The sequence below is a fragment of the Bufo gargarizans genome, chromosome 5, assembly GCF_014858855.1.
Source record: "Bufo gargarizans isolate SCDJY-AF-19 chromosome 5, ASM1485885v1, whole genome shotgun sequence".
Lineage (NCBI taxonomy): Eukaryota > Metazoa > Chordata > Amphibia > Anura > Bufonidae > Bufo > Bufo gargarizans.
This window is the reverse complement of record NC_058084.1, coordinates 238,028,818-238,172,996: the sequence shown is the minus strand read 5'-3', so window position 1 is coordinate 238,172,996 and position 144,179 is coordinate 238,028,818. Positions and strand designations below refer to the sequence as shown.

Sequence of the window (144,179 nt, the reverse complement as noted above, 5' to 3'; positions counted from 1 at the left end):
CGTCCATAAAATACGGTGGTGCTCAATGGTGTAAAATCTATTAGGTCACAGCATGGTATTTTGTGTGTAGCTTTTGTCTTCTCAGAACCTGTGCACATTCAACACCTTCATTCATTCACTCCCTTACATAGTGTTATACATCAATTCCGGCATGAGAGAACTATTACACCCAGAGTATTCCATATTCCTTTGAGAGTTATCCCAGCCACTACAACACAAGAAGATGAAATGCAAGACCAACCAACCCCCATTTTATGCCCCCATGTTGTTGTCTGCCAGGTAGTGGACACTACCTTTCCCCATCACCTACACTCAGCCTATAGAGCGGTGTTATAATGCTGAAACCACGGACTCCATATTTTCTCAAATTTTTTCAGACTTTTTTTTCTGGTACACGTATCTTTCCATTCGGATCAACATATGAATATTTTCCACCAATTCCGTAACTTTCGGAGGATGATGTTTGATCCAATGATAAGCGATCAGTTTCCTTGCTTGATATAATATGCGTATTAAGGCTAATCTATTTTCCGTAGACAGTTGCAGCGTTTTAACATGCCCTAACACACAGAGAATTGCTGACTAATCTATTTGTATATCGAATACCTGCCGCAATAGACTTTACTGGAATGAGACTGTTGACCTAAGTCTAGGACAGTTTCACATAAGCTGGACTAAGTCAGTGTTAGGTGTTCCACATCTTGGGCAATTATCGTCTTCCTTATATCCCTTTTTTTTTCAGTAAAACTGGAGTTCTATAGACCCTATGCAGTAGAAACAGCTGTGAAACTCTATGAGCCTCACTCACAGCCACTGCCGTGAACTCCTCCAACACTACTTCCCATTGTTCTACGGTAGGTTCGGGTATATCCTCCTTCCATTTATCATATAACGTTAAAGGGTATTTTTTAGTTGCATCTCTAGCAGAACCTTATAATGTAGAGAAATAACTCCACTGGTACCCCCTTGTGAACTAGTAAGATCCAGGATTGAATGCTTATTGGCCGGTGCTATCTTTTCATGCTGCTCCTGTGTCTGTATTGCGTGTTGGAGTTGCAAATAAAGATAGAACTGAGTTTTGGGCAGAGAATATTCTTTTTGTAACTGTGCAAACTCCTTAAGGGAGCCATTCTCGAAAAGTTGATATATACGATTAAGCCCAAATCGTTCCCACACCCGGGCATTTTCTATTGTATCCAATTCTTTATACATGTGGTTGGGCCAAATGGGAGTGAATTGAGTATGCCCAATGAGCCCTACAACCGTTTTAGCCTTCCACCACACTCTGTGTATAGTGCTGAGTAAGCCGACACGCTTCCCTATTTCAAGAAATGTACCGTCCTCTATGGCTGACAACAGGTTTTTATCGTTAAGCGAGTATTTTACAATCCTGCCTGCTGTATTAAGGCCATCATCCACTCAGGCCAGACATGCTGCAGCTGGGCCGCTAAATAATAAATCCATGGGTCTGGGACATTCAATCCTCCTTGAGTTTTAGGTCTACACAAAGTAGCTAGATTTATACGCGGTATTCCCCTTTTCCAAATTAGGTCTCTGAATATCACGGTATAGAAAAAACGGAGGGGAATCCAGGTTGGGACATTATGTAGTATATATAAAAGTTGGGGCATGAAAATCATTTTAAGCAGATTAAACCAATCATAGTAAGGGGCAAGCGATTCCAAGCCTGGACCTTTTGTTTAAAACTATGTATCAATGGTGTCAAGTTAAGTTTCTCATACTCCTGCACGTTGTTCGAAATTTGGATGCCTAGGTAAAGGAGGTAACTATTTGTTAATCTGCTGCATGCGCTGGAAGGGTTCCCCCATCATTAGAGAGTGGCATCAGTACTGACTTCGTCGAATTTATAGTCAAGCCGGATAACTTCCCAAAACCATTTATAATGCTAATGGCCTCCGGAAGAGAAGAACTCCAGTCATCTAAAAATAACAGAAGGCCATCAGCATGTAATGGCACATTTTCCGTGGTACCTTGGAACCGAACCTGAGTTTGAGAAATGTTTTTTCACAGTCTAAATCAATTTCTGAAGTTATTATGCAAAGTCTCGCGAGACTTCGCGAAGTAATAACTTCGGCTCATCAGAGCCAATACATTCTAATACTGTACGGAGCGCTCGCTTCATACAGTATTGAAACAAAATTTTATGCGAATCGACTTCGGATGTTTCATCCGAAGTCGATTCGCTCATACCTAATCAAAATGTATTGGCTAAGAGTCTCAGATTTTATTATTAGAGTGAAGGCTTAGTCCATATATTATGTTTGCATCTATTGTTTTAGTGCATTATTTTCTGTGACTTTATAAATGTAACCATGCACATCCGCATATTTACTATCATATCGTGCAGGATGTTTTGTATCTTTTTTCCGTGATTTTTTTTTAATTTTGATTAAGGTGGCACATATAGCTGTGTGTGCTCCTCCTCTCATTGGTTGCTAATGCACACAGAGGTAACTAGGAGCAACACAGTATATGTGCAGGGTCTGCTCTCCAGAACATACATACACAACTGCATAGGTAGGTATAGAGTAGGACCTGTCTGACTGAGACCACCGTGGTGCTGGGTAGGTGGGCACAGATATGTTTTGATAAAAATATATTGGCTAAGAGTCTCAGATTTTATCAATAGAGTGAGGGCTTAGTCCATATACCATATATCATGTTTGGATCTATTGTTTAGTGCATTATTTTCAGTGACGTAAAAAAAAAATCTGGCCTTCATCCTGGCATCCTGCTGTGGAGCCATTCCTTGTCCACAAAGCACCAGAGCGGTAAGCGACAATGTAATAGAAAGGCTCGTCAAAAACAAGACAGCAGTGAAGGATGATGTCTCTTTAAATTTTGAGACCCTTAAAACATTGGAGAAGAAAATGGCTGAATCTGCTGAAAACTTTTTGAAGGCATCTCGTAAAGCTTCCAAAGCCAGTCTTGAAAGGAAAGCACCAACCTCCAATGACAGTCAGTCCGGGACATTTCCACCAGCCAAAAGAGCTGTGCAGAAGACACCTATGCTCCATCTACCAAACATATAGGAAGCCTGGTGCTGGGAACACTACAAGTAGAGATGGTTAGGGTTTGGGCAAACTTGTGGTTTCAAGTTTGGCGTACAAGGTTCGGGTTATCTAAGAATTCCTTTATGGATTCTGCTACCACAAAATTCTTAGATAACCCAAACCTTGTGCGCTGAACTTGAAATCGTTAATTTCTAACGATAATTTGTTTTCCCTTAGTCCTAACAGCAGCACAGATGGGGTTAACTGCCCCTGTGGACTGGTAGGACCGGCGGAATTTTAATGAGCCCAAGAACCAATAAACGATCTTCAGCTCCCTGAAAGGGAGGAGATCACCCCCCAGCCCACCGTGTCTTTAACAAGTATGATGTAAGTTAGGGAGGGATATTTGTGTGCTGCTGTTAGGACTAAGGGAAAACAAATTATCGTTAGAAATTAACGATTCCCTTACGTCCTACCAGCAGCACAGATGGGGAGATAGCAAGATAAAACCCCTAGGGAGGGTCCTCATGCCTGGCAGAAGTAAGAACTGTCTGCCCGAAAGCCGAAAACTCTGCCATCCTAGCATCTATCCTATAATGGGAGATGAAGGTTGACTCAGAGCTCCAGGAGGCCGCCTTACAGATCAACTCTAAGGGGAGAAGACTTCTTTCCGCAACCGAGGTGGAGACCGCCCTAGTAGAATGGGCTCTCACAAACTCGGGAGGATCTAAGGTTTGGGAGACAAAAGCTTCCTTAATGGCCTCCTTGATCCAGCGACTAATGGTGGCTTTAGACGCTTTACGGCCTTTAGACTTACCGGCAAACAGGATAAGGAGATTTTCATCTATCCTGAATTCTCTGGATCTATCCACATAGATCTGGAGGCATCTAGAAATATCCAGCGGATCTCTAGCTGGAGTATCAGAGGAGGAGGCTGTAAACAAAACTGGTAAGGAGATTACCTGGTTGATATTTTGAAAAGTAGGCACCTTAGGTCTGAAGTATGGTAAGAACTTCAGGAGTACTCTGTCCTGTAAGAAAATAATATATGGATGAATTGCAGAGAAAGCCTGCAATTCAGAGACTCTTTTGGCTGAGGCTATAGCCAGAAGAAAAACCATCTTTAAAGTTAAATATTTGAAATCAACCTCCTCCAAAGGCTCGAAGGGGGGAGATGCTAGACCCCTGAGCACTACTGAAAGATCCCACTGGGGAATGGGTTTCAGTATAGTAGGCTTTAGTCTTTCCGCTCCCTTCAGGAAGCGTTTGATGAGTGGGTCCCGAGAGTATGGCCTGTTGAGACAGGCCGAGATGGCACACATTTGTACCTTCAAGGTAGCTGGAGATAGGCCTCTATCTAATCCGTCCTGAAGGAAATGTAGTATCGCAGGAAGGGGCGGATCTGCAGACGCCACCTGTTTGGAATCACACCATGCCACGAAGATTCTCATGATCCTGGAGTAGGCCTTGTTTGTAGACTCTGCTCGGGAATGCGACAAAGTTCTCAGGACCGACTCGGAAAGCCCTTCTATGTTGGGAAGGGGCTGATCAACCTCCAGGCTGTCAGGTTGAACCTGTGCAGATCTGGGCAGAGGTGAGTGTCCCACGACACCAGGGTCTGCTCCGGGGGGAGTCTCCAGTATTGTCCCCGACTCATCTGAATGAGCTGGGTAAACCAGGATCTTTTGGGCCAAAACGGTATGATGGCTATTACCGAGGCCTGATCCTGACGGATTTTCATCAATACCCTCGGTATCATGGAAAAAGGAGGGAAGATGTAAGCCAGCCTGAACCTCCACGGTATCGACAGAGCATCTATCGCCAGGGGGTTGTCTTCCCGGTACAGGGAACAGAACCTCAGCACCTTGGCGTTGAACCTGGTTGCCATGAGGTCCACCTCTGGCATACCCCAACTGTGAACTAGCTGCCTGAAGACCTCCGGATGCAGAGACCACTCCATGGTCGGTAATCCTCGACTTAAGCGGTCTGCTATCATATTGAGGGAACCTCGGATATGAACGGCAGATAGATGGGAAAGGTTCAGCTCTGCCCACCGAAGGATCACCCCGATCTCTGATAGAAGGGGTAATGACCTTGTGCCTCCCTGCTTGTTTATATAGAGAACCGCAGTCATATTGTCTGACTGGACTTTCACCGCTTTGCCCCGAATCTGAGGGGCGAAGTGAAGGAGGGCTAGCCGGATAGCTCGAATCTCGCGAAGATTGGATGAAAGATGCCGCTCCAGGGGGGACCAAGATCCCTGCACTTGGGATCCGTCCAGGTGAGCGCCCCAGCCTACGAGGGACGCGTCTGTAGTCAATATGACCCAAACTGGTTGGGTCATAGACTTCCCTACTGGCAGTCGAAACCACCATCTGAGGGAATTCCGGGTCTGACCGGACAGGGAGCACAGGGAATCTAGCCCCGCAGGGCTGCCGTTCCATAAATGTAAGACCTCCGACTGAAGAGGACGGAGGTGCCATAGCGCCCAAGGGACTGCGTCCGCAGCCGCTGACATGAGCCCCACCATCTTCATGAGAGTCCGAATAGAGACTCGACGAGGGACATGAAGGACCTTTGCCAGGTCCTGAATCCGCGCTTTCCTTTCTTGAGTCAACCGGAGGGACATCTCCACAGAGTCGACCACGAATCCTAAATATTGGATTGAAGATGATGGGCTCACATTCGACTTCTGCCAGTTGATGATCCAGCCTAGGCGGAGAAGAAAGGAGATTGCGATCTGAAGATGGTGGGTAAGGATCGGAACTGAAGAGGCTATGAAAAGCCAATCGTCCAGATAAGGAATAATAGTCAGCCCTTGGAGTCTCAATGCTGCCACCACCGATACCACCACCTTGGTGAAGATAAGGGGGGCAGAAGAGATTCCGAAGGGGAGCGCGGTGAACTGAAAGTGCCTGCGAACCCCTGAAATCTGGACCGCGATCCTGAGAAATTTCCGGAAGGCGGAATGGATCGGAATGTGAAGATAAGCATCTTTGAGGTCCAGAGTAGCCATGACATCCCCGAGGTTGAGGATATGGGTGACTGACCTTATGGTTTCCATGCGAAACCTTGTTTTCCTTATAAATCGATTGAGAAATCTCAAATCGATGATAATCCGGAGGTCTCCCGTCTTCTTGGGAACCAGGAACACTGGTGAATAAATGCCTAGGCCTCTCTCCCCTGCCGGCACCTCCTCTAGGGCTCCCTTGGAGATATAGTCCTGGATGTAAGATTCCAGGACCACTTGTTTGGCCGGCCCGAAGTTTCGTGTAGCGACGAATCTCTCTGGGGGGAGAGAGAGAAAGTCTACCCGGTACCCGACGGAGACTAAGTTCAGAACCCAAGGGTCTGCGATCAACTGACTCCAGGAGTCTTTGAAAAGGGAGAGACGGCCCCCCACGGGTGTTTGGGGGAGTGGTATGGGAAAGTCTAGAGGAGACACTGCAGGGGCAGCAGGGCTTATCCAAGAGCCTCGACGAGGCCCATAGTCAGGAGGGTTTTGCCTCCTTAGCGGGTTTACGGGAGCGCCTCGAATACTTACGAGACGGTCCCCCCCCGATCTCTGCGCCTAGATTGCTGCCCCGGGCGTCCTTCGCGCTTCTTTTCCTGCCTGGGGCGTCCCCGAAAAGGCTGCTGGGGGAGGCTCTTCCCCTTTTTGTCGGAGAGCCCCTCCATGATTTTATCCAATTCGGACCCAAACAGCCTGTCTGGTTCAAAGGGGAGCCCACAAAGATTAAACTTGGACGCGTTGTCCGCGACCCAAGGTTTCAGCCAAAGTGGTCTGCGGGCAGCCGAAACTAAGGCCATAGTTTTGGCGGCCAGCTTCAACTGCATCTGGGTGGAGTCGACTAAGAAATCCATAGCCAGGTTGGCTGACTTGAAAGCTGCTAAGATGTCATCCCTGGATACGCTCTGGTCCACATCTGTCTGGATCTGATTGAGCCTAGAGCGTAGATAGGTGGCCACTTCAGTGGCCGCAATCGAAGTTGATGCGGAGGCAGCGGCCGCCGCATAACTCCTTCTGAGGGTGCACTCTGCCCTCTGATCTAGAGGGTCCTGCAGACTAGACCCATCATCTGCAGGGACTAGAGTGCGCCGGGACAACTTGGCTATCGCCATGTCCACCTTGGGAATGGAACCCCACGATTCCACCAAGGGTTTAGCCATCGGGTACATAAGCTTGAACTTTCTAGTGAGAACTGGGCCTTTCTCAGGCTTTCGCCATTCTGTGCGCATCACAGAAAGAAGGGTCTCATCCGCTCTGAAGACACGCTGTGTCCGTACGGCGGGATCGGAGGACTCCCCAATGTCAACATCATGGTCCCCCGACCTGATGGACTTAAGTAACTTCTGCGTTTTTTCTGGAGGGAAAAAGCAAGAAGTGACCTCTTCCTCCTCGTCGTCTTTCGGGTGGTGCGACTGGAGTGGTCATATCCATGGGAGTCTGAGAGGGTCCTGGTAACCTCTCATTCAATAAGCGCACCACTCCCTTAATGGAATCATCCACATATGTTTTCGTCCACTGAAACATCTCCTGCATCGTGGGTTCCGTGGACGCCGTGCGACAGCTCTCACACCTAGAATAGGGACAGCCGTCGTCTAAGGGTGTGTTACAATCAAAACACGCCAAATGCTTCCTCTTGGCCCCAGATTTTCGCTGATCCGGATCCTTGGGGGAAGCCATAGTCCTGTAATTGGAAACAAAAAAGACAGGTCATAACACCTACAAAAAAATTGGAGGTGGAGAAACGAGACCTTAAGGGGGCCCACCAGCACTAGAGATATATAGAGCTGCAGAAGGAACACACAAACCCACGGTCAAGCAATATAAGGATATCACAAGGCACAGGGAACTCTGGAGCTAGCTTGTCAAAGCAATGCAACCAGAGCACTGAATGACAGGCTCTGGGCGCTTAAAAGGAAGAAGCCCCGCCCCCTGGGCGGGTCCCAAATCGTAAGTATCCTAAGATATAAGAGAGCTAACAAAACTAGCTCAGCCTGCTCTGAATAGCTGCCCCGGGTCATCCTGGATCACAGGATATCTATCGGAAAATAATTCTTCTAAAAAGGGTGAGGAAAGGACCTCAGCCGGGCTGTGAAAAAAACCGGAAGTGACGTAGCGCAGCTAGTGCGCGTCACTTCCGGAAGATGGCGGCGCCCATAGCGCCACACGTGTGTGGCGATGGGAGGAACGGGAGACCAGGAGAACTGAAAAGGAGGGGGGATGGACGCCCCGCTCCCCGCGGTCCCCAGGTATAGAAAAATCGCCGCGATCTGCCTGAAAATAAGGGCAAAAAAGAGAGCCATTTGTAGAAAAAACGGGGCGATCCTTTATATTAGAAAGAAATAAAAAAGGAGCCCCTAACTCTCAGCTCCAAAGGAGCAATACGCCAGTCCAACCTGTCCAAAGGACAGAAAAAAACACGGTGGGCTGGGGGGTGATCTCCTCCCTTTCAGGGAGCTGAAGATCGTTTATTGGTTCTTGGGCTCATTAAAATTCCGCCGGTCCTACCAGTCCACAGGGGCAGTTAACCCCATCTGTGCTGCTGGTAGGACGTAAGGGAACCACAAGTTCGCTGAACACTAGAGATAGCCTATACTTGGAGAGCACAGAACAACTTGTCTCCAGATCACTTATCCATCCTGAAGAGCAGTAGCCAGGAAGGCATTCTGGATGATGACATCTTTAATAAGGCCCAGGATCTCCTGCAGAATCATTTGGGGGACTTTGATGGCCTGCAGCCCGCTGCTGCCATTCTCTTTCCAGGGTACATTGTGCTATTGAAGGCAGTACAACACGACGAGAACATGGTGCACTGGCTGACCACCTGCTTAAAAAATGGCAACATCCTAGTGGCCAACAACATCCAGACCAGCAATTTGCCTCTATCTGTTTACAAGTAGAGATGTCTCGAACTATTCGCCGGCAAACAGTTCCCGGTGAACATAGCTTGTTCGCGTTCGCCGCAGCGGGCGAACATATGCGATGTTCGGTCTGCCCCTATACATAATCATTGAATAAACTTTGACCCTGTACCTCACAGTCAGCAGACATATTCCAGCCAATCAGCAGCAGACCCTCCCACCTCCTGGACAGCATCCATTTTAGATTTATTCGGAAGCTGCATTCTTAGTGAGAGGAGGGACAGTGTAGCTGCTGCTGATTTAATAGGGAAATCGATAGCTAGGCAAGTGTATTCAGTGTCCACTGCAGTCCTGAAGGACTCATCTGATCTCTGCTGTAAGGACAGCACCCCAAAAAGCCCTTTTTAGGGCTAGAACATCAGTCTGTTTTTTTTTTTTTTCTTTCCTGTGCAATCAAATTGCAGTTGCCTGCCTGCCAGCGTGTGTGTCAGGCTCACAGCCCTGCAAGTGCATAGTGTCACCAGCGCAACTCATATCTGGTGTCATATTCGATTACATTTAAAGAAAAACAACAATTTTGACTGTAAATAACTAGCAGTCAGTTGCACACACGTGTTTGTGTGTTTAAGGCCCAGTGCAGTGCATAGTGTCACCAGCGCAACTCATATCTGGTGTCACATTCGATTACATTTAAAGAAAAACAACAATTTTGACTGTAAATAACTAGCAGTCAGTTGCACACACGTGTTTGTGTGTTTAAGGCCCAGTGCAGTGCATAGTGTCACTTCAGCGCCATTCATATCTGGTGTCACATTCGATTCCATTTAAAGAAATAAAAACAATTTTGACTGAATAACTAGCAGTCAGTTGCACACGTGTTTGTGTGTTTAACCACTTCAGCCCCGCTAGGTGAAACCCCCTTCATGACCAGAGCACTTTTTACACTTCGGCACTACACTCCTTTCACCGTTTATCGCTCGGTCATGCAACTTACCACCCAAATGAATTTTACCTCCTTTTCTTCTCACTAATAGAGCTTTCATTTGGTGGTATTTTATTGCTGCTGACATTTTTACTTTTTTTGTTATTAATCAAAATGTAACGATTTTTTTGCAAAAAAATGACATTTTTCACTTTCAGCTGTAAAATTTTGCAAAAAAAACGACATCCATATATACATTTTTCGCCAAATTTATTGTTCTACATGTCTTTGATTAAAAAAAAAATGTTTGGGCAAAAAAAAAAATGGTTTGGGTAAAAGTTATAGCATTTACAAACTATGGTACAAAAATGTGAATTTCCGCTTTTTGAAACAGCTCTGACTTTCTGAGCACCTGTCATGATTCCTGAGGTTCTACAATGCCCAAACAGTAGAAAACCCCCACAAATGACCCCATTTCGGAAAGTAGACACCCTAAGGTATTCGCTGATGGGCATAGTGAGTTCATAGAACTTTTTATTTTTTGTCACAAGTTAGCGGAAAATGATGATGATTTTATTTTTTTTATTTTTTCTTACAAAGTCTCATATTCCACTAACTTGCGACAAAAAATAAAAAATTCTAAAAACTTGCCATGCCCCTCACGGAATACCTTGGGGTGTCTTCTTTCCAAAATGGGGTCACTTGTGGGGTAGTTATACTGCCCTGGCAATTTAGGGGCCCAAATGTGTGAGAAGTACTTTGCAATCAAAATGTGTAAAAAATGACCGGTGAAATCCAAAAGGTGCACTTTGGAATATGTGCCCCTTTGCCCACCTTGGCAGCAAAAAAGTGTGACACATCTGGTATCGCCCTACTCAGGAGAAGTTGGGGAATGTGTTTTGGGGTGTCATTTTACATATACCCATGCTGGGTGAGAAAAATATCTTGGTCAAATGCCAACTTTGTATAAAAAAATGGGAAAAGTTGTCTTTTGCCAAGATATTTCTCTCACCCAGCATGGGTATATGTAAAATGACACCCCAAAACACATTCCCCAACTTCTCCTGAGTACGGCGATACCAGATGTGTCACACTTTTTTGCTGCCAAGGTGGGCAAAGGGGCACATATTCCAAAGTGCACCTTTCAGATTTTGCAGGCCATTTTTTACACATTTTGATTGCAAGGTACTTCTCACACATTTGGGCCCCTAAATTGCCAGGGCAGTATAACTACGCCACAAGTGACCCCATTTTGGAAAGAAGACACCCCAAGGTATTCCGTGAGGGGCATGGCGAGTTCCTAGAATTTTTTATTTTTTGTCACAAGTTAGCGGAAAATGATGATTTTTTTTTTTTCTCTTTTTTCCTTACAAAGTCTCATATTCCACTAACTTGCGAAAAAAAATAAAAAATTCTAGGAACTCGCCATGTGACCCCATTTTGGAAAGAAGACACCCCAAGGTATTCCGTGAGGGGCATGGCGAGTTCCTAGAATTTTATATTTTTTGTCGCAAGTTAGTGGAATAAGGAAAAAAGAAAAAAAAAGAAAAATCATCATTTTCCGCTAACTTGTGACAAAAAATAAAAAATTCTAGGAACTCGCCGTGCCCCTCACGGAATACCTTGGGGTGTCTTCTTTCCAAAATGGGGTCACTTGTGGTGTAGTTATACTGCCCTGGCAATTTAGGGGCCCAAATGTGTAAGAAGTACCTTGCAATCAAAATGTGTAAAAAATGGCCTGCGAAATCCGAAAGGTGCACTTTGGAATATGTGCCCCTTTGCCCACCTTGGCTGCAAAAAAGTGTCACACATGTGGTATCGCCGTACTCAGGAGAAGTTGGGCAATGTGTTTTGGGGTGTCATTTTACATATACCCATGCTGGGTGAGAGAAATATCTTGGCAAAAGACAACTTTTCCCATTTTTTTATACAAAGTTGGCATTTGACCAAGATATTTTTCTCACCCAGCATGGGTATATGTAAAATGACACCCCAAAACACATTACCCAACTTCTCCCGAGTACGGCGATACCACATGTGTGACACTTTTTTGCAGCCTAGATGCGCAAAGGGGCCCAAATTCCTTTTAGGAGGGCATTTTTAGACATTTGGATCCCAGACTTCTTCTCACACTTTCGGGCCCCTAAAAAGCCAGGGCAGTATAAATACCCCACATGTGACCCCACTTTGGAAAGAAGACACCCCAAGGTATTCAATGAGGGGCATGGCGAGTTCCTAGAATTATTTTTTTTTTTTGCATAAGTTAGCGGATATTGATTTTTTTTTGTTTTTTTCTCACAAAGTCTCACTTTCCGCTAACTTAGGACAAAAATTTCAATCTTTCATGGACTCAATATGCCCCTCACGGAATACCTTGGGGTGTCTTCTTTCCGAAATGGGGTCACATGTGGGGTATTTATACTGCCCTGGCTTTTTAGGGGCCCTAAAGCGTGAGAAGAAGTCTGGAATATAAATGTCTAAAAATGTTTACGCATTTGGATTCCGTGAGGGGTAAGGTGCGTCCATGTGAGATTTTATTTTTTGACACAAGTTAGTGGAATATGAGACTTAGTAAGAAAAAACAAAAACAAACAAAAAATTTCCGCTAACTTGTGCCCAAAAAAATGTCTGAATGGAGCCTTACCAGGGGGGGTGATCAATGACAGGGGGGGTGATCAATGACAGGGGGGGTGATCAATGACAGGGGGGTGATCAATGACAGGGGGGTGATCACCCATATAGACTCCCTGATCACCCCCCTGTCATTGATCACCCCCCCTGTAAGGTTCCATTCAGACATCCGCATGATTTTTCACGGATCCATGGATACATGGATCGGATCCACAAAACACATGCGGACGTCTGAATGGAGCCTTACAGGGGGGTTATCAATGACAGGGGGTGATCAGGGTAATCAGGGTGTTCACCCCCCTGTCACTGATCACCCCCCCTGTAAGGCTCCATTCAGACATCCGCATGATTTTTTACGGATCCATGGATACATGGATCGGATCCACAAAACACATGCGGACGTCTGAATGGAGCCTTACAGGGGGGGGTTATCAATGACAGGGGGTGATCAGGGTGATCACCCCCCTGTCACTGATCACCCCCCCTGTAAGGCTCCATTCAGACATCCGCATGATTTTTTACGGATCCATGGATACATGGATCGGATCCACAAAATGCATGCGGACGTCTGAATGGAGCCTTACAGGGGGGTTATCAATGACAGGGGGTGATCAGGGTAATCAGGGTGATCACCCCCCCTGTAAGGCTCCATTCAGACATCCGCATGATTTTTTACGGATCCATGGATACATGGATCGGATCCACAAAACACATGCGGACGTCTGAATGGAGCCTTACAGGGGGGTTATCAATGACAGGGGGTGATCAGGCTAATCAGGGTGATCACCCCCCTGTCACTGATCATCCCCCCTGTAAGGCTCCATTCAGACATCCGCATGATTTTTTACGGATCCATGGATACATGGATACATGGATCGGATCCATAAAACGCATGCGGACGTCTGAATGGAGCCTTACAGGGGGGTTATCAATGACAGGGGGTGATCAGGGTAATCAGGGTGATCACCCCCCTGTCACTGATCACTCCCCCTGTAAGGCTCCATTCAGACATCCGCATGATTTTTTACGGATCCATGGATACATGGATCGGATCCACAAAACGCATGCGGACGTCTGAATGGAACCTTACAGGGGGGTTATCAATGACAGGGGGGTGATCAGGGAGTGTATATGGGTGATCACCCGCCTGTCATTGATCACCCCCTGTAAGGCTCCATTCAGACGTCCGCATGTGTTTTGCGGATTCGATCCATGTATCCATGGATCCGTAAAAATCATGCGGACGTCTGAATGGAGCCTTACAGGGGAGTGATCAATGACAGGGGGGTGATCAATGACAGGGGGTGATCAGGGAGTGTATATGGGTGATCACCCGCCTGTCATTGATCACCCCCCTGTAAGGCTCCATTCAGACGTCCGTATGCTTTTTGCGGATCCGATCCATGTATCCGTGGATCCGTAAAAATCATACGGACGTCTGAACGGAGCCTGACAGGGGGGTGATCAATGACAGGGCGGTGATCAATGACAGGGGGTGATCAGGGAGTTTATATGGGGTGATCATGGGTGATCAGGGGTTTATAAGGGGTTAATAAGTGACGGGGGGGGGGGGTAGTGTAGTGTAGTGTGGTGTTTGGTGCGACTGTACTGACCTACCTGAGTCCTCTGGTGGTCGATCCTAACAAAAGGGACCACCAGAGGACCAGGTAGGAGGTATATTAGACGCTGTTATGAAAACAGCGTCTAATATACCTGTTAGGGGTTAAAAAATTCGGATCGCCGCTGGCAGGCTGGAGATCCACTCGCTTACCTTCCGTTCCTGTGAGCGCGCACGCCTGTGTGCGCGCGTTCACAGGAAATCCCGGCCCTCGCGAGATGACGCGTATATGCGTCATTGAGCGCAGGGCTGCCACCTCCGGACCGCACATCTGCGTTAGGCGGTCCGGAGGTGGTTAAGGCCCAGTGCAGTGCATAGTGTCACTTCAGCGCAAATCATATCTTGTGTCACAGTAGCTTACACGCATAGTACAACTTAACTAATCTAAAAAAAATGACGGGCAGAGGCAAGCCACCCCGCAGGGGCCGTCGTGCTGTTATTCCCTTTGGCCCTAGACTAATGCCCAGTGTTCAGAGGCCATATACCCTGAACTCGAAAAGTTCTGAGGACATAGTTGACTGGCTAACACAGGACACCCAATCTTCTACAGCTTCCGCTCGGAACCTTGACGTACCATCCTCCTCCAGCTCAGCTTCGGGCACCTCTCAAGTTACCACTCGACCTCCGGCCGCCACCACCAACACTAGCACCACAGCCTCTTCACTTGATCTGTCAGAGGAGTTATTTACACATCAGTTGGAAGAAATGAGTGATGCGCAACCATTATTGCCAGAGGATGTAGATAACAGGGATAGTTAATAATCAGTCAGGCTGCATTATACACATGGATGTACGGTGTGATGATGATGTTGTACCCGCTGCTGCTTCCTTTGCTGAGTTGTAGGTTTGGTGGACCAAGGAAGTCCAAGAAAAACGGACAGAGTAACAGGCGCAAATCCACAACCAATGGTAGAAAAAAATTGGTTTATTCAGGACAACGCGTTTCGGGGTGCATGACCCCTTTATCAAGTCTGGTGGATCGCAGGGGAGCCGCTCGTATCCCAGCACGTGGGATGTCTGGAGTGGTTGATTCACGTGAATCAACCACTCCAGACATCCCACGTGCTGGGATACGAGCGGCTCCCCTGCGATCCACCAGACTTGATAAAGGGGTCATGCACCCCGAAACGCGTTGTCCTGAATAAACCAATTTTTTTCTACCATTGGTTGTGGATTTGCGCCTGTTACTCTGTCCGTTTTTATTGGACTTCCTTGGTCCACCAAACCTACAGTTCCCGTACTCACCCATTCGGCGGTTCGGCACTGACCGAAGGGAGTTTGGACAGAACCGGCGGCACCAACCAACCCTCACGGGCACTCAGCTCTCATTGCAGTTGCACCCAATTGGTGCAACTTGAACAGGTGAGCATATTACCTCTCGTCTGAAAAGGGAAATAATCCTCTACATATTCACCCTATGAGCGCCTTCTCTTTCTTTTTGTCTACTACCGCTCCTTTGCTGAGTTGTCAGATACAAGTGAAGCTGTTGATGATGACGATGTGTCCGTGGATGTCACGTGGGTGCCCGCTCGAAGAGAAAAAGAACAGGGGGAAAGTTCAAATGGGGAGACAGAGAGGAGGAGGAGGAGATGAGTTGGAAGCAGGGGGAGGTCATCGCAAGGAGCTAGTGGCACAGTCAGACAGCATGTATCTGCACCCGTGGTCAGCCAGACAGCACGCCAATCAACGCATGCTGTTGCCACCACCAGAATGCCGTCATTGCAAAGCTCAGCAGTGTGGCATTTTTTTTGTGTGTCTGTCTCTGATAACAGCGATGCCATTTGCAACCTGTGCCAAAAGAAACTGAGTCGTGGGAAGTCCAACACCCACCTAGGTACAACTACTTTGCGAAGGCATATGATCTCACATCACAAACGCCTATGGGATCAACACATGAGTAAAAGCAGCACACAAACTCAAAGCCACCATCCTCCTCCTGGTCCAGCATCTTCAGCCATGTCAACCACTGCTGTCCTCCTTGCCCCCCTCTCAACCACCCGCCACGCCACCTTTCGCCTTGAGCAGTTCCTGCTCATCTGCCCACAGTCAGGTGTCTGTCAAGGACATGTTTGAGTGTAAGAAGCCACAAAGTCACCCCCTTGCCCAGCGTCTGACAGCTGGCTTGTCTGAACTCTTAGCCCGCCAGCTTTTACCATACAAGCTGGTGGAGTCTGAGGTCTTCAAAAAATTTGTAGCTATTGGGACACCGCAGTTGAAGGTACCCAGCCAAAATTTCTTTGCACAAAAGGCAATCCCCAACCTGTACTCGATTGTGCAAAAGGAAGTCATGGCATGTCTGGCACACAGTGTTGGGGCAAGGGTCCATCTGACCACTGATACCTGGTCTGCAAAGCATGGATAAACCTGCTGACGGCTGCCAAGCATGGAATGCGTGGCTCTGCAGAGGAGTTGGTGACACCGCCATGACTTGCAGGCAGGCCTGCTGCCACCTCCTCTACTCCTCCTACTCCATCCTCTTCCATAACCTCCTCAGCTAAGTCCTCTTCTGCTGCTGCGTCTTGCTCCACATCAACGGCACCCCCCCCAGCTCCCCAGGGGCTATTCCACATCCCGTTTATATGACAGTGTCACGCCGTCTTGGGGTTGACTTGCTGAAAGCAGAGTCACATCGGACCAGCACTCCTGTCCGCCCTGAACGCACAGGTGGATCAGTGGCTGACTCTGCACCAACTGGAGATCGGCAAAGTGGTGTGTGACAACGGAAGCAATTTGTTGGCGGCATTGAATTTGGGCAAGCTGACACATGTGTCGTGCATGGCACATGTGTGTAATCTGATCGTACAACGCTTTGTGCATAAGTACCCAGGATTACAGGACGTCCTCAAGCAGGCCAGGAAGGTGTGTGACCATTTCAGGCGTCCCTACACGGCCATGGCGCACTTTTGAGACATTCAGCGCCGAAACAACATGCCAGTGAGGCGCTTGATTTGCGACAGCCCGACACGTTGGAATTCAACACTCCTAACGTTCGACTGCCTGCTCCAAAAAGAAAAAGCCGTCAACGAGTATTTGAATGACCGGGGTGCTAGGACAGCCTCTGCGGAGCTGGGAATTTTTTTGCCACGTTACTGGACGCTCATGCGCAATGCCTGTAGGCTCATGCGTCCTTTTGAGGAGGTGACAAACCTAGTCAGTTGCACCGAAGGCACCTTCAGCGACATCATCCCATTTGTTTTCTTGCTGGAGCGTGCCCTGCGAAGAGTGCTTGATCAGGCCGTAGATGAGCGTGAAGAGGAAGAGTTGTGGTCACCATCATCACCACCAGAAACAGCCTTATCAGCATCGCTTGTTGGACCTGCGGCAACACTGGAAGAGGAGTCTGAGGAATAGGAGTCAGAGGAGGAATGTGGCTTGGAGGAGGAGGAGGAGGAAGACCAACCACAGCAGGCATCCCAGGTTGCTCGTTGTCACCTATCTGGTACCCATAGTGTTGTACGTGGCTGGGGGGAAGAACAGACCTTCAGTGAGGTCAGTGAGGATGAGGAACGGGACATAAGGAGCTCGGCATCCAACATTGTGCAAATAGGGTCTTTCATGCTGTCGTGCCTGTTGAGGGACCCTCGTATAAAAAGGCTGAAGGAGAACAACCTGTACTGAGTGGCCACGCTACTAGACCCCCGGTATAAGCAGAAAGTGCCTGAAATGTTACCAAATTACCGGAAGTCGGAAAGGATGCAGCAGTTCCAAAATAAAATTAAAAAGTATGTTTTACACAGCGTATAAGGGTGATGTTACAGCACAACGGGAATCTAACAGGGGAAGAGCTGAAAGTAATCCTCCTCCTACCACGACCAAGCCGGCAAGGACAGGACGCTTTACAGACGTGTTGTTGATGGAGGACATGCAGAGCTTTTTAAGTCCTACGCATTGCCACAGCCCTTCGGGGTCCACCCTCAGAGAACGACTTGACCGACAGGTAGCAGACTACCTCGCCTTAACTGCAGCTATCGACACTCTGAGGAGCGATGAACCCCTTGACTACTGGTTGTGTAGGCTTGACCTGTGGCCTGAGCTATCCCAATTTGCGATTGAACTTCTGGCCTGCCCCGCTTCAAGTGTCCTGTCAGAAAGGACCTTCGGTGCAGCAGGAATATTTGTCACTGAGACGAGAAGTCGCCTAGGTCAAAAAAGTCTAGATTACCTTACCTTTATTAAGATGAATGAGGGATGGATCCCGAAGGGACTGACAGTGGGGGATACATTCGACTAAAAAAGGCCTGATGACTGAGATGAGCTGCCTTGGGCTAAAAATGGTCCACACGCTGCTGTATTTTATCTCTGAATGCCGGATGACTTGCGTGACTTATCCGCCACCAACTAGGGTTCATGCTGCAATGTTTTAGGGCACTTTCTGCCTGGGAAACATCAATTTTTCTGGCCGCTGCTACAGCAGCGGCTGCAACTGTGCCTAGTTTTTTAGGCATGTGTACATGCCTAATTTGTCGGCTCTCTGGGGCTGCACTGTGGCTGCAAAAACCAAACAAAAAAAAGGCATATACATGTGTCAATTCCCCTTCGTGATCGTTACCTTGTTGTGGTGAAGGGGCTTGCGTATCACAATGAAGCGACCACCTCTATGAGTGTGTTGGCAATGGCAATGTTGGCACACCCCAGATGATAAGGTCGTTGCTTCATTGTGAACAGACCAAAAGCGATCGGCTGGATAATTTTGCATAGAAAAAACATTAATTTTCTTTGTGATCATCTAAGGTGATCATTAAAGCTTACTAGGCCAACAATAGGCCCACACTGCAGAATCATTATTTTCTGTGTCACTGAACTACCTCAGCACGACCATAGGCTTTGAAAAAAAAAAAAACATTGCCTGCAATCTCCCAAACGTGCGCACGAGCACAGTCATCACTACACCAAGATTGACGCATGGAGGAACGCAATTTATGTCATGAGTGTGTCAACTATTGACAACTCTTTGTGGTTGTCTAAAATCTATTCCATACATGTCCCCTTATAGGGGACGTAACAGGGATTAAACTGATAGTAATAGTACTACTTATTGGGATTGCACAGTACATTACACAGTGCACGCGCAGTGCCCCAAATTGGAATTAAGAGGACCGACCAAGCATCTTTTTTAATCTCCCGGTTCCTAAAATCGATGCCATATACACGTCCCCTTATAGGGGACGTAACAGGGATTAAACTGATAAGAATAGTACTACTTAACACGCCGCTCATATCTGGTGGCACATTCGATTGCACGCACAGTTCCCCAAATTTAAAGTAGGAGGACCGACCAAGAATCTTTTTCCATCTCCCGGTTCCTAAAATCGATGCCATATACACATCCCCTGATAGGGGACGTAACAGGCATTAAACTGATAGGAATAGTACTATTTAACACACCTATGTAATTTTCCATGGGAGTTTTGCCATGGATCCCCCTCCGGCATGCCACAGTCCAGGTGTTAGTCCCCTTGAAACAACTTTTCCATCACAATTGTGGCCAGAAAGAGTCCCTGTGGGTTTGAAAATTTGCCTGCCCATTGAAGTCAATAGCGGTTCGCCCAGTTTGCCCGTTCGCGAACATTTGCAAAAATTCGCGTTCGCTGTTCGTGAACGGAAAATTTTATGTTCGCGACATCTCTATTTACAAGCAGATTAATAACCTCTACAGTGTAGTAGTCCATGAGCCCCTAAAACATCAAAAATTTCTCAACGTGGATCAGCAGAGAAACACCTATAACTATCGGGTATTCACCATAGCATTTGCCACGGCAATCTTTGAGCACAACGTGATGAGAGACCAATTAATATCCTGCCTGCAGAATGACAGGATTACAGGCATTCCCAAAAAGGTCAATTAGCGACTCCATTTCTTTAATGACATGCCTTGTACCCCTCTGCTGTCAGTTATTGGATAAAGTAGCTGGAGAAACTATCCATATGAGTACTCAAAAGTACTTCGGGCATAGAAGAAGTAGCACAGCAGGATCTCTCTTATCAGTCCCAGTCTTGGGGGTTGTCTGGATGCAGGGGCGGATTGGGAACCTAAAGTGGCCCCATATTGTAGGAGGGTCTAAATTGACAGGAGAAGGGGCAAAAAAGTAGGGGTCAGCAATACCATAGCGCAAAATACTACATACCACAGTGCCTCACAATATATTGTCCCAAAAGCTGTCCTTCTGAGTTGCCATCAATAGAGGCTCATTTTCTCTCCTCTTCCAGTTGTCTCTGATTAAGATATGGAGAAGGGTGATTAAAAGGTGAGATGTGGGACATAGTTGAATTCAGGAGGGCATGTCGCTAGCCAGGTACATGAGTACCTGATTCTAAGAGAGTTAATTACCACTGTCTGGATGCAGGTGCGCATATGTGGACAGAATGTCAGCAAAAAGGGGATCATCCTGGTCCATAAAAGTTTTGGGCAGATACTCCCATCATTTTGGTGATGAACATATTGCAAGAGTTGGACCAGATTATGTTTACCAAGAAGAGATCTGGTTATTGGAAACATGTCACTTCTAACAGGATTACCCAGAAGGCCTTCCAACAACTAATCCAGGTCTACGGAAGCCAGAAGAGCATACCAGGATACCGGGCTGTGGAGATCATCCAGGTTCCTGGGAAGGCTGCTCTCACCCTTTCCCTGCAACAGGAGACCTTACTGACCGTGCAGGCTGGAACAAACTGAAAACTAGATGGCCTCGAAGTGGTCGTGGAGCCTGTGGACCTAGTATAGTTTTTTTTTTGCCTTCCTCTGGCCCAACTTGCAGGATAACAGGCTGAACTGGATGGACAGATGTCTTTTTTCAGCCTTATAAACTATGTTATGTAATTCAGTTTTCTTTGTTAAGACTATAGAGTTAATTAATTGATCCTTACTTTGTTTTCCAGGTAAAAATTCTGTCTGATCGGGGAGGATTAACATAGATAAAAGGTTTTGTTTTTTTGCAAAAACTTTCACATTTAGATATATAAGGGATATAGAACATATGCACAAAGGGGAGGTTTGCAGCGATGACCCCAGGAGTGTCGTGTCTGGAGGATTCAGTTCGAGAGTAGACCAGGAAATAAGTTAAAGCACCAAGAACCTGCTCAAAGAACTGTAAGTACGTCACATTGCACCACACTGGTAAAATGGCAAATACGCTCCAAACACAGTTGCATTGCGGTGTGCGGGCTGCAAATATCGCCCTAAGGGACTCATACCTTCCTATCTCACTGGCTGTTCATAGTGTGTTATACACTGCCTGTCCAAAAAAAAGTCGCCACCAAAAAAAAGCCTTTAGCTTTGATTACGGCACGCATTCGCTGTGACATTGTTTTGATAAGCTTCTGCAATGTCACAAGATTTATTTCCATCCAGCGTTGCATACATTTTTCACCAAGATCTTGCATTGATGATGGTAGAGTCTGACTGCTGCACAAAGCCTTCTCCAGAACCCCCCAAAGATTCTCAATGGGGTTAAGGTCTGGACTCTGTGGTGGCCAATCCATGTGTGAAAATGATGTCACATGCTGCATGAACCACTCTTTCACAATTTGAGCCCAATGAATCCTGGAATTGTCATCTTGGAATATGCCTGTGCCATCCGGGAAGAAAAAATCCATTGATAGAATAGCCTGGTCATTCAGTATTTTCAGGTAGTCAGCTGACCTCATTCTTGGAGCACATACTGTTGCTGAACCTAGACCTGACCAACTGCAGCAACCCCAGATCATAGCACTGCCCCCACAGGCTTGTACAGTAGGCACTAGGCATAATGGGTGCATCACTTCATCTGCCTCTCTTCTTACCCTGATGCGCCCATCACTCTGGAACAGGGTAAATCTGGACTCATCAGACCACATAACCTTCTTCCATTGCTCCAGAGTCCAATCTTTATGCTCCCTAGCAAATTTAAGCCTTTTTTCTGGTTTGCCTCACTGATTAGCGGTTTTCTTACGGCTACACAGCTGTTCAGTCCCAATCCCTTGAGTTCCCTTTGCATTGCGCGTGTGGAAATGCTCTTACTTTCACTATTAAACATAGCCCTGAGTTCTACTGTTGCTTTTCTTCGATTTGATTTCACTAAACGTTTAAGTGATCGCTGATAACAATCATTCAGGATTTTTTTCCCGCCACATTTCTTCCTCGAATACGATGGGTCCCCACTATTCTTTCAGTTTTTAATAATGTGTTGGACAGTTCTTAATCCAATTTTAGTAGTTTCTGCAATCTCCTTAGATGTTTTCTCTGCTTGATGCATGCCAATGATTTGACCCTTCTCAAACATGACCACGAGATGTGTCTTTCGATATGGTTGTTTAAGAAATGAGAAGCAACTCATTGCACCAGTTGGGGTTAAGTAACTTATTGCCAGCTGAAAGATAATCGCCAATGCAGTAATTATCCAATAGGAGGCTCATAACTATTTGCTTGGTTAAATCCATTTTTTTTTGGACAGGCAGTGTATACTGGGAGCTGGAGTAAGGATTAAAGCTGCAATCAAAGGGACAGACATTTATCTGTGGATTACAAATAGAGAAGCCTGCGGATTACAAATAGTATTGCGCAATACTTAGGGTGCACACCAACGAGGAACTCTTCCAGGGACATACAAGTGCCGCTGGCCTGCTTAACCCCTTACCGACTACCCATACGTGTTTTCACGGTGGTCCCCAAGGGGCCTTGGGCTGTAGCGCCACCTTTTTACGGCGGCACTTCAGCCCAAGTTAGCGATAAAATCAATCGCTGTAGCTCCGTGCCTGCAGCTACCGGAGGTAGCTGAGGGCTCGGGGCAGTGATCAGAGACCGTGACAAGCGGTCTCTGATCACGTGATCGCCGTGATACACTTTATCATGGCGATCACAGAAAATGCTGGCAGCAGAGCTGCCCGCACTAAACTTTCTCCCTCCTCTCATGTAAGAGAGGAGGGAGAAAGTCTCCGGTGCAGCGATCGGGTCCCCCAGCACTTCTGGCCCTAAGCTGGGTCCCGATCCTCCACCCCCCCTCACCCTCAAGAAAGATGGCGGCGGCAGCCCGTCGCATGCACAGACTGAAAGCCGGCCGCCGCCGCTCACAGTAAGGTCTCTTTCCTTCAGGAGAGAAGAGAGAAGTTCAAATTATGCCCCGATCAGGTCCCCCAGGACCCCGATCAGGGCAATATGGCTCCCAGAGTTTTTTCTTGCTTTTTTCTTGCCATAATACAAATTCTAACAGTCTATTCAGTAGGACTATCAGCTGTGTATCCACCTGACTTCTCTACAATGCAACTTATGGTCCCAACCCCATTTATAAGGCAAGAAATCCCACTTATTAAACCTGACAGGGCACACCTGTGAAGTGAAAACTATTTCAGGTGACTACCTCTTAATGCTCATCAAGAGAATGCCAAGAGTGTGCAAAGCAGAAATCAAAGCAAAAGGTGGCTACTTTGAAGAACCTAGAATATGACATATTTTCAGTTGTTTCACACTTTTTTGTTATGTATATAATTCCACATGTGTTAATTTATAGTTTTGATGCCTTCAGTGTGAATCTGCAATTTTCATAGTCATGAAAATAAAGAAAACTCTTTGAATGAGAAGGTGTGTCCAAACTTTTGGTCTGTACTGTATGTGAAATATTGCAGTTGAAAATATGAAAATGTGCCAATTTTTACAAATTTTCACACATTTTCACTTTTTTTAAAATAAAGATACACATATTATATTGGTAGAATTTTACCACCTAAATAAAGTAGAATATGTGACAAGAAAACAAAGTCAGAATTACTTTGATGTGCAAAACCGTTACAAAGTTATTCTAAGCTAAAATGACACGTCATATTTCCATAATTTGGCTTGGTCATTAAGGCCCAAACAGGCTTGGTCACTAAGGGGTTAATGGACTTTGGAGAAAACACCAGATTTACTGGTTTATTGTTAGGCTGTGTTAAATTCACTGTTGATTTATTTTCTGTGTACCAATCTGTTTATATATTCTCAGCTTCTTGTTCACTATATTGTTCAGTAAACTCAACTGCTGGTAAAGAACCGTTGTCTGTGTGGCATCATGTACCCTCTGTACCTGTGGGTCCTGCTCTCGGTCCTCTTTCACATAAAGCTGGATTTTTGGGGGTTTCCTTTTGTTGTTTTTCTACAACAGGTAAGACATCATTTTGGAGTAAAGTGCACCACAAAAAAGGCACAAATACAGTGATAAATGTGGGTTTATATGGCTTTCAACTAGAGATGAGCAAAATTTTGTTTTACAAGTTCGAGTTTGGGTTTTATTACAATTCCGTGATGGATTGCGTTATGATGAGCCATAATGGAATTATACGATGGAATGTATTACGGAAGAGCTTTAAGAGGCACTTCCTCATAATAGAAGTCTATGGGCCACATAACGGATCCGCCTGGCTTCAGTTATACAGGGGCCCTATCTTGCACAACCCTTTTAACCACTTTCCGTCCGCCCATAGGATATAAACGTCCTATGGGTGGATCTCCATTTCTGAATGGACGTTTTAAAACGTCCGTTCAGAAACTGCAGCTGCACGCTAATCGTGCAGCTGCTGATCGGGTTTTCCGCTGTCATTGACAGCAGGGCAACCCAGAGAGAAGGCAGGGACAGTGCCCAGGTGTCCCTGCCATCTAGATCGCTGCATACACAGCGCTCACCGAGCACTGTGTATGCAGAGCAGGAAGCGATATGCGCTTCCTGTTCCGGCCCGGCGGTCATGTAACCGCCGGGACTGGAGAGTGTAGGAGCTGTGTGAAGTCTTTCACAGACCTCGATCAGCCCTGCACTGAGGCTGTACAGCACTGTATTGCGCTGTACAGCCTCTCTGGGGGGTGTATTTTTCCTGTAACTGGGGCTACTATGTCAGCCCCAGTTACAGGAGAAATCAACAGTGAAAAAAAAAAAAAGAAAAAGTGAAGTAAATGTCCCCCAGAGGTCTTGTATGACCTTATGGGGGACGAAAAGTGTAAAATAAAAAAATAAATAAAGGGTTGAAAAAATAAAATAAAAAAAAGTTTCACATGTAAAAAAAAAAAAAAAAAGTCCCCAAGTAAGGAATAAAAAAAAATGTTACAAATAGAAAAAATAAAATAGACATATTTGGTATTGCCGCGTCCGTAAAAACCAGCTCTATAAAAATATCACATGAGCTAACCCCTCAGGTGAACACCGGAAAAAAAAAAAGTGTCAAAACAAGCAATTTTTGTCACCTTACATCACAAAAGGTGCAACACCAAGTGATCAAAAACGCGTATGTCCCACAAAATGGTACCAATAAAACAGTCACCTCATCCTGCAAAAAATGAGCCCCTACATAAGAAAATCTCTAAAAAAAAAAAAAAAATAGCTCTCAGAACATGGACACATTAAAACATAATTTTTTTGTTTCAAAAATGCAACTATTGCATAAAACTTTAATAAATGAGAAAAAGTATACATATTAGGTATCGCCACGTCCGTAACAATCTGCTCTATAAAAATGTAACTTGATTGAACCCCTCAGGTGAACGCTGTAAAAATAAATAAATAGAAACTGTGCTAAAACAACCAATCACCTTGCCCCATAAAGTGTTATAATGAATGATCAAAAAATCATATGTACCCAAAAATAGTACTAATAAAACTGGCACCTTATCCCCTAGTTTCCAAAATGGGGTCACTTCTTGGGAGTTTCTACTGTAAGGGTGCATCAGGGGGCTTCAAATGGGACATGGCATCTAAAAACCATGTGGAGTTCCTTTTCTTCTGCGCCCTGCCGTGTGCCCATACAGCAGTTTATGACCACATGTGGGGTGTTTCTGTAAACCGCAGAATCTGGGTAATAAATATTGAGTTTTGTTTGGCTGTTAACCATCAATGTGTTAAAGAAAAAATTTGATTAAAATGGAAAATCTGCCCAAAAAGTGAAATTTAAAAATTTGATCTCCATTTTCCTTTAATTCTTGTGGAACGCCTAAAGGGTTAACAAAGTTTGTAAAATCGGTTTTGAATACCTTGAGGGGTGTAGTTTCTACAATGGGGTAATTTATGGAAGTATCAACTATGTAAGCCCCACAAAGTGACTTCAGACCTGAACTGGTCCTTAAAAAGTGGGTTTTGGCAATTTTCTTAAAAATTTGAAGAATTGCTAAAAAAATAAAAATGACATTTCCAAAATTATGCCAACATAAAGTAGACATATGGGGAATGGTAAGTAATAAATATTTTATGAGGTATCACTTTCTGTTTTAAAAGCAGAGAAATAGAAATTTTGAAAATTGCGAATTTTTCAAATTTTTGGGTAAATTTGGGATTTTTTCATAAATAAAGGTGAAATATTTTGACTCAAATTTATGACTGACTATCATGAAGTACAATGTGTCACGAGAAAACAATCTCTGAATGACGGATAAATAAAGGCGTTCCAAAGTTATTACCACATAAAGTGAGATGTCAGTTTTGCAAAATTAGGCCTGGTCAGGAAGGGGGCAAATGGCCCAGATGGGAAGTGGTTAAGGTCACAGCCTAGTTTAGCATTTAAGGCTCATGCAATTATTATTATTTTTTTCATCTCCACATTTCAAAAGTCATAAACTTCAGAATTTTTTTGTCAACATAGCCATATCAGGGCCTGTTTGATACGGATTATTTTTTTTTTTTTATGCCACCATTTTGGACTACTTCTACTGTATTTTTACATAGTTATTAAGATTGGAAAATGACAACAGTCCATCAAGTCGTACCTTAAGGGTCCATTCACACGTCCGAAAAATGGGTCCATTCTCTATGGGGCCGGAAGAGATGTGGACAGCACACACTGTGCTGTCCGCATCTGTATTTCCGGAGCGCGGCTCCGATCTCCCGGTCCACGGCTCCCGAAAAAAATAGAACATGTTCTATTCTTGTCCACAATTGGGGACAAGAATAGGCAGTTCTATGAGGGTGCCGGCTGGGTGTATTGCGGATCTGCAATACACTACGGACATGTGAATGGACCCTTATCCTGCTATATTAATCCAGGGGAAGACAATAAAAACCCCTATGAGGGGAGAAACTCCAGAAAAACTCCACTTCAAAACTCCAGATCTGGCAATCAGATCAAATCCCTTGATCAACACCCATCTTCCTTTTAAGGAGGGGTTCAGCCAAAGGGAAAGGGTGTGTAGAACATGATTTCTATACATTGTCATAAGTCTCTATGTTATTTTGAACAAACGGTAATTTACACCTTTTTTGAAGCTAGAGATGTACAGCCCTTACTGTTAAGAATGCTTGTCGCCTTTTAAGACTGAATCTTTTTCCAGACGTAGGGAGTTGCCCCTTGTTTTTTTTAAGGGGGTTTAACACAGAATACCTTCTCTGGCAATTTTTTTGTATGGTCTGTGTACTGTATTTTTCCCCCCACAGTGGGGGAAAAATGTCCCTGCGTCTTATGGGGTGAATACTAATGAGCGCTTCCATTATGAAAGGCCTCATTAGTACCGTAGGACCGGGATGCGGTGAAGGCTCTGTACTCACCGCTTCCTGGTCCTTGGCTGTCTGCTGCACACAGCGTGAGGGCGCTCTGAACTCACGCTGTGCCTGCCGGTTTACAGCACAGCAGAAGGAAGAAGAGTGCGGGCGGTGAGGAGCGGCTGCGTCCAGGAGCAGGAGAGGTAAGTGGTTTATTTATTTTGTGATCTGAGGCTACAGGCTGCTGAATTATGGCGGGGGGCTGATATGAGGCATGGAGGACTGATATGAGTCATGGGGATCTCATCTGAGGTCTGATTGGGGGTCCTCTGTATATTAGGCTCTGATCTGAGGTCTTAACATTGGGGATCTGATTGGGGCTGTGAGCTGGGGTCTGATTGCTGATCTGATGTCGAATGAAAAATATTTTTTTCTTATTGTCCTTCTCTAAAACCTAGGTGCGTCTTATGGGCCAGTGCATCTTATAGGGCAAAAATACGGTATATATTTGTACAGGTTAATCATGTCCCGCTTTAGACATCTTTTTCTCAAAACAAGCAGCGTTTTTGAGTGTGTTGTGGGAAGCAGAGCAAGACAGATCTGACATAAAGCACAATGTAAGTCAATGGTGTCGGATTTGGTTCTCAGACACAAAAGAAAACTATGTAAAAATTATGGCTAGTTCACTGTTAATTTGTATATAGTGTCTTTACTCAAAACAGTAGAAAAAATCCAGCAGCAGGCTCAGGATAAAATCCAATTTTTTTATTATAAAATTCATAGGCTGACCATACATGCAAGGTCTACGTATTTCGACTGTACGTCTGAATCATGGTGGTCATGCTTAAGACGTACAGTCAAAACGCGTAGACCTTGCCTGTCTGGTCAGCCTATGAATTATATAATGAAGAAAGAAAGAAACTGGATTTTTTGATTTGATTGATTCCTGGTCCAGGATCCGTGGACGGCAAAGGAGGACGGTGGGTGAGCTGAAATCCCTTATTTTTTTCTTATATTTAGTGTCTTTACTCAATAAATGAAATATATTACAAAACAATGTATCAATAAAAACATTAAATTACAAACAGATTAAAATAAATATACTCAGTCCCTTAATATATTATTGTACATGTGGAGCTCACGCATAAAACATATTATATAATGATAGAAGGTTCAGCTTTATCATTCCATAGTTAAATGCAATTGCTTTCAATAAGGTCTAGATGAAATCCAGTTTATTAGCGATATCGCGCTTATGCTAGGACTTATGGTGCAATTCAGATATTATTTGGATGGTTTTATAGTAAAAGGGTAGTGGAGGGCACTAAAATTATTGGAGAAGTATGGATTGGATCGCAATTATAAATATTATAACAATTTATTAAATAGAGGCAAGGAAAATGTAAAAAAAATGTAATCAGAATAAGATAAATATCATGTAAAATCATATAAAATCACACCAGGATCAACAAAAGTAATAATATATAAGTTAGGTGATCACTTGTAGCTGATTGGCTCGTTTAAAATGGTCTGGGTAAAAATCTCTTTGTTTTCCTATAAAAACAAAGCTGGAAGTTAATGGCAACAACTCAAATGCCTATATGGATGGCAAGTTGCAGCTTTGAAAAAATGTGGCTGTATAAAAAATGTAATTAGATAATTATATTATTCCATTGTTTCCCAGCTGTGTAATAACAATGACACAGTAGCTAAACTTATATGATGGTATCAATAAAGCTGCCAGATAGATAGTCCAGACTTTGATCTCCTTTGTGGAGTTAGGATTCCATGTATGAGTTTGTATCTGGTAAGAGAGGTCTATTATACCTAGTAAGTCTTATTCTTATAATCAGAAATATATAAGTCATAAGTTATGCCCCATAGAGTGTAATGGTCAATGGTAGCGTTAGTGATTGTACGTTACCTCTCCCAATAGGCTCTGGTGTTATCCCGTGTTGACTTGTCCTGCAGAGTGAAGGTAAGTTTTATTTCCTGCCTGTATCGGCGTCCCTTGTTGTGCGCCTCGGCTGATTGTATATTCTCCAATTGTTCTGTGTGACTCCTGCAGCGTGTATAAGAGGTCAGCATCGGTAGATTTAAGTAGTGTATAATATGCCCAGAACACTGGGAGTATGTGGGGCAAAAGCGCTTTGAGTCAAGGATAAACAAATACTTAATTGCATCAGAAAATGGCCAATTCTGAGATGGGTATGATTATTAGTCACGATCTGACAAGTTGGCTAGTATGGCTCTCAGGCACATTTTGGAGCTATTCAGGCTCCTTCCTTAGTTGGTATTGAACTGCCAACTAATCTGCCTCCTTTATATAGAGTAATCGATCTATCTTCTGGGCAGAAACTTTATTGATTGTAACATGGAAAAGGTGGACTGGATTGGTCTTCATATATCAAATTTGACCCATTTCTCCATATAAAACAACGCATTTAAAGTCCAAATAATATGAAGATATCAATATATATATATATATATATATATATATACACACACATATATTCTGGTATATTGCTGATCCATGATGGATTTTAGTTGCTCTCCTTTGCACTTTTTCTAACTCCTGGGCAGCCTTTTTATGAACTGGTGCCGAGAACTGAACCACATATTCCAGATGTGGCCATACCAAACCTTTGTATAGTGGCAATATAACATCCCTGTTGTTTCAGGTGTGGTGGCTGTGTGGCCTGTAACACGTTGAAATCTTCCAAGACATTCCCGAGTACCAATTTACAGTGTTCCTTTGAAATCCGTGACTTTATCACCTGTCGTAGTCATCGCGTGATTTATAAGATAACATGTGATTGTAAGATCGAATATATAGGCAAAACAAAAAGGGAGTTACGTAGACGTATAGGTGAACATTTTGGAGTCATAGCCAACAGAGATACAGCAGTATCTAGATACGTACACAAATTCCATAATGGGAATCGAGATGCATAAGTGCTGTTGGGGTTGAGTTGGTTAGTCAACCGTTGAGAGGGGGAGATTGGGATCGAATCCTTTTGCAGCACGAGACCCGATGGATTTTTCGGTTGCGAACTGTGTCACCTACTGGCCTAAACGAGCAGCTAAATTTTGGCTGCTTTATTTGATGTCTCCCCTGGCGGATACCCTAGAAAAAATAACATTTTTGTGAACTCACCTGTAAAATCTCTTTCTAGCTGAGTTTCTTGGGGGACACAGGACCGTGAGTATAGCTTGCTGCTGCCACTAGGAGGAGACACTAGGCTAAAAAGTGTTAGCCCATCCTCCACCGGCTATAACCCCTCCAGCCAGGAGAGAGCATATCAGTTTGTGCCCAAGCAGTAGGAAAGGAAAACTAAAACATACAGAAAAACCACTAGAAACAATTAATGCCGGACGGGCCGAACCAAACTGAGGAACACCACCCCCCCGGGCGGCAAACCAACCGCTATCTGCGGCTATAAAAGAATAATGGGGGGGTGCTGTGTCCCCCAATTAACTACAGATGAGTTCACAAAAATCTTGTTTTCTTGCTCCTATCATTGGGGGATACAGGACCGTGGGACGTTCCAAAGCAGTCCACAGGGAGAGACCAAAACATGCCCCCATGGAAACTGCCTCGCAGAAGCTCAAGACACCGCTCCGCTGCCTGCAAGACGTTATGACCCAGCGCAGCAACCGCCGATGCCAAGGTATGCACCTGCAAAACCTCGTGAACGTGTGCAGGCATGACCACATCGCTGTCTTGCACAGCTGTGAGGCAGAAGCTTGGTGGAAGCGAGCCCAAGACGCACCCACCACCCTGGTCGAGTGGGCCGTGACACTGAGGGGCAGAGCCTTTCCCCCAGGCACGGTAAGCCTCAGCAATTGCCAACCGGATCCACCTGGCAATCGTCACCTTGCAGGCCGCCAGACCTTGATGAGGACCTTCCGGAATAACGAACAGAGTCCATCCGGCAGAAAGTCCTCGAGACAGATAAGTAAATCCTTAGGGCTCTAAACACATTCAGCTGGTGGAGAGCCCGCTCCCTCGGATGCGAAGGAGATGGACAGAATGACGGAAGAACGATGTCTTCGTTGACGTGGAAGGCAGAGACTACCTTGGGTTGAAAAGAGGGCATGGGATGGAGAACTGCCTTGTCTTGATGCAGAATAAAAGGAAGGGTTCTTTACAGGACAGTGCTGCCAACTCTGAAACGTGCCTGATGGAAGTGATGGCCACAAGGAATGCCACCTTCCAGGAGCGAATACGGAGGGGCACTGTGTCCAAAGGCTCAAAAGGAGCCAACCGGAGGGAGCCCAGCACCAAGTTCAAGTCCCACGCAGGCAAGGACGGACGGTGTGGGCCACCCCCTGTAGGAATGTCTTAACCAGAGCCTGTAGCGCCAGCGGGCGCTGGAAAAAAATTTTAAGCACTGAAACCTGACCCGTCAAGGAACTGACAGCAGGGCCCAAATCCAGACCCGATTGCAGAAAGGAGAGAAAGACAGGAAGAGAGAAGCGTAGCGGGGGGAGGCTACATTCTTCCCAGAAGCGCAAAAAGGACTTCCAGGTCCGGTAGCAGATCATGGACGACACTGGCTTCCTAGCCTTAATCATGGTGCGGATGACTCTGTCAAAGAAACCACGTTTCTTCAGAATGGCGGTTTCAACAGCCACGCCGTCAAACGTAGCGACTCTAAATGGTGGTGGAAGACAGGACCCTGAGAGAGGAGATCGGGTCTGAGCGGAAGGTGCCACAGAGTGTCTCCCATGAGACCAACTACGTCTGTGTACCACGAGCGACGGGCCTCATTAGGAGCGATGAGGACCGTCTGGTTGCCCTCCATCTTGATCCTGCATAAGACTCGGGGCAGGAGGGGGAGAGGCGGAAACACATACACCAGAGAGAACTCATCCCATGATGCCACCAGTGTGTCTACTACATGTGCCCTTGGATCTCTTGTTTGAGAGAAGAAGACAGGGAGCTTGTGGTTGAGTCCGGAAGCCATCAAGTCCACCACTGGTTGACCTCACCTGAGGCAGATCTCTTGAAACACCTGCAGGTGTAGAGACCATTCCCCGGGTCCACCGTCGTCCGGCTGAGGAAATCCGCTGTCGAGTTTTCCACTCCCGGAATGTAGACTGCCGACAGAGCTGGCACATGGGCCTCCCCCCACCTCAGGATCTTGGCTGACTCAGACATCACTGCTAGTTTCTCCTTGATGATTGATACAGGCCACTGCCGTGGCATTGTCAGACTGCATCCTGATCGGCTGGCCCAGGAGGAGAGGGGTCCAATGGAGAAGGGACAGATGAATGGCTCGGAGCTCCAATATGTTGATGGGAAGTTTGGACTCCGACCGAGACCACACCCCTTGGTCCCAAAGGGACAAGATTCCTCGCTGAAGGGACCGAGTGTGAAACTGGGCAAACGGAACCACTTCGAAAGAAGCAACCATTGCCCACAGGACCTTCATGCAGAACCGAATTGAGGGGTCTTGCGCTGAAGTAGAAGACAAATAGACCAACGAAGAGCAAGCCTCTTGTCCGGAGGCAGGTGCACCACTGCCATTGCCATGTCGAGGGCCATACCTAAAAAGGTGATCTGTCCGGCAAGACGCAGTAAAGACTTTTGGAAGTTCACCAACCACCCAGAGTCATGGTATCCAGGGTGTTACGCAGGCTGTCCTCGTTCTGCCCAAAGGACGCCACTTTGACCAGGATGTCATCCAAATACGGAATCAGGGCAATGCCCCTGCTCCGAAGATGTGCCAGGAGAGGAGCGAGAACCTTTGTAAAGACTCACGGCGCCGTCGCCAGGCAAAAGGGAAGGGTGACGAACTGATAGTGGTGGGGGCCCCACTGCAAAGCGGAGGAACCGCTGATGTGCCGGAGCAATTGGGACATGCAAGTACGCATCCCAAATGTCTATGGAATTCGCCCCGTTCCAGAGAAGCAATCACGGAGCGAAGGGACTACATTCTGAAGTGTGCACCCAGAGAAACCGGTTCAGCAACTTGAGGTCCAGGACCGGGCAAACTGACCCCTCTTTTTTGGGAACAAACAGGTTGGAATAGAAACCTGTGAATTGTTCCGCCAAAGGAAATGGGGCAATCACACCTCGCTCGAGGAGAGACTGGATCGCCTTGAAAAAGGCTGCCGCCCGACCTGGATCCCTGGGAGGTTGGGAGGGGAAGAAACGATGTGGAGGAGGGGATGTAAACTCTATTTTGTAACTCGAGGTTACGATCTCGAGCGCCCATACGTCGGAGATGTTGGCCCGCCACCCTTCCTGAAAAAGAAGTAGGCGACCTCTTCATGTGGAGGGCTGCTTGCCGGACGAAGGACGGGCGGGCTGTGTCCGTGGGCGCCAGGATGGTTGAGGCCTGAAAGATGGCTTTTTGCGCTGGTCCTGCGTGGAGGATCTGGGAGTAGCTTCTGCTGCAGCCTAGGGTGTGCTGGGAGGTGGGTACTCTTGCCACCCGTGGCCTCGGAGATGATTTCATCCAATCTGCCGCCATGTCCTGGTCTAGCTGGAGTGCCCACTCCGAGACCTCCTTAAGCCACCCAAGCAGAGGCGAAAATTGGCCAGAGCGCTGAGCCACTTGCCGCGGAGGTGGATTTCGCCCAAGATTCCATGCGGCGTTCAACGGGATCCTGAAGGGCTGAGCCATCAGCCACTGGGCTGTCAGACATGCAGAGGACCCTGGTCCTGTGTTCCTTGATGGGTGCAGTCACTTCCGGTCGGCCAGAGAATGGAGGGGGCCCCAAATGGGGCGCTGCTAGTGCACCCCCCTGCAGGCTGGGAAGCACGGGCTGGAGTCCGGGACCATGTAGGCCCGAAACGGGACCGGGGGCTAAAGTTTGGGGCGCCGGCTGAATGGGAAGGCGGGCCCCAGGAAGGTGCACATAATACTTCCCTAATCACGAGTACTCACCCCATATTCATCCTCTTCTCTTCACCCCTCCTAAGAGTTCAAGCAGGGTCACCTCTTCAGCAGCTGGCACCAAAAGTGGCAGGACTGGAATGGCAGGGGGTCTCGCCAGATCCAGGTGACCCTTAGCCTGGCGGGAAGCAGGGGAGCTGGGCTGCCCTGGTCCACCTTTTCTTCTTGGGGAGGTCGGGAGGTGAGGAGTCAGACACCGGACTTGCTCCCGGGGTAGACAGAGGGGCTAGGCTCCTCTGTTTCCCCTACCTAAAAGGGAAAGAGAAAAAAGAAAAAAAAACTGTAAACAAAAAGGTGCGCCTCCTATGACACAAGCTAAAAGCTGATATGCTCTCTCCTGGCTGGAGGGAGTATAGCCGGTGGAGGAAGAACTAAAAGTTTTTAGCCTAGTGTCGCCTCCTAGTGGCAGCAGCAAGCTATACCCACGGTTTTGTGTCCCCCCCCCCCCCAATGATATGAAAAAGAAATATAAGATTAATGACAATAGCAGGATGAAGTATGAAGGTTTGACTTCATGCAGTATTATGCTCCCCAATATTTTAGGAACTGTATCCCTAATTGGGTACTACCGGCTAGGCTACCTCTATTTGTATCCCTTATTTTATCAAGCACTTTATTCCTTTGTAGCTGATAAATTTTGGTCCATTATATGATCTGATCTCTCTCCCTGAGACCAAGTCTCTATTTATATATTAACGCCGTAAATGCCTACAAACACAATATGGCCTAGATCCAAGACTGTTCATGCACTGGTTGCTGTACGTCTAGCAACCAGTGACAGCTGATCGCACGCACTTACGTTACCTCATGTGATTTGCGTCCTCTGACGCTTCGGTCGGGTGCACGCGTCACGGCGCATGTGCGGACGGTCATCATTCGTCACGTGCAAGCTGCATGATTATGTCGGACATGTGACAAGCCACAGCCTAGTTCTGGGGCAATGAAGCATTTAAAAACTGGCACCGAATATAGTGCAGGCGCGATCTATTGCCCGTGACAAACGTTATGCCCCATATGCGAGATTGAGGCGCTTCATCTAGTACTCTCTTCCCCATTCGTTTATACACATAACAGACGATCATATGGGTGTTTTATAACTAGTATCACCCGATCGTCCATTCTATAATTTTAAAATCTTTAATAAATTTCCCCTGATGATTTCTCAAATATGAAACATGCATGTAGGGAGATTAGATTAGGGCCAACCAGGGCCAGTAAACAGGGTAAGGTTCCAGACAGGGTCGCCCTTTTAAAGGACGAGTGCCCTGTGGTTAGGCTGCTCCTATCATTTAGTAATTAGGGTCATCTAGGATTATACCACAGGGCCATAACAGGGATTATACCGACCCCGCAACTTATGGTCCAACTGGAGCAATACAACTCAGTTTCATCAGGACACAGACTGCACCTTGGAATTTGACGACACAGCGGTAGGACTACGGTCCTCATCCCTTAGTGCCGCCATGCACCTTTACTTTCTGGTTCTTTGTTTAGGTGCCGCCGTGGACATTGGGACTTTACTACCGTTGGTTCATTATTATTATTCATTTATCAAGGGCCTATCCTTTTATATTGTACTAGTAAAAGTTATGTTTTAATATAACAATTGGATCACTACCTTATGTTCTTTGGTCTGATTTTGTTGGGACGTTTATATTTCACACGTTAATTATTATTTTTGGGTTACTTGGTTGTAATATTGCTCTTACTGATATGATTTATTGGCATTCCAGTATTCACTATAGGACATATAGTGCCGCTGTACCCCTGATGTTTTGTGCCAGGCACCTTATATTTGTCTCAGTAGTGGATGCCCAGTATGTCGCTCCTTACATAAATGCTTGTTACAATTCTAGGGATTACAACTCATGGCTCCAGCTACAGTGCAGTCCTCCTTCTGTGTTTGTGTCCACCAAAAGAAAACTGATCTGGCCCCCATTTACTTACAATGGTCTTAGTGGCGGATCAGTCATGGCCATTTTGGAGGCAATACAACTGGATCCATTCATAACGGATGCAGCCGGTTGTATTATCCTACAGGAAGCGTTTTTGCTGATCCATGCTGGATTTTAGTTGCTCTACTTTGCACTTTTTCTAATTCCAGGGCATCCTTTTTATGAACTAGTGCCCAGAACTGAACCGCGCATTCCAGATGTGGCCATAACAAAGCTTTGTATAGTGGCAATATAACATCCCTGTCCCGCGAGTCCATACCTCTTTTAATACAAGACAAAATTCTGTTGTCCTTAGAGGCAGCCGACTGGCATTGCATGCCGTTTAGTTTAGTTTGTAAAGCTGTAGATAAATGGATATAATTTGGGGTATGCATGCCTTTGTTTTGGTTGCTTCATCTTCCATAAAAGGTTTAAATTATAAAAACAAAAACTATGCGCCTTGAATCTTACTATGGTGGGCCTACACGCTTTCAAAAGGCTACTGGATGCTAAAGAAACTGAATGGTTCCCACAATTAATTGTGGGAGAGTTGTTCAGTCACCAGGAGTAGCAGATTCCTGGTAAACTAATCCTCAGCTGCTGTGGTCACAATTGACCACAGCATCTGAGGAATTAAATCTGTTTCTGTATAAACACAGGTCTAATATACCTACTTCCATTATGGGTAACATATTTAACCCTTTAAGGATGATGCCTGTTTTGGACTTTTTTTTCTCATCTCTGCATTCCAAAAGCCCTAACTCAGCATCATTATGGCCTTACATAGTTTTTAAGGTTGGAAAAAGACATCAAGTTCAATCTGTAATCCTGCTATACTGATCGATGGAACAGATCCCTGGATCAATGTCCATCTTCCTTTTAAAAAGGGGTTGGGCCAAAGGGAAAGGGTGCATAGAACAAGGCATAAGCTTCTAATTAGCTTCTCGGCTTACCTTAACCTACATGGAGTTACCCACTGGTGTAGGGCGTCGGAAGAGCAGTGGTGTTAACAGTCGACATCTATTTACTTTTTCAAGATTGTGCTTTTTCCTGTACTGCATACACCGGATGTCCAGTGTTTGCCTTATGTCCTGGACCTGCATTAATTGCTTTCAACGCAGGTGCAGTAAAAGGGAAAAAAGTGCCATTTTGCAAAAGGGGTATAGATGGCAGCAACTGTTTACACTGCTAACCTGACACTGAGGGGAAGCAACTCCATGTAGGCTAAGGTAAGCCCAGAGGCCAATTATTGACTTTTTATGCCATCACATGCTAGTGTATGGCAATTACTGCAATTTACCAGCAAAGTGTCAAATACCAAAATAGTAATGTGAACAATGCCCCAAAAAAATCGCCCACTTAGAATAGTAAATGACCGCCATAGTGGGCAAACCAATTATATTCTTTTATTTGAAAAAACAAAACAAACTTTTATTGTTAAAACTGTACATCTGTGCCTTTGGTCTGTTATTTTTATATATGTGCCTTTTATTTGTCATATTTATATTAAATAAAGACAGACTTCACAGAAAACATCAAAAAATCCAATTTATTGGGGGAAGTGCAAGTTAACAACTTATGCATACTGTCATGCCACCTTTATAATTATAAAACAGGGCAGTTCGTTTACGAGATTTCAGGTTTCATATTTTCAATTTAAAAGTCTGTACAGAAAGAAACCACTAAACACAGACATATTTACAAACAGAGGGAGCAAATAAAAATAATCCATTATTGTTTGTTTTTCCCAAATAAAAAATACAATTATGAAAATATAGGCTAAGTTTTTTTTTTTTTTTTTACCACACTCAGCTTGACCAAACGCTATGGCTTCTAAAGCAATCCTAATTTACTAAAGCTCATCACGATCTCTTTTCAGTATAGTGTACCTATATTCACTTGGGGCTAATTTTTGAAAAGAACTCTCAGGAGGACTACTTGCGAAATCTTGAGTTTGCTGGAAAAAACAAACCAAAAAAAAAACAAAAAAACACAAAATGAGTCAACAAATATAAAAATTGTACAATTAGTTCACACTTAAAGGAGTTCTCTCACTCCAGCAAATGGCATTTATCATGTAGAGAAAGTTATTACAAGGCACTTACTAATGTATTGGTATTATGCATATTGCCTCCTTTGCTGTCTGTATTCATTTTTCCATCACATTATACACTTTTCATTTCCATGGTTACAACCACCCTGCAATACAGCAGAGGTGGCCGTGCTTGCACACTACAGGAAAAAGCAAGGAACTCTCTGGTGGAGAGGATAGGTCAGCGCTTTTTCCTATAGTGTGCAAGCACGGCCACCTCTGCTGTATTGCAGGGTCGTCATAACCATGGAAACGAGAAGTGCATAATGTGATAAAAAAAATAAGGTCTAGCCAGCAAAGAAAGCAATATGGATGATAAAAATACATTAGTGAGTGCCTGGTATTTACTTTGTCTACATGATAAATGCCATTTGCTGAAGTGAGACACCCCCTTTAAAGTGTCTTCCACATTTTTGATACTCTATATAGAGCGCCATTAGCAGATCAGTGGGTGTCAAACACCCTCCAAGATCAGCTGTTTGTGGCAGCTGCTGGTGCTGGAAATATAACAATTGACAGTACTGAAAGCAGTGTGGTGGCTGTATATGCACAGAGCAACTCAGTTCCCAATCAAGGCCATAAATATGACAAACTAATGAAATGCTAGAAAAATCTCCACCCATTAAATTGGCATGGATTAGTTTCATGGTCACTCTCCCCGAGATCTCTTGGACAATCAGAAACACAAAAACAGTAACTGTCAGGAAATAAATGGAACTCACATTATTTTGGTTCCCAAATTCAGACTACACATCCATAATTTTAAATTGGGGATTTTATAGGTGCAATAAAAAAGTACAAGAAATGTAAACTGGAATTTTATCAATGTAGTTATGGCATGTCTGTACTGAAGGTCCAGCAGGAGCCTCAGTCACAAGTTCCCCCGCAGGAACCTGACGAACCCTATTATAGTGAGAGAGGTCTGGCAGGAATCGGTGCTGGCCTCCATATGCTGGATCTGGCAATTACAGTATTCTGTTATATGCCAGAAACAGAATACTGTAATCTAGCCACAATTGTGCACCTTAAATTACCTTCACAATCTGGTAATTGAAACTAAACATCTTTACACAGAATGAACCATGTGGCATCAACAATAAACCATTTAACATTCGGATACCTTCAAACCCTCCTAGAAAATATTTCTGTTGAGTCCAGCCCATTTATCCAAAAATACATTTATGCATATTTTATTTTACTGGATCATACTCATTTTGGGCTATAAATAATTTTTTCATTGGTCTTTTAAAAAAAATTCCATCCCCTTCCTCTGTACAGATGTCAGTCTCTGTGTATTTGCAGACCAGCAGACATTCTGTTCACAGCGAATCAGAGAGTACCTGACGCTCATGTAGAGCTCTTTGATCTCTTCTAACAGGCAGTCTGCAAACATACTGAAATGTATCCCTTATATCACAAAAACTGCAGAAAATTTAATAAAGGCCAATTGAAATTTTTAGTTTTGTTGCCAAAATGAGTAAAATGCAATCATATGGAAAGTAATAATGACAATGAAAGTATTGTATGTACCTCTCCTGGAGCAACATCAGTTGGGTCGGGTCCATGGTGAAACTCTCTATGCAGTTTTCCAGAATGTAAATCTAAAACAAACTGTTTTAGTTTACCAGGAATTCTAGAAAAATATACAGTAAATAAATGAGTCTTATGATACACTTATAAAACTAACAAGAACATAGAAAACTATTATATCCAGGCTAAATTAACAAAAATGGCGAGCCGACTATCCAGTCACGAACCGTTCATGCACAAGTGACTGCTGATATACTGACTGGCAGTCAGTGACCATGGGTGTATTAAAAACACTGTAATTTCTAGTGTGGTGGGAAGGGCAGTACGGTCAGAAGCAAAGTCCTTTTTCTGTTTTAAAAACTGACTCTAGGCTCTACCTCATTTTGATGGGTCTCAGACAACACCTTTAAAGGGGTTGTCAAAGTTATATTTATTGATTACCTATCCTTAGGATAGGTCATCAATATCAGATCGGCGGGCGTCCGACACCCGGCTCACCGCCGATCAGCTGTTTGAACAGGAGGCGCACGCCGTGCCAGCGCCGTCTCCTCGTCACTGTTTACCTTCTCGCTGTTGCATCTGTAGTGGTGAGCAGGTGTAGTTACACCCAAGCCGTACCATTGAAATTAATGGGACAGCTTGGGTGTAATTACACCTGCTCACCACTGCAGATGCAACGGCGAGAAGGTAAACTGTGAAGAGGAGGCAGCGCTGGCACGGCGTGCGCCTCCTGTTCAAACAGCTGATCGGCGGTGAGCCGGGTGTCGGACCCCCGCCGAACTGATATTGATGACCTATCCTAAGGATAGGTAATCAATAAATATAACTTTGACAACCCCTTTAAAAGGTGTTGTCTGAGATGTGTAGTCTGCAATATTTTTTAAATATATAAAAGAATATATAAAAAGAATTCATACAAATTTCAATCACACCCCTATGTATCACTGTGTCCCAAAACGCCCATACTATTAAAATATTTATCATATACGGCAAATGGCGCAACAAATAAAAATATAAAAATGGCAGTTTTTAATCACTTAACCTACTGTGGGGATTCGCTCTGGTAAACAGGATAAGCGGACGCACTATAGAGGCACTAACCAGTTTGTAAACCAAAAGTTCCGTGTTCACGTTCATAGAACAAAAAAAAAAAATTCAAGCAAAAAATAGTTCACACCATGCGGCATGTTCTGCCAACAAGAGTCCATCAGCAGGCTTTAGTCAGCCTGTTTCCCCTCACGTGGGTCTCAGCCCTCCGGCACAAGCCTCAGATCACAATACAGAGATCCCCTCTGCATGAACCCGGCTGTCTTTTACAGGCAGCTAGGTGTTAACAAAAACCCAGACCAGCACCTGCGATCCAGTCTGGTGTTCGACCTTACCTGACTGCTAATTAGTCCAGCAGCACACACTGGGAGGAAAATACCTGCCTCTGCATACAATTTCCTTTACTGTATCACATAACCACCCGACCACCTTTGTTCAACCTTGAGGGGGTGAACACATGCATAAACAGTGCACCCGGGATGGTGCCTCCGTGCTTCCCTACAACCAGCCTGCTCTGTGCTTCACCGTGAACTCAAAGTTTTGCATTGACTAGAGCCATCTGGTGACCCAGGATTTCCTCTCTTTGTCCAGGTGGTGACAGGCCGCGGCCAACCCCGCATCACTCCTTCAGAGATGGCTTGTCGCCGAGCCACGGGCACTCTGTACAGCTTTTACCAGACTTTTGCCTGGGGCTCAGTGACAATATTACGGTGGGTTACGGAAGGGCATTCAGGGAGATCAGAGAACACATCCGTGTTCAAACTAATGAACTCCCTGGCCCCCTGAGTCTGTTTAGCGGAAAAGGCTGTCAAGTAATCTTTTCTGTGGCAGCCGCTTCCCCTGTAGCAGAGGGAACGGAATCTCCTACCCTAGATAAACCGGCCGTGAGCTGTTCGCAGTACAGGTCTCCCTAACCTTCCAAGGTTTTAGTAAATTGACATGGTAGACCTGCCTCGGCTTTTGCCGACCTGGCTGGCGTACCTTGTAATTTGTGTCCCCAACTTTCTCAGATATTTTGTAGGGCCCCTGAAACCTAGCGAGGAACTTGCTGTCAACAGGAGGCCCAAAAACAAAAAACTGATCTCCCCGGTTAGTTACGGACCCCAGATGCTCGATTATAGGCCCAATTCTGGGCTGTCTGAGCTATCTTCCTATGCTCCCTACCTATCCTATTCAGTGGGATCGTCTCCCCCTCACCCACCGGACCTACCGTGGGCCCCTCCGCCTTGGGTTTCTGGTGTTCTAACTCCTCAAGTGGGCCAGGCCTCGTTACTGGAGCTTTCCCTATCTCCCGGGGATCAGCATGTCCAACGGAAGGCCACAGGGCTGGGAACAACGGAAAGTATCTTCCCAGTATCACTTTATAGTGCATGCTGGTGGTTACAGCCACCTAATGAATCCGCCTGCCAGCACACGTGCTTAGGGACACCAGAGCAGTGGCATACCCTTTTAAATCTCCATGTATGCTGAGCACCATGACTTTTTAGCCCGTAAACTCGGTGGGTTGCACCAGGGAAGCCCTCACAAGGGTCACCCGACTCCCTGGGTCCAACAGAGCCAGCATGGGAGTGACTCCCACCTCCACCTGACACAAAGGTTAATTATTGAGTTTCTGGAGTGCCTGACGCACCGACTCTTCTGGAATACCATGACTCCACAGGCTCGACCAGGTGGAGACAGTTGGCCCGTACATAGCTTGGCTCATGACACCGCCAGCAGATTATCGGGTTCCAGTCCCCAAAGGGCACATCCCCTTTCTCAGCTCAGGCCACCGGGTCTGGGGCGGGGATTTTGTTACACCCTTCCCCAGAGTTCCCCCTTGGAGTTCCTCAGTAGCCCCATACAGTTGGACCAGGTCCACAATCTCCAGGGCACTAGTAGGAGACGTCTGGCCAACTCAGCGCTGGAGGGGTGGTGGCAATGCCCTCCAGAATTTTTCAGCTACAATACGGTCGAGCATAGCAGTGGGACTCTGTACATCAGGCGGTATCCATTTTTGCAAGAGATGCAGCAAATTATAATACTGGGGTCTCGCTGGCTCAGCCGGGTTAAACTTCCACTGATGCACCCGCTGGGCCCGGACGAACATTCACCCTCAGTCTCGCTAGGATCTCACCCTTGACCTTATAGTAGTCTGCCGCTTGCTCGTCCGGTAAATCAAAGTAAACCTGTTGGGGTCCTGATGCCAGAAACGGAGACTGGTCTCAGGCTAGACTCTCCCTCACGGCCACCTTCTGGAACACTGCCAGGTAAGTTTCGACGTCATCCATCTGTGCCATCTTGGGGATTGCTGTGTGGACCACTTTTCAGGCATCGCAGACTCCCTGAGATACTCCTGTCTTCTCTAAGGCCATCACGTGTTGCAGCAGCCGCGGTGGTTCATTTCTTGCTGTTGCTGATTAGCCTCTAGCAGCTCTCTGTTAGTCTCCTGCTGCTGCTCCATGGCCTGTTGTTGCCTTAGGTTGGCCTGCACCAAAAATACTTCACTTACGCCAGCCTCACTGCGATTACCAGAGCGAATCCCCACAATTGGTGGAGGATGCGAGCAAACAGGATAAGCAGACGCAGTATAGAGGCACCAACCAGTTGGTAAAGCAAAAGTTCAGTGTTTATTCATACGTTAGAAAGTTCACAGAACAAAAAAACACTTTCGAGCAAAAAAAGTCACCTTGCAGTATTGGTGTCCGTTCACACCATGCGGTCTGTTCTACCAACAAGAGTCTATCAGCAGGCTTTAGTTGGCCTGTTTCCCCTCACATGGGTCTCAGCCCTCCACTCCAGCTTTTAAAGGCAGCTAGGTGTTAACAAAAACCCGGATAGTCACCTGTGATCCAGTCCGGTGTTTGACCTTACCTGACTGCCAATTAGTCTAGCAGCACACACTGGAAGGAAAGTACCTGCCTCCACATACATTATTCTGGGTAGTGTGACACAGTAAAGGGAATTGTAATACAATGTGGTTAAAAAGCCACACACACTCCAAAATGATATCGATAAAAACTACAGATCGTCCCGAAACAATGAGCTCCGTAGACATAACTATAAAAATGTTATCAGGGTCAGAAAATGGCAAAGAAAACAAAAAAAAAATTTAACGTTTCCCCCCCCCCCCAGTATTAAAACACTATATCAATGTGGTATTGTTGTAATCGTACTGACCCAGGGAATTAAGGGCCCTGGTCAGTTTTACCACCTAGGGCAGACATGTCCAAACTGCGGCCCTCCAGCTGTTCCAAAACTACAACTCCCAGCATGCCTGGATAGCTTACAGCTATTAGAGCATGCTGGGAGTTGTAGTTTTGCAACAGCTGGAGGGCCGCAGTTTGGACATGCCTGACCTAGGGAATGCTGTAGAGACCAAACCCGTAAAACTGTGGTGGAATTGCGTTCCTATTTTTTTATAATTTTCATTTGAAAAATTTTTCATACAGTTATGTCAACAGAAAAATAAAAAATAAAGTTATGGTTCCAGGAAGACAGGGAAGAAAATTTTAAATCAGCATAAAAAATATATAAAAAAAACTCTGGTATAGCCATAGGCCAGGGGTCAGCAACCTCCAGCACTCCAGCTGTTGTAAGACTACAACTCCCAGCATGCTCCATTCAGTTTTATGGGAGTTCTGAGAACAGTCAAGCAAGTGTGCATTCTGGGACTTTCCCCACAGCTGGAGTGCCAAAGGTAATTGATCCATGCCATAGGCAGTACAAAAAGAGTAACTTGCAATGCAAACTAGTCAAGTTCCCATACCAATTGACTTTCATTTAGCTATACAGTCACGGTAATGTTTTATTAGACAATTTTCCCCAAATTGCTCTAAGTTATATACATAGAAAAACTATATCTATCTTAAAGTTTATTTTCAGCTATTACCGTTTAATCCCTTAGTGACCAGCCTAGTTTGGGCCTTAATGACCAGATTTTTTATATATTTTTTCATTATAGCCTTCCAAGAGCTACAACTAAATTTTTCCGTAGTCATATGAGGGGTTGCTTTTTGCAGGACATGTTGTAGTTTTTAATGGTGCCATTTTGGGGTACTGATTAACTTTTATTAACTTTTTTTGTAAGCGCGATAGGAAAAAAAACTGAAATACGGTCACTGAGTTTTTAGGTTATAAATTTGTCAGCATTCATTTTTCGACATAACACAATAACTGTATTCTCTTGGTCAGTAAGATTACAGCGATACCAAATACACAGTGCGTAATGCGGGTTGTAAGGATGTGACAATACCCAATATATGGAGATTTTATCATTGCAATGCATTTTCTATTGAAAAGGTTTATTTAATGGAAAAATATATTTTTTATTTCCCTCTAAGGGGACTATAATATGTGATTTTTTGATCGCTTCTAAAATACTTTGCACTGTTCCTGTAGTGCAATGTATTTTATGGCCAGTGCTATACTGACATTCACTGGCACTAGGCCCTGGCCTGCATGCACTGACATCAGCATATACAGGGAGTGCAGAATTATTAGGCAAATTAGTATTTTGACCACATCATCCTCTTTATGCATGTTGTCTTACTCCAAGCTGTATAGGCTCGAAAGCCTACTACCAATTAAGCATATTAGGTGATGTGCATCTCTGTAATGAGAAGGGGTGTGGTCTAATGACATCAACACCCTATATCAGGTGTGCATAATTATTAGGCAACTATGGGTCAAAAGAAGGACTTGACAGGCTCAGAAAAGTCAAAAATAGTGAGATATCTTGCAGAGGGATGCAGCACTCTTAAAATTGCAAAGCTTCTGAAGCGTGATCATCGAACAATCAAGCGTTTCATTCAAAATAGTCAACAGGGTCGCAAGAAGCGTGTGGAAAAACCAAGGCGCAAAATAACTGCCCATGAACTGAGAAAAGTCAAGCGTGCAGCTGCCAAGATGCCACTTGCCACCAGTTTGGCCATATTTCAGAGCTGCAACATCACTGGAGTGCCCAAAAGCACAAGGTGTGCAATACTCAGAGACATGGCCAAGGTAAGAAAGGCTGAAAGACGACCACCACTGAACAAGACACACAAGCTGAAACGTCAAGACTGGGCCAAGAAATATCTCAAGACTGATTTTTCTACGGTTTTATGGACTGATGAAATGAGAGTGAGTCTTGATGGGCCAGATGGATGGGCCCGTGGCTGGATTGGTAAAGGGCAGAGAGCTCCAGTCCGACTCAGACGCCAGCAAGGTGGAGGTGGAGTACTGGTCTGGGCTGGTATCATCAAAGATGAGCTTGTGGGGCCTTTTCGGGTTGAGGATGGAGTCAAGCTCAACTCCAAGTCCTACTGCCAGTTTCTGGAAGACACCTTCTTCAAGCAGTGGTACAGGAAGAAGTCTGCATCCTTCAAGAAAAACATGATTTTCATGCAGGACAATGCTCCATCACACGCGTCCAAGTACTCCACAGCGTGGCTGGCAAGAAAGGGTATAAAACAAGAAAATCTAATGACATGGCCTCCTTGTTCACCTGATCTGAACCCCATTGAGAACATGTGGTCCATCATCAAATGTGAGATTTACAAGGAGGGAAAACAGTACACCTCTCTGACCAGTGTCTGGGAGGCTGTGGTTGCTGCTGCACGCAATGTTGATGGTGAACAGATCAAAACACTGACAGAATCCATGGATAGCAGGCTTTTGAGTGCCCTTGCAAAGAAAGGTGGCTATATTGGTCACTGATTTGTTTTTGTTTTGTTTTTGAATGTCAGAAATATATATTTGTGAATGTTGAGATGGTATATTGGTTTCACTGGTAAAAATAAATAATTGAAATGGGTATATATTTGTTTTTTGTTAAGTTGCCTAATAATTATGCACAGCAATAGTCACCTGCACACACAGATATCCCCCTAAAATAGCTAAAACTAAAAACAAACTAAAAACTACTTCCAAAAATATTCAGCTTTGATATTAATGATTTTTTTGGGTTCATTGAGAACATGGTTGTTGTTCAATAATAAAATTAATCCTCAAAAATACAACTTGCCTAATAATTCTGCACTCCCTGTATAGTGCCAACATATTCTGCAGTGCTTTAAAATCAACTTATATGCGGCAGAAGCAGACGCAGGAGCACTATTTGATATTGATGACATATTGCCAAATGCAACCAATCCCAGCTAAGTTTGCAGCTCATATTATGAGCCTGAAAAATAAAAGCTGTGCTGGGATCAGCCGACATGGGCAACAGGTAGTCTGTCCCATATATTTAAAATATGCTGACTACCTGGAGATGCCACTGGAGGGAGCATAGGAGCGTGCAGTTAGCTTCTAAGGTACTTTTACTAATAGTTGCAGGCAAGGGATTTGGAGCTCTGTATCAGATAACCAGGACCCCTACTTATTTAACTGCTTAAAAAAAAAAAAAAAATGTACCTTTCACCACTCACTACAGTGCATTCTGCAGGCAGCACGTTAAAGTCCCTTTACACTGGAGTATTTAGCAGGCAATTGTCAGGAAGGAAGTGTTCCTACCCGGCAAGCCCCTGCTCGTCAGTTAAGGAGACAAGGTCTGTGGAGGAGCAATCGCTATTGCCATCGCTCGTCCCTATACAGACTCGTTGTTTGCCGACAGCAGGGCGTTTGGACGGCACAATCTGCTGCCGGCAAACGCCAATTTCGGTGCCTGCACAAATGAGCATATTACCAAGACGAGAGAGCATTTTGCTCGTTCATTGGGTAAGCAGCAGCATCTTTACAACCTGCCAGATAATCGGTAACAAGCATTCCTACAAACGCTCATTAGTGATTATCTCGCAGATTCTCAGTCAGTGTAAAGGGGCCTGAGCAGGAGGAACTGAGCAGATTGATATATAGTTTTGTGGGAAAAGATGCAGCAAAATTCATACAAGAAAGAGATACTTACGATAAGTCCTTAAAATCCGAAAACACATACATGTGCCTAAAACTATCAATTGCTATTACTGGGCAATCTGCAGGACTTTTCTGAATGTGCAAGAGAGGATGTCTAAACTTATCACAGTCTGCATGAAGAAAGTTTATTGATCCTGGAAGGAAAGAAGAAAAAAATATAAAAAAGTAAAAAAACATTGATATACACAATTCTACTCTAGAAAATGACAACACTGGCATAAACACATATGTTCTTCTTAACATACCGTATTTTAAAATGACAGACATTCGATTTTCATGTGTAGATGAATATGTTGTTTTCTTAAATTTTCTAAAATGGCTCATCTTTGAAACTGATGACATAACCTCTGGATCGGTCATCAGCATCTGATCAGTGAGGGTGTGACACCCGGGACCCCCCGCCGATCAGCAGTTTGAGAAGGCCCCTGGGCTCCTGTGAGTGATGTGGCCGCTTTCTTAAACAGCTGATCGGCGGTGATCCCAGGTGTCAGCTCTCCACCGATCAGATACTGATGAGCTATCCAGAGGATGGGTCCTCAGTTTCAAAGAGTGGAAGTTTTCTATATAAAAAATAAAAAAGCACACACACAAATCTCAAAGTCAAAACATACCTTTTTCACTAATTAACTGACGTGCAACTTCTTGTTGAAACTTTTCTAAACTTGCCAAGTCATCTTTCATATGGAAAAGTATAAGGAATGGAAGACCCTCCTCAGTCAGCTCCTAAAAAACATCATTGCAAAATAAAGGTTAAATAAAGGTCAAAGCAGATTCCTACTGAAACAGTAGGATCAGTTATGTCATCAGTTTAATGGATTTCCAATACTTAGATACAGATGATCTATCTTCAGGACAGGTCATCAATATCAGATCGGTGTGGGGCCAACACCTGGCACTCCCGCGGATCAGCTGATAGGCAGGGAAGTCGGACACCCCACACTCCCACCAAACTGATTTCCCATCAGTTTAATTTCTTATTACCAGAAAGTACCCAAGTATTACAAAAAAAAGCACGAACACACTAAGAAGTCTAGCTATAATGAATTCAATTAAAAACAGTAAATATAGAAAGTTGAAACAGTTTTGCTTAATTATATTTTTCTTTCATATAGTCACAAAGATATAAGATAACTTAAAGGGGTTTGCCCATGTCACACATTGTGCGAGATGGGCCAACCTCTTTAACCACTTCAGCCCCGCTAGCTGAAACCCCCTTCATGACCAGAGCACTTTTTACACTTCGGCACTACACTCCTTTCACCGTTTATCGCTCGGTCATGCAACTTACCACCCAAATAAATTTTACCTCCTTTTCTTCTCACTAATAGAGCTTTCATTTGGTGGTATTTTATTGCTGCTGACATTTTAACTTTTTTTGTTATTAATCAAAATGTAACGATTTTTTTGCAAATAAATGACATTTTTCACTTTCAGCTGTAAAATTTTGCAAAAAAAACGACATCCATATATAAATTTTTCGCCAAATTTATTATTCTACATGTCTTTGATAAAAAAAAAATGTTTGGGCAAAAAAAAAAATGGTTTGGGTAAAAGTTATAGCGTTTACACACTATGGTACAAAAATGTGAATTTCCGCTTTTTGAAACAGCTCTGATTTTCTGAGCACCTGTCATGATTCCTGAGGTTCTACAATGCCCAAACAGTAGAAAAACCCCACAAATGACCCCATTTCGGAAAGTAGATACCCTAAGGTATTCGCTGATGGGCATAGTGAGTTCATAGAACTTTTTATTTTTTGTCACAAGTTAGCGGAAAATGATGATGATTTTTTATTTTTTTCTTACAAAGTCTCATATTCCACTAACTTGCGACAAAAAATAAAAAATTCTAGGAACTCACCATGCCCCTCACAGAAAACCTTGGGGTGTCTTCTTTCCAAAATGGGGTCACTTGTGGGGTAGTTATACTGCCCTGGCAATTCAGGGGCCCAAATGTGTGAGAAGAACTTTGCAATCAAAATGTGTAAGAAATGACCGGTGAAATCCGAAAGGTGCACTTTGGAATATGTGCCCCTTTGCCCACCTTGGCAGCAAAAAAGTGTCACACATCTGGTATCGCCGTACTCAGGAGAAGTTGGGGAATGTGTTTTGGGGTGTCATTTTACATATACCCATGCTTTTTATATATATATATATATATATATATATATATATATATATATATATATATATATATATATATATACACATACATATACAAAGTGTTTGCCAAGGCATAGGAACGCCGCCTCCTCCTCAGCTCGCATGCCTCGGCAAACGTATCTGTTACTGCAGAGGAGAAAATCTCGTCTTGCAGCGCCGCATACACCGACTTGCGTGTAATCTGACAGCAGCGCAATGCTTCTGTCAGAATGCACATCAGTGCTGCAGCTAATCGATCGGTTGGTCCACCTGGAAGGTAAAAAAAAAAAAAAAAAGAAAAAACCAGGCCGCAACGCAATAATTTTATTAACTTTGCAACAGAACATATAAACTTTAACTTTTTTAACTGAACATTAACCTTTTTTGCTTACACGTGTTTTATTTGTTTTTTTTACCTTTATAGAACAAACCTCTCCTTCCCCATGGGTCAATGTGCAAAGCGCAAATCGCCCAAAGATGTGGCGAAGTGCGTTATGCACTTTGTCCCATGTTAAAGGAGACGTTTGCAGCAGCTGTGTGAGTGAATGGGCCCTAATAGCCCTGTGTGCCTGTCCTGGTGAGATGATCCCTATGCTAATAGTGTACCTGTGAGTGGTACTTCCGGAAACACTCTCCAGAGCATAGGGCAGGGTGGTCAGGACAGTCAGGACAGAAATAGCGGGTGTCACGCCTTATTCCACTCCTGCTACAGACACAACATCTTTTTCGGGGTGACGGTTGGGTTGAGGTACCAGGTACGACATTGGGGAAATGTCGCTCGTGTAGACGGCTAACTACACTGGTGGATGGGGCCACGGAACCTCCTGGGTACAGGAGGTTCTCGATGATCTCTTCCTGAAATTTGAGGAAGGATCCAGTTCTCCCAGCCTTACTGTAGAGAACAAAACTATTATACAGAGCCAATTGAATTAAATATACAGACACCTTCTTATACCAGCGTCTGGTTCTGCGGGAAACTAAATACGGAGACAACATCTGGTCATTGAAGTCCACCCCTCCCATGTGAAGGTTATAGTCGTGGACTGAGAGGGGCTTTTCAATGACACGGGTTGCTCGCTCAATTTGTATTGTCGTGTCTGCGTGAATGGAGGAGAGCATGTAAACGTTACGCTTGTCTCTCCATTTCACCGCGAGCAGTTCTTCGTTACACAGTGCGGCCCTCTGCCCCCTTGCAAGACGGGTGGTAACGAGCCGTTGGGGGAAGCACGCGCGACTAGTTCGCGCGTTACCACAGGCGCCAATCCGTTCTAGAAACAAATGCCTAAAGAGGGCCACACTTGTGTAAAAATTGTCCACATAAAGATGGTACCCCTTGCCGAATAAGGGTGACACCAAGTCCCAAACGGTCTTCCCACTGCTCCCCAGGTAGTCAGGGCAACCGACCGGCTCCAGGGTCTGATCTTTTCCCTCATAGATCCGAAATTTGTGGGTATAGCCTGTGGCCCTTTCACAGAGCTTATACAATTTGACCCCATACCGGGCGCGCTTGCTTGGGATGTATTGTTTGAAGCCAAGGCGCCCGGTAAAATGTATCAGGGACTCGTCTACGCAGATGTTTTGCTCTGGGGTATACAAATCTGCAAATTTCTGGTTGAAATGGTCTATGAGGGGCCGAATTTTGTGGAGCCGGTCAAAAGCAGGGTGGCCTCTGGGACGGGAGGCGGTGTTGTCACTAAAGTGCAGGAAATGCAGGATGGCCTCAAAACGTGCCCTGGACATAGCAGCAGAGAACATGGGCATGTGATGAATCGGGTTCGTGGACCAATATGACCGCAATTCATGCTTTTTTGTCAGGCCCATGTTGAGGAGGAGGCCCAGAAAAGTTTTAATTTCGGAAACTTGGACTGGTTTCCACCGGAAAGGCTGGGCATAAAAGCTTCCCGGGTTAGCGGTGATAAATTGTGTGGCATACCTGTTTGTTTCGGCCACAACTATGTCTAAGAGCTCCGCAGTCAAGAACAGCTCAAAAAATCCCAGGGCCAAACCGATCTGAGCGGTCTCAACCCGAACTCCAGACTGGGCAGTGAAAGGGAAAACTACAGGTGCGGCTGAAGTTGGGGACTGCCAATCAGGGTTTGCCAGCACCTCTGGGATTCTAGGGGCTCTACGGGCACGTCTTTACGGTGGCTGCGACGGGGTCACTACTGCACGTGCCACCGTACCAACTTCAACTGCCCTTCTGGTGCTCGCTACTTCACCAGGTTGTACGGCAGTGCTGGTACTAGGTGGGCTGGGCTGCTGGTGTATGCCTCACCACGTAATCCGACAGCACCAGCCCCACTCTGCTGCTCTTGAAGCGGATCCTGCGCAACCTGTGGTCTAGCGACACGGAGCCGGGTACGCCTGGTGGTATCAGGGACCTCAGCCTCCTCGTCCGAACTTTGGGTCAGAGAGCAACTGCTTTCTACAGGTTCGTATTCTGACCCGCTGGATTCATCAGATGAGGGTTCCCACTCCTCATCCGACTGGGTCAGAAGCCTGTAGGCCTCTTCAGAGGAATACCCCCCCGTTTGACATTTTGGGCAACTAAATTTAGGGGTATTCCCTGAGACTACCCAAGAAAAAAAAAAGCAAGCCTGTCTTACAAAGGGGAGGCTAGCGAAGTACCGGAGGCCGCTGCGGTTGATAAAAAATATCAAAACAGATTTTTTTATCGCCGCAGTGCGTGTAAAGTGATTGTGCAGTGATCAAAAAAACATTTTTTTTTGTCACTGCGGTGGGGCGGGCGTGGGTGAACGCACGTGTGGGCGACCGATCAGGCCTGATCGGGCAAACACTGCGTTTTAGGTGGAGGGCGAACTAAAGTGACACTAGTACTATTATAGATCTGACCGTGATCAGTTTTGATCACTTCCAGATACTATAAAAGTACAAATGCTGATTAGCGATACGCTAATCAGCGAATAACGGACTGCGGTGCGGTGGGCTGGGCGCTAACTGATCGCTAACTACCTAACCAAGGGGCCTAAACTATACCTAAAACCTAACGGTCAATACCAGTGAAAAAAAAAAGTGACAGTTTACACTGATCACTTTTTTCCTTTCACTAGTGATTGACAAAGGGGTGATCAAAGGGTTAATTGGGGTTCAGGGGGGTGATCTGGGGCTAAAGTGTAGTGTTTGGTGTACTCACTGTGAAGCCTGCTCCTCTGCTGGATCCAACCGACGAAAAGAACCAGCAGAGGAGCAGGCAGCCATATAACAGATCATATTTACAAATATGATCTGTTATCTGGCGCTGTGATTGGTTTTTTTGAAAATCATCAGCTTGCCAGCCGCGATCATTGGCTGGCAAGCTGATGACGAAATGGTCCCTGACGAAATGCCGGCCCGAACTGCGCATAGAGATGACGCTATATGCGTCGTTGTGCGCAGCGCTGCCGCCTCCGGACCGCAGATCTGCGTTAGGCGGTCCGGAGGCGGTTAAAGGGAGTCTGTCACCTCCATATGGCCATATACAGTGCTTACATGGCTCTGTAGCACACCTATACAGGAATGTAACGGTACCTTTGTCTTTGTCTTTAGACTTGCACCAGCAGGAAAAACGAAGTTTAATTCATATGCAAATGAGCACTCGCAAGTGCCCAGGGGCAGCGTTCAGTGTGTAGGTGCCCAGGCTGCTCTGCCTTTTTTTCACTTTACTCCTCCCCAGTCTCTGCCTTTGCCCTATCGATGAGGCAAGAGACTTGGAGGGCGGGCAAAGGCAGAAACTGGGGAGGAGTAAAGTGAAAAGAAGGCAGAGCAGCCTGGGCACCTACACACTGAACGCCGCATTTGCGTATGAATTAAACTTTGTTTTTCCTTAAAGAATAGAACAAAGGTTACTGTTACAATCCTGTATAGGTGTGCTACAGAGCCATGTAAGCACTGTATATGGCCATATGGAGGTGACAGACTCCCTTTAATACCAATGCGTACTGTTATAACACTATAGGCAGAAGAGTGTCCGTTTCCATTAAACGCTTTTGCAATTGATTTTTATTAAAAGGGGTTAACCACTTTCTTGTTATTGTTGACCAGTGCCTTTGCGAGATGATTATGACACTTACTAATATAGCCTTTGTTGAAATTCTGCTCCATTTTCTACATTAGATAAGGCATACCCCTTGTTATCAAAGTCTTTTGTGTTGTCCACACAGAGATCTTGTCCATAAAATGGCTGCTGATTGAGGGTCATGTGACCAGTTAAGTAATCTCTATGCGATACCTCCTCCATTCCAACACACTGCACCTGCCATCTGTACTTGTTTTGTTGGGATTTTAGTGCAGGTGCATTGTGTTTGATTGGAGAAGGCATCACATGAAGGTGATTTGCCAGGTCATATGACACTCCTTCAGCACCCATTTTATGGACTGGACCTCTATGTAGACAGCACAAAAGATTGTGTGTAGCTTATAAAATCTAGAAAATTGTGCACAATTTTAACAAAGGCTATATTAGAAAGTGACATATAATCATCCAAGAAACACATTGGTCAACAATAAACAGAACGTTGCCAACCCCTTTAAGCAATTTTTCTCCTGAAACTTCCAAGTATTGATCAGAATTGAGCTTAGAAGATTGTTCAGGAGTACACAGGAGGACCTAGAGATCGTGCCGTCAGTGCTGTGTAAGCGATGTGATAATGAAGAACTCCTGCAAAAATTTGTATTCTCTGACCTGTTAGAAAAGTACATTATGTAATCTTTAGTGAATGTAATCTTCTCATCAGTAACTATTTGTGATCTATCCCCTCCATTCAAATTTTTAGCTGTCATGTGACCAACTCTGATCTCCAATGGACACAGGACAGGAAGTCAGTTACTTCTCTATTCATTCCTATAAGGGCTCATTCAGACTTTTCTTCCATTGCACAGCTCAGCAAAAAAATGAAACATGTCCTATACTTGTCAATGAAAATCAGGACATGGCCCTATTGGAGTCTATAGATCAGCCAAAAAACGGAATGCAATCAGTTTTTTTGCAGGCATGCTGAACTGTCTGCAAAAAAAACGGATCCACATTTTTGCGGACAGCATACAGCCGTCTGAATGAGCCCTTAGACTGACATTGAGGCTCCCAAAGGATTACATAGAAAAACTGGCATCCTGTCACCATATAAGATGCTGTTATTAGGAAAGTATGATTGCTGACACAGCCAAGAGGCAGAAGGGAGGGGATAGCTCAGAAAAAACAGACACTGATGAAAAGATTACATCATGCACATGTCTAGAAGGTCAGAGAATAAAATTTTCTGCGGGAGTTTTTCTTTAACCACCTCAGCCCCCCTAGCTTAAACACCCTTAATGACCAGACCACTTTTTACAATTCTGCACTACACTACTTTCACCGTTTATTGCTCGGTCATGCAACTTACCACCCAAATGAATTTTACCTCCTTTTCTTCTCATTAATAGAGCTTTCATTTGGTGGTATTTTATTGCTGCTGACATTTGAACTTTTTTTGTTATTAATCGAAATTTAACAAAATTTTTGCAAAAAAATGAAATTTTTCACTTTGTTGTAAAATATTTCAAAAAAAAAAGACATCTATATATATAAATTTTTCTCCAAATTTATTGTTCCACATGTCCTTGATAAAAAAAAAAAAGTTTGGGTAAAAAAAAAGAAAAAAATGGTTTGGGTAAAAGTTATAGCGTTTACAAACTATGGTACAAAAATGTGAATTTCCGCTTTTCAAAGCAGCTCTGACTTTGAGCACCTGTCATGTTTCCTGAGGTTCTACAACGCCCAGACAGTAGAAAACCCCATTTCAAAAAGAAGACACCCTAAGGTATTCGCTGATGGGCATAGTGAGTTCATAGAACTTTTTATTTTTTGTCACACGTTAGCGGAAAATGATGATTATTTTTTTTTCTTTTTCCTTACAAAGTCTCATATTCCACTAACTTGTGACAAAAAAAAACAACTTCCATGAACTCACTATGCCCATCACGAAATACCTTGTGGTGTCTTCTTTCCAAAATGGGGTCACTTGTGGGGTAGTTATACTGCCCTGGCATTTTAGGGGCCCTCATGCTTGAGAAGTAGTTTGAAATCAAAATGTATAAAAAATGCCCTGTGAAATCCGAAAGGTGCTCTTTGGAATGTGGGCCCCTTTGTCCACCTAGGCTGCAAAAAAGTGTCACACATGTGGTATCGCCGTACTCAGAAGAAGTAGGGCAATGTGTTTTGGGGTGTCTTTTTACATATACTCATGCTAGGTGAGAGAAATATCTTGGCAAAAGACAACCTTTTCCCTTTTTTTTTTTATACAAAGTTGGCATTTGACCAAGATATTTATCTCACCCAGCATGGGTATATATCAAATGACACCCCAAAACACATTCCCAGCGATACCACATGCGTGACACTTTTTTGCAGCCTAGATGCGCAAAGGGGCCCAAATTCCTTTTAGGAGGGTATTTTTAGACATTTGGATCCCAGACTTCTTCTCACGCTTTAGGGCCCCTAAAATGCCAGGGCAGTATAAATACCCCACATGTGACCCCATTTTGGAAAGAAGACACCCCAAGGTATTCAATGAGGGGCATGGCGAGTTCATAGAAAAAAAAAATTTGGGCACAAGTTAGCGGAAATATTTTATTTTATTTTTTTCCCCCTCACAAAAAGTCTCCCTTTCCGCTAACTTGGGACAAAAATGTCAATCTTTCATGGACTCAATATGCCCCTCAGCGAATACCTTGGGGTGTCTTCTTTCCAAAATGGGGTCATTTGTGGGGTGTTTGTACTGCCCTGGCATTTGAGGGTCTCTGCAATCATTACAGGTATGGCCAGCATTAGAAGTTTCTGCTATTCTCCTTATATTGAGCATACAGGTAATGAGCGGCACAGCCTCTGGGCTGAAAGAAAAAATGAACGGCACAGATTTCTTCATTTGCATCGATCAATGTGAATGAAAAAATTTTTTTTTTTTTTTTTTTGCTGCAGAGGAGCGGAAAGGCATCTGCCAGGACATAGGAGCTCCGCCCAACATTCATACCCACTTAGCTCGTATGCCCTGGCAAACCCGATTTCTCCATTCACATCAATCGATGTGGATGAATAAATCATTGCCGGGATTATTATTATTATTATTTTTTTATATACAAAGCATATGAACACTGCAGTCCCCTCAGCTCATATGCCTCGGCAAACGTATCTTTTACTGCAGAGGAGAAATCTCGTCTTGCAGCGCCGCATACACCGACTTTTGTGTAATCTGACAGCAGCGCAATGCTTCTGTCAGAATGCACATCAGTGCTGCAGCTAGTCGATCGGTTGGTCCACCTGGAAGGTAAAAAAAAACAAGAAAAAAAACCAGGCCGCAACGCAATAAACATTTGAATGGAACACATAAAATTTAACTTTTTGAACAGAACGTTAACTTGTTTGCTTACCGGTGATTTTTTTTTTTTATAGGACAAACCTCTACTTCCCTATGGGACAATGTGCAAAGTGCAAATCGCCCAGAGATGTGGCGAAGTACATTATGGATTTTGTCCCAGGTGAAAGGAGAGGTTTGCAGCAGCTCTGTGTGAATAGGCCCTAATAGCCCTGTGTGCCTGTCCTGTGAGATGCAATCCCTATGTTAAGTGTACCTGTGTGTGGTACTTCCAGAAAAACTCTCGTAAGCATAGGGCAGGGTGCTCAGCTCAGTCAGGACAGAAATAGCGGGTGTCACGCCTTATTCCACTCCTGCTACAGACACGACATCTTTTTCGGGGTGGAGCTTGCTTTGAGGTACCAGCAACGACATTGGGGAAATGTCGCTCATATAGACGGCTCACTACTTTGGTGGTTGGGGCCACGGAACCTCCTGGATACAGGAGGTTCGCGATGATCTCTTCCTGAAATTTGAGGAAGGATCCTGTTCTCCCAGCATTACTGTAGAGAACAAAACTATTGTACATAGCCAATTGAATCAAATATACAGACACCTTATTATACCAGCGTCAGTTGCGTCAGGAAACTAAATAAGGAGCCAACATCTGGTCATTGAAGTCCACCCCTCCCATGAGCGAATTATAGTCGTGGACACAGAGGGGCTTTTGAATGACACTGGTTGCTCGTTCAATTTGTATTGTCGTGTCTGCGTGAATGGAGAAGAGCATGTAAACGTCAACCGCGAGCAGTTCTTCATTACACAAGGTAGCTCTCTCCCCCCCTTGCAAGACGTGTGGTAACGAGCCATTGGGGGAAGCCCCGGCGACTAGGTCGCACGGTGCCACAGCAGCCAATCTGTTCTATAAACAAATGCCTGAAGAGGGGCACACTTGTGTAGAAATTGTCCACTTAAAGATGGTACCCCTTGCCAAATAAGGGTGACACCAAGTCCCAAACTGTCTTCCCACTGCTCCCCAGGTAGTCAGGGCAACCGACCGGCTCCAGGGTCTGATCTTTACCCTCATAGACACGAAATTTGTGGGTATAGCCTGTGGCCCTTTCACAGAGCTTATACAATTTGACCCCATACCGGGCGCGCTTGCTTGGGATGTATTGTTTGAAGCCAAGGCGCCCGGTAAAATGTTTTGCTCAGGGGTATACAAATCTGCAAATTTGTTGTTGAAGTGGTCTATGAGGGGCCGAATTTTGTGGAGCCGGTCAAAAGCTGGGTGGCCTCTGGGACGGGAGGTGGTGTTGTCGCTAAAGTGCAGGAAACGCAGGATGTCCTCAAATCGTGCCCTGGACATGGCAGCAGATAACATGGGCATGTGATGAATTGGGTTTGTGGACCAATATGACCGCAATTCATGCTTTTTTGTTAGACCCATGTTGAGGAGAAGGCCCAGAAAAATGTTTAATTCGGAAACTTGAACGGGTTTCCACCGTAAAGGCTGGGCATAATATCTTCCCGAGTTGGCGGCTATAAATTGAGTGGCATACCGATTTGTTTCTGCCACGACTATGTCCAAGAGCTCCGCAGTCAAGAACAGCTAAAAAAAAATCCCAGTGCCGAACCGATCTGAGCTGTCTCAACCCGAACTCCAGACTGGGCGGTGAAAGGGGGAACTAATGGTGCGGCTGAAGTTGGGGACTGCCAATCCGGGTTTGCCAGCACCTCAGGGACTCTACGGGCCCGTCTGTGCGGTGGCTGCGACGGGGTAACTATTGCACGTGCCACCGTACCAGCTTCAACTGCCCTTCTGGTGCTTGCCACTTCACCATGTTGAACGGCAGTGCTGGCACTAGGTCCAGGGTGGGCTGCGCTGCTGGTGTATGCCTCACCACGTAATCCGACAGCGCCAGCCCCACTCTGCTGCCCTTGAAGCGGATCATGCGCAACCGGTGGTGTAGCAACACGGGGCCGGGTACGCCTGGTGCTATCAGGGACCTCAACCTCCTCGTCCGAACTTTGGGTCAGACTGCCACTGCTTTCTACAGGTTCATATTCTGACCCGCTGGATTTGTCAGATGAGGGTTCCCATTCCTCATCCGACTGGGTCAGAATCCTGTAGGCCTCTTCAGAAGAATACCCCTTGTTTGACATTTTCATTACTAAATTTAGGGGGTATTCCCCGAGATTACCCAGGAAAAAAAGTAAGCCTATCTTACAAATGGGAGGCTAGCAAAGTACCGGAGGCCGCTGCTTTTTGATTTTTATTTTTTTTATCGCCGCAGCGCTTGTAAAGTGATTGTGCAGTGATCAAAAAAAATAATATATTTTTTGTCACTGCGGCGGGGCGGGCGTTGGTGAAAGCACGTGTGGGCGACCGATCAGGCAAACACTGCGTTTTGGGTGGAGGGCGAACTAAGGTGACACTGATACTATTATAGATTAGACTGTGATCAGTTTTGATCACTTACAGATACTATAACAGTACAAATGCTGATTAGCGATACGCTAATCAGTGACTGCAGTGCGGTGGGCTGGGCGCTAAACAATCGCTAACTACCTAACCAAGGGGCCTAAACTATCCTAAAACCTAACAGTTAATACCAGTGGGAAAAAAAGGTGACAGTTTACACTGATCACTTTTTTCCCTTTCACTAGGTGATTGACAGGGGCGATCAAGGGGTTAATTGGGGTGATGGGCGGTGATCTGGGGGCTAAGTGTGGTGTTTGGTGTACTCACTGTGATGTCTGCTCCTCTGCTGGAACCAACCGACCAAAAGAACCAGCAGAGGAGCAGAGAAGCCATTTAACACCTTATATTTATAAATATAAGGTGTTAAATAGCTTGTGATTCGTTTTTTTTTAAAAAGCATCAGCCTGCCAGCGATGATCTTTGGCTGGCAGGCTGATGATGTAATACCCCTCTAACTTTTGCCGGCCCGCGATGCGCATGAGTGACTCTGCCTGAGACTGCCGCCTCCGGACCACGATCCTGCTTTAGGTGGTCCGGAGGCGGTTAAGGCTATATTAGACATGCAGATAAGCATTATGATTGCCACTCCATAGTCTTCTGAAAAATGCCAATACCTACAGCATGGTGCATTATGAAAAAAATGCAATGGACCCCCCACACCCAAAAAAAAATAAATAAAAAAGCACCAACATGAAAATAAAAAAAATAAAAATAAAAAAAATGCATTGTTTGTAACATCTCATCATTTTTTCTTTATAGCCACCATATAAAATATAGCTAATAAATTATTATTTTATTAACTATATTTCGTAATGCTTTTTCTTATTCATTCCCAAACATTCAATTAGCCATGCATACAGAAAGGTAAGAAAGACATCTTGGAAAAAGTTTACATTTTTACCTCTCCGTTCTCGAATGTGATTTCCCGTACAAGAGGCACACATTTATCTTGCGTCCAAGCAAAAGCCAAATCAAAGTTGGTGAGTGAACCCAAATAAACCATATCTGGAGCACTTTCCTTTATGAAAAACAAAGATTAGCTGTCCTTAATTTTACAGCCTGGTACAATAAAGTGGTATATTGTATATAACATTTAACACAATATTGGCAGCAGTCATGTTCTCATAAATAGGTTTATAGTGATATACAAAATATAATTTTTTTTTCCCCTCAAAATTCCTATTTATAACAGTCAAGGAAAATAAGTCTGTAGATATATATATATATATATATATATATATATATATATATTTTTTTTAAATGCTCCCCCCGAACCCAACATACAGACTGTCCAATTAGTGAGAAAGTCCTGTCAGTGTTGCTCATTACAGGGTTTCTCTGGGAATTAAGAAAATGAAAATACTTAAATATAAGGGCTCTTTCACACCTGCGTTCTTTTCTTCCGGCATAGAGTTCCGTCGTCGGGGCTCTATGCCGGAAGAATCCTGATCAGTTTTATCCTAATGCATTCTGAATGGATAGAAATCCGTTCAGGATGCATCAGGATGTCTTCAGTTCCGGACCGTAACGTTTTTTTGGCCGGAGAAAATACCGCAGCATGCTGCGCTTTTTACTCCGGCCAAAAATCCTGAAGACTTGCCGCAAGGCCGGATCCGGAATTAATGCCCATTGAAAGGCATTGATCCAGATCTGGCCTTAAGCTAAACGTCGTTTCGGCGCATTGCCGGATCCGACGTTTAGCTTTTTCTCAATGGTTACCATGGCTGCCGGGACGCTAAAGTCCTGGCAGCCATGGTAAAGCGTAGTGGGGAGCAGCATACTTACCGTCCGTGCGGCTCCCAGGGTGCTCCAGAGTGACGTCAGGGCGCCCCAAGCGCATGGATCACGTGATCGCATGGCACGTCATCCATCCGCATGGGGCGCTCTGACGTCATTCTGGAGCCGCACGGACTGTAAGTATACCGCTCCCCTGCTCCCCACTACTACTATGGAAACCAGGACTTTAATAGCGTCTTGGCTGCCATATTAACACTGAAAGCATTTTGAAGATGGATCCGTCTTCAAATGCTTTCAGTTCACTTGCGTTTTTCTGGATCCGGCGTGTAATTCCGGCAAGTGGAGTACACGCCGGATACGGACAATGCAAGTGTGAAAGAGGCCTTACTTCATTATAAATACATTCCCAAATACCTTTCATTAGTTATAATGGCTCCTTTTGTCCGGGAAGCAATGATCAGAAGAAACTAAATGGCCACTGTCCTATCAGTGCACACAAAACCTGTCCTAATCACACAGCAGGATAAATTACAACACTGAGCTGAAGAGCTGCCTCATCCTCTCAGCTCGTCAGGGATTATGATCGTGAATACAGATAAGCTCTATGCAGTCTCCATTACTGCAGCCCCACATTATCACAGTCTGTCTTCTCCGTCCTCTCTGTACTTCATGTCTCCTTATGAACTCCATTCCTACAGAGATTCAGCTAAATATCACATTAAACTGTATTCAGGATCATAATTCCTGACAAGCAGAGCAGAGAGGAGGATGAGGCAGCTCTTTATCTCAGTGTTGTGAAGCAACTCGTCCTCCTCTGTGATTAGGACAGGTTGTGTTCACTAACAGGACAGTGGCCATTTTGGTTCTCCTAATCATTGCTCCCCAGACAAAAATAGCCATTATAACTAATGAAAGGTATTTGGGAATATAATAAAAGTAATATTTACGTATTTTCATTTTCTTAATTCCCGGAGAACCCCTTTAAGCTAGTATTGCACTAGAAGATTCTGCAGGTGATTGTCAGGAGAGAAGCGTTTCTTCCTGGCAATCGCCTGCTCGCTAGTGGAGGAGACCACTGCTATTACATGCAGATATCTCCTCCATAGTATGGGGAGGAGCGATTGTTATGTAATTGCTCATCCCCATAATGTCTAGTTGTTTGCCAGCGGCAGATTTTTAAGCAAGCTCAAAATCACATGTGCCGGTGAACGAGCGTTTGCACAGTCACTAGGTAATCAGTGGCAATATTATACTGCCAAATCATCACTAACAAGAGTTTACCACAAACACTAATTAGCGATGATCTGGCAGACAATCTGCCATGTAATATAAGCTTTAAGCTCTAGACTGCACTAATTATTTGATTCATATGGACTGTAAAAGAAAGAATACATTTATTGGTGGTCATTTTACGCTAGTCTTTCATACTCCCTGTGTTGCCAGAGGATAGACCTAATTTATGACAAGGTGCAGTCCACGTAACTATTTAGATGCATCCTCTGCCAGTCTGTGAGCCTAGATTGAAATATACTCCAGCCAGAGGCTAGTGTAGATTTCAATAGTCATTTATGCCAGCTTTCTGGCATAAATTCTAGCGAGTTTGCCGGAACCTATGGCCCCCACCTCTGATACACCCCCACTCTTCCTCCCCTCTAGTGTCGAGGACAGGGTAAAAATGTAATGTGCTCTTAAAATTTAGGAGCACAAATATATATAAAAAAAATAGGGTCTTGTGACATTTTACGCCAAAAACCGGGTAATAAATGAACACCATTATCTACTTACAATAACCAAATGGAAATATGCTTGCCATACAAATAATTTCAAACCCATAAATTAATACTTACTCCTATGGGCCTGTAGATAACGTTGTCTCCACTAAATCTTTCTGGCTTAGAAATCTCTCTAAAATAAGGGTAAACAAAAAGGGAGTTTTATGAATCATATTTGGATAGTTAGGCTACTTTCACACTTGCGGCAGGACGGATCCGACAGGCTGTTCACCATGTCGGATCCGTCCTGCGGCTATTTCGCCGTGCCGCCGCTCCGTCCCCATTGACTATAATGGGAACGGGGGGCGGAGTTCCGGCGCAGCATGGCGGTGCACGGCGAAAGCCGCTGGACTAAAAAGCCTGACATGCAGCAATTTTAGTCCGGCGGCCTTTCGCCGTGCACCGCCGGAGCTCCGCCCCCATTATAGTCAATGGGGACGGAGCGGCGGTCCAGCGGCACGGCGAAATAGCCACAGGACTGATCCGACAGGGTGAACAGCCTGTCGGATCCGTCCTGCCGCAAGTGTGAAAGTAGCCTTAGATAGTTAAATACACACACAATATGGAAAATGTTTATCACTTACCCAAAAGCAGCAATAAATACACAATCGTCATGTAAAATGTTTGATACTTTTTCAAATGTTCGATAGTTGTCAGACTCCTTGGTTTCAAAAAAACCAATTATTGTTCGTTTACTACGCTGTAATAAAATATATGATGATTAAATAAGGTAACAAACAAACACAGAAACATAGGACTATTAAAACATTACATCTGTCTTCCTTTATATACCCACACACCTGGAACAGATAGCAGATTCCCCTCTATCTAGATGGAATATTTCTAACTAACCAATATGGCCAACACAAATCAAAATTTACAAAAAAGACAACATAGCATAACTATACTTTTAAAGTATAACTAAAACCACACATTACACAGGAATTTACTTTGTCGTTTTATTTGCTCAGGTGCATCTGGTAGTCTTGTTGATTTGTATTATAATTTTACTAAGGTCTTCAACAGCAAGTAATATATTACTTACACTATACTAAAAACTAGAGATGAGTGAATTGATTCTGAACAAAAGTGGATTAACAACGTCTTTCACAAAAATTCTGCTACCAAATGAATCCGAAGTTTTGTGATTCGCTTCAGATGAGTTGGCCAGAAATGGCGCCACAGCCAATTTACTGTGAAAATTGGCAGGGAAAAGACCGGAAGGAAGAAAATGGAGGATCATATGACTCTGGGAGGGAAGGGCTGCCCCTGATTGGCTCAGAGGCTGGCAGACAGGCTGTCAGCCAAACAAGGGGGAGGATTCTGGCAGGTCCCTGTGACAATGCTATATAATGCCATTCTTTGGGCAGCTTGCGACCTCAGAGCATGTGCCTTGGCTGTGTCTAACAAAAGGGACATAATTAGGTAGATTGAGAGCTTTATCAGGGAAAGCAATTAGGGAGGGACTAGTCACTCACAGTTGTGCGATTCATACTGCTGCTGGATAATGATAATTCATTTTGAGATAAAAAATCTGCCACTTAAATCAACAAACTCCAGCAACACCATTTTGTCTCTGTAAATGGACAGCCAGACCTTTTTTTTTTTTTTTTTAAAGGAAGTTTCTACAGTTCATACTTGTGTTGTATAGGCTTACTGGCAGCACCTCCAGCATCAATAGCAATACTTCCCCTCTGTGTCGTAGGTAGACACAGTGGGTAGGTGTTTTGTGCTGCTGATGCAGTATAGTGTGCTGAATTGTGGTATTGGGGTGTGCTGGAGCAGTACATTATGCTGAACTGCAGTATTTGGTTCTGTTGGGGTAATGTTTTGTATTTTCTACTGCACTGTAGTATTTAGATCTGCTGGGACAGTATTTTGTTCTGCACTGTGGTATTTAGTTCTGCTGGGGTAGTATTTTGTGCTGTGCCGTTTGGTATAGAAAATAAAGTAATGCAGGGCAGGCACTCAATTTATGGGTTCATGAGAAAGTGAGATTTTATTTAGAGAACAATTTAAAATACTAAACATTCATCAAATCAGTCTTGTACAAATGGCAATATTAATTTGTAGCAGCACCTAGGTATTGGTAGCAGCAGTTATCTTGCTATTTTTCCCCATCTTGCTATTTTTTTCCCCATGATCGGCTCCTCCATTGTGCCTCTATGCCCCCTGCTTGGTTTTGGTGCCCAATATACTAATTAATAGATCAGTACAGGGAGGAAGAGACTTCAGCTTTTCTCAGTGGGCGTCTCCTTCTCCCTGGCTGTGAAGCTGTCCAATCGCTTCACAGCCAGGGAGAAGACAAGCTGTTTTCATGAGAACAGGCTATGTAAGTAAAGAACAGCTTGTCTTCTCCCTGGCTGTGAAGTGGTCCTCAGCGATTGGATGGTGCCACAGTCAAGAAGGAGATGCCCACAGGGAAAAGCTGATGTCTCCTCCCTGTACTGATGCTATTAATTAGCATATCAGGTGCCAAAACCAGGTGGGTGGCATAGCGCCACAACACAGGAGCAGATCATGAAAAAAAATTGCAAGATAGCGTCTCCTGATCTTACACTACAGCATGAGGTATTGCTTTTATAAGGAAAAAAAAAACTGGCGGAAAGGTCCTCTTTAAATTATGACCATTGATTGTGTTCAGGCAGGTCTAGTCATCTTAACCATTTAGCTAAAAGTCACACTGACAAAATAACCGTGCATTAGCACACAAGAGTATGCCAATACATTATAAAACTGAACTAAATAGTCAAAAAATAGTAATCCTGTAATCGCAAAATGGGATTTCTTAGGGACCGGGCTCATTTTCACCTTCAGGACCAGGCCATTTTTTGCAAATCTGACCAGTGTCACTTTATGTGGTGATAACTTTAAAACGCTTTGACTTATCCAGGCCAGTCTGAGACCGTTTTTTCGTCACATATTGTACTTCCTGACACTGGTAAAATGGAGTAAAAAAAAATTATTTTTTATTTATAAAAAAAAATACATTTTCCCAAAATTTGGAAAAATTTGCAAATTTCCAAGTTTCAATTTCTCTACTGCTATAATACATATACCTACAAAAATAGTTATTACTTTACATTTCCCATATGTCTACTTCATGTTAGGATCATTTTGGGAATTACATTTTATTTTTGGGGGACGTTACAAGGCTTAGAAGTAAATCTTGAAATTTCTCAGAAATTTTCAAAAACCTACTTTTTAAAGGACCAGTTCAGGTCTGAAGTCACTTTGTGAGGCTTACATAATAGAAACCACCCAAAAATGACCCCATTCTAGAAACTACACCCCTCAATGTATTCAAAACTGATTTTACAAACATTGTTAACCCTTTAGGTGTTCCACAAGAATTAATGGAAAAATAGAGATACAATTTCAAAATTTCACTTTTTTGGCAGATTTTTCATTTTTTTCCAGTTACAAAGCAAGGGTTGAAAGCCAAACAAAACTCAATATTTATGGCCCTGGTTCTGTAGTTTACAGAAACACCCCATATGTGGTCGTAAACTGCTGTACGGGCACACGGCAGGGCGCAGAAGTAAAGTAATGTCATACGGTTTTTGGAAGGCAGATTTTGCTGGACTGTTTTTTTTGGACACCATGTCCCATTTGAAGCCCCCCTGATGCACCCCTAGAGTAGAAACTCAAAAAAAAAAAAAAAGTTACACCATTTTAGAATCTACGGGATAGGGTGGAAGTTTTTAGTTTAGTTTATATGATTTTTGGTTGCTCTATATTACACTTTTTGTGAGGCAAGGTAACAAGAAATAGCTGTTTTGGCACCGTTTTTTTGTTTTGTTATTTACAACATTCATCTGACAGGTTAGATCATGTGGTATTTTTATAGAGCAGGTTGTCACGGATGCGGCGATACCTAATATGTATACAATTTTTTTTTATTTATGTAAGTTTTACACAATGATTTCATTTTTTAAACAAAAAAAAAATCATGTTTTAGTGTCTCCATAGTCTGAGAGCCATCGTTTTTCTCAGTTTTTGGGCGATTATCTAAGGTTAGGGTCTAATTTTTTGCGGGCTGAGATGACGGTTTGATTGGCACTATTTTGGGGTGCATATGACTTTTTGATCGCTTGCTATTACACTTTAGGTGATGTAAGATAAAAAAAAAGGCTTTTTTACAGTTTTTTTTACAGTGTTCACCTGCGGGGTTAGGTCATATGATATTTTTATAGAGCCAGTCGATACGGACACGGCGATACCTAATATGTAACCTTTTTTTTTTTTTATTATTATTTAAGTTTTACACAATGATTTCATTTTTTTCCACTTTTTTTTGTCCCACTTTGGGACTTCAACTTTTGGGGGTCTAATCCTTTACAATGCATTCCAATACTTCTGTATTGGAATGCATTGGCTGTATGAGTAATACTGTGTGTATTACTCATACAGCTTCCTGCCTGTGAGATCCAGGGGCTGGATCTCACAGGCACGTCACAGGAAGGCAGCGGCGATGCCTCAGGAAGGCATCACGCTGCCTTCCATGCCATCGGGTCCCCCCTACAGCCCCACGGGGACCCAATGGCACCGCCGCCGCCTGCAACATGAAAAGCCGCAAACCGCAGGTCTGTATTGACCTGCGGTTTGCGGTGATCGCCGTCACGGGACCCCCCCCTCCCCCTTGCATTTAGCCAAGGTGCCTGCTCAATGATTTGAGCAGGGACCTTGTTCCGATCACCGCCCGCCGGGCGACGGTGATCGGAAATACACAGGGCGTACAGGTACGCCCTGTGTCCTTAAGTACCAGGACATCAGGGCATACCTGTACGCCCTGTGTCCTAAAGAGGTTAAATGTTATAAAATAAAAATATTGCACCCCCCCCCCCCAAAAAAAAAATTATTTAGTGTCAAATACACATTAAATAAAAAAAGGAATACACATTAGGTATCCACACAACCAGAATAACCTGAATAATTTAATTATCAGGTTGTTTCATGTCTTTCAAAAATAAAAATAAAATAAAAAAAGCTTTTTCTATATTTTTGCAGCAAAAACTAACATTGTATTAAATTACACAGTAATTTATGTTTTCCAAAAAACAAATATTACCTGCACGTGCTCACCTATGTCATTGCAGTGGTGAGCAGATTTAATGACAGCTCCCCCTCCTATTTACATGAATTGAGAGAAGCAGCCGTTGTGTGGCCATTCCGTGCATTTGCGGTCCCCAATGCACGGGCAACATCTGTGCAGAGGCCAGGACGAGACCCATTCAACATGAATATGCCAGTGATCAGTCCACACAGCAAAATAAAATAGAACATTGCGGACTGCAATATGGCCACGGCTGAGCAACGGTCATGTGCATGAGGCCTTAAAGGGGTTGTCCAGGTTCAGAGCTGAACCTGGACATACCTCCATTTTCACCCCGGCAGCCCCCCTGACATGAGCATCGGAGAAGTTCATGCTCCGATGCTCTCCTTTGCCCTGCGCTAAATCGCGCAGGGCAAAGGCATTTTTCTGAGTTCCGGTGACGTACCGGGGCTCTCTATGGGGCTGACAGGCAGCCCGGTGACGTCACCGGCACTGATGGGCGGGATTTGGCTCTGCCCTAGCCAGTAAAACGGCTAGGGCAGAGCTAAAGCCCGCCCCTCAGAGCCGGTGACGTCACCGAACACACTGCTGGGCGGAAGTTACCGCCCGGCAGTGTGTTATTGAAAACACAAAAGCCTGTGCCCTGCGCGATCTAGCGCAGGGCACGGGAGCGCATCGGAGCATGAGATGCTCCGATGCCAGGCTCAGGAGGGCTGCCGGGGTGAAAATAAGGGTATGTCCGGGTTCAGCTCTGAACCCGGACAACCCCTTTAACCTGTTCTCCAGTGAAAAGAGCGATGCATTCTCTTCAAACAGCTGATCAGGGGTGCATGGAGAAGGACAGACGCCGATCTGATACTGATGACCTATCCTGGAGGACTGGTCATCAATATCTGAAACTGGACAACATTCTTTAAGGGGTTAGACCCGTACCATCATATGTAAATTGTTTTTTTTAAACAATGCTTTCGCCCACTAGAGGTGTTTTTCCCCTATAGAAGGTGATGCAAAAACCATCAACAGTTATGGCATGCTTTGTTTTAGGAGAAGCCAGAAACAAAAATACACAGGGGAAAATAAAAAAAAATAAAAAAAACAATAACCTAAAAACTCTCAAACTATAGAAAAATACAAATAATGAGAAAAAACACTATAACTATATACACAGTAAAATCTGATTATTTAGACCACTCCCTACTTTTGATGTCGGCAGCGCATAGCTCATGAAGGAAATCACATGTAGTGAGCTGACTGTGTGTATATACGAAGTGCAAAAAACTGCCTGCACATGTACCCCTCATTGTCACGGGTAAAAGGGGCGATTTATCAGAATTGCAAAAGGAGATATTTGTTGGCTGTCGGGCCAAAAGGGACAGTATTTCTGAAACTGTGCAGTTTGTGAACGGATTGAGTGCTGCTGACAAGTGTATTGTGAGTGGACAAATGGAACCATTGCGAATAAGCAGTGTGGAAACTGCTGAGCACCAGGTACTACTGATGTGAGAGGTGGATGGTCAGCTATGAAGGTGTCCAAGGGTGGACCAACACACTACCATGGAGCAGCTCACCACCAAAATAAACCAGAGGGCTACCAGACACGAGTCTAAAACAGTACAATGAACCCTACTGCATATGGGGCTCCAAGGCAGATATATGGACTGCTAACAAAACTGCATTGGCAGAAAAAGCTTTTCACAGCAGTATCATTATTGGACCTCCACTTATTGGTAAAGGGTTTGCCATCTCCGATGAGTCACGTTTTCTGCTTCATTGAACAGAAGGATTTTGGTGCATCAGGCGAGAAACATAAGAGAACACCCTGCAACCATTGCTGGAAGAACACAAGCTGGTGGTGGCAGTGTTATGGCCTGGGGAATGTTTCTGTGGCATTCTCTGGGCCCAGTCATCCATGTGGAAAGCCAGTCTCAACAGTTTTGGATAAAATCCATCCTTGAGGATTACGTACACCCATACATGCCAATCGCCTGTCCTGGTGTGGATGGGATCTTTCAAACTGCAAACTTGCTGAAAGTCAATGTAGAATATTAAAAACTTTAGCAAAATACTCACATCAATGGTTTTCAGTTCCTCGAGATCTCCCGCTATCCGTATTGGATCACTTTTTTGCTGTCTAATGTAGTCTGCTATTGCAGTAACTGACCGTTGACCTCTATACTCCCTCTTCATCATCATCCCATTTCTGAACAGCTTTAATGTGGGATATTTGCTTATCCGATATCTTTGGGCTATGTCCGCTGTATATGAAGAATATATGAAATTAGCTTACAATACATAATGCACGCATATATGGCATATAAAACAAGTACTGTAGATAAAAATTTTATAGTTTACCACTGTTTTAGCTTTTCTGACAATTTTATATTTGTCTTTTTTCCCTCCTACTTTCCAATAAACATTTAAAAAGGTATCCCAGATAATAGGCAGCATTGTTGGTCTCTAAGGTAATTTAGAAACAATACAGATACAAAGAAAGGATCCAAAATATATAATCCACAATAAACAAAGCCTGGAAATGATCGTCTAGTTGTGATCACCACAAATGTTGTTGACTCCCACAAACCCACTCACTCCACCTCTCAGCGTTTCCACACCTAGTATAACAAGTAAAAAAAAAAAATGGTACAAAACCAGGCCATGGTACAAAGTTCAAATGTGAGGCCGTCCACGGCTTTTCCCGGATAGTCGCAAGATCTAAGAGGAGATGGGATGACCCTTTAAAATATTACCACTTTAAATATTGCCAATGCTGTTTTACTTCCATACATTTGATAGCTGCTGGCACAACTCATTATTTTACAAGTAAAGTACACACTACATGAAGTAAACCTTAAAATTAGAAATATATTACAATTATGAAGCTGCTACTTACAATGCTGGTCACAGTCTACTCTGGCAAACACAACTTTATTTTTATCAGGATATTCTTCTTTGATTATATTTGAAGCTTCCTCAAATATAGGGTGCAGCATTTGACTGAATCTGCACCTAAAAAAATGGAAACAGAATAAACTGAAAATTCAACGTATAGAAAAACTAAAACAAAATCTGATATATTTCCAGATGGACACATTGGGGGAGATTTATCAAAACTGGTGTAAAGGAAAACAGGCTTAGTTGCCTATAGCAACCAATGAGATTCCGCCTTACACTTTTTAGAGCTCCTCTCACTCCATCTAAGGCAGTTTTCCTTTACCCCAGTTCTCATAAATCTCCCCCATGGTTTCATAGCTCAGCAGATTACAAGGGACTGCTTCAGGCAATAAGTTTAGGGTGCAACAAGATGCAGTTAAATCACACAGACATTAACCCCTTCAAGACCTGCCTATTTTTGCAAATGTGACATGTGCCACTTTATCTGGTAATAACTTTGGAATGCTTTTGCAGATAAGAATAGGACATGTTCTATTTTTTTTTCGGGGACAGAATTGCGGACCCTGAAGTGCGGATCCAGGCAGCACAACGTGTGGCCCCATAGAAATGAATGCGGAACACAATTGCGAACGTGTGAATAGAGACTAATTCTGCAGTTTACAGAAATACCCCATATGTGGTTGTAAACTGCTGTTTGAGCACACAACAGGGTGTAGAAGAGAAGGAGCACTGTATGGTTTTTGGAGGGAAGATTTTATTGTCGCATTTCAAGACACCGTGAGGTATCCCTACAATAGAAACCCATAAAATAAAAAGCGACCCTATTTTAGAAACAACACCTCCCAATAAATGTTAAAGGGGTGTAGTGAGCACTTTAGTGCAACAGGTGTTCCATAGAATTCAAAAACAGTTGGCTGTGAAAATGAAAAACTACATATTTTATAAGAAAATGTCGCTTTAGGCACAAATTTTTCATTTTCAAAAGGGATAACAGGAGAAAATGCACCGCACAATTTGTTACCAATTTTCTCCTGAACACAGCAACACCCCCATATATGCTTGTAAAGTCCTATATGGACACACTACAACGTTCAGAAGAGAAAGAGCACCATGTGTATCTGAGGCCTAGTCTGACTGGCAGAGGCTCTGAGGTAAACTAAAAGAAGAAGAGACAAAACACCCAAGGAGTGACCCCCCCATTTTAGAAATCACACCCCTTACAGAATTTACCAAAGGGTGTAGTAAAGATTTTGACCCCACTGGTGTTTTGCAAAATGTATTCACAGCAGATGGTGCACAGTGAAAATTGCTATATTTACACAGATATGCCATCTCAGTGCTCATTATGTTGTGCCCAGTGTATGCCAGTTTGAAAAGCAAGCCCTCTTATTATTATGCTTAGCTTACTGGTTTTAGAAATACCCCACATGTGGCCCTAATCGTATGCCTGGAAATACAACAGGGCTCAGAATTAATCTCCTAATGTCACATGGCAAGTTAAAATTATCCTAGTGAAATCTGACCTTCAAAAGCCAAATGACATTCCTTTCCTTCTGCACCTTGTGTGTGCCCATACAGCAGTTTACGACCATGTATGGGGTGTTTCTGTAAACTACAGAATCAGGGCAATAAATATTTAGTTTAGTTTGGCTGTTAATCCTGGCTTTGTTAGCGGAAAAAAATGATTAAAATGGAAAATCTCCCAAAAAAGTGAAATTCTGAAATTTCATCTCCATGTTCCATTAATTCTTGTGGAACACCTAAAGGGTTAACAGCTTGTAAAATCAGTTTTTAATACCTTGAGGGGTGTAGTTTCTAAAATAGGGTCATTTTTGTGTGGTTTCTATTATGTAAGCCTCAGAAAGTGACTTCAGACCTGAACTGGTCCTTAAAGAGGACCTTTCACCAGAATTAAACTTCTAAAGTAACTATACAGGCATGTAGAGCTGCGCCCAGGGACCCCCCTGCACTTACTGTTCTACCTGGGCGCCACTCCGTTCCCCAGTTATTGCCTCCGGTATCTTTACAGTTAGGCTCCACCCAGGGGAACCTGCCGTCAGCTCATTCTCCCATGCTGCAGCCCTGGCCAATCACAGCGCTCAGCTCATAGCCTGAGAGAGAAAAAAGCCTCTCAGGCTATGAGCTGAGCACTGTGATTGGCCAGCGCTGCAGCATGGGAGAAGGAGGCGCCGGCAGGCGCTGGGTGGAGCCTAACTGTAAAGATACCGGGGGAACGGAGCGGCGCCCAGGTAAAACAGTAAGTGCAGGAGGGTCCCTGGGCGCCGCTCTACATGCCTGTATAGTTACTTTAGAAGTTTAGTTCTGGTGAAAGGTCCTCTTTAAAAGTGGGATTTGCTTCTAAAAACTTATAAGACTTGTAATGTCCCCAAAAAATAAAATGCCATTCACAAAATGATCCAAACATGAAGTAGACATATGGGAAATGTAAAGTAATAACTATTATATGAGGTATCACTATCTGTTTTAAAAGCAGAGAAATTGAAATTTGGAAAGTTGCAAATTTTTTATAAATAAAAATGAAATATTTTGACTCAAATATGTGACGAGAAAACAATCTCAGAATGGTAAAAACGGTTTAAAGTTATTACCACATAAAGTGACATGTCAGATTTGCAAAAATCCATCTGGTCCTTAAAGTGAAAAATTACCCGGTCCTTAAGAGGTTAATGGGGGGGGGGGGGGGGCGGAATTCTTCAACTTTTGAGGGTTTGATCCCAGTTTCAATGCAGTACAATACATGCTATACTGTAATGCATTGGAATGGTCAGTATTAGGCTACATGCACACGAATGTTGTTTGTTTCCATGTCCGTTCTGTTAGTTGTTTTTTTTTGTGGATAGGATGCGGACCCATTAATATCAATGGGTCCGCAAAAAATGCGGACAGCACACTGTGCACTGTCCGCATCAGTATGTCCGTTCAGTAGCCCCGCAAAATAATAGAACATGCCCTACTCTTGTCAGTTTTAGGAATTGTTACAATGGATCTGCAAAATAAAAATGGATGGTATACGGATGTCATCCATTTTTTATTGCGGATCCGCAAATTGCGGACCACAAAACACATACGGTTGTGTGCATGTAGCCTTACACTGACAATTGCCTATGAGACCCAGCCTGAGGGCTGGGCCACAAACGCCTCTGTAGTTGGTAGACCAAAGGTCTTTGCAAGGCCTGGGGCTACCATGGCAGTAATCAACCAGTCCTCACAGTGTGGGGAGCTGATGAAGAGACAGAGAGAGTCCCTTACCTCTGCAAACCCCTTAGATATTGTGCTCAGTATCGACTGCGGTAAATAAGGGGTTAATCTCCTAGCATCTGAGCTTTCAGCGATGCCAGTGGATATAGCTGGGGCCTGGCTGTCTGCAACAGCCAAGCCCCTGCTGCTGATCGGGCGAGCGCAAGAGCGGCACTCACTCAGTGTCATATTATTATGGCAGAGGACATTGGCTGTAATGAACTGTACTGACCTAATGCTGCCTATGTCAGGCAGGGATGCACAGCATCATAAATCATTGTTGTGAGCTCTCATTACAGGAGTAGAATTCAGTAAGTAATATTGCATGTTTTTAACCCCTTAAGGACTTGGGGCGTACCGGTACGCCCTATTTCCCATGTCCTTAAGGACTCAGGGCGTACCAGTACGTCCCAAGTTTAAAAACGCGATTGCGGGGCTGGGGGGGGGTCAATCCGAACAGGATGCCGCCAGGTGGAGCCAAGGGCCCCACATGCTAGGAACCCTGTGGCCCACCCTAGTACGATCAGCCCTGGGGCTTGCACTGGTTTCCCAGCCCACCAAATAAGCCCACCGGAGCCCCCTGCTGGTGTCCCCCCCAGTGGATTTTGAGCCAGAGATTCTGGATTTTGTTGGCAATCCAGGAATCCAGATTCCCACAGTGGGGTTTACTGAAATAGACTTTTTTTAGTGTTTTTTCAGTAACCCATTTGTGAATCTGATGGTGGAGCAGACGAACCTGTACGCAACAGTTCGTCGCTGAACACCTGGGCTCGTTTTTGGCTAGACCCAGTGGATGGACGCCGGTTAGTGCAGCCGAGATGAGGACATTTTGGGGCCTCGTGCTGCACATGGGTCTAGTGCAAAAACCCAATGTCAGGCAATACTGGAGTGGGGACGTCCTCTACCAGACCCCACTCTACAGTATGGCCATGACACATCCCGGTTTGAGGCCACCTGTAAATGTCTGCATTATTCAGTATGGCCATGACACCCCCCGAGGTGATCCTGCCCATGACCGTCTGTATAAGATACGGCCGGTCATCGATCATTTCGGAGCCAAATATGCGCAGGCCTACATACCTGGAAGGGAGGTTGCGGTTGATGAGTCTCTCGTTGCGTTCAAGGGGAGACTCAGTTTCCACCAATACATTCCCACTAAGCGGGCGAGGTATGGCGTGAAGCTATACAAAATTTGTGAGAGTACCTCAGGGTACACTTACAAATTTTGTGTATACGAGGGGCGAGATTCCCGTATTCAACCCCCAGAATGTCCCCCCACTCTGGGTGCTAGCGGGAAACTCGTGTGGGACCTTATGTACCCACTGCTAGATAAGGGTTACCACTTGTACGTGGATAACTTTTATACTAGCATTCCATTGTTCCGGTTCCTATGCTGCCAGATCCACGTTCGCTTGTGGGACCGTGTGGAAAAAAATCAACGCAGCCTCCCTACCCTCCCCCTCCAGGTACCTATCCCCAGGGGTGAGACCCGTGCCCTTACCAGTGGAAACCTGTTGCTGGTCAGGTATAAGGACAAGAGGGATGTCCTTATACTGTCCACAATCCACAGTAACGGCATCACCCCTGTCCCTGTGCGAGGTACCGCGGCAACGGTCCTCAAGCCCAATTGTATCTTCGACTACAATCGGTATATGGGAGGAGTTGATCTCTCTGATCAAGTCTTCAAGCCATATAATGCCATGCGCAAAACCCGGGCATGGTACAAAAAAGTTGCGGTCTACTTGGTGCAGGTTGCCATGTACAACTCTTTTGTACTATCCCGAAGTGCTGGCAGCACAGAGACATTCCTCCAATTCTATGAGGCAGTCCTCAAGGACCTGATCATTTCGGACCGGGAAAGAGCAGGCCGGAGTACCTCGGGAATTGGAGGCGCCCGGATCGTCCAAGGCCAACATTTTCCAGGCGTGGTCCCCCATAAAGGAAAGAAGGGACGAACCCCAAAAAAGTGCAGTGTGTCGCAGGAGGGGGATACGGAAGGACACCACCACTCAGTGCGACATGTGGCCAGATCATCCGGGCCTCTGCATTATCGATTGCTTCAGGGAGTATCACACTTCCATGGAGTACTACATTTTTATAATCCCCAACAGTCCCCTAGAGACACTGAAACAATTAATTTTCCCCCAAAAAATATTAGTTTTAGTGCAGGCATCCTCAAACTGCAGTGTAAAAAAAAAAAAAATTGCTATTTTTTTGTCCCCTAATTATCACAAAAAGTGTAATAGCAATCGATCAAAATGTCATATGCACCCCCAATTAGTGCCAATAAAACCGCCATCTCATCCCGCATGATGAGCCCCTACATTAGATAGTCGCCCAACAAAAAAGAAAAACCCTACATTCGATAGTCGCCCAACAAAAACAAACTGCAGTTCCAGGGCGATGGAGATACTAAAATAATTTTTGGGGTTCCTAAAATGATAATACAGTGTAAAATCTAAATACATTTTAAAACGTAGACATATTAGGTATTGCCACGGATCCGATCAAGCGCTAGTGTGAAAGTAGCCTAAACAGCGTTAAAAATATAAAATAAAAGCGGTGCCTAAACACAACTTTTTGGGAAAAATTTCCATTTGAATCCTTTTTTTCCCGGTAATAAAGCAAGGGTTAACAGCCAAACAAAACTAAATATTTATTGCGCTGATTCTGTAGTTTGCAGAAACACCCCATATGTGGTCGTAAATGGCTATATAGCCGCAGGGCATAGAACGAATGGAACTCCATATGGTTTCTGGGCGGCAGATTTTGATGGTCTGGTTTATTTACACCATGTCCCATTAGAAGCCCCCCTGATGTAGCCTAGACTAGAAACTCCCAAAAAGTGACCCCATCTAAGAAACTACACCCCTCAAGGTATTCAAAAGTTACTTTACAAACTTTGTTAGCCCTTTAGGTGTTCCATAAAACTAAATAGCGAATGTAGAAACAATTTTAGAATTTTAATTTTTTGTTACCTTGCCTCAAAAAAAGTGTAATATAGAGCAACCAAAAATCATATTTACCCCTAAAATAGTCCCAAAACAACCACCTTATCCCGTAGTTTCCTAGATGGGGTCACTTTTATGGAGTTTCTACTCTAGGGGTGCATCAGGGGGCTTGAAAGGGTTCATTGTGTAAATAAACCAGTCCAGCAAAATCTGCCTTCCAAAAACCATATGGCGTTCCCCTTCTTCTATGTCCTGCCGTTTAGCCAAATAGTAGTTTACGACCACATATGGGGTGTTTCTGCAAACTACAGAATCAGGGCAACCCATATTGAGTTTTGTTTGGCAGTTAACCCTTGCTTTTTTCCTGAAAAAAAAAAAAAAAAGTATTATATTGTAAAATCCCCCCCCCCCCCCACAAAAAAAATAAATAAATAAATAAATCTTACATTTTATGTCCATTTGCCATGAAGTCTTGTGAAAGACCTAAAGGGTTAACGACGTTTTTAAAATCAGTTTTGAATACCTTGAGGGGTGTATTTTCTAAAATGGAGTCATTTTTGGGTGGTTTCTATTACGTAAGCCTCACAAAGTGACTTCAGACCTGAATTGGTCCATAAAAAGAGGGATTGGGAAAATTTCTGAGAAATTTCAAAATTTGCTTCTAAACTTCTAAGCTATGTATCATCCCCCCAAAAATAAAATATTCCCAAAATGATACAAACATGAAGTAGACATATGGGGAATGTAAAGTCATCACAATTTTTGGGGGTATTACTATGCATTTTAAACTGAAACTTTGAAATTTGCTAATTTTTCAACATTTTTGGTAAATTTGGTTTTTTTTATGCAAAAAAATAAACTTTTTTGACCCAATTTTAGCAGTGTCATGAAGTACAATATGTGACGGAAAAAAAAAAAAAAAATCTCAGAACGGCCTGGATAAGGCTACTTTCACACTTGCGTTCGGAGCGGATCCACTCCTATAATGCAAACGATGGTATCCGTTCAGACTAAAAAAGTCTAAGTACAATTTGTATTCAGACGGATCCGTCCAGACTTTACATTGAAAGTCAATGGGGGTGGATCCGTTTGAAAAATACACCATATTGTGTCACCTTCGAACGGATCCGCCCCCATTGACTTTGATTGTAACTCTGGATGGATCCGTTTGCCTCCGCACGGCCAGTCGGACACCCGAACGCTGCAAGCAGTGTTCGGGTGTCTGCCTGCTGAGCGGAGGACAGACTGTGCCAGACTGATGCATTCTGATCCGCATCCACTCAGAATGCATTAGGGCTGGACGGATCCGTTCGGGGGCCGCTTGTGAGAGAGCCTTCAAACGGAACTCACAAGCAGAGCCCCGAAGACTAATGTGAAAGTAGCCTAAGTAAACGCGTTTTAAAGTTATCAGCACTTAAAGTGACACTGGTCAGATTTGCAAAAAATGAGTCCTTAAGGGGATAATAAGCAACAAAAACAGCAACATTTAAACCCGACCTTACTTTCTAAAATCAAAACAGCACTTTCAATTACGAATGTGTCACATAATAATGTATAAATGTAAGTGCAAATAAAAAGCAGAAGTAAAATAGGAAACATACCAGTCAGCATAAAAATTAACTAAAGCGACATCTGCGTTGCCTGTAACAAGAAAGAAAAACATTGGTTTAACAATAAAACTGAAGCTGCATAGCATGTAAATAAGTATTCACGTTTAGAGATGGCCAGTTCGCAGTGTTCGCCCGCGGACACATGCGATCTGCCATCTTAACTGACAAGTCCGGCGAGGTGAACCTCTCTGTGTACTTAGGTAGTGTTTGGTAACCACATCCTTTTTCTCTTTAATACATATCCAAAGTTCGGCGAGGCACAGGTAAGTCCTAACCTATACCTGTGCACGAGCCGGTCTGAAATGAAATGCGGTCTCCTGGGGCAGATGGTTCCGAGAACGGCCCCCGGAGGCTGTTCTCGGAACTGCCTGCTCCCAGAGACCGCATTTCATTTCAGACCGGCTCACACACAGGCACAGGTAAGGACTTACCTGTGCCTTGCCGGACTTGTCATTTAAGATGGCAGATCGCATGCATTCGCGGGCGAACACTGCAAACTGGCCATCACTGTTCACGTTCTCAGAAAACCACAAACTTACAACTTGCCTACACATGCTTCCTTTGCCTAAAACTCTCTTGGGAAAAAATGTTTTACGAGTATTTATCTATTAAGGCTACTTTCACACTTGCGGCAGAGTGATCTGGCAAAATGTATGCCAACTGATTACATTTCTAAGACTGAACAGGATCCTGATCAGTCTTAAAAATGCCTGATTAGTTCCTGACAGATCCGTCATTGCTATGTTAAAGATAATACAACTAGATCCGTTCATAACGAATGCAGCCGGTTGTATTATCAGTAACAGAAGTGTTTTTGCTGGACCCTGCCGGATCCAGCAAAAATGCTAGTGTGAAAGTCTTAATAAAAGTAAAAAAAAAAAATAATTTGAAAAAAATTCAACCCCCGCCTATACCCATATAAAAACAAATAAAAGAAACATAATTGGTATCGCCATGTCCAAAATATTACAACATCACTATTACATGCAGTGAACTCTGTAAGGGAAAAAACAAACAAAAAAAACCTGAGGCTAAATACACAAGATCAGGATTGCGTGCAGAAAATCTGCACCGTAGGTCATGTACATTGTATTCTATGAGAATTAGAAATTCTCAATGCACACTGTGCGGATTTTGACCTGCGGTGCAGATTTTAAAATCCGCAGCATGTCAATTTTTTTTTATTTTTCCTGACCGGATTTTCTTCATTCACTTAGTAAAAACCGCATGCGGAAAATCTGTACGCAAATCCGCACCAATTGATGCAGATTGACCGCACAGATTTGCCTGCGAACACCTGCGGATTTCAGTGCGTATTCTCCGCACATGAATCCTGAAAGTGTGCATGTACCCTGAAGCTTCTTACTGAGAAGAAGAGCTTCCTGCTATATAGAGACTTCAGGATTGCTACAGCTTGTAACTTTGTGACAGATTCACTTTTACGCTGGGTTCAGACCTGAGCATACTGAACGTACGCTCTGTATGCGCGATTGTACGGGTATTTGCAATCGCGCATACAGAGACAAGCGAACGCCCATTGTTGCGCGTTCCCGCTGAAGTCTATGTACGGGAATGCGCGACAAGACGCCCCAAAGAAGCTCCTGTACGCCCCAAAGAAGCGATCGTACGCGCTGTAAAACGCTCAGGTGAGAACCATTCCCATAGGGAATCATTGGTTCTTGCCTGTTGAGCGTTTTACAGCGCGTAGGAACGCGCTGTAAAACGCTCATGTCTGAACCCAGCCTTAGGTTAGCTCCCAAACTCATTTTCCAAGAACAAACCTTTTTTAAATGAAATGTGCTTCTGCTCCGTACAGTATTGGAACACAGTTTAATGCAAATCGACTTCGGATGTTTCCGAACCTGGGATCTTTCATCCCTTGTCCTATTCACCCTGATAGAGCTCTATAAGGGTGAATAGGACCTCACACTGTCCCTGCTGCTCTGTGCTCTGTGCACACAGCAGCAGGGAGCCGACTATAGCAGCCAGGGCTTCAGTAGCGTCCTGGCTGCCATGGTAACCGATCAGAGCCCCAGGCTTACACTGCTGGGGATCCAATCGGAACTGCCACTGCCGTGCGGCGGCACAGCAGCGCACGGCGAGAGGCAGCTGGACTAAAAGTACTGCATGCAGTACTTTTAGTCCAGCTGACTCTTGCCGTGCCGCCGCCGGAACTCCGCCCCCTTGCCCCCATTATAGTCAATGGGGACGGAGTGGCAGTCCAGGGGCACACGTGAACAAGCGGCAGGACGGATCCGACAGGCTGTTCACCCGCCGAAACAGCCTGCCGGAGTCCCCTGCTGCTAATGTGAAAGTATCCCAACAATAAAAAAAATATTTGACTTGCATTATAATTAAAACTGTACAGCGGTACTTCAATATTACTGATTGTGGAGCATATCCAGCCTATCTTGCACCTCACAGCCTGGGACATCGAGTGCTACCCAAAATCTTATCTAGAACTTATAATTTATACATTTAAATTCCCCCTCATTCCGGGCTTTGAAGTACATGGTCCTTGACTGACAGGTCTATATGTATGTCAGAGGGAAGGTTGTCAATCACTTGACATCAAAGCTCAGAATGAGCAGGAATGGAATGAAATACAAGTTATACCGAATAATTTCTCACAACACTATACAATCAATCTTCTCAGCCTCTCCTGCTCTTTAACATGCTGCCGGAGATTATTTCAAATTTTCATAGTGACAGGGGTTGTCCCATTAAAAATACACCTGGATCTGAATACTTTTGTTATTCAATAAAATGTATCTGTATAGTGCCATCTGCTATTTATTTGCTTCCCCCCCATTTCTCTGTCCACCTTGCTGGGGTGGATGGACATGCTCAGTTCCATTCTTCAACTGCCTCCTCAGCTCTGATAGATAGAGGGCTTCAGCAAAAAGGATACGAATTTCAACTATGAATGGTGAGATCTCTGGATCCATGGGATCCATGTGAGGTACAGGTCAGGTTCTAGATTGCCATGTACTATATGATTTTCGAAGTTAATTTTTTACATTAATCATGGGATAACCAATTTAATCCACTCGTCTAAATCTGCCATTACAGTTCAAATTAGCAAAATATAAAATTAAACTGTAAGGCCTCTTTCACACGAGCGTGTCCGGATTAGGTCCGGATGCGTCCAGATGCATTGCGGCAAACCCGCGCGAGTAGGTACGCAATTGCAGTCCGTTTTGACTGCGATTGCGTTCCGTTGTTCAGTTTTTGGGTTTTTTTGCGATAAAAAAGGTAAAAAAATGTTACTCTCCTTAATCCACTTGTCCGCGCAGCCGGCATCTCTTCTGTCTTCATCTGTGAGGAAAAGGACCTTTGATGATGTCACTACGCTTATCACATGGTCATTCACATGATCCATCACCATGGTGAATGACCATGTGATGAGCGTAGGGACGTCATCAAAAGGTCCTTTTCCTCACAGATGAAGACAGAAGAGATGCCGGCTGCGCGAACGTGGATTAGGGGGAGTTTAAAAAATATATATAATATTTAACCCCTCCAGCCCTATTGTACTATGCATTCTGTATTTAGAATGCTATTATTTTCCCTTATAACCATGTTATAAGGGAAAATAATAATGGTCGGGTCCCCATCCCGATAGTCTCCCAGCAACCGTGCGTGAAAATCGCACCGCATTCGCACTTGCTTGCGATTTTCACGCAACCCCATTCTTTTCTATGGTGCCTGCGTTACGTGAAAAAAAGCGCTCAAAGAGGAGCATTCTGCGATTTTCATGCAACGCACAAGTGATGCGTGAAAAATCACCACTCATGTGCACAGCCCCATAGAAATGAATGGGTCCGGATTCAGTGCGGGTGCAATGCGTTCACCTCACGCATTGTACCCGCGCAGAAATCTCGCCCGTGTAAAAGGGGCCTAAATGTCCCCCAGAAATCTTCTATGACCCCTAACATTCTGTTACATACATCATTACACAAGTATAAAAAAAATATTATATTACCAATTGCCATAGCCCCCCTTTCACCGGAAACTATTCATAATAGGTACGACAAACTTGGGAAGCCATTTTAAAGCATTATGGACTGGGACAATTTTCTTTTTTTCAATTTTTCCCTCCCACCTTCCAAGAGCCATAACGTTTCCACATACCCATATGAGGGCTTATTTTTAGCGTGAAAAAGGGCTTATGCACACAACTGCATACCATCCGTGTGTGTTCCGCGGAATATCTGGCCCATAATAGAACAGTTCTATCCTTGCCGATAATACGGACAAGAACAGGACATGTTCTAGATTTCAGTGCATGCCTCAGAACGGACATATGGATACGGACAGCGCATCTTTTGCGGCCACATTGAAATGAACGGATGCGGATCGGATACGGACAAAATATAATGTTTGTGCGCATGAGCCAAAAGTCATCTCAATTCTTGTCCCTGCTAGTGGGTGTCAGGTGTACAGTTTAAGGCCTCTTGCCCACGAACGTAAGGGCTCTGTGCCCGTGCTGCAAAGGCAGGAATACAAAGGAACCTGGCCCTGTCAATCAATAAAGGGCTGACAAAGGAAGCATGAGGAGCAAAAGTGCATAGAGTGGCATGGGCCTGCACTTGGTGCAAATTTGTATTCTTTTACCCCAGTATAAGGCTACATTCACACAACCGTATGTGTTTGATAGCTGTCTCTATATACACTTAGGCCTCTTTCTCACAGGCGCATTGCGGCAAACCCACACGAGTAGGCACGCAATTTCAGTTAGTTTTGTCTGCAATTGCGTTTCATTGTTCAGTTTTTTTCCGCGCGAGTGCAATGCGTTTTGCACGCACGTGATAAACTGAATGTGGTACCCAAACCCGAACTTCTTCACTGAAGTTCAGGTTTGGGTTAGGTATTCTGTTGATTTTATTATTTTCCCTTCTAACATGGTTAGAAGGGAAAATAGCATTCTTAGGGCTCATGCACACAAATGTATTTTCTTTCCGCTTTCGTTCCTTTTGCGGACCGCATGCGCAACCATTCACTTCAATGGGTCCACAAAAACAAAAGGAAGGTACTCCATGTGCATTCAGTTTCCGCATTTACGTTCCGCAAAAAAGTAGTGCATGTCCTATTATTGGTTGCAAATCATGGTCTGAGGCCCCATTCAAGTCAATGGGTCTGCAAAAAATACGGAATGCACACAGAACACATCCGTATTTCATCTGTATTTTGCGGATCCATACTGTAGACATGCTATGCCCAGCCCATATTGCTCATGTGTTTGGCGATTAATAAGTTACTCTTTCCGATCTGCAAAAAACAGATCGCATACGGACACCATATGGCTATGTTTTGTGGAATAACGGAACAGAAGAGGACTTAAATCTGAGGAAAAATAAAAATAAAAAAATAAAAACTCCTCGGAACAACGGATCCATTAAAAACAAACAGACTGCAAAACAACAACAACGGTCGTGTGCATGAGCTCTTAATACAGAATGATAATGCATTGAGGGGTTAAAAATAATTAAAAAAAATTGAGATAGAGAGAGAGATAGATATATATATATATATACAGACGTGGACAAAATTGTTGGTACCCTTTGGTCAATGAAAGAAAAAGTCACAATGGTCACAGAAATAACTTTAATCTGACAAAAGTAATAATAAATTAAAATTCTATAAATGTTAACCAATGAAAGTCAGACATTGTTTTTCAACCATGCTTCAACAGAATTATGTAAAAAAATAAACTCATGAAACAGGCATGGACAAAAATGATGGTACCCCTAGAAAACACAGAACATAATGTGACCAAAGGGACATGTTAATTCAAGGTGTGTCCACTAATTAGCATCACAGGTGTCTACAACCTTGTAATCAGCCATTGGGCCTATATATATGGCTCCAGGTAATCACTGTGTTGTTTGGTGATATGGTGTGTACCACACTCGACATGGACCAGAGGAAGCAAAGGAAAGAGCTGTCTCAAGAGATCAGAAAGAAAATTATAGACAAGCATGTTAAAGGTAAAGGCTATAAGACCATCTCCAAGCAACTAGATGTTCCTGTGAGTACAGTTGCACATATTATTCATAAGTTTAAGATCCATGGGACTGTAGCCAACCTCCCTGGACGTGGCCGCAGGAGGAAAATTGATGACAAATCTAAGAGACGGATAATCCGAATGGTAACAAAAGAGCCTAGAAAGACTTCTAAAGAGATTCAAGGTGAACTTCATGCTCAAGGAACATCAGTGTCAGATCGCACCATCCGTCGTTGTTTGAGCCAAAGTGGACTACATGGGAGACGACCAAGGAGGACACCATTGTTGAAAACGAATCATAAAAAAGCAAGACTGGAATATGCCAAACTACATGTTGACAAGCCACAAAGCTTCTGGGAGAATGTCCTGTGGACAGATGAGACAAAAATCGAAGTTTTTGCCAAGGCACATCAGCTGTATGTTCACAGACGAAAAAATGAAGCATATCAAGAAAAGAACACTGTCCCTACTGTGAAACATGGAGGAGGCTCTGTTATGTTCTGGGGCTGCTTTGCTGCGTCTGGCACAGGGTGTCTTGAATCTGTGCAGGGTACAATGAAATCTCAAGACTATCAAGGAATTCTAGAGAGAAATGTACTAGCCAGTGTCAGAAAGCTTGGTCTCAGTCGCAGGTCATGGGTCTTGCAACAGGACAATGACCCAAAACACACCGCTAAAAACACCCAAGAATGGCTAAGAGGAAAAAATTGGACTATTCTAAAGTGGCCTTCTATGAGCCCTGACCTCAATCCTATTGAGCATCTTTGGAAGGAGCTGAAACATGCAGTCTGGAAAAGGCACCCTTCAAACCGGACACAACTGGAGCAGTTTGCTCATGAGGAGTGGGCCAAAATACCTGCTGAGAGGTGCAGATGTCTCATTGACAGTTACAGGAAGCGTTTGATTGCAGTGATTGCCTCAAAAGGTTGCGCAACAAAATATTAAGTTAGGGGTACCATCATTTTTGTCCATGCCTGTTTCATGAGTTTATTTTTTTACATAATTCTGTTGAAGCATGGTTGAAAAACAATGTCTGACTTTCATTGGTTAACATTTATAGAATTTTAATTTATTATTACTTTTGTCAGATTAAAGTTATTTCTGTGACCATTGTGACTTTTTCTTTCATTGACCAAAGGGTACCAACAATTTTGTCCACGTCTGTATATATATATATATATATATATATATATATATATATATATATATATATATATATATATATATATATATATTATATATAGATCTCTATCTATCTATACACACTCACCTAAAGAATTATTAGGAACACCATACTAATACGGTGTTGGACCCCCTTTTGCCTTCAGAACTGCCTTAATTCTACGTGGCATTGATTCAACAAGGTGCTGATAGCATTCTTTAGAAATGTTGGCCCATACTGATAGGATAGCATATTGCAGTTGATGGAGATTTGAGGGATGCACATCCAGGGCACGAAGCTCCCGTTCCACCACATCCCAAAGATGCTCTATTGGGTTGAGATCTGGTGAGTGTGGGGGCCATTTTAGTACAGTGAATTCATTATGTTAAAGAAACCAATTTGAAATGATTCAAGCTTTGTGACATGGTACATTATCCTGCTGGAAGTAGCCATCAGAGAATGGGTACATGGTGGTCATGAAGGGATGGACATGGTCAGAAACAATGCTCAGGTATCCCGTGGCATTTAAACTCATCAGACCAGGCAACAATTTTCCAGTCTTCAACAGTCCAATTTTGGTGAGCTTGTGCAAATTGTAGCGTCTTTTGTATTTGTAGTGCAGATGAGTGGTACCCGGTGGGATCTTCTGCTTTTGTAGCCCATCCGCCTCAAGGTTGTGCGTGTTGTGGCTTCACAAATCATCAACAAGGCATTTGGGCCCCCCCCCCCCCCCCCCAGGACTGCCTCATACTGGATGTTTTTCCCTTTTCACACCATTCTTTTTGTAAACCCTAGAAATGGAGTGATATGGATTTCTGCACAAATTGGTCATAAAGTGTGATCTGATCATCTAATCCACTCCAGAAGGCATATTTTCTTCTGTTTAAGCCATTCTGTTGTTGATTTACTTCTTGCTTTAGGTCATTGTCCTGTTGCAACACCCATCTTCTGTTGAGCTTCAGCTGGTGGACAGATGGCCTTAAGTTCTCCTGCAAAATGTCTTGATAAACTTGGGAATTCATTTTTCCTTTGATGATAACAATCCGTCCAGGCCCTGAAGCAGCAAAGCAGCCCCAAACCATGATGCCCCCACCACCATACTTCACAGTTGGGATGAGGTTTTGATGTTAGTGTGCTGTGCCTCTTTTTATCCACACAGTGTTGTGTGTTTCTTCCAAACAACTCAACTTTGGTTTCATCTGTCCACAGAATATTTTGCCAGTACTGCTGTGGAACATCCAGGTGCTCTTGTGCAAACTGTAAATGTGCAGCAATGTTTTTTTTTTTCTTTGGACAGCAGTGGCTTCCTCTGTGGTATCCTCCCATGAAATCCATTCTTGTTTAGTGTTTTACATATCGTAGATTCGCTAACAGGGATGTTAGAATATGCCAGAGACTTGTGTAAGTCTTTAGCTGACACTCTAGGATTCTTCTTCACCTCAATGAGCAGTCTGTGCTGTGCTCTTGCAGTCATCTTTACAGGACGGCCACTCCTAGGGAGAGTAGCAGCCGTGCTGAACTTTCTTCATTTATAGACAATTTGTCTTAATTGACTGATGAAAAGCAAGGCTTTTGGAGATACTTTTATAACCCTTTCCAGCTTTATGCAAGTCAACAATTCTTAATCGTAGGTCTTCTGAGAGCTCTTTTGTGCGAGGCATCATTCACATCAGGCAATGCTTCTTGTGAAAAGCAAACCCAGAACTGGTATGTGTTTTTTATAGGGCAGGAACAGTAATAACCAACACCTCCAATCTCATCTCATTGATTGGACTCCAGTTGGCTGACACCCCACTCCAATTAGCTCTTGGAGATGTCATTAGTCTAGTTCACATACTTTTTCCACCTGCACTGTGAATGTTTACATGGTGTGTTCAATAAAAACATGGTAACATTTAATTATTTGTGTGTTATTAGTTTAAGCAGACTGTGATTGTGTATTGTTTTCACTTAGATGAATAACAGATCATATTTTATGACCAATTTGTGCAGAAATCCATATAATTCCAAAGGGTTCACATACTTTTTCTTGCAACTGTATATATATTTATTTACACATACACACATATACATACACACAGTACAGACCAAAAGTTTGGACACACCTTCTCATTCAAAGAGTTTTCTTTATTTTCATGACTATGAAAATTGTATATTCACACTGAAGGCATCAAAACTATGAATTAACACATGTGGAATTATATACATAACAAAAAAGTGTGAAACAACTGAAAATATGTCATATTCTAGGTTCTTCAAAGTAGACACCTTTTGCTTTGATTACTGCTTTGCACACTCTTGGCATTCTCTTGATGAGCTTCAAGAGGTAGTCACCTGAAATGGTCTTCCAACAGTTTTGAAGGAGTTCCCAGAGATGCTTAGCACTTGTTGGCCCTTTTGCCTTCACTATGCGGTCCAGCTCACCCCAAACCATCTTGTTTGGGTTCAGGTCCGGTGACGGTGGAGGCCAGGTCATCTGGCGCAGCACTCCATCACTCTCCTTCATGGTCAAATAGCCCTTACACAGCCTGGAGGTGTGTTTGGGGTCATTGTCCTGTTGAAAAATAAATGATGGTCCAACTAATAGCAAACCGGATGGAATAGCATGCCGCTGCAAGATGCTGTGGTAGCCATGCTGGTTCAGTATGCCTTCAATTTTGAATAAATCCCCAACAGTGTCAGCAGCAAAGCACCCCCACACCTCCTCCTCCATGCTTCACGGTGGGAACCAGGCATGTAGAGTCCATCCGGAGCCAAAGATCTCAAATTTGGACTCATCAGACCAAAGCACAGATTTCCACTGGTCTAATGTCCATCCCTTGTGTTCTTTAGCCCAAACAAGTCTCTTCTGCTTGTTGCCTGTCCTTAGCAGTGGTTTCCTAGCAGATATTCTACCATGAAGGCCTGATTCACACAGTCTCCTCTTAACCGTTGTTCTAGAGAGATGTATCGGCTGCTAGAACTCTGTGTGGCATTGACCTGGTCTCAAATCTGAGCTGCTGTTAACCTGCGATTTCTGAGGCTGGTGACTTGGATGAACTTATCCTCCGCAGTAGAGGTGACTCTTGGTCCTCCTTTCCTGGGGCGGTCCGCATGTGAGCCAGTTTCTTTGTAGCGCTTGATGGTTTTTGTGACTGCACTTGGGGACACTTTCAAAGTTTTCCACATTTTTCGGACTGACTGACCTTCATTTCTTAACGTAATGATGGCCACTCGTTTTTCTTTACTTGGCTGCTTTTTTCTTGCCATAATACAAATTCTAACAGTCTATTCAGTAGGACTATCAGCTGTGTATCCACCTGACTTCTCCACAACACAACTGATGGTCCCAACCCCATTTATGAGGCAAGAAATCCCACTTATTAAACCTGACAGGGCACACCTGTGAAGTGAAAACCATTTCAGGTCACTACCTCTTGAAGCTCATCAAGAGAATGCCAAGAGTGTGCAAAGCAGAAAGGTGGCTACTTTGAAGAACCTAAAATATGACATATTTTCAGTTGTTTCACACTTTTTTGTTATGTATATAATTCCACATGTGTCAATTCATAGTTTTGATGCCTTCAGTGTGAATCTACAATTTTCATAGTCATTAAAATAAAGAAAACTCTTTGAATGAGTAGGTGTGTCCAAACTTTTGGTCAGTACTGTATATAATATACTCATCCACATGATCGCGCAGCCGGTATCGTCGCCTTTCTTCTTCCTGCAGGACCTGCAAAAGGATTTCCGATGACGTCATTACACTCAACACGTGGTGAGTGTGGTGACGTCAGCACAGGTCCTGCTGAATAAAGATAGAAGGACCTTGACGTCAGCACAGGTCCTGCAGGAAGAAGAAAAAAAAGACGATACGGGCTGCGCGATCAAGTGGATGAGGCGATTATTATTTTTTTTTAACCCCTCAATGGACATTTTAGTTAGCATTCTGTATTAAGAATGCTATTATTTTCCCTTATAACAAACACAGTGAATTGACTATAAAAAGGGGGGTTACGGGGGAAAAAAAAAAAAGGAAAAAAAAAAAAGAAAGAGATATAGCACTGTGAATCTGATGGTCAGCAATATATAAGCTAAGCAAGTTTTTGGCCCCAAAAAAAATAAATACATTTCCTAATTTCCCTGGTTCTCTTCTGGCCCTTTGTTTACATGCAATAAAAACAATCTCTGCCCCTCCTCCTGCACGGCTGAGGGAGTGACATGTCTGCCTGCTGGGAGACTCAGCAGCATCTTGTATGTGTAGAACTACAAGTGCAAGCTGTATAATGACACTGCTAAGACACACAGGATCTCCCCCCTACCCAGGGCCGGACTGGGGATAAAAACCAGCCCTGGAAAAAGTTGCATACCAGCCCCACAGCATTGCGTCATTATTTACTTGTTTATAATTGGAGAAAGCATTCATGTAAACACGAATATGAACTTTGCCCCACGATAGCTCTATTGTAGAACCCCCATTGTTCATATTATCACAGTGTTTTCCCAACCAGGATGCCTCCAACTGTTGCAAAACTACAACTCTCAGCATGCTCAGACAGTGTTTTACCACTCCCTTTGACCCGCCCCTTTTTTGTTGCCCACCTATTTAATGAATGATTGTTGCATACAACATTTTACTTGACCAGCTATTTTAGATATTCTACGGCAGTCCTGTTACAATCCCCTCCAATGAGCCTTTCGACCAAATAATAAAAATATTTATATAATCTCTCACCCATATGCTGCAAAAAATAAAATTAAATCTGCAATGTACAATCGATAATAAAGATAAACTACAAACAAACATTTCACATGTAAACTTACAATTACTTGGCTTGACCCTTGGGGATCTCGGACACCATTTCAACACTTGACTGGGGGCTCGGCGGAGCTGATGTTGTGTTTTATCCCAATGAGAAAGATTTCATAATAAAGGATTTGGAGAAGGGGGCGAGGGATAGCAGAGCAGGGAGAGGCTGGTGCTGCTTCTAGGGGGGCTCATACCATGGGGGAGTAATAAAGCCCACCATAATGCCCACCCCCCAGTAGAAATAATTCTCCTTATAATGTGCAAAACATACCCCTTTGTAATGCCCCCAGTTGAGCTAAGGTTCCCATAATGTGCCCCTGTAGATAATGCTCCTCCCCACTTCCCCCCCCCACCATATTTCCCAGTATAAAATGCCCCTATAAAGAGCCCCCCATATAAAATACCCATTCTTTTTAGCCTCAGATGTGCCCCCAATCATGTGCCAGCCGCCAGTAGCCCCCTCCCCCCATCATGTTGCAGTAGCCCCCTTCCCCCATCATGTTGCAGTAGCCCCCTCCCCCCCATCATGTTGCAGTAGCCCTCTCCCGACCATCATGTTGCAGTAGCCCTCTCCCCCCCAATCATGTGCCAGTATTGTACCTATATATAAAAATAATAATAATAATAATAATAATAAATAAACACTTATACTTACCTCCAGCGATGCGATGCAGGCCTCTTCCGGCCTGTGTCCCTTTCTATACGGCTCAGGCAGTGCGATGACGTAATCGCGCCGCCTGCACCAGCCTCTGATAGGCTGCCAGCACTAGGCCGACACACCTCTCCCTCCCCTGCCGCAGCATAGACATCTGTATCGCCGTCGCTCATCTCGTGCTGCTGTGCCCTGCCACCGGCCGCCCCTACTTGCCACCAGGGCCGCAGCCTTGCGGCTCTCAGGCCTGCCAGGAAATTTCCCGGTATTCCGGCAGGCCAGTCCGGCCCTGCTCCTACCTGCAATGCGCTGCAGAACTTGTCTTTTAGCTACTGTGCCCAGCATTTGTCTCCTCACTGCCTGCAGCTACACAGTAAACACTTCACTTTAGCCCTGAGTCTGTGCAGCTGAAGGGGTTAAGAATCCTGGGAGAGAGCAATAAGCAGCAGCCAGAAGTGCGGGGGGCAGGGCCAGCACAGTGACATCTCCTGTACAGATCTCTCAGGCTTGTGCACGAACATTATCAGAGCAGGGAGAGAAGCTGACATCACAGGTCATGTGACCCTCAGTGAAATCTGAGAAACTAGCCACTGGAGATAAAGTGAGTGAATTGGAAAGCTGTTATATTTGCCTAGTTAGAAACATAGAAAGAATAAAAAAAATAACTCAGACATCCCCTTTAATGGAGTCTGGGGTTGCTCATCCCTATTTACTAACATCATCTCCGAGCAACCATGTGTGAAAATCACACCGCATCCGCATTTGCTATGCGATTTTCACGCAGCCCGATTCATTTCTATGGGGCATGTGTTGCGTGAAAAACGCAGAATATAGAACCTGCTGTGATTTTTACGCAACGCACAAGTGCTGTGTGAAAAAACAATGCTCATGTACACAACCCCATTGAAATGAATGGGTCAGGATTCAGTGTGGAATACTCGCCCATGTGAAAGGGGCCTTATACAGAGGAAGTTGTCAGTCACAGATAACACCTCCTGGCGAACAATGAAATCAGAAAAAGCTGAGATATCAATGTAAAAATTACTGGTTGTACTGAATAGTTACCCATAAAGCTATTAATCTGCTCAGCTTCTAATGCACTATAACATGTTGCCTGCAGATTGGACAGGACCTTTTTAAACTGACGGTAGATAACACAGGAACCAAAACCGAGATGGATGATGGGCACAGCTTACCTGATACCAAATACATATACTTGTTTTAATACTTAAAAAACATAAAAACTCTGGAAAATATATATTTCTTTGCATCACCATATTCTGACACCCCTAACTTTTTTTTTATATTTCCCTCTATGGAGCTGTGTAAAGGCTCTGTTTTTTTAGGAGCAATGTAGTTTTTACCATACCATTTTGGGGAATGCATGAATATTTGCTCACTTTTTAATAGTTTTTCCCCCCATTATGCATTTCACTGTACAAGATAAATAATTTTGTATTATAAAACTCTGGGCATTTTTGGGTGCTGCGATACCAATTATGTGTATAGTATATGTAATTGGGGAAATATAAACAAAAAGAAAAAAAAAATTGCCATTTAAAAAAAAAAAAAGAAATAGACATTCCCTTTTATTTTTAACATTTTCCTCCTTATTAAAAATAAAAAAAATATAAACAATGGGAATAACAAAACAAAAAATCTAATATGTGTCTTCAATGAAAATGGCCAAGTCTTAAAGGGACTCTGTCACCAGTTTCTAACCCCCCCTTTTATAACTATGGTTCTCTCCATGGTCCCCTTCTCATTACAAAGCTGTTGTTATAAGTTAAATCCGCCGTGTAGTTTTCATAAAAATCACTTTTATCTAACCTGTCAATCTTCAGGATAAGGTGTCCAGGGCGTTTCTGATGGTCTGAATCTGCCGCTCTTCGCCGCCGCCGTTGGTGCCCAGCTCCTCCCATGATCCTTTCAGCGCCACCTCGATGTAATGCAATCCGTCTCCGGCTCTCCTCAGTGCCCCCTCCTCCTTTTCAAAGATCTCGCGCGTGCGCACAGGCCTGTGCCTGATGCGCCCGTGCGGACGTTTAGATTCTGCCTCGTTGAGCGAAGTGCGAATGCGCACTTCGATCCACGAGGCAGAATCTAAACGTCCGCACGGGCGCATCAGGCACAGGCCTGTGCGCACGCGCGAGATCTTTGAAAAGGAGGAGGGGGCACTGAGGAGAGCCGGAGGCGGATTGCATTACATCGAGGTGGCGCTGAAAGGATCATGGGAGGAGCTGGGCACCAACGGCGGCGGCGAAGAGCGGCAGATTCAGACCATCAGAAACGCCCTGGGCACCTTATCCTGAAGATTGACAGGTTAGATAAAAGTGATTTTTATGAAAACTACACGGCGGATTTAACTTATAACAACAGCTTTGTAATGAGAAGGGGACCATGGAGAGAACCATAGTTATAAAAGGGGGGGTTAGAAACTGGTGACAGAGTCCCTTTAAACCAGTTACTGAACTGTAGTAATGCATATTTTTTTTATTGCTGTTTGTCGCAAAATTGCATGCAGGGATTCTGACAATATAATGGATGTCTACTTTCTATAGGTATCAAGTAGGTTTCATTTGCAAAAATCTAAAGAGATGCTGTACAGACGGCATACTTTACACAAGAGACAATCACTTACCTAAAGTGTCATCTATATTGCCACTTTCTAAATTTAAGATGTCACTTTTTGCTGGAGTGCAAGCCCATGCTGCCTGTAAAAAAGAAAAAAAATACAACATAGGATTACCATCAAAAACGTAATATTAAATTTAAAAACAAAAAATAAAGTAATTACCGTTATTATCATTGGGGATATTATGTATACTGCAGGGGTTGGTATTTTATTTGAAAAAAATTCATCCATTTTTAACGGCCATGAAAAACATATGCAAAATGGCGATTAAAAACAGGCAGTTAGAAAATAGATGCAAAAATGGCCTTGAAAAACAGAGTGTCCGTTTTTTCATGGCCATTTTTTTTTTCACCATTGTGTGAATGTAGTCTTATCAAGCGTTTGCTAATAAAATGGAATCTGCTCCGCTTCCCCTGTTCAATAGCTTGCTTCCTGCAGCTCTGACACCAGAAAGGTTCCCTTTAATATTCCAAAATTAGGGATTTTTCTGGACTTGTGAACCCAGCCTTAGAGGACTGCTAGTATGTGTAATTTGACAATTTTTATAAATATCAACTTGCAAAAGAGTTACCGTTATTTCACTTCCATTTAACTTTCCAGATAATGCTAAATTCTTAATACTTTGGAAAGGTCATCCCGTCTCATGGTAACGCATGTCATAGGCACACACTTTAGTTAACAGCATGCTACACCTAAGTTGTCAATTAAGAAATAGCCTGAAAATGATATTTGAAATGTCTATAATCCAGATTGACATTATCTCCTTTACCCAAGGCTTTAACCTTATGGGATTCACAAATCGCTTTCATCACCTGGGTACTGTAGGCATTTTCTACATACCAAACTGGTTTTTAATTAAAATAACACCAGAGGAAATGCATTGATAAGGATTACCGTTTCAGCCTCCTGGCTTGAATATTACAAGCAAGTCATAATTTGTTACATACATAATTGTGCATAGATACAATAATTGACCTAATCAGACATTTCAAACATTTAAGTTATGGCCACACAAGGCAAAATTTCCGCCGAGAAAAGCACAGGGTATCCACAGTAAATCTGCATGTGCTACATGACAATTTTTCACAGATTTGCTGCACAATTAAAAAAGTTTCCCAAGACTGTACTAGTGATGACCTGTTCAATGGAGAGGTCATCAGTATCTGGGGTCGGATCCACGCCGATCAGCTGTTTGAGAGGTTACCAGAATTAGCAGTAGCATAGTGGCCTTCTCTTAGTTCACCAGCAGAGCATCGTACATTGTATAGCGGCTGTGCTTGGTATCACAACTTAGCCTCATTTACGTCAATGCTGCTGAGCCGTGCCGAGGCCATGTGACCAATGAACGTGACATCACATGGCCTATGGAAAGCTGAGAGAAGCGGGTCCCAGGTGTTGAACCCCCACCGATCAGATACTGATGACCTATCCAGAGTAAAGTGTTAGAAAGGCTGACATCTGCAGTGGATAATTGTTATAGACAGACAGGCTGCAGATTTAGGCTATGCCCATGTGACTGAAAATACAGCAGAAAATTATTATGAGTCCTTTGTCGTGGTCCTTGTCACTGAAATGGCTGTGGATTTCACCCTCTCCATTGCCAAGGGTGAAATCTGCAGAACAAATTGGCATGGTCAATTACGATTCTTTTCAGTCACGTGTGCTAGGTCCCTTATACAGATTTTGTTGCATAAAATTTCTATGACAGAAAATCAGTTCCATGCATCTAAATGAGGTTGTTTAGGCAGCAAGCACATGAATTTCTGCAAACTCCATTCAGGTGACTGGAACCGATTTTCAGTCGCAGAAAGTTCTCCACAACAAAATATGCCAAGTGTGAAGGCATGCTGCGTATCTGTCACATGCAAACATGCCTTTTTTACCTGCCTCTCCATGCACATACCCTTGTTTTCAGTACTGGGGTTTCTGCTTTACAGATGTACAGTAGCTATGCATAGGTTCAACATCTGCATGGAGTTTGTGTGCGTTTGCGTGGGTTTCCACGCAAAGACATACATCCAACCAGATCAGCCTGTTATCCTTCAAAGTTAAGAGGAAAATGAGGTAGAAGCAGACTGCGCTTTAAAAGGAAATCAGGCTAAAATCAGAATAAATGATTTTGATAAACTTTCGTGGTACTGTAGTCCACCCATTCCAGTTATTACTTTAGTTGCCCCCTCTTAAACCTTATTTTCTCTAGATGTAGAAGATGTCCCCTTGTCACAGTAACTGTCCTGGGTATACATAGATCATGGGAGATGTTATTAGATCTCCCCTCATTTTTTTCTAAACTAAATAACCCTAATTTTGATCATCTTTCAGGGTACTATTGTCCACCCATTCCAGTTATTACTTTAGTTGCCCTCCTCTGAACCCTCTCCAGCTCGGCTATGTCTGCCTTGTCACAGTACTCCATGTGTGGTCTGACTAGTGCTTTATAAAGTGGTAGGACTATGTTCTCATCATGGGCATTTATGCCCCTTTTGATGCAACCCATTATATTATTGACATTGGCAGCAGCTGCCTGACACTGGTTTCTACAGCTTAGTTTTCCATGTCAGTGTTACCCAGCGTTTTACCATTTAGTATGTACAGCTGACTTGTATTTTCCCTTCCCACGTGCATAACCATTCCCCAGTCATCTCCACAACAGCACACTTGAGATTTTACCCACACTGTTTGGACAGAAAAAGCACATGCATAGAGCTTTAAAAAGCCCTTCCCCATCCTCCACCTGTTTTCTGTACCTGTACAAGGACAGAAGCTGCAGAGGTCAGGGTTACTTAGCCCTGATGATAGGAAGAAAGATCCATATGAAGATTCAGGAGGAAAGTAGAGGAAGCCGGCAAAGCTAAATAGCTCCCTGCCTTCTTCATGGAATTCTACTTAGGATTTCAATACTCTTAAGGGTACACCTTCCTTACACCACTAGTAAAAATAGGTCTCTTCTAAAGAGGGAGCATTTCCCAGCTGACTGGGCTACAAGGGAAGAAAATAACAGAACTCGCTTCTCATCTTCATTACTATAATTGGAGAGCCTAGGGAAGAGTCTATTCCCAAAAGAAGAATTACTCCAGATCTATTCCACATGCTTACCCCAATGACCGTGAGGATAGGACAACCAACCTAAGGTTTAAGATCAAATGCTAAATGTCTATGATCGGCCGCGCACTCTTGCTCTGGTAACAGCTCTCCCTGGCTGAGATCGGGGAAGCTGTTACCTTGTAGGATGTTAAAATAAGTTTAAAAAAAAAAAATATATATATATATATATATATATATATTAAAATAATCCCCTTTCCATAAATTATAAAAAATAAATAAAAATAAACTTAGGCACTGCAGAGTCTGAAAACAGCAGTACTATTAAAATACAAACTTTTTCCGCATTCCATGTTCACTGCTTTCCTGAAGCTTTCAGGACACCAGGAGGCTGCAAGGAGAAAATGAGGATTACACTTACCTGTAATCGGATTTTCCTGACCCCACGACAGCACCACTGAGAGATGGCCCCGCCTCCATGGACAGGAAACCTGTAGCATAAAAGAGGTGGAGCCACTCTCCCACCTCAGTGAGGTTTCCTGTCTCTGGAGCAGGAGACTTGTAGCTTTTTCCTCTTAGGGACCCATGGCTTGGAAATCCTAGGAAAGCCTAGAAAGTCATGGGTCTTACCAGCCTGAGAGTATGAGAGGGACTCCCCTTTTGGTTAATATATATATTATATTTATTTTTTCAAGGAAAAATCAACGCATCGCTCTTCTGGTTTAAAAAACACCTTTATTAACACATGTGACACAAAAATAGGCAACATTTCCATCCCCTTCCGGGATCCTTCTCAAGCCAAGATAAGCATCCCGGAAGGGGATGGAAACGTTGCCTATTTTTGTGTCACATGTGTGAATAAAGACAATGCGTTTTTTTATTTTTATTTTTTAAATAGTGCTGCGTTGATTTTTCCTTGAATATACAAGCCTATGGTCAAAAGGCAAGACGCTTGCACCTGATAACCTCAAAAGTGAGTGCTGGCGGATTTCATATACTATACTTTTTTGCATCACACCACGTGAAATTTAACCCCAACCACCACCATAGGGAGGAAATTAGACGGGTGCTGTCGTGGTGTCAGGAAAATCCTATTACCGGTAAGTGTAATCATTTTTCCCCTCCCCCACGACAGCACCACTGAGAGAAATTACATAGAATTCAAGGGTGGGTAACAACTTCTAACACCTTTGTACCAAAAAGGAGGTCAGAGATGGAGTCAAGCTGAAGTCTATAGTGCCTATAGAAGGTAGATGAGAAGCCCACGTGGCAGCCCTGCAGATTTGGTCAATTGAAACGCTGGACCTTTCTGCCCAGGAGGTAGACACCGCCCTAGTAGAGTGAGCTTTCAAGGATAGCGGAGGAGAAGACCCAGAACAAGAGTAAGCTAAAGAAATTAGCTCTCTAATCCACCCAGCGATGGTACTCTTAGAGGCAGCATTACCTTTCCTAGCCCCAGCGTACAAGACCATTAAAGATGAGGATTTTCTCCTGTCCTTGGGTTTTTCTAGGTACTGGATCAGGCACCTTCTTACGTCTAACAGATGCCATTTTTCTTCATCCTCATTCTTTGAGTCTGGAAAAAAAAACTGGGAGAACTATCTCCTGTAATCTGTTGGCCTTAGAAGGGACTTTAGGAATACATTTTGGGTCTAGCCTTAATACTACCCTATCCTCGCGTATGGTCATAAACGGGGAATTAATAGACAGGGCCTGAATCTCGCCAATTCTTCGCGCAGAAGTAAGAGCTATCAAAATAACCAACTTTAGAGTGAGATTTTTTATAGAACTATCCTCAATAGGCTCAAATGGATGACTAGTCAAAGCTTTTAACACTAAATTCCCTTAACCGGAGCAACCTTATCCACTGCCCCGAAAAACCTGACTATCCAGGGATCCATGGCCAGATTTCTACCGCTTAATCCCGAGAGGGCCGAAACCTGAACCTTCAGGGCACTCTTTGCCAAGCCTAAAGATAACCCTCTTTGTAAAAACTCCAAGACCTGTCTAGTAGAATTTTTTTCTGGCCAAACATTGGTGTCAAGACCTGCAAAGGATAGGAATCTTTTCCATATTCTAGCGTAAATAGTGTTAGTCACTTTCTTCCAGCTTTTAAGTATGGTAGAAACCAGCGCCTCAGAAAACCCTTCCTTGATTAAGTGCGCCCTTTCAATCTCCATGCCGTAAGATGTAAGGACTACCTCTGGGTGCATTACTGGGCTTGCCTCAGGAGATTCAGAATCTCGGGAAGAACCCATGGTTCAACCACTGACATGGACCTGAGAAGAGAGAACCATGCCCTCTTTGGCCAAAAGGGGGCGATCACCATCATGTCTGATTTCTCCTTTCTTATTTTCTTGAGAACCCTGGGAAGGAGTTGAAGGGGGGAAAAGGCATATCCTAGATGAAACGTCCATTCTAGGAGGAAAGCATCCACCCCAAACGGGGATTCGTAAGGATTGAGAGAGCAAAATTTCTTCACCTGCCTGTTCTCCCTGGTGGCGAAAAGATCTATTTCCGGGTTTCCCCATAACTCCACAATCTTCGCAAAAACTAAGGTATCTAAGGACCACTCCCCTTGTCTGAAGCGATGACAGCTTAAAAAGTTGGCCTGGACATTCTCCTTCCCTTTTATATGCAGAGCAGATATGCGGGTTAACTGGACCCTTATTTCCGAGAATATTAATTCTGTTTCCCTCATTAAAAGATTGGGATTTGGTACCTCCTTGACGGTTCAGGTATGACACCACCATTCTGTTGTCTGGCATAATCCTGACATGCTGGTGTTGTATCTCTGGAAGGGGCGCTCTTAAGGCTAATAACACTGCTCTTAATTCCTTCCTGTTGGAGGAGAATTGTCTCTGCAACGGGGACCAACTTCCCTGCCTTAACTGACCCTAGAAATGTGCCCCCCACCCGCATGGGCTGGCATCTGTCGTAACAACTACAGAATCTGGGTAATTCCACGGGATACCCTGGTCCAAATTCTTTACCTCCAACGACCAGTTGAGGGAGGCAAGAGTCCTCCTGCAGAGATTCATCTGGGAGTCCAAGGTGATCCCCTTTAGTCTTGTTATGTCCAATATCTCCTCTCCAAATTGTCTTGAACTAAACTGTGCCCATTGTACTGCTGGAATACAAGCTGTCATTAACCCTAGTAGGGACATGGCCTTCCGGACCGACATACTCGTATTTTCCTGAGCTCTCCGGGCTTCGTTCATTTTTTTCTGATGGAAGAAAAGTCCTCTGTTGCATGGAGTCCAGCTGCAATCCCAAAAATGTCTGGCTTGTGCTGGGTTCTAACCTGGATTTCTTTACATTGATTATCCATCCCAGATGCTCCAGAATCTGAATCACGCTCTGAACGGAATTCAGAAACTTCTCCCGCGATTTCGCTATAATCAAGAAGTCGTCTAGATAGGGCAGGAAAAGAATATCTTCCTTGCGAATAAAAGAGGCCACTTCTGCCATCACCTTGGTAAAGGTTCTTGGCGCACTCGACAGGCCAAATGGCATAGCCTGAAACTGTAGGGGTCTGGTTCCTTGGTTCTCGACAACCGCCACCCTTAGAAATTTTTGGAAGAGAGAATGCATCAGGATATGCAGATATGAGTCTTTCAAATCCAACACCGCCATGAAACATCCCTGAAAAACTAAATGAATTGCAGACTTTATGGTATCCATCTTGAATTTCTTTATGACTAGAGACTTGTTTAATTGTTTTAAATTTATAATCGTCCGAAAGGAGCCGTCCGTTTTTTTCACTAAGAACTGAGTCGGGTAGAAGCCTTTCCCCCACTCTGCTTTTGGTACCGCTATTAACACCCTTTTGTCTATCAGATGATACACCTCCTTTGACAATTTTTCTGATTTTCTTGTAACCACAAAGCTTTGAGGACAATGTCTTCTGAACTGCAGTTTTAAGCCCTCTGTCATAATATCAGTCACCCATTTTTCATCGATTTTCTTCCAGGCAGAAAGAAAGAACTTTAGTCTCCCTCGTACCTGCAGTCTGGCATCATTTCTTGGACAACTTGTCCTTCTGGGAGGAGGAATTCCCGAACATGAAGCCCCTACCGCCTGACCCCCTGGGTCTGGGAAACTGATCTCTGTCCCCCAACTGTCTCTTTCCCTGAAACCTAGATGCATTACGAAAGGGGCGTCTGTAGGGTCTAAACTGTGAGAAGGAGGATTCTTGTGGCACTCTTTTTTCTGTCAGCTGCCTTTTCTAGGAGGGCATCAAGTTCTGGACCAAACAGGAACTGTCCCTGACAGGGAATACTACACAAGCGCCGTTTAGAAGCCATGTCTCCTCCCCTCCAGTTCTTCAGCCATAAGGCTCTACGGGCCAGGTTTGAAATGGAAGCAGACCTAGCCGATAATCGAACTGCCTCAACCAAAGCGTCGGATAAAAAATCTGCAGCTTTTTGTAAGGTTGGCAATGAAGTCAAAATCTGATCCCTAGGGCACTGATCTCTTAACTGCCCCTCTAGTCTTTCAAGCCATATGGCTAAGGACCTGGCTGTAACTGTTGCTGCTATGTTGGGTCTGAAGGAAGCTGTAGATGCTTTCCAAGTATTTTTGAGACAAGAGTATCTTTATCTAGTGGGTCCTTTGAAAACCCCATATCCTCAAATGGTAAGGAAGATCTTCTGGAAACTTTAGATATGGCTACGTCCAATCTAGGCGCCTTATCCCACGATGTAGTGGCTTCCTCCTCAAAGGGGTATTTTCTCTTAAAATGTTTACTTACAAAAGCCTTTGTTTGGTTTCTTCCATTCTTTTTCTATTAGAGCTTATATACTTTTATGTAAAGGAAAACATCTTCTTTTCTTTTCCTGTAATCCCTCAAAGACTGTCTGCCATAGATCTGTCTTCTTTGACGTCCTCTAGCTCTAGAGTAGCCCTAGTAGTTTTAAGTAGTTTTTCCATATCCGTTACTGGAAACAGGAATTTTTTCTCACTCTCCTCTTCTGAGAAGGATGAATCCTCAGACCTCTCATCCTTATCTTCCTCACCAACACCTATAGATTCCACATCCGAATCAGTTTTTTTCCACAGATTTTTTAGATGTTTTAAGGGATTCCTTCACCTCCGATTTAATCAATGCTCTAATATCCTTTATGAAATTCAGGGATTCCTCTGCCAGTGTCCTCTCGATACATTCCTGACATAACTTCTTAGAATATGACGAAGACAAGGGGCATCTACACAACGCACAAGCCTTATTTTTCTTTTATGATACGGCTTTTTTAGGTGCCATCAAATGAACAAATAGTATATACGAAGAACATACAGTCATGTGAAAAAATTAGGACACCCTTTGAAAGCATGTGGTTTTTTGTAACATTTTTAATAAAAGGTTATTTCATCTCCGTTTCAACAATACAGAGAGATTAAAGTAATCCAACTAAACAAAGAAAACTGAAGAAAAGTCTTTTCAAGATCTTCTGTAAATGTCATTCTACAAAAATGCCTATTCTAACTGAGGAAAAAGATAGGACACCCTTGCCCCTAATAGCGAGTGTTACCTCCTTTGGCTGAAATAACTGCAGTGAGACGGTTCTTGTAGCCATCTACCAGTCTTCGACATCGGTCTGAGGAAATTTTACCCCACTCCTCAATGCAGAACTTTTTCAGCTGTGAGATGTTTGAGGGGTTTCTTGCACGTACAGCCCTTTTCAAGTCACCCCACAGCATCTCAATGGGATTCAAATCTGGACTTTGACTTGGCCATTCCAGGACTCTCCATTTCTTCTTTTTCAGCCAATCTTTGGTTGATTTACTAGTATGTTTTGGGTCATTGTCATGTTGCATGGTCCAGTTCCGCTTCAGCTTTAATTTTCTAACTGATGGTCTCACATGTTCTTCAAGCACCTTCTGATACACAGTAGAATTCATCGTGGATTCTATGATGGTGAGCTGACCAGGTCCTGCTGCAGCAAAGCAGCCCCAAACCATGACACTTCCACCTCCATGCTTCACAGTTGGTATGAGGTTCTTTTCTTGGAATGCTGTGTTTGGTTTACGCCAAACATGTCCTCTGCTGTTGTGTCCAAATAATTCAATTTTGGACTCATCTGTCCAAAGAACATTATTCCAGAAGTCCTGGTCTTTGTCAACTTTATCTCTGGCAAATGTCAGTCTGGCCTCGATGTTTCTCTTGGAAAGCAAAGGTTTCCTCCTTGCACACCTCCCATGCAAGTTAAACTTGTACAGTCTCTTTCTGATTGTAGAGGCATGTACTTCTACATCAACAGTAGCCAGAGCCTGCTGTAGTTCTCGAGATGACACTTTAGGGTTTTTGGAGACCTCTTTTAGCATCTTGCGGTCTGCTCTTGGGGTGAACTTGCTGGGGCGACCAGTCCTGGGCATGTTGGCAGTTGTTTTGAAAGCCCTCCACTTGTAGACTATCTTCCGGACAGTGGAATGGCTGATTTCAAAATCTTTTGAGATCTTTTTAAATCCCTTCCCAGACTCATAGGCTGCTACAATCTTTTTTTCTGAAGTCCTCTGACAGCTCTTTTGCTCTCACCATGGTGCTCACTCTCACTTCAACAGTCAGGAGCACACCAAACTAAATGTCTGAGGTTTAAATAGGGCAAGCCTCATTCAACATGCAGAGTAACGATCTACTAATTATGTGCACCTGGTGTGATATACCTGTGTGAGATCTGAGCCAATTTAAGAGGGAATACATGTGAGGGTGTCCTATCTTTTTCCTCAGTTAGAATAGGCATTTTTGTAGAATGACATTTACAGAAGATCTTGAAAAGACTTTTCTTCAGTTTTCTTTGTTTAGTTGGATTACTTTAATCTCTCTGTATTGTTGAAACGGAGATGAAATAACCTTTTATTAAAAATGTTACAAAAAACCACATGCTTTCAAAGGGTGTCCTAATTTTTTCACATGACTGTATATCAGTATCCTCATTAACCATTGTATCTTACCCCCTCAGAAGCTCCTTATACTGGCGTCTGTTTTTCTGGCTCCACTTCTTCTGGCCTCTTGTCCATGATATTCCTAGAGGCATAGAGGCTAAGATTCAATATGAAGCAGGGAACAGCACCTCTCCTTGGAGAGTTCCACATGTTCCCTGGGAGCCGCTGTGACCGAAACCATCTGGGGTTCTCACCCGTCCTTGATCCGACTGATGAACAAGCGCTTCCACTGAAAAGGGGAATAACTGATAGCCCAGAGTTAGAAGAAAACCATCCACAGCAGACCTCAATGGTGTCTGCAAGTCTGAGAACGCTGTTCAGCCTGCTACTTCTTTTATTTCAGGTCACCTGACCGGAACTTGTCTGTGGAACGCACGTCTTACCTGACGTCATCCCTGCGACTTCCGGTTTGAGCTCCGGCGCGCTCCACTGCTCCTGCGCCGAGAGTCTGCAGCCCACACGTGCGCGCCCGGAACAACTGCCCTCTGGCGGGGGTCCCTATGAGCCGCCCTCCTGCTCTGCGGCTCCCACACTGTTTCACTACTTTGAGGGACCGGTGTCCTCAGCCTCCGGATGAAGATCGGCCGGACCAACCCCCATCCTTAAAGAAAAAAGACCCGGCACCCGGTCTCAGGCTGGTAAGACCCATGACTTTCTAGGCTTTCCTAGGATTTCCAAGCCATGGGTCCCTAAGAGGAAAAAGCTACAAGTCTCCTGCTCCAGAGACAGGAAACCTCACTGAGGTGGGAGAGTGGCTCCACCTTTTTTATGCTACAGGTTTCCTGTCCATGGAGGCGGAGCCATCTCTCAGTGGTGCTGTCGTGGGGGGGAGGGGAAAATGGGCAGCGCTCACACTCCCAACTTGGCATTCTACATAGTACAACATGAATCCCGTCACTGTTGAGCGCTGGCCTGCTCCAGAAACACATCACTCAGAAGGTAGCATGACTCACCACCGCATCCAAGCCTCTCAGCAAAATGCTTCCTACCACCACCAAAGGGGGGAATGCTGCTAAACAGGTTAGCTCCTCTACTGCTTAACTGGAGGAACAGCTTTACAGTCTTTAGCACCTCTGTTCACAGTAAACATGCAGAGTGAATTTAGGAAGGCTTATTCATGATGAGCAATAGTGACGAGGCTAGGGAGCCTTTGCCAATTTCTTCTACATAAATTCCTTCCCGTCTTCTTGCTTCTTTCAGGCTTAAGCCTGAACCCCCCTACAGATCTCAATAGGGACAGGAAAATACTGAAGGTGGGAAGAAGGGAGGGGAAATTTAAACCAATTTTTTTTTCCTGCAAGTTACAGCCAGAGAGCGACACATATCCTTTTTTTCTAATCTGTTTTTACAACCCCAATTCCATAAAAGTTCCAGACTGAAGAGGGAAGGCTACACAATGGCAGACATGGCCTTGTCCCAACTTTTTTGCAATGTGTTGATGCCATCAAGTTCTAAATAGGTTACTTTTATTCATAAAATGGTAAAATATTTCACAGTCAATATCTGATATGTGTTCTATAATGTACTGTAAACAAAATATGGGTCTAAAGTTTGAAAACCATTGCATTCTGATTTTATTTACATGGTGCCCAAACTTTTTTTTAACACGATTATGGGGGCTGCCATCATACCAGAGATATTCTTAATGGTATGTGACCCAACCAGAGTATGTAGTGTTAATCACTGAACCAGTTACTTACCCATATACAGACGTTTTCTCCCAGTCCAAGCATTCTCATTTTATATACTAACCTTTTATGTGGCACAGTATGAAATTCTTTGGGGAAGTCCAGATATATAACATACATCCTCTTCAGTGATTACCTGCATGCCATCTACATTATAGAGGTGGTGCGGTTCAATTGCAACTGCTGGTCCCATTCAACTGAAAGGGACGATCAGTTATTACACTACACCACCACCTAGACCAGGCATCCTCAAACTGCGGCCCTCCAGTTGTTGCAAAACTACAACTCCCAGCATGCACGAACAGCCTACGGTATAAGCCTACAGCAGGGCATTGTGGGAGTTGTAGTTTTACAACAGCTGGAGGGCCGCAGTTTGAGGATGCCTGGACTAGACAGTGTGCAGTTAAACACTGAATAGGATGCAGTGCTTGCACTTTTGCTCTTCCACTTTGCATTTTGTTAAATGGAAATGCCCCATTGTTTAAACCATGTTTTTAATGTCACAATATAAAAAAATTTAAATCCTGCAGTTTTCACACTGGTCACAAAGCCTAATAATAAGCGCATCTTGTTCTGTATAGATCACTTTACTGCAGCTATCTGCTTATCATTACAGGCAGGATTAGAATAGTTATCATTAGGGATGATCAAATCGACTTTGAATGAAACATTCTGAACACATATCTCAGCCATGTACACTTGGTTTGTCTACCAGATACCTGCACATCAGATGACTTTTCAGAATCAACTACCTTTTGTGTATTGTGCTCATTCATCTGGTGAAATTATCTTTTATACAGCACAATAAACAGGTCCCCAGCGTTGGATCCCCGTTGATCCCATCATCAGTAGGAAAAAGGTAGAGAACCCCTTTAAATCATCATTTCCGAGTAGCAGATTGTTCTATGAACAGCGATCTGCTGCCTAGAAAGAATTCATTTGTACAATGACGAGCAATTGCAGTAGCCATCGCTCGTCCCAGAGGTGATTGTGCATGCACCTCTTTACTTCCACAGACGAGCAGGCAATTATCTGGGAAAAACAGTCCCATGCACAATCGGCAGTGGAAATCCGGTATTAGTCACTAACGGCTTGCCTTTTTTCTGGCCTTGGTGATCCTTCTAATCAAGGATGTAACTTATTCTAAATCCTAAATAAATATCTGACAGGAAACATGATGACTGTAAGGTGTTTGCCTAGCGTCACAGTCAAATGTGTTTCGTTGCTCTCGGAATAGATTGCATAACATAACTTTTTACAGGCACTGTACGCTTTTAATTATTTTAGTGTGGTTTTCAGTGTTTCAACTACAGTTCTTTTTATTCTGTTCTAAACCATGCAAGGCGTGTGTGGTGGACCAGGCTTATCAGATGTCTGTTGGTATAGTAGTTTTAGTAGGTGTCAGCATTGTGGACAATCTAGGGTGTGTAATTGCCATTGAGGGTGGATAGAATAATTTGGCTTTATTTACTTTTTCAGGAAAATAATATTCTGTCCAAGTTCTCGGGTTAGATTTTGAGTATCTCATACTGCATTTCCAGTGTACATTAAAGGGAATGTGTTGCTACAATTTTTTCTGCCAGTTAAAAATCTGATAGTGACAGAAAGTGCTTTTTTCCTAAACTGTTTATTTTCTGATTTTTTTATTCTATTTCTTAAATGTCATTATTGGGGCAGCCCAAGCATTTAGAGATTTGCTTTACAGTAGCCACGTGGTCCACAGACAATGGTCAGGAGGGGACCTCACCGACTTCTAATGGAAAGTTTTCTAGGCATGCTCCATGGCCTGTAGTGGTCAGGAGGGTGTAGATAAGTTTTTACAATCATCTATTGTGAACAGTGCTAAAAAAGTCAGAACTCAGCAGCAAGGTGGATTTAGACACACCAATAACCGTCCAGATTATCGGGAATGTCCGTTAATTCATCTGGCTCAATGTGCCGCCAACACCGAAACGATCATTCATCAGGTGATCCAAGCGTTCATGCAGGCACCACTGATTAGGGATCGACAGATTATCGGAAGTACCGATATTATTGGCCGATATTAAGGATTTTGCATATTATCGGTATAGGCATCTAACCTTGCCGATATGCCGACAATGCATATAAAGCGAATACTAGTGAGCACTTATGGAAGCGCTCACTAGTATGCATTGGGTGCCGGGAGCAGGGAAGAAGAGCAGCAAGCGCTGCCAATACTCACCCTCCCTGGTCTTTTTTGATGAGGCCCGTACAGCGCCAGGACATAGTGCGTGCACTATGACCCGACGCTGTACGCTGTAAGGTGACGCCGGACCCGGTGATGAAGAGGAGCTACGGTGCAGGAGAGGTGAGGAGTTTTTTTATTTTATTCATCTGAGGTCTGAAGGGTTAAATAAAGTCTGATCTGAGGTCTGATAGGGGTTAATAAAGTCAGTGAGAAGGGGGGGGGGGGGGGGGGGAGTGGAAATTGGCATTTGGCACTAGTATATTATAAATGTAAATTATAAATTGACTACCAACTAAGGGCTTTATAATTTACTGTACATTTATAATATACTAGTGCAAATTTTCACCACCTCAGTGACTTATATTATATTAGTTGGTATATATAAAATATCGGTATAAATTATCAGCTATTGGCCTGAAAGCTCACTGTCGATCAATATCTGTCGATCCCTACCACTGATCATGGCTTCTGAGCAGAAGATCGTGTGGTCTGAACAGCCATCTGCTGCTCAGAAGCCATGATTCTGTATGAGGAGAAAGGATTGTAATAGTGAATCCCTGTTCTCATACAGTGAAGAAGATTGCTACATGTAAGTGCGCAGTCTCCTTCACTGAGCGAGCAGCAGACTGTCGGGAAGGAATGCTTTGTTCCCCGACAATCGTCCGCTCATTCCGTCTGTCTAAATCCACCATAAGTGTGCTTTCCCCAAATCTGGCCAGGAGGGGAGGGGATGCCCCAAAAATCCCATAAGGTGGCCAACTCCTTTAGGTAGATAGAGCCTAACTCCAATCACTACTAAATGACTATAGAATCATTAGAGCAGGTATCCTAATGCAGTCTAAACAGTCTGCAAAGGCCAGTCAGCATTAATTCTGTTGACACAGAGAGCAACCCGTTCATTGGGTGAAAGCATAGCTGATGTGATCACCTAAATCAACGTTTCTGGGAGGCAGATCGTGCTGTCTGTACAGCAACATAGTCAACGGCACTAGCGCAGTGTTAGGGCTCACGCATGCGACCGCTGTTTTAGTCCATATCTGATCCGCATTTATTTGTGGGTCAGATGCTGACCCAGTCACATCAATGGGGCCGCGAAAGATGCACAAAAAATAGAACATGCCGTATTCTTGTCCTTATTACAGACAGGGATAGGACAGTTCTATTACGGACCTGACATTCTATTCTGCAAAATGCAGATGGCAAAACAGGCTACGGTCGTGTACATGAGCCCTAAATCTCAGGGGGGCCTCCTGCGACCAACTGCACATGCACAAATACATTACCACCAGTGCAAGCATGGAGAGGAGGAAGTGGTGCTCTGAGTGGCTAGGCTAGCTCCATGGTGCTCCAATAAAGCTGATCTCATCCTCATCTGCTTAAAAAAAAAAATGATTATAATGCTACAACAGTACATCTGTTTGCAGCATTAGGCCTCTTTCACACTTGCGTTGTCCGGATCCGGCGTGTACTCCACTTGCCGGAGGTACACGCCGGATCCGGAAAAACGCAAGTGTACTGAAAGCATTTGAAGACGGATCCGTCTTCAAAATGCTTTCAGTGTTACTATGGCAGCCAGGACGCTATTAAAGTTCTGGTTGCCATAGTAGGAGCGGGGAGCGGCATACTTACAGTCCGCGTGGCTCCCGGGGCGCTCCAGAGTGACGTCAGAGTGCCCCATGCGCATGGATGACGTGCCATGCGATCACGTCATCCATGTGCGTGGGGCGCCCCGACGTCACTCTGGAGCGCCCCGGGAGCCGCACGGACAGCAAGTATGCTGCTCCCCGCTACACTTTACCATGGCTGCCAGGACTTTAGCGTCCCGGCAGCCATGGTAATCATTGAGAAAAAGCTAAACGTCGTATCCGGCAATGCGCCGAAACGACGTTTAGCTTAAGGCCGGATCCGGATCAATGCCTTTCAATGGGCATTCATTCCGGATCCAGCCTTGCGGCAAGTCTTCAGGATTTTTGGCCGGAGCAAAAAGCGCAGCATGCTGCGGTATTTTCTCCGGCCAAAAAAACGTTCCGTTCCGGAACTGAAGACATCCTGATGCATCCTGAACGGATTTCACTCCATTCAGAATGCATGGGGATAATCCTGATCAGGATTTTTCCGGCATAGAGCCCCGACGACGGAACTCTATGCCGGAAGACAAGAACGCAAGTGTGAAAGAGCCCTTAGAGAGTTTATTTTATTCACCATGATTAATAGGGTTGATCCTGGTGACAGATGCACCATTTGATGACTGACAAAGTAAGCCAACATAGACTCGAATCATGACTGTGTGTGTATATATATTTATATATTACAGAAGGACCCATCCACTTCTATGGGGCTACAAAAGATCCAGACAGGACACTGGTCTGCATCTGCACATCCATTCCGTGACATCAACAAAAATATACATGTCCTATTCTTGTCCATGTATATGTATTGTGTATGTAATAAAAGCTTTAGTGTCCATTAGGGATGAGCGAATCGACTTTGGATGAAACATCAGAAGTCGATTCGCATAAAACTTTGTTCTAATACTGTACAGAGCAGGGGATCCGTACAGTATTAGAATGTATTGGCTCCAATGAGCTGAAGTTATTGCTACCTTGGAACAGAACCCAAGTTCCGGAAATGTTTTTTTACAGTACAAATTAATTTGTGAAGTTATTGCTCCAAGTCTAACGCGACTTGACGAAGCAATAACTTCGGCTCATCTGAGCCAATACATTCTAATGTACGGAGATCCTGCTCAGTACAGTATTAGAACAAAGCTTTATGAATATCGTCTTTGGACGTTTCATCCGGAGTCGATTCGCTCATCCCTAGTGTCCACTCATGGTTTCGGCTACAGGGCCTGGCCCACACCTAAAATAACTTGGCCTGTCTTCTAATTATAGAGGCCACAAGGTGAATCTATGGCACTCTGCGCAGATCGCATCCAGGGCTCAATGAAGAGCTCAGCCGCTCTGAACCGAATGGAGGCGGTTTATGACTTATTCAATATAACGCCAGGCAGCCGCCGCCTGCTCACACAGCGAGCGCAGTACCGGTGCGGGACGGAGTTCCGGGTTATCAGCCAATCACAGGCAGACACAACGCAGGACTCCAGAGAACCGGGCTGTGATTGGCTGAGCGGGGAGGGGGGGACCGGGCGGTGCGGTGGGCTGCGTGATTCCCAACACTATGGGGAGTCAGAAGGAGCCCACCGAAACCCGCACCGCAGAAGGAAGGGTGAATCTCGAAAGTGTGCGGTCAGGCCACTGCTCTGCTGAATGGACGGGGCTACACTAGTGCTGAAAATCAGGGCAAGGCATCGCCCACTTACCAGGAGGACTAGGACGCAGGCCGGGTCACTGAGAGGCAGGAAAATGGCGTGTCTCATGGTTAGCATGCCCAAAGAAGCAGCGTCGTTTCTGCCGTTCACACTCTTGACACCATAGATTCCTCCAGCCTGCTAGATCAGTAACTACTAGTTCCTATAGAGCTCAAGGAGCTTGATGACATCATGGTCACGTGACAAGGCCGACCGTGTCGCAGCTTCCTGGTGTACCCGCCCATTTTGAAAAAGCCCTGTGTAGGTTTGGAGTGGTCTGCGATGTAGATTTTTTGCTCGTGTCTATGAACTGGTGGAGCAATTTACTGGTTTCTTACTTCACCTTCCTGTGGAAGCTTTCAGCTTCTTTTCTGGATCGTGGAAAACACTGAGAAAAATTCCTTCAGCTAGGGCAGGAATGGCCAACTGAGGCTCCCCAGCTGTTGCAACACTACAATTCCCATCATGCCCAGGCTGCCAACAGCTATCAGCTTACAGCAGGGCATTGTGGGAGTTGTAGTTTTACAACAGCTGGAGAGCCGCAGGTAGGCCATGCCTGAGCTAGGGCTTCCACAATGTCTGGCTTTTTCTACACCTCCCAGTTGCCTCCACCGTGAGTGACTGTTTCCTGACCTATTTCTCCCAGTCTCTCAGGCTAATGCAGCAGGAGGATTCCCCAGTGTGTCCCTGCAGTATGCATAACCCGATAAACAGCGTGGCTTAATTGAAAAGGCTGCGTGACTGTGAGCTTCAGATGCTTCGTCCAAAGTCACTTTCTTCAAAACTTCAGAATAATACTGAACGGAAATTCGTCTCCGTATGGTATTAGAATGTATGGGCTCTGATGAGTTATTGCGAAGTCGTGCGTGACTTCGTTGAATAACTTATGTAGTTGATTTTTAATGTGAAAAACCACTTCAAAACTTGGAACCGAACTGGGAACCAAAGCCGATTTTGGGTATTTGACCAGTAGGGTTGCACGATATCGGAATTTTGTGTGATTGCGATTAGGGCCCTAAAAATTGCGATAACGATATGCAATGCGATATTTTAAGGGAATTGTGCTAGAGGTCTATTTGCTTGGATTTTCAAGGCAAAAGCACACAGAAATTACTGATAATGCTGAAATGTAGTTATGCTTAACTCAAGAACTGAAATGCACAGTGTTTTTCAAAATAAAACATCTTTTACTTTACTGCAAAAGTACAAAATATAAAACTTGCCATTTTCTTAATAGCTTTGCACAGAACAGATAAATAGAACATTTGTTCATTAAAATACCGACTTGCCTCCAGCCCCTCCTCCCTCCCCATACTGTAACTGATGTATCGCCGGCCACGCTGTGCAGCATAGCGGCCGGCGATACATCCGTGTCAACCATCGCTTTATAGGACACACTGCCATTTTCCCCCCACTTTTGGGGGGAAAAAAGTTTGTCTTATAAAGCGAAAAATATGGTAATAAAATTGCAGGATTTTTGGGTCGGCCAATTGGCGATTGCGATATGGCGATTTATTGCGATTGCTTTGGCGATATATTGTGCAGGCCTATTGCCCAGTATGCAACAAATTGCGACACAATTGTGGCATAAAATTATGTCACAAACTAAGCCAATGAAGAGTTGCTATAAAGTTAGACTGTAGTGTGTAGACTTAGCAGACAGGGGCATGGCCTAATTTGCAACAAAATGTGCCACGATTGAATAAAATTCAGTCTCAAACAAATCCAACCAATAGTTGGTAGAAAGTAAGGCAAAAGTGTCCATCCATGTACCAGATTTCTAGACAGCCTAACTTTACACCATCTATACCAGTGGTGACTAACCTAGGGCACAGATGCCATATGTAGCACTCCTGAGTCCTCTATGTGGGCACCCGCACCCTGGAAAAAGTCTCAGGTGTACCAATATGCCTTAGACTTTTCCTGCCATTCATTAGCGCAGAACGCACTATGAACAGCACAGGCAGTGCATTGAATGCAGGCAGGCTATTATAGCTAAATGATAAAGAACATGGAAGATATACTATATTGCACTGTGGTATTCAGGTTAACTTGTGCTGGCACTTTGAGATAAATAAGTGTGTTGTAGGGTTGCAGTTTCGTGACTCGGTCTCTAAAAGGTACGCCATCACTGATCTATATGATCAGTAAATCTGTCCCACTCTATGTACTAGGGTTGTTTAGATACCAAAATTTTGATTCGGTTTCAATACCATAAAAAAGTATTGCGATACTCGATACCACACAAAAAAAAAGCCACGTGCATTCCACATTTTATGGGAACTTCCGGCCCATAATCGAACAGTCCTATCTAGGGTTGTTGCGGGTATTGAAATTTCGATAACCAATCAATGCTTTTGTCCCAGTATCGATAAGATACCGGGATTTCCATTTTTTCGATACTGGGCTGCGGTCTAGTATCTCTGAACATGAGCGCGCTGTAGTCAGTGCACTCATGTTTCCTCAGCAGCACAGGGGAGAAGGAAGCAGTCTCTCCCTCCCCCTGTACTGCTGCTGCCACCAATGAACGTAGAGAGGGGCGGAGGAGGGCGCACTGCACCACCAATGATAGTACTTTTCCTTTGTCCGGACTTTAAGCAGCAGGCTACACAGAGCGGCGCCCAGAGATGTCCCAGCACTTACTATTATTTCTGTGCGCTGCTCCGTTCATCCGCTGTGCGCCTGTGTCCCGTTACCGTCTCCTGCAGTCCTGCTCCATATGCTAATTACTATCGGAGCAATGGGGAGGAGACAGCAGCTTCTCTAGTGGGCATTCCTTCTCCCTGCGCTGTGATTTGACAGCACTTTAGCCAGGGGAGAAGGAACGTCCACTAGAGAAGCTGCTGTCTCCTCCCCATTGCTCCGATAGTAATTAGCATATGGAGCAGGAGACAGTAATGGGGCACAGCTGGCGAACGGAGCGGCGCCCAGGAATAATAGTAAGTGCTGGGACATCTCTGTGTAGCCTGCTGCTTAAAAAAGTCCGAACCCATATAAGGTCGTCTTTAACTTTTAATACAGGAGGCAGGTGCCGGCAGCAGAATCGCATAGCCGACATCCTGCCTCTGACAGGGAGCTGTGATCAGTGGCAGTTAACCCCTCAAGTGTGGCACCTGAGGGGTTAACTGCCGCTGATCTGCTGCCAGTACCCGCCTCCTGTATTAAGGGTTAATTATCAATTGTGGCACAGGATGCCCTCAACCCCCACAGTATTATAATCATTGGTGACAGGGTCCCCTCCCCTCCTCCTTATTGGTGGCAGCGGCAACTTCTGATCGGAGCCCCATCAGTGTAATCCTGGGGTTCCAATCGGTTACCATGGCAGCCAGGATGCTACTGAAGCCCTGGCTGCCATAGTCAGCTCCCTGCTGCCCTGTGCACAAAGCACAGAGCAGCAGGGACAGTGTGAGGTCCTATTCACCCTTAGGGTCCATTCATACGTCCGTTTTTTCTTTCCTGATCTGTTCCGTTTTTTCAGGAACAGATCAGGACCAGATCTGGACCCATTCATTTTCAATGGGTCCTGGAAAAAATCGGACAGCACAATGTGTGCTGTCCGTTTCCGTTGTTCCGTTCCGCATGTCCGTTTAAATATAAAACATGTCCTATTCTTGTCCTGAAAAATCGGATCCTGGTACAATACAAAGTCAATGGATCCGCAAAAAACGGATGACATTCGGATGTCATTCCGTATGTCATCCGTTTTTTGCGGATTCCGTTCCTGGAAACACATATTTTTTATTTATTTTTTTCAAAGAAATCCAAACAACTTTATTTGATTATTGAAATGTATACATGTTTCCGTTTTTGCGGATCCGCAAAAAACGGATGACATACGGAAATATTTTCAGGAACAACGGATCCGCAAAAAACGGACCGTTTTTCAGGATGAAAAAAACCAGGACGTGTGAATGGACCCTTATAGAGCTCTATCAGGGTGAATAGGACAAGGGATGAAAAGATCCCAGGATAGTTATTAAATAAACTGTAAAAAATATATATATTAAGTTTGAAAACCACATACCAAAATATTAAGTATAAATCACCCCCTTTCCCAATTTTACATATAAAATATATAAACAATAAATAAACATTGCCACGTCCGAAAAATTGAAACTATTAAAATATAAAAAAAATCTGCGCGATTCGCCTTTTTTGTTAAATTTTTTTCATGTGGGATTGAGTATTGCAATATTTTTTTATGGTATCGAAACCGAATCAAAATTTGGTATCGCAACAGCTCTGGTCCTATCCTATTTTGGGGGGGACAAGGTGACTAAACAAAATGGTGAATCGCATCGTTTTTCTTTTACGGCGTTTACCGCATAGGAGATTTTTTTTATATTTTAATAGTTTGGACTTTTCGGATGTGGTGATATGTATTGTTTATTTAGTTATTGTTTATTTATTTTATATGTAAAATTGGGAAAGGGGGTGATTTATACTTAATATTCTTTTTATATTTTTTTTTTTAGTTTTTATTAATCATTTCCCCCCCCCCCTTAGGGGCTAGAACCTGGGATATCTCATCCCTTGTCCTGAACACCCTGATAGAGCTCTATTAGGGTGAATAGGACCTCACACTGTCCCTGCTGCTCTGTGCTCTGTGCACACAGCAGCAGGGAGCCGACTATGCCAGCCAGGGCTTCAGTAGCGTCCTGGCTGCCATGGTAACCGATCGGAGACCCAGGATTACACTGCTGGGGCTCTGATCAGAAGCTACCACTGCCACCAATGAGAAGGAGGGGACCCTGGGGCTACTGCCACCAATGATTTTAATAGTGGGGGGAGGGGGCACTGCACCACCAATGAGTTTAATACGGGGGGAGGGTGCACTGCGCCACCAATGATAGTTAACGTTTAATACATTACAAATACAGCCGGCGACAGTATCACATTGCCGGCACCAGACCTCTGACAGGGATCTGCGATCAGCGGCAGTTTACCCCTCAGGTGTGGCACCTGAGGGGTTAATTGCCACGGACCGCAGCAGGGCGTCAGGTCAGTTGCCGGCAATGGGTTTCTGCCGCCTGTATTTGTAATGTATTAAACGTTAGTTATCATTGGTGGCGTAGTGCACCCTCCCCTTCGTTCCCATTGGTGGCAGCAGCGGCACAGGGGGAGGGAGAGACTGCTTCCTTCTGCCAGTGCTGCTGAGGGAACATGGCCGCTCTGAGAGCAGCGTGAGCCATGTTCTCTGATACTGGGCTGTGCAGTAGCACAGCCAAGTATCTATAAAAGGCAAATCCTGGTATCAATATGGTACCGGAACAAAAGTATCGATTGGGTATCGAAAATTCTATACCCGAAACAACCCTATTGTGCCCATGATTTTATATAGAGGTTTTCATCTCACATATTCCACAAAAACAGGGGGGCCGCTGTGAAGATCACTGTTAAAGGGGAGGGTGCTGGGGGTGTTACTGTTAAGGGGACAGGCCTCTGTAGAGATCGCTGTTAAAGGGGCTGGCACTGTGGAGGTCACTGTTAAGGGAGGAGGGGACTGTGGAGGCCACTATTAAAGAGGCAGTGTGGTACTGTGAGTTCACTGTTAAGGGAGCAGGGTACAGTGGAGGTGCCTGTTAATGAAGCGGGGTACTGTTGCAGTTAGGGTCCATTCACACATCCGTAGAATGGGTCCGGATCCATTCTGCAACACATCAGGACCTATTCATTCTCTATGGGGCCGGAAGAGATGCGGACAGCACACAGTGTGCTGTCCAGATCCGCATTTCCGGAGAGCAGCCCCAATCTTCCGGTCGGCGGCTCCCAAACAAAATAGAACATGTTCTATTTTTGTCCACAATTGCAGACAAGAATAGGCAGTTCTGTGGGGGTGCCGGCCGGGTATATTGCGGATCCGCAATACACTACGGACGTGTGAATGGACCCTTACTGTTAAAGGGGCAGTCGCTGTAGAGGTCTCTGTTAAGAGGGCTAAGAATGGTGGAGGTCATAGTTAATGGGACTGTAACCTATGGTCAGTGTTAAGGGGTGGGTGCTGTAAAGGTCACTGTTAAGGGGACAGGCCCCTGTGGAGGTCACTGTCAAGAGGGTGGGGTGCTCTGGAACTCACTGTTAAAGAGGACCTTTCACTAATATACAAACTCAAAACTAACTATACCTGTGGGCAGAGCGGCGCCCAGGGGTCCCCCTGCACTTACTAGTATGCCTGGGCGCCGCTCCGTTCGCCCGGTATATGCTCCGGTGTCTCAGCTCCGTCTGTTGTATTGGACTGATTTTTTTGTAGGAGGCGTGTCCCTTGCTGCAGTGCTGGCCAATCGCAGCGCACAGCTCATAGCCAGGCTATGAGCTGTACGCTGCGATTGGCCAGCACTACAGCAAGGGACACGCCTCCTACAAAAAAATCAGTCCAATTCAACAGACGGAACGGAGCGGCGCCCAGGCATACTAGTAAGTGCAGGGGGACCCCTGGGCGCCGCTCTGCCCACAGATATAGTTAGTTTTTAGTTTGTATATTAGTGAAAGGTCCTCTTTAACCACTTCAACCCCGCTAGCTAAAACCCCCTTAATGACCAGGCCACTTTTTACACTTCTGCACTACACTACTTTCACCGTTTATTGCTCGGTCATGCGACTTACCACCCAAACAAATTTTACCTCCTTTTCTTCTCACTAATAGAGCTTTCATTTGGTGGTATTTCATTGCTGCTGACATTTTTACTTTTTTTGTTATTACCGTATTTTTCGCCCTATAAGACGCACTTTTTCCCCAAAAAAATTGTGGGGGGAAAGGCAGTGCGTCTTATGTGGCGAATACTTGACTTTGTATACCGCCGACCGCATGTTGCGCAGCGCGGTGGTGGGTGTATTAGTGGGCATGGATGAGGGAGGAGGGGCCGGCATCCAGGTCTGTAACTACAGCGGGCCCGGTGCAGTCACTGTATTCTGCTACACCGGGCCCGCTCACTGTAGGAATCCTAACTGCAGGCAATGCTAACAGTCTTTTATCCAGCCTGTACTTACGATACTAACTTTCCGGCAGGCAGCGGGCAGGAGGCTGAACTGGTGGGCGGGCGCTTACAACGTAACTCACTATGTCACGCGCCGGCTCCGCCCACTTTATGAATGAAGAAGGGAGAGCCGGCGCGTGACATAGTGAGTTACGTTGTAAGCGCCCGCCCACCAGTTCAGCCTCCTGCCGGAAAGTTAGTATCGTAAGTACAGGCTGGATAAAAGACTGTTAGCATTGCCTGCAGTTAGGATTCCTACAGTGAGCGGGCCCGGTGTAGCAGAATACAGTGACTGCACCGGGCCCGCTGTAATTACAGAGCTGGATGCCGGCCCCTCATCCCTATTGGGGGTCATTCTATGGATGGCACTGTTATGGGGGTCTGTGGACACATAGCGTAAAATGCTATTTATGTGTCATCAACAGATCCCCCATAACAGTGCCATCCACAGTCCCCAATAACAGTGCCATCCACAGTGCCCCCCATAACCGTGCCATCCACAGTGCCCCCCATAACCGTGCCATCCACAGTGCCCCCCATAACCGTGCCATCCACAGATCCCCATAACCGTGCCATCCACAGATCCCCATAACCGTGCCATCCACAGATCCCCATAACCGTGCCATCCACAGATCCCCATAACCGTGCCATCCACAGATCCCCATAACCGTGCCATCCACAGATCCCCATAACCGTGCCATCCACAGATCCCCATAACCGTGCCATCCACGGACCCCCCATAACAGTGCCATCCACAGACCCCTATAACAGTACCATCCACAGATCCCCATAACCGTGCCATCCACAGACCCCCATAACAATGCCATCCACCGACCCCCCCATAACAGTGCCATCCCCAGATCCCACATAACACCATTAGGCACACCTTTTGGTTCAAATTTTTTTATTTTATTTTTTCCTCCTTAAAAACCTAGGTGCGTCTTATTGGCCGGTGCGTCTTATAGGGCGAAAAATACGGTAATCGAAATTTAACGATTTTTTTGCAAACAAATGACATTTTTCACTTTCAGTTGTAAAATTTTGCAAAAAAAACGACATCCATATATAATTTTTTCTCTAAATTTATTGTTCTACATGTCTTTGATAAAAAAAAATGTTTGGGCAAAAAAAACACTAACTTGTGACAAAAAATAAAAACTTCCATGAACTCACTATGCCCATCACAAAATACCTTGGGGTGTCTTCTTTCCAAAATGGGGTCACTTGTGGGGTAGTTATACTGCCCTGGCATTCTAGGGGCCCAGATGTGTGAGAAGAAGTTTGCAATCAAAATCTGTAAAAAATGACCGGTGAAATCCGAAAGGTGCACTTTGGAATGTGTGCCCCTTTGCCCACCTAGGCTGCAAAAAAGTGTGACACATCTGGTATCGCCGTACTCAGGAGAAGTTGGGGAATGTGTTTTGGGGTGTCATTTTACATATACCCATGCTGGGTGAGATAAATATCTTGGTCAAATGCCAACTTTGTATAAAAAAATGGGAAAAGTTGTCTTTTGTTGAGATATTTCTCTCACCCAGCATGGGTATATGTAAAATGACACCCCAAAACACATTCCCCAACTTCTCCTGAGTATGGCGATACCACATGTGTGACACTTTTTTGCAGCCATGGTGGGCAAAGGGGCACATATTCCAAAGTGCACCTTTCGGATTTCGCAGGCCATTTTTTACACATTTTGATTGCAAGGTACTTCTCATGCATTTGGGCCCCTAGAATGCCAGGGCAGTATAACTACGCCACAAGTGACCCCATTTTGGAAAGAAGACACCCCAAGGTATTCCTTGAGGGGCATGGCGAGTTCCTAGAATTTTTTATTTTTTGTCACAAGTTAGCGGAAAATGATGATTTTATATTATTTTTTTCTTACAAAGTCTCATATTCCACTAACTTGTGACAAAAAAATAAAAACTTCCATGAACTCACTATGCCCATCACAAAATACCTTGGGGTGTCTTCTTTCCAAAATGGGGTCACTTGTGGGGTAGTTATACTGCCCTGGCATTCTAGGGGCCCAAATGCGTGAGAAGTACTTTGCAATCAAAATGTGTAAAAAATGGCCTGCGAAATCCGAAAGGTGCACTTTGGAATATGTGCCCCTTTGCCCACCATGGCTGCAAAAAAGTGTCACACATGTGGTATCGCCATACTCAGGAGAAGTTGGGGAATGTGTTTTGGGGTGTCATTTTACATATACCCATGCTGGGTGAGAGAAATATCTCGGCAAAAGACAACTTTTCCCATTTTTTTATACAAAGTTGGCATTTGACCAAGATATTTATCTCACCCAGCATGGGTATATGTAAAATGACACCCCAAAACACATTCCCCAACTTCTCCTGAGTACGGCGATACCAGATGTGTGACACTTTTTTGCAGACTAGATGCGCAAAGTGGCCCAAATTCCTTTTAGGAGGGCATTTTTAGACATTTGGATCCCAGACTTCTTCTCACGCTTTAGGGCCCCTAAAAAGCCAGGGCAGTATAAATACCCCACATGTGACCCCATTTTGGAAAGAAGACACCCCAAGGTACTCAATGAGGGGCATGGCGAGTTCATAGAATTTTTTTTGCATAAGTTAGCGCAAATTGATTTCTTTTTTGTTTTTTCTCACAAAGTCTCACTTTCCGCTAACTTGGGACAAAAATGTCAATCTTTCATGGACTCAATATGCCCCTCACGGAATACCTTGGGGTGTCTTCTTTCTGAAATGGGGTCACATGTGGGGTATTTATACTGCCCTGGCTTTTTAGGGGCCCTAAAGCGTGAGAAGAAGTCTGGAATATAAATGTCTAAAAATTTTTTACGCATTTGGATTCCGTGGGGGGTATGGTGAGTTCATGTGAGATTAAATTTTTTTACACAAGTTAGTGGAATATGAGACTTTGTAAGAAAAAACAAACAAAAAATAAATAAATATTTCCTCTAACTTGGGCCAAAAAAATGTCTGAATGGAGCCTTACAGGGGGGGGTGATCAATGACAGGGGGGTGATCACCCATATAGACTCCCTGATCACCCCCCTGTCATTGATCACCCCCCTGTATGGCTCCATTCAGACGTCCGTATGATTTTTACGGATCCGCAAAACACATACGGACGTCTGAATGGAGCCTTACAGGTGGGTGATCAATGACAAGGGGGTGATCACCCATATAGACTTCCTGATCACCCCCCTGTCATTGATCACCCCCCTGTAAGGCTCCATTCAGACGTCCGTATGATTTTTACGGATACATGGATCGGATCCGCAAAACACATACGGACGTCTGAATGGAGCCTTACAGGGGGGGTGATCAATGACAGGGGGGTGATCACCTCATATACACTCCCTGATCACCCCCTGTCATTGATCACCCCCCTGTAAGGCTCCATTCAGACGTCCGCATGTGTTTTGCGGATCCGATCCATGGATCCGTAAAAATCATACGGACGTCTGAATGGAGCCTTACAGGGGGGTGATCAATGACAGGGGGTGATCAGGGAGTGTATATGGGTGATCACCCCTCTGTCATTGATCACCCCCCCTGTAAGGCTCCATTCAGACGTCCGCATGTGTTTTGCGGATCCGATCCATGGATCCGTAAAAATCATACGGACGTCTGAATGGAGCCTTACAGGGGGGTGATCAATGACAGGGAAGTGATCAGGAAGTCTATATGCGTGATCACCCCCTTGTCATTGATCACCCCCCTGTAAGGCTCCATTCAGACGTCCGTATGATTTTTACGGATACATGGATCGGATCCGCAAAACACATACGGACATCTGAATGGAGCCTTACAGGGGGGTGATCAATGACAGGGAAGTGATCAGGAAGTCTATATGCGTGATCACCCCCTTGTCATTGATCACCCCCCTGTAAGGCTCCATTCAGACGTCCGCATGTGTTTTGCGGATCCGATCCATGTATCCGTGGATCCGTAAAAATCATACGGACATCTGAATGGAGCCTTACAGGGGGGTGATCAATGACAGGGGGTGATCAGGGAGTCTGTATGGGGTGATCAGGGGTGATCAGTGGTTCATAAAGGGTTAATAAGTGACAGGGGGGGGGGGTGTAGTGTAGTGTAGTGGTGTTTGGTGCTTTACTGAGCTGCCTGAGTCCTCTGGTGGTCGATCCAAACAAAAGGGACCACCAGAGGACCAGGTAGCAGGTATATTAGACGCTGTTATCAAAACAGCTTCTAATATACCTGTTAGGGGTTAAAAAAATCACATCTCCAGCCTGCCAGCGAGCGATCGCCGCTGGCAGGCTGGAGATCCACTCGCTTACCTTCCGTTCCTGTGAACGCGCGCGCCTTTGTGCGCGTGTTCACAGGAAATCTCGGCTCGCGCGGGAGGACGCGTATATGCGTTTACCCAGAAGAGCAGGGCCGCCGGCAGGACGCAATCCTGCGTACGGCGGTCCTGTAGTGGTTAAATGGGCAGGCTGCTGTCCATTTAACAAAAATAAATATATTAAAAAGCCCTGTGTTATGTAATAAAAAGGTGCAAAAGTTACAAGTGTTTGAACCACGTGCGCTAAATCTAAAAAAAGTGACTGGTCATTAAAGGGGTTGTCTCATCTCAGACAATGGGGCCATTTCGCTAGGGTATGGCCCCATTGTCTTATAGGTGTGGTTCCCACCCCTGGGACCCGCACCTATATCGAGAACGGAGCCCCGCAAGGTGGTGGCTGGAGGACTCCTGTCCGGCCACCACCAAGCCGGCTACCCATAGAAGTGAATGGGAGCGCAGCACGTATGCGCATCCCCACTCCCATTCATTTCTATGGGGTCGACAGAAATAGCCGAGCCAGTGCTCGGCTATTTTCGCCGGCCCCGTAGAAAATTAATTCAGGGCGGCTGTGCATGCGCAGTGCGCCCTCCTTCACTTGAGGGGCTCCGTTTTCAATATAGGTGCAGGTCCCAGCTGTGGGACCCGCACCTAAAAGACAATAGGGCCATATCCTAGCAATATGCCCTCATTGTCCATGATGAGACAACCCCATTAAGGCCTTTTCAGGCCTGGTCATTAAAGGGTTAACCAATAAGTGCTTTCCCTGCTAGTAAGGCCTCATACACGTAACCTTATCTTTTGGTGCGCAGGACACCAGCCATGTGTGTTCTGCATTTTGTGGACCAGAGTAATGGGTGTGGACAGCACATGTGCTGTCCGCATCTTTTTCGGCCCCGTTGAAGGGAATGGGTCCACATCCAAGTCACATAAAAAAAAATGCAGCTCAGATGCGGACTAAAACAATGGCCGTGTGTGTGAGCCTTCAGGGAAAATGCTTACTGGTTATTGCAGGGCACCTACAGTATATCTGGGGGTGCAGAAGGTGGTAATAACAGTGAGTGCTGTCCTCTGCAGTGAAGTAAAGCGCTCATTTGTGAATAGGAGGCAGGAAGGAAACGTCACCAGTTAAAGGAGTTTCCTAGTTAAAATGATTTTTAGCCAGTTCCGGCAGCAAGGTCCCTGAAACAGAAGATTCCTACTTTCCTGTTCCGTGCTGCTCTCACTGTCTCCATCTTATGGTCCCGGAGCACCTCTCCAGCAAATGACTGACTTTAGCGGTGAAACGCTGCTTGTGGCCACATTACCACTGAAGCCAGTCATTGGCTGGAGAGGTACAAGTGACTATGCTCATATCGAACCGGATGTAAACAGCGCCAGAACCAGAAGATGGAGACAGCGGGAGCGGCGGGGAGCAGGAAAGTATGAATCTTCGGTTTTAGGCCCATGCTGCAGGAACATGTTAAAAATCATTTTTTACCAGGAAATCTCTAAGCCCCTGTTACACGGCACGATATTCAGGACAATTACTGGGAACAAGTGTTGATAGGAGCGCTCATTCCTGATATCTGGCCGTTATAATCGTGCCGCTGATCAGCCGATAAACAAGGAATCACTCGTTTGTCAGCTGATTTGCATATTTGATCAGGATGAAAGACGTACAATTATGGTAAGCACATCTCACCGTGTAATCAGGAATGTGCTACCGATAATCGATACAAGTGAATGACGGAGGAATGACTGTTGTAGCGATCATTCCTCCCCAGTCACTTTGCATTAGCTTGTGTAATAGTCTGATGCAAACAAGCGCTGATTAACTTTGTTTTTTGCTGCCCTTTGAAAGGTTGTGCACCCCTGAGCAAGAGTGTCCACTAAGATAGATACACTGTTGTTAGCTAGTATAGCTGGTTATAGCTAATCCGGGCTTGGCTTTTACTGGGAGTAAGCAAAGAGCTGGGTGGGTGCTTACTCCCCACGATCCACTCCTGGGTTGATATGTGGCCCATGTCCACGATTGCGTTTAAAAGTCAGCAGCATTAGGCAGGGTGTGTCCGTTGTGTGAGAGGCTGCAGCTCACACGCTGCAAGGCACGTGTGAAGCAAACACTGGCCTGTGGACGCTTCTAAAGGAGCCCAGAGACTGCTTGACTTTATTGTGAATGACATGAACTGATTACTTGTCCGGGCTGAACTGAATTGTAAGTTTCTCTGGAACAAGCAATAAACTGTGTTGAAGTGACTTTTTTGTATCCCTGACCGTCTTTAAAACTGGTCATAGGAGCCCACGGCATTACAAACAGTACAGAGTAAAAATATATTGTAGAAGCTTATAGGCAGTGTTGTTGAATGTTGGCGGTTTAAGGCCTAGCAGATATACAGGTGCCAACAAGGGGAGGTCCTTCCCAAACGCCTCAAATAGTCCTCTTTTGATGTTGGTCCAAAACCGTCTCACTATGGGACAAGTCCTCCAAACATGAAGAGTGTTGCTGGTTTCTTGTCAACCTCTAAAACCTAAAGTAGACACCATTGGATAAATGAGGTGTAATCTAGAGGGCACCATATAAATTCTGTGAAGTATCTGTAAAAAGGTCTCCATTAAGGTAACCTGCCAACTTCCCTTACTGATCATCGTGCAACACCCATTCCACTGCTCCAATGTAAGGGGCCTCCCCCAGATCTATCTCCCAGCCATGCATAAAGGCCAATTTGGTATCAGAAAGTGGTGAATTCAGGGAAGAATAAAGAAGGGAGAGAGTACCCTTCTCTAAAGCTCTATATTTACAGAGCCTTTCAAACACTGTGAAGTCTATTGTGCTATTTGTAGAGACCTGGGAGGATAGAAAATGAAAGACTTGAGTTAGGCCGGATGCGGACCCATTCAATTGATTAGGTTCGCAATCTGGAGCTGTGGTGTGGGGGATATCCCTAAGGAGATATCAGTCAAACGTTTCAAAGGAAAGGACCGGCACTTCGCTGATGTAGATCACAATGTAGATTTATTCAGTCACATATTCAAATGGCATAGTGACGTGTTTCAGCACAAATGTGCTTTCATCAGACTGCATAAAACATCTTACACTCCAGCTATTTATACATAAGTGAAACACAAAGGAACTGACATCATCAAAGGAGCTCCGCCTCCCTCATTAAATAAAAATTCGCATATCAAATAATCGCAATGAAAAATTCGCATTGAAAAATTCGCAAGTGAAAATTTGCAATTGAAAATTCGCAACTGAAAATTCGCAATTGAAAAATTCGCAATTGAAAATTCGCAAAAAACATATCCACTCCATACTGGCGAAGATTTTCAGTCACATAGTCCATTCTTGCAGTGATTAATCACGCTAAAGAAAAAAATGAAATATATTTATCAGATTGCATAAGGCCGAATGCCTTATAGGAAGCAGGACACATTGTACTCACGATTGAGGCCCCTGGGCTCCATTGTCTGAAGACGATGGATCCAGTAAGCCTCTCTTTTCAATAACAATTTATTTCTGTCACCCCCTCGACGGGGTAATGATACACCTTCAATAATCTGATACCTCAACTGCGAGATGTTGTGTTTTTTATCATGAAAATGAAGGGGTATTGGGAGTAATAAATTCTGTTTACGGATGGTAGATTTGTGTTTACTTAGTCTGTCCTTCATTCTCATCGAGGTTTCCCCCACATATAGTAATCCACATGGACATTTAAGAATGTAAACCACAAATCTACTATCACAAGTGAACGTGCCCCTTATTGGAATATTTTCACCTGAGTGAGGGTGGGAAAAACATGAACCCTTTATAACGCTGGAACAATTGACACAATTTAAACAAGGAAAAGTGCCCCGTCTAGGTGTAGATAAAAAAAACTCTGTCCTCTTTCTATTTTATTACTTCCCACATCTGCCCGGACTATTTTATCCCTAATATTTTCTGCCCGTTTATAGCATATCATGGGTGGCCTCTGGAACTCTCCTATCCGTGGATAGGACTTGGATAATATGTGCCAATGTTGATTAACAATAGTCCTAAGGCGCTGGGACCAGGGATGGTATTTAATCACTAAGGGGATCCTTGTTTCTTTCTTAGTTCTATCTGGTGGTGTAGTCTCAGCTTTATTACGCTGTATTTTCAATAAATCAGGGGGGTATCCTCACTCTCTAAATTTATTGGTCATATCGTCTAATCTTGTTTGACACATATCCCTATCACTAACGATCCGTCTAACCCTCTGGTATTGGGAATATGGAATAGATTCCTTGATGGTTGCTGGGTGACTACTTGAAAAGGACAGCAAACTGTTCCTATCCGTTGGTTTCACGAATAAATCCGTCTGTATTTTACCTTCTTTGTCCCTAGTCACCCAGGTATCCAAAAAGGAAATTTTATCAGAACTGTGGTGTACAGTGAATTTAAGTTCATCCCAGATGGAATTTAAATACGTGGTAAATTCCATAAGTGATCTACATCAGCGAAGCGCCGGTCCTTTCCTTTGAAACATTTGTCTGGACGCCATTCCACGGACACGTGCACCGCGATTTAAGGTAGTGCCGCCCTGCTTCTTACTATAAGGAGATATCAGGTGACCATTGCCTAGTTATTTAGTAATAAAATGACCTTTGGGGTGCTGGGAAAGATGGGTGACAACACTCAGGGGCTGCAATGCTGAATACAAGTTGTCTACAGTGGTCCCTCAGATTACAATGTTAATTGGTTCTAGGACAACCATTGTATGTCGCAACCATTGTAACTTGAGTCCATAACTTTATGGAAAACATGTAATTGTTTCCAAATCCCCAAAATGTAATCCCAAGATAAGAGGAAATAAAGATTTAAGAAACCCGAGACGAGTCAGAAAGATAAAGCAACTCCTTACATATAAGCATCAGGAATAAATGCTGGAAGATGAAAATTACTTTGGTGAAGGCTGGAGCTTCTTCAGGGTTCTCTAAAGTACACAAAAATAAAATGGAACTGCCCTCACATCCAAAGAAGCAGCTATTTTTTCACAGACAGAGTGCAGTATGGGACAAGTAGTACCACGCTATACTGCAAACAGTAGCTACCAGACAACCATCATGCAGCTACGGGAGCAGGAAGCCCACTGTCTATGACAGCAAGACTCCCCATAGAGAAGACAGGGATGTTATGGTTTTTTTTTTTTGTATTTTAACATTCCTGCCTTCCCTATCACTGTATACACAGTACTTAAAGGGGCTAACCAAGATTAATGCAGATCTCCCAGAGTGGCTTGCCCACGGTGGTGATCATACTTACCTGATCCGTGCCACTGGGTTCAGTTTTGCCTCCATGCTTGCTCTTCCTTTACCTGCAGCGCTGAAAACATCCATCACTGGGGGGTACACTTGACTGCTGCAGCCAATCACAGGCCACAGTGGTGACCTGCTCTACTTTGCTTTATGCAACTTGCAGGATAACAGGCTGAACTGGATGGACAGATGTGTTTTTTCAGTCTTGTAAACTATGTTACTAAAGCCACTATGAGATTTATTTTCAGGGCCACTTTAAATTCGCAGTCTACCCCTGCATGTGATGTAATTTTGTCATGTGACTCACCAATACCATTGTTTGATAATGCAGTTTAGCCAGCCATATTACAGAGGCTGCTATGCTAATGTAGAGATGTTGGGAAATAAATACAAATAATAATCTTTATATTAGGGATCGACCGATATTGATTTTTTAGGGCCGATACCGATAATTTGTGAACTTTCAGCCGATAATGTATACTGATATTCAGTGAATTTTCATTTAAAAAAAAATAAAAATTCCTACACAAATCTGCTGAAAATGAATATGTTTATTGTTAACGTCTAGTTTTTGTTTTTTGTAAATCTTTTTCTTATATTTTCTTTTTTTATACTTAATATTTTGGTGGGGGTTTTTTTTAACTAACTTTTAGCCCCCTTAGAGACTAGAACCCTTGTCCTATTCACCCCTGATAGAGATCTATGAGGGTGAATAGGATCTCACACTGTCCCTGCTGCTCTGTGCACACAGCAGCATGGAGCTTACCATGGCAGCCAGGGCTTCAGTAGCGTTCTGGCTGCCATGGTAACCGACCGGAGCCCCAGGATTACACTGCTGGGGCTCCAATCGGAGGAGGAGGGGAGAGGGGACCCTGTGGCCACTGCCACCAATGATTAATACTGGTGGGCTTGGGTGGGGCGCACTGCGCCACCAATGAAAATAAATGTCACCGCCAGGTCTCTGAGAAGTTCTGACAGACGTTCTTCAGTACTTCCTGCATGATGTTCTTTTGTTTTGGTTTCGCTTTGACATCTCTTCTCCCTCTTCCAGCTGTCATCTATTAGCAGTGATTGCCTCCCTTTATATCCCATACTGCCTCACTTTGCGGTTTAAAATACTTCCTGGATTGTGCTCACTGCTAGAAGTTTGCTACTGCTGGTTTCTCAGATAAGGCTATCCCGTTATTTGTGTTTTCCTGTTGGCTTGATTCTAGGTGACCCTGACTCCCTCCGTATTAAGTGCAGAGAGCCGGTGGTCGTGTCCCCTCACTATTATAGGGGATTCAGGTGTCAGTCAGTCTAGGCACGTGGACATGCAACTTTCTATCACAGAGATCTTTGCATGGGCTGAGCAGTCAGGGAGAGCTATAGGGCTTTAATAGGGCTCACCCTTTTGTTCCTTAGTTTGGGATCAAGTCAGTCGGATCTTCATTTGTTACTTCTTGTTTTCTGCTAACACCATCCGTGACAATAAATCTCTCATTTATTTATATACAGGAGGCTACCGCAGATCGCAGCTACCGCTCATAGAGGTCGGGAGCCGGCTATGTTATTCTGCAGCCAGCTCCCGTCTCCTGTTCAATTTGAAAGAGTAAGTTAACATCATTGATGGCGCAATGGCCACAGCCCCTCCCCTCTTCTTCCCATATGTCTCTTCATTACAGGGGGAGGGAGACACTGCTTCCTTCTCCTCTGTGCTGCTGAGGGAACATGGAGAGCGCTGTCAGCAGCACGATCCTTGTTCCCCATACGTTATCGGGATATAGGCAAAATAGATGCCGATACCGATAACAGTCAAAATCCTGAATATCGGTCGATAATATCGGTAAAACCGATAATCGGTCGATTCCTACTTTATATGGCACCAACATTCCTATCCCGTTCAATGTGTAAAATAAACTCCAGTACATCAATAGAGGTTCTTGCTTGGTGATTTTTATTCAATATGTGGCTAGAGCGTGACGTTTCGTCCTCTCGCTGCCTTTCTCAAACTAAAGCGCAAGCAGAAAATTACATACAGTTAGTGACAAAGGTAAGTATACATCAACATTATGGTCACATATATTGTAATTCCATCAATTACACAGATCGATATGTCATAACGGCTGACACATCTACTAGTAGGGTGATCTGCGGAATCACTTAAATTAGCATTCGCATAACATTCTCTCTCTTATCCTTATTCTTAATACCCCATGTATTGTGCCATGGATTCAGTTAATATCTTCTACATAATAATATTAAACATAGGTTCCGTGAGGGCAGGAATCCAAGTCGAATTGAATGGTCGCCCTAGTTATGGATCCGAGGTACTGGAAAGCATATCTGGGTAGTATCTGTACATAATTGATTAAGGTAGTGACACATTCTCTAGAGCCTATGGATATGGTTCCAGTGATCCAAGCAATGTTACCAGTGACCCATAAACCTCTTGGGACATGTAATCTAGAGTAGGTGGAATGTGACAATACCTGGTGCCGCTCTGTGGTGGAGAGGAAAGGATGGCAGAAGCAGATGTGTGCAACAGCACTTATGGGAAGATGCCATTCCCCACTCGCTCGTTTGGCGTCTTTTGAGGAAGCGCGCGCTTGTATGTCAGGCTAATGCGCATGCGCCAGGTCCGTGCGTGCCATGTGCGTTCCAAGTCTCGATTTGCTAGGTGAATGCAAGTATTAGCGCTCTAGATGTCGCGGGAATACGTCTCATTGTCAGATCCCGCATGTGTGCCTGCGCAAAATCCCTGCGTTTCATGTGCATCCCAGGCCTCGTGCTTAAGCGAGAATCACTTACTAATGATCAAAGTCTCGCGATACCTCGTGTGTGTATCTCGTCATGTGTCTGTTACCTAGAACGTGTATTGACCGATGTAATGATCAAAAAGAAGAGGGTATCATGGTAGAACCCCCATATATATATATATATATATATATATATATGTTGACTATAAAACATATATCAAATTAATATGGTTTGAGTACATCCTAATTGTTTATGTCAAACTTTGGATCTCGTAGTCTATATTCATGCCTTTTGGTTCCAGGCAATCCAGTCTATGAATCCAAAAAGCTTCCCTGGTCTTCAATATTTTTACGCGGTTGCCCCCTCTCCTTGGTATTGGTATATGTTCTAGGACCTGGAATCTCAGTTGTGAAATAGAGTGGCCTGCTGCGTGGAAGTGCGCAGGTACTGGTTGTAGTAGGTTTTCCTGTCTTATGGCTGATTTGTGTTGGCAAATGCGATTGCAGATTTTTTGCGTGGTTTCCCCTACATACGCCTTCCCGTACAGGCATTTAAGTACATATACAACGTAGTTATAATTGCAAGTGAAGTAATCGTTGATCTGGAAAAGTTTCCCTGACTGTGGGTGATAGACGGATGACTCATTCTGTATATTAGAACATTGAGAACAATGGAGGCAGGGAAAAGTTCTTTTACGTTGGGTGGACAGGACAGTTTGCCTAGTAGTTGGTCTTAGGGGCCCGATGTCTGCTCTAACCAACAGGTCTTTCAGGTTTTTGTTACGGCGAGTGCAAGATAGAACTGGGTTTTGAAATTCCTCTACGTGAGGGTATGCCTTGTGTAGTAACGGCCAATGAGTTCTAATGCTATTCAGTATTTTATTGGCTGCTGGGTGAAACGTGTGAACAAACGCTACCCATTTTGTATTTTCTGGTCTTGGTATGATCGGTTTGTCTGGGATTTGTACTGCCTTTAGGGGGTATCCTCTATCCAAAAAAGGTTTTTACATTTCTGCGAGTCTTGTCTCGCATGCAGGGTTTGCTTTCACTATGCAAAAGTCTGAACAACCCACCAGGCCAACCAATAGTAGCCTCTACAGACTCTATCCTGGCCCCTCTATCAATTTTCTTAGAGAAAATCTTGAGACCTTTAGTCAAGAACACACGTTCATTCCTACTAGACACATCCTCCTTCTTGGAACTGATTGACAACTTACCTCCACTAAAACAAGATGCCATTCTAGTCACATGGGACATAACCAGTCTATACACGTCTATTAAACACGATAAGGGGTTAGCAGCGGTCAAATCGATCCTACAGACATCCACACTGAGCCCTGGAACCATATCTTTATGCATGGACCTACAACACTTAGTCTTACACAATAACTTCTTTTTATTCGCCGATTATTTTTTCTTGCAGCTACAGGGGACCGCAATGGGGTCTAATGTGGTGCCCCCTTACGCTAATTATTACATGGCATGCTTTGAGGAATCCTTCCTCTACTCTAATCCACACTTCATTACCCATGTCACGACATGGAAATGTTACATTGATGACGTATTCTGTATCTGGGAAGGAACATTGGATACACTCTTACAGTTCCATACTTTTCTAAACTCCGTTTATCCCGAACTCCAATTCCCTATCCAGCATCACTCGGACACCATCCATTTCCTAGATACTACAGTTTTCAAAACCAAAACAGGCACCATGAGTACCGACCTCTACCGCAACCGACAGATTGCAACAATCTCCTTCACTTTACAAGCTTCCATGCACCTCACATAAAGAAATAAATACCTAAATCCCAATACACAAGGATCAAACGTATAGTGAAATCAACCCCTGCATGGGAGACAAGACTCGCAGAAATACAAAAACATTTTTTGGATAGAGGATACCCCCTAAAGTCAATACAAATCCCAGACAAACCGATCATGCCGAAACCAGAAAATACTAAATGGGGGTAGCGTTTGTTCACACGTTTCACCCAGCAGCCAATAAAATACTGAATAGCATTAGAACTCATTGGCCGTTACTACACAAGGCATACCCTCACATAGAGGAATTTCAAAACGCAGTTCTATCTTGCACTCGCCGTAAAAAAAAAACCTGAAAGACCTGTTGGTTAGAGCAGACATCGGGCCCCTAAGACCGACTACTAGGCAAACTGTCCTGTCCACCCAACGTAAAGGAAGTTTTCCCTACCTCTATTGTTTTCAATGTTCCAATATGCAGAAAGGGTCCTCCATCTATCACCCACAGTCAGGGAAACCTTTCCATATCAACAATTACTTCACTTGCGATTCTAACTATGTCGTATATGTACGTAAATGCCTGTGCGGGAAGGCGTATGTAGGGGAAACCACGCAAAAAGTCCGCAATCGCATTTGACAACACAAATCGACCATAAGGCGGGAAAACCTACTACAACCAGTACCTGTGCACTTCCACGCAGCAGGCCACTCTATTTCACAATTGAGATTCCAGGTCCTCCCAATTTTCCGCATGACCCGCATCCGAGCCCACCCAGGGCCACATTCAACAGGTCCCAGTCCGCCATGAGTCGCAGCATCCTCAAGCCCCGGGTTCCCCTTTCCACACCAACGCACCCCCCCGGTCCGGCCAGTGGAGAGCCCCCCGTTCACCATGCTGCGTCTCATTAGCAACACCGCGCAAAAAAAAATAAAAGTTCAGGTTCTCTTCGTGTCCTGTCGCCTGATACATTCAGGTTCTCTTCGTGTCCTGTCGCCTGATACGTTCAGGTTCTCTTCGTGTCCTGTCACCTGATACGTTCAGGTTCTCCTCGTGTCCTGTCACCTGTTTTTTCAGGTTCTCTTCGTGTCCTGTTACTCTTCATGTCCTGTCACCTGATACGTTCAGGTTCGCTTCATGTCCTGTCACCTGATACGTTCAGGTTCGCTTGTGTCCTGTCACCTGATACGTTCAGGTTCGCTTCGTGTCCTGTCACCTGATACGTTCAGGTTCGCTTTGTGTCCTGTCACCTGATACACCTGATTTTTCAGGTTCTCCTCGTGTCCTGTCACCTGAGATGTTCAGGTTCGCTTCGTGTCCTGTCACCTGATACGTTCAGGTTCGCTTTGTGTCCTGTCACCTGATACGTTCAGGTTCGCTTCATGTCCTGTCACCTGGTACGTTCAGGTTCGCTTTGTGTCCTGTCACCCGATACGTTCAGGTTTTCATCGTGTCCCCTTGCTTGTCAGGCTCAGTTTGTCTCCTTTCCGATACGCACGGATTTTCAGGGCCGGTTGCCTGACACTCCCACAATCACTCAATGTTTTCTAGCCGTCCCGTCAAGGTCCTTCACCTGTCCTTGTCCACTCACGCCTTCTTTCTGCTTTAGGTATACCTATCACGGTCAGTTCAGGCTCTTTACCTCTCACACTCGGGTCCCGTTGACTCTCCGTTGCCGTTGTGCGCGGGTCATGTCGCCTCGCTGGCTGCCACTCTGGTAAAATTCCACGTTGGCATCCAGTTGAGGCCTCGTCACCAGAGGCATCTCGGCTTTCGGTATTGTTTACAGGACCCAACTTTTTCCAAGTCACCTGTCAAGCAGCTCATGCTCCTTTTACTACCTGATACGCTCAGGCCATTTTGTTCTTGCGTGTTTTTTCCATCACCTGCTACCGTTCTTGTTTTCACCTTCCATCACGGCTTCGTAGGGGCAACTCGGCCATGGCACAGTTTTCTTCTTCTCCAGTAACCATCTCCCGGGGTCTTCAGTCCATCACTCTCGTTAATTCCTGACCCTCTCATATTGTCATTTCTTTCTTCCCTCATTCAGGTCTCGTTCTTCCTGATCGTCATCTGCGTAAGTTCCGTTTTCAGAAATATTGTTGGTGTACCTCTTCACGCAGGTACCTGTTAAATTTCTGCCTCACTTACAAATCCCAGGTTGCGGGGTGCGAAGTCTCACCCTCTTCGTGGACTTTCCCAGGCTTTTTTTGCTTGCTCCCAGGTTTCCCTTTTTCCACCCTAATTCCTCTTGGCTCCAGGTAAGAAAAAAAAAAGTTTGGGGTTATTTGCATGAGTTTTGTCATTTCAATTCAGATCCTCCCAACAGGGTCCGGCTCAAACGGTGTGCCCATCTTTCTCGATATCATGTCCCACGTGTCTGACATTGAAGACTCAATGTCTATCCCGGAGTCAGCGATCTCCGAGGCAGCCAGCCGCGCGTCATACAGACACTGGACCATCCCCAGGTTGATCACCGCCACTCTGCATCTGCACGAAAGGCTGAGTTATATCGTCTGCTCTTTCCTGAAACACCCAGGGCCCCTGAACCACCCAGAGCCTCCGAAGACCTGGTCTCTATGTCTACCATCCAGTTATCCTTGACCCAGCTCCACGCAATCATAAACAACTTAGCGTCGTCAATTTCGGACATCGATTCAAGACTCCAGGCCATCGAGAACAAGGATTCCACGTCTCCTCCTCCGACGGAGCCCGAAGCTGTTCCTTCAACTTCCCAGGCCAACCCCCCAAGTACAAGTCTTGGCACTCCCAACATCGCCCCCGTTTTCTTTGTACCAGAGAACATCAGGTGGGATATCCTGGCTGGAAAGGACATCAACTTGGCCGCCATCCTGATTTCCACCCATGACACGGTCGAAAACCGGACAATTGCCTGCGGTGACGTATCGGTGGTGCTGAGGTCTAAAGACGTCCGCCTCAACAGGAAGCTCACCATTCCCGAGTTCATGCTGACCTTCAGCCTGTACCGCGACATCGTGTGCTCCGTTCATCCCCACCGCAGGGAAGAACTGGATACTTATCTATACCGGATCACCGTGCTAGGTTAAGTACGGCGGCTCCGCTTTCTATGAGTACCATCGGTCATTTTCCCGCAAAAGCTGCAGCGGCGTTCCTCCAGTACCAGCATGTCACCAACTGGGCTGTCCTGGACATGGAACTCTTTTGCAGGCATTTTGCCGGCCAGAAAGCTCCAGCTTGTGCCAGTTGCCAGTCAGTCCTCCATTCTTCCGACTGGTGCCCCCATGTCTCCAACCCGACTTCTGCCAGACCAGCGATCAACTCCAGTGCGCCAAAGTCCAACCCCTTCACGGACAAACTCGGATCACCTTTTTAGGGAAGAATCAAATTTGTAATAATTTCAATCTAGGTTTCTGCAGTTATGACAAGTGTAAAGCTTTGCACATTTGCTCCATTTGCTTTAGGGCCCATCCGCAGTCCTCCTGTTCCCAACGCACGGCCAAACGCTCCTGACTAGGCGGGGTCAACATTGACCTGTTACTCTCCCTCCTCCAACAACATCATGACCCCAGTTTTGTCCTGTTCCTCAAACAGGGTTTCTCGGAGGGCTTCCATACAGGGTTAGTCACCCTTCCACAGGTCACTCATGAATGCCCCAACCTTCTGTCATCTCTTGCGGACCCCGTGGCTGTGGACGAATTGTTGGAGGCCGAGTTGCAGAAAGGCTTCATGATCGGTCCTTTTGCTCAGTCTCCTTTCCTCGTTTACCGGGTCAGCCCCATAGGTCTGGTCACCAAGAAAACCTCAAATAAAAAAAGATTAATATACAACCTGTCTGCTCCTCATGCATCCAGCACCCCCAGCCTAAATTCCCTGGTCCCCTCAGATGAATTTTCAATGTAGTACTCTTCTCTGGACGAGGCCATAGAACTCACCTTACAGGTCGGGGCAAGAGCCTGGTTGTCAAAGGCTGACATTTCCGATGCCTTCAAGTTGCTGCCAATCCTGCCTCACCTGTGGAAGTTCTATGGCATCAAATGGAGGGCAAAGTATTATTTCGCCACCCGCTTGACGTTCGGGTCAAAGAGCAGCCCTTGGCTCTTTGACCAGTTCGCCCAAGCACTTCACTGGATCCTGGTCAATCACGTCCATTGTCCGAGGGTGATCCATTACTTGGACGACTTCTTGCTCATCGAGCAGGCAGTGTACGCCCCGGATAGGCTGGACAGCCTCCTCAACCTGTTCAGCCGCCTGAACGTTCCCGTGGCTTCAGCAAAGGTCAAGGGCCCTTCCAGGGTGATCACCTTTTTAGGCATCACCCTGGACACCGTCAAAATGGAGGCCAGCCTTCCCCTGGACAAATTAGTCAGACTGAGGGACTCTGTGGCCAGGCTCGTGGGTACCCGCACGGTGTCAAAGTTGGAACTCCAATCATTATTGGGGTCCTTCAACTTTGCCGCCAGGATCATGCCCCAGGGCAGATCCTTCACCTCTGGCTTGCTCAGACTCCTCCCAATAGCCTCGGATCAGCATGCCCTCGTCCACCTCGGACGAGATGCATTGGCAGACCTGGCCATGTGGTCAGTTTTTTTGTCCAGTTGGAACGGCATCTCCCTCTTTGTTCCCCAGTGGAACGATGCCTCCCCCTTGGTGTTCTCTGATGCTGCTGCTTCCCTTGGTTTTGGGGCCATCTGCGGGGACCAATGGTTTGCGGGTCCTTGGCCCACGCAGGTCTCTTCAGACCAGGAGGCCGCCAAGTCCTCTCCCTTACTCGAGGTATACCCCATCGTAGCTGCTGCTTGCATCTGGGGCAGTCATGGAGTGACAAGCCGGTGTGCTTTATGACAGACAACCAAGCAGTTGTCGACATCCTCGCCAGGGGTAGGTCCAGCTCCCCCAAGGTCATGCGTCTAGTTCGCAAGCTCACCTGGCTGTCCTTACAACACAACTTCCGCATCATCTGCAGGCACATTGAGGGCAAGAAAAACACCGCAGCCGATGCCCTGTCCCGTTTAAACTTTAATTTGTTTTTTCAGGTCATGCCTGGAGCACAGACAGTCGGAATCACCCCTCCAGGGTTCGAAGCCCTGATCATGGACTAGATAAGTACATCTCCGCAGCCCATGGTCTCATCCACAAGTCGCTCTCAGCCAATACTGCCCGGAACTATTTAATGGGGTGGAACACCTTCAGACGGTTTTCACACCTTCACCCCAGGGGGGATAGGGACAAAGTATTCTTCGTCCTGGCCTTCCTGGCTTACTGCCACAAGGAACTCCGGCTATCCCACAATACCATCAGACTTTATCTAGCAGGGATCCAGCACCACCACATGATCGGTCACCCCAGTCACACCTCCTTTTTTTCCTCCCAGGCAGTCAAGGCAGTCCTGAGGGGCATCCAGAAGCTCTCTCCTCCATCCGCTCCCACCAGACAACCGGTCACAGGGGACATTTTTCAAAAAATTTCTGCCGCCCTAGATGGTAGTCCTTTTGGCCCATTCAAAAGCTTGGTCCTCAAAGCTGCCCTCTACCTCAGCTTCTATGGGTTCCTCAGGCCTGGGGAGTTCTGCTGCACCTCAGCACGGAACTTAGGGCCAGCAATCAGTCAGCTCCACCGCAGTCTAGACCACTTCATCTTCTTCCTTCCTTCCTTCCTCCAAAACCTCCCAAGTCGGTCCGCCAGTACAGATCGAGTACTTCAATTCATTCAACCCTTGGTGCCCTGTGACAGTGTTCAACCAACTGCTCTCCACTCTCCGTGACAGAACTGCGCAGTTCATCAAACACATCCGCTCCTTAGCTTCGGGTCTAGGTTTTCACGCTGCCTCCATATCCGGGCATTCTTTCCGAATCGGGGCCGCGTCCGCAGCTTCCAAACACAGCGTTCCCGCTCACGTCATACGGAAGATGGGACGGTGGCAGTCTTCGTGTTTTTCCCGTTACATCCCCCATCCACGGGTCGAGATCGCCAAAGCCTTCTCTAGTTTGATTCTGTAATTCCTCAACTAATAAACTGCCTAAATCCATGTTTTGCCCCCTTTTCTGGCTCACCCGTGTTACATGGCTAAAGGCACACCACTAGCCAAGTTAGGTTCCACATCTCCAGTTCTCCACCTTCGCCCAGCGCTCCCCCCGGAGCCTCGACCACAAGTACAGCAGGCTGGTTTTCCAGCCTGCATTTGTGGGAGGGGCATAGGGTACTTAACTATCCGTGCAGCCTCCGTCCGGCGTTGGCATCGTGTGGTGCCCCACCCTACCCTCCCTCATGTCCAGTCTCGCTCCAAGCTCAGACTCCCTGGGTTAGCCCCCTTTTCTGGCTCACCCGCGTTACATGGCTAAAGGCACACCACTAGCCAAGTTAGGTTCCACATCTCCAGTTCTCCACCTTCGCCCAGCGCTCCCCCCGGAGCCTCGACCACAAATATATATATATATATATATATATATACAGTACAGACCAAAAGTTTGGACGCACCTTCTAATTCCAAGAGTTTTCTTTATTTTCTTGACTATGAAAATTCTAGATTCACACTGAATGCATCAAAACTATGAATTAACACATGTGGAATTATATACATAACAAAAAAGTGTGAAACAACTGAAAATATGTCATATTCTAGGTTCTTCAAAGTAGCCACCTTTTGCTTTGATTACTGCTTTGCACACTCTTGGCATTCTCTTCTTAAGCTTCAAGAGGTAGTCACCTGAAATGGTTTTCACTTCACAGGTGTGCCCTGTCAGGTTTAATAACTGGGATTTCTTGCCTTATAAATGGGGTTGGGACTATCAGTTGCCTTGTGGAGAAGTCAGGTGGATACACAGCTGATAGTCCTACTGAATAGACTGTTAGCTGCTTTTTTCTTGCCATAATAAAAATTCTAAGTAAAGAAAAACGAGTGGCCATCATTACTTTAAGAAATGAAGGTCAGTCAGTCCGAAAAATTGGGAGAACTTTGTGTCCCTAAGTGCAGTCACAAAAACCATCAAGCGCTACAAAGAAACTGGCTCGCATGCGGACCGCCCCAGGAAAGGAAGACCAAGAGTCACCTCTGCTGCGGAGGATAAGTTCATTCAAGTCACCAGCCTCAGAAATCGCAGGTTAACAGCAGCTCAGATTAGAGACCAGGTCAATGCCACACAGAGTTCTAGCAGCAGACACATCTCTAGAACAACTGTTAAGAGGAGACTGTGTGAATCAGGCCTTCATGGTATCTGCTAGCAAACCACTGCTAAGGACAGGCAACAAGCAGAAGAGACTTGTTTGGGCTAAAGAACACAAGAAATGGACATTAGACCAGTGGAAATCTGTGCTTTGGTCTGATGAGTCCAAATTTGAGATCTTTGGTTCCAACCACCGTGTCTTTGTGCGATGCAGAAAAGGTGAACGGATGGACTCTACATGCCTGGTTCCCACCATGAAGCATGGAGGAGGAGGTGTTATGGTGTGGGGGTGCTTTGCTGGTGACATTGTTGGGGATTTATTCAAAATTGAAGGCATACTGAACCAGCATGGCTACCACAGCATCTTGCAGCGGCATGCTATTCCATCTGGTTTGTGTTTAGTTGAATCATCATTTATTTTTCAACAGGACAATGACCCCAAACACACCTCCAGGCTGTGTAAGGGCTATTTGACCATGAAGGAGAGTGATGGGGTGCTGCGCCAGATGACCTGGCCTCCACAGTCACCGGACCTGAACCCAATCGATATGGTTTGGGGTGAGCTGAACCGCAGAGTGAAGGCAAAAAGGCCAACAAGTGCTGAGCATCTCTGGGAACTCCTTCAAAACTGTTGGAAGACCATTTCAGGTGACTACCTCTTGAAGCTCATCAAGAGAATGCCAAGAGTGTGCAAAGCAGTAATCAAAGCAAAAGGTGGCTACTTTGAGGAACCTAGAATATGACATATTTTCAGTTGTTTCACACTTTTTTGTTATGTATATAATTCCACATGTGTTAATTCATAGCTTTGATGCCGTCAGTGTGAATCTACAATTTTCATAGTCATGAAAATAAAGAAAACTTTTTGAATGAGAAGGTGTGTCCAAACTTTTGGTCTGTACTGTATATACAATATATACAGGTCCTTCTCAAAAAATTAGCATATTGTGATATTATTTTCTGTAATGTACTGATAAACATTAGACTTTCATATATTTTAGATTCATTACACACCAACTGAAGTAGTTCAAGCCTTTTATTGTTTTAATATTGATGATTTTGGCATACAGCTCATGAAAACCCAAATTTCCTATCTCAAAAAATTAACATATTTCATCCGACCAATAAAAGAAAAGTGTTTTTAATACAAAAAAAGTCAACCTTCAAATAATTATGTTCGGTTATGCACTCAATACTTCGTCGGGAATCCTTTTGCAGAAATGACTGCTTCAATGCGGCGTGGCATGGAGGCAATCAGCCTGTGGCACTGCTGAGGTGTTATGGAGGCCCAGGATGCTTCGATAGCGGCCCTAAGCTCATCCAGAGTGTTGGGTCTTGCGTCTCTCAACTTTCTCTTCCCAATATCCCACAGATTCTCTATGGGGTTCAGGTCAGGAGAGTTGGCAGGCCAATTGACCACAGTAATACCATGGTCAGTAAACCATTTACCAGTGGTTTTGGCACTGTGAGCAGGTGCCAGGTCGTGCTGAAAAATGAAATCTTCATCTCCATAAAGCTTTTCAGCAGATGGAAGCATGAAGTTCTCCAAAATCTCCTGATAGCTAGCTGCATTGACCCTACCCTTGATAAAACACAGTGGACCAACACCAGCAGCTGACATGGCACCCCAGACCATCACTGACTGTGGGTACTTGACACTGGACTTCAGGCACTTTGGCATTTCCCTCTCCCCAGTCTTCCTCCAGACTCTGGCACCTTGATTTCCGAATTACATGCAACAGTCCAGTGCTGCTTCTCTGTAGCCCAGGTCAGGCGCTTCTGCCGCTGTTTCTGATTCAAAAGTGGCTTGACCTGGGGAATGCGGCACCTGTAGCCCATTTCCTGCACACGCCTGTACACGGTGGCTCAGGATGTTTCTACTCCAGACTCAGTCCACTGCTTCCGCAGGTCCCCTAAAGTCTGGAATCGGTCCTTCTCCACAATCTTCCTCAGGGTCTGGTCACCTCTTCTCGTTGTGCAGCGTTTTCTGCCACACTTTTTCCTTCCCACAGACTTCCCACTGTGGTGCCTTGATACAGCACTCTGGGAACAGCCTATTCGTTCAGAAATTTCTTTCTGTGTCTTACCCTCTTGCTTGAGGGTGTCAATGATGGTGTCAATGATGGCCTTCTGGACAGCAGTCAGGTCGGCAGTCTTACCCATGATTGCGGTTTTGAGTAATGAACCAGGCTGGGAGTTTTTAAAAGCCTCAGGAATCTTTTGCAGGTGTTTAGAGTTAATTAGTTGATTCAGATGATTAGGTTAATAGCTCGTTTAGAGAACCTTTTCATGATATGCTAATTTTTTGAGATAGGAATTTTGGGTTTTCATGAGCTGTATGCCAAAATCATCAATATTAAAACAATAAAAGGCTTGAACTACTTCAGTTGGTGTGTAATGCATCTAAAATATATGAAAGTCTAATGTTTATCAGTACATTACAGAAAATAATGAACTTTATCACAATATGCTAATTTTGTGAGAATGACCTGTATACTGCGTATTCCCACGAGATCTCGAGCGCTAATATTTGCATTCACCTAGCAAATCGAGACTTGGAACGCACATTGCACGCACGGACCTGGCGCATGCGCACTAGCCTGACATACAAGCACGCGCTTCCTCAAAAGACGCCGACCGAGTGAGTGGGGAATGGCATCTTCCCAAAAGTGCACACATCTGCTTCTAACATAGTACATAAGGCCGAAAAAAGACATTTGTCCATAAAGTTCGGCCTGTCATCCTGTAAGTGAGGTAGAAGCCAATTTTCCTCAATTTAGGGGAATAAAAAATTCCTTCCCGATTCCAATCAGGCAATCAGAATAAATCCCTGGATCAACGATCCCTCTCTAGTAGCTATATCCTGTAATATTATTACACTCCAGAAATACATCCTTCTGCCATCCTTTCCTCTCCATCACAGAGCGGCACCAGGTATTGTCACATTCCACCTACTGTAGATTACATGTCCAAGAGGTTTATGGGTCACTGGTAACATTGCTTGGATCACTGGAACCATATCCATAGGCTCTACAGAATGCGTCACTACCTTAATCAATTATGTACAGATACTACCCAGATATGCTTTCCTGTACCTTGGATCCATAACTAGGGCGACCATTCAATTCGACTTGGATCCCTGCCCTCATGGAACCTATGTTTAATATTATTATGTAGAAGATATTAACTGCATCCATGGCTCAATACATGGAGTATTAAGAATAATGATAAGAGAGAGAATGTTATGCGAACGCTAATTCAAGTGATTCTGCAGATCACCCTACTAGTAGATGTGTCAGCCGTTATGACATATCAGCTGTGAGATTGATGGAATTACAATATATGTGAAAATACATGTTGATGTATACACTTACCTTTGTCACTAACTGTATGTAATTTTGTGTTTGCGTTTTAGTTTGAGAAAGGCCACGAAAGGCCGAAACGTCACACTCTAGCTGCATATTGAATAAAAATCACGAAGCAAGACCCTCTATTGATGTACTGGAGTTTATTTTACAGCCAATATTACTAGTGCATGGGGCATGTAGTCTGTGCTTCCCATTTCACCGCTGCGGTCCTGGGCTCTGTTTCTGTAGCTGGTATTGCTTTTGAGGATTCCGGTTACACTCAGCCCTGGACACAGCATGAGTTTGGCTAGGTTTATATTACACTGCTCTAAGGGCGGAGCGCATCACTCCCTGGGTTGTGTGGGTTAAGTCAGATGACCTCCCTGACCAACCCTGGCTCTCCTGCAGGTATTTAAGTGGCTCAGCCCCCTTTCAAGATGCCTCAGTGTCAAGGTCCTTGAGTTTGCTGGATCCTGATACTCTTGTGTGCTCCTTATATATATTTTGTTCCTGGACTCTGGTTATCGTCGGATCCCTGCCTGCTTGCCTTGTATCTCCTGTTACTGATCCGGATTGTCTGACCTGTACCTGTGCCGCCTACCCTGACCTTTTTCCTGTCTGACTACTCTGCCTCATCCTTCGGTACTGCACAGTTGCTCCTGGTAACGACCCCACCTGCCTGACTGCCCATGTGCTTCTGGTACCTACCCAGGTATCTCCTGGTCCGCCTGGACTAGCTGCCACTGACTCGGGAATCACTCTAAAGTAGCCCCTGGCAACTACCCTAATGGCTCAAGTCTATCCTCACCATCTGAGGCTCCAGACAGATGAGTTCTCCTTGGGGTAACTATGGCCCCTGCCACACTAAACATCCGCTCTGATGCCACACTACTGGCCGGGCAGGACAGCTTTTCCAAGGCAAACTTGGCCTGTTGCAGCCACAAATCCAGCTTGGCTGCCCAGTAGTCCAGCAGATCTTCAATGACTGCTGGAAGGGTGCACTCCAAGTATGCCACCACCTGCTGGTTCAGGTTCTGCTCTACGTCTAACTGCTGGTGGGTAGTTTCTTCACTATGCGGATGAAGAAAGATGCTTATCAGTGACTTTAGACTCGGGCTACTGCTGATGGAGCTGGTACTGCTCCTGCCACTCCACCCC

General features: G+C 44.7%; 1 protein-coding gene across 1 annotated transcript; it reads right to left on the bottom strand.

Annotated features, from left to right (window-relative positions):
- Window positions 1–37,828: 37,828 nt before the first annotated feature.
- ERP44 (endoplasmic reticulum protein 44) lies at window positions 37,829–111,696 on the bottom strand. The gene is made up of 12 exons (XM_044293982.1): window positions 111,516–111,696; window positions 94,319–94,391; window positions 79,059–79,098; window positions 71,247–71,362; window positions 70,427–70,611; window positions 63,885–64,000; window positions 63,376–63,433; window positions 60,693–60,809; window positions 48,452–48,563; window positions 47,833–47,974; window positions 39,921–40,023; window positions 37,829–38,255 (listed from the first exon to the last, which is right to left on the bottom strand). The coding sequence occupies exons 1-12, from the start codon at window positions 111,579–111,581 to the stop codon at window positions 38,151–38,153; spliced, it is 1,233 nt and encodes a 410-aa protein (XP_044149917.1). The 5' UTR covers window positions 111,582–111,696; the 3' UTR covers window positions 37,829–38,150.
- Between the last annotated feature and the right edge of the window lie 32,483 nt (window positions 111,697–144,179).

Bases quoted from the DNA above. Each gene is read 5' to 3' on its own strand.
- ERP44 (XM_044293982.1), bottom strand. From the start codon at position 111,581: ATGCTAACCATGAGACACGCCATTTTCCTGCCTCTCAGTGACCCGGCC. The intron at 94,392-111,515 runs GTAAGTGGGCGA...TCTTTTTTACAG, and splicing joins CCTGCGTCCTAGTCCTCCTG to GCAGCATGGGCTTGCACTCC. The intron at 60,810-63,375 runs GTAAGTATTAAT...TTTTTCATAAAG, and splicing joins TTATCTACAGGCCCATAGGA to GAAAGTGCTCCAGATATGGT.